At 57.6% G+C, this 113,256-nt stretch overlaps 3 protein-coding genes across 7 annotated transcripts; 1 reads left to right on the top strand and 2 right to left on the bottom strand.

Moving 5' to 3' along the window:
• Positions 1-2,434: 2,434 nt before the first annotated feature.
• On the bottom strand, positions 2,435-35,322 carry MEF2D (myocyte enhancer factor 2D). Of its 4 annotated transcripts, none has more exons than XM_075563381.1 (12): positions 34,952-35,322; positions 19,554-19,743; positions 18,957-19,160; positions 17,817-17,954; positions 16,724-16,934; positions 16,500-16,556; positions 14,843-15,033; positions 13,138-13,267; positions 10,122-10,280; positions 6,994-7,189; positions 6,471-6,780; positions 2,435-6,152 (listed from the first exon to the last, which is right to left on the bottom strand). In XM_075563381.1, exons 2-12 carry the CDS (start codon positions 19,605-19,607, stop codon positions 6,141-6,143), a joined length of 1,662 nt encoding a protein of 553 aa, XP_075419496.1. In that variant the 5' UTR covers positions 19,608-19,743; positions 34,952-35,322; the 3' UTR covers positions 2,435-6,140. The 4 variants fall into 4 exon arrangements, with proteins under 4 accessions (XP_075419496.1, XP_075419513.1, XP_075419503.1 ...); XM_075563398.1 differs by lacking the exon at positions 34,952-35,322 and adding an exon at positions 34,801-34,822; XM_075563388.1 differs by lacking the exon at positions 34,952-35,322 and adding an exon at positions 19,865-20,007.
• Positions 35,323-54,386: 19,064 nt separating this feature from the next.
• IQGAP3 (IQ motif containing GTPase activating protein 3) lies at positions 54,387-91,262 on the bottom strand. Of its 2 annotated transcripts, XM_075563418.1 has the most exons (38): positions 91,156-91,262; positions 88,445-88,532; positions 83,645-83,801; positions 83,140-83,217; positions 81,944-82,020; positions 79,679-79,746; positions 79,480-79,593; positions 79,120-79,298; positions 78,611-78,689; positions 78,054-78,217; positions 77,349-77,436; positions 75,259-75,422; positions 73,913-74,070; positions 72,825-72,946; positions 72,576-72,739; positions 71,302-71,392; positions 70,462-70,629; positions 70,213-70,352; positions 69,954-70,124; positions 68,105-68,188; positions 67,933-68,004; positions 67,768-67,837; positions 65,119-65,327; positions 64,289-64,441; positions 63,849-64,012; positions 63,311-63,535; positions 62,206-62,346; positions 60,751-60,835; positions 60,205-60,437; positions 59,867-59,999; positions 59,675-59,777; positions 59,038-59,164; positions 58,504-58,591; positions 57,641-57,853; positions 57,107-57,273; positions 56,776-56,880; positions 56,241-56,349; positions 54,387-55,523 (listed from the first exon to the last, which is right to left on the bottom strand). In XM_075563418.1, exons 1-38 carry the CDS (start codon positions 91,202-91,204, stop codon positions 55,410-55,412), a joined length of 4,914 nt encoding a protein of 1,637 aa, XP_075419533.1. In that variant the 5' UTR covers positions 91,205-91,262; the 3' UTR covers positions 54,387-55,409. The 2 variants fall into 2 exon arrangements, 1 of the variants encoding a protein (XP_075419533.1); XR_012786895.1 differs by lacking the exon at positions 57,107-57,273 and having other exon boundaries at positions 55,494-55,523.
• An 8,824-nt stretch (positions 91,263-100,086) lies between these two features.
• Positions 100,087-104,791, top strand: TTC24 (tetratricopeptide repeat domain 24). Its single transcript, XM_075540758.1, has 8 exons — positions 100,087-100,789; positions 100,943-101,146; positions 101,660-101,788; positions 101,895-102,007; positions 102,227-102,330; positions 103,395-103,492; positions 104,143-104,239; positions 104,710-104,791. Exons 1-8 carry the CDS (start codon positions 100,087-100,089, stop codon positions 104,789-104,791), a joined length of 1,530 nt encoding a protein of 509 aa, XP_075396873.1.
• The last annotated feature ends 8,465 nt before the right edge of the window (positions 104,792-113,256 follow it).

Below are 113,256 nucleotides of genomic sequence, written 5' to 3' on the forward strand. Positions count from 1 at the left end.
ACAGCTGAGACTGGTCAAGGGACAAAACGGGCTGCCTGATCTATCTAGAGTTCAAGGATGTGCAGGGCCGGGTGTGGGGGGCATGCATTGGTCCTGAGAAAATGAGGTGGCCCTTTGAAAGCCTCTTGGAGCCAGGTGAAGAAGACTGAAAATTACATGGTGGGTGGTGGAGGCTCTTGAGGGGGTTTGATTAAAACCGCAGGCCAAAGATGGAGACTGGTTAGCAGAGGGGCAGTCGGGGGTCAGGGACAACAGGCACCCTGAGCTCCGTTTTGGAGCCTGGGTGGCATAGTGGTTAGGCAGTAGTCCAAAACCACCAGCAGCTCCACGGCAGTAGGATGGGGCTTTCCCACCCCCATAAAGAGTCATGGTCTCGGAAACTCACAGGGGCACTTCTGCCCTGTCCTGTAGGGTCGCCATGAGTCGGCATCGACTCAGTAACAAGTCAGTTAACCCTGTTTTGCTGTTGATGAAACAGGCTCAGGGAAACGATGACTTAGCCAAGGCCAGACAGCTGGCGAGTGGCCACACCAGGGCTTGGGCCAGTTTTAGACAATGCCAAGCCTAGAGATCTCCTACCACACAGGGGGCAAGCAGATGGGGGTCTAAAGGGGTCCAAGCGTGGGCTGGATATTGCATTGCATCGAGGGTAGGCCCACCACCCACCCTTCCGGTTAAATGATAACACGTTTACTTCCACTTCACTCAAAATCCACCCTGGTGCTGTGGACACCTTGGGTGGCCCAGTCATCACAGGGCTTTGCTTCAGGAGCACCACATCTAAACATGTGTCTCCACATTCCACACGCCACCGGACAACCAGAGATGCGTGCTCCAAGGGCCACGCACCAGCTCCTGGCTGCTGCTTTTCAGAAGTGACGCATCACTTTGCATCACTTTCCAATACCGTCCACTGGCCGAACCAGTCCGACGGCTCCACTGGGCTACACAGGGGCTGGGAAACAGTCTCTGTGTGACCAGGAAGGGGAAGAAAACAGGAAACGAAACGAGGGTGAGCAACCGTAGTGCCCACAGGGGAGTGCCCACAGGGGAGGAGCGCAGGCTAGCAAGCAGAGGGGCTCTCTCAGAACGTGGCCGGGGGGCCGGGGCGGGTTCAGGCACCTCAGGGAGGGCTGTTCTCTCTTCCCTGGGCTTGGTGAGCTGGGCACACACAGCACCCATGAGTGGGTTTCCATCTGCAGCAGCGTCTGGGGAAGCTCACACAGTAGAGAGCAGGAACAGAGAACCTCACTCAGGTGGCTGCTGGCAGGAGGCCTCAGTTCTCTGCCAAGTGGGTCTCTCCACAGGGCGGCTCGTGTCCTGTGACACGGTATCTAGCAAATGAGACAGACAGAAGCCACATCGTGTGTGACTCTGTAGCCTTGTAAGTCACGTACCATTCCTTCTGCAGCCGTGCACTGCTGGCCCCACACAGCAACCCCGATCCCACAAGGGAGGGGGCTCGGCAGCACAGACACACCAGGCAGGAACCATTTCCTGCCAGCTTGGAAGCTGCCACCACAGGCAGTCAGCAGGAGCTGCTCATCTGGAAGATGTCATCCTCTTAACCCCTTCCTGGGCAGTGCCTTTCTCTGATGGGGAGCGGGTGGGGGGGTCTGCCATGACTCCACAAGCGATAGGGACCTGCCGGACACCTGTGTCCTTGTGCCGCTGTGGCCTGAACACTTCAACCAGCGAAGGGGCAGGCAGTGCTGCCCGCAGGCACTGGCAGGCCCATCTCTGCCTTTGTAGATGGGCACCTCACTCCTTCTTTAATCCTGCAGCACCCAGGGCGGGCCTGGCACAGAGGAGCAGCCTGTTCATCGTGAGCCAAGTCTGGCGTGCCTCACTCGGAGCAGCCGCCTGGACCCCACAGCACAGCTCTGCAGGGGGTGGTGAGGGTAGCAGACAGTGCAGCCTGCCGTGAAGGGCACCAGTTGAGTGTGGGGCCCCTCGGGGATATGTAAGGAGGGCAAGCAGGTCCCTGGGCTCTGCTGAAACACCTCCGGAGGCCGAGGCAGGGCAGGCTTTCCTGCTGGAGGGGATGCACGCTCTGCGGGCCCTAAAGGTGTGGCAGCCCCGCAGCCTGACAAGGGGGGATCCTCTGCCTGCTTCACCCTCCACTCCAAGCAACACTCGGAACTTGGCCTGACCCCGGGGTGGGTGTGTAACTGCCACTGTTGGGTTCCTAGGGTCCTCCTGCAGCTTGGGCCACCGCTGTCTGAGGAACCTGGAGGTAATTCTCCCCCTGGACATGTGAGCTGGGGAGAATCCCACCTCAGGCCTCTGGAGGTGCCCTCCCTGCCCGGCAGGCAGGCTGGCCACCGCTGTTCCCGCGGAGGCGGTGCTGCGGCCCTGGCACCCTGGCAGAGCTGCTCCAGCCCTTCCCCCACCTCAGTCGACCGCGCCAAAGAAACCAGAGCCCAAGCCGAAGTATCAGAAACGTGTATTCTTTTTCTTTTAATAGTAAACCTCTTTACAACAAATATAGTGAAAGAGTTTTCAAACAAAACTCCTAAGAATCCCGGGGACCGTGTCTCTCCTTATTGTGTAGAATACTAAGAAAGCATCACCGTACAGCACAAAAGAAACAGTGAGGGCAGCTCCACAGCCACACAGGCGGACTCGGACTCGGCCGGCGCAGAGCCAGGGCCCAGGAGTGTGGGTGATTGTCGGGTTTGAGGGTGGGCACCTCCACGGCCCCTCCCTCCCTCCCTCTGGGACTTGAACAGGGAAGACTGTGAGAATCCAGATTCTCCATATAACATTCCAGACCCCCCAACCCCGACACAAATCCCATTCCTTCCACCAACTGCTTGAGGGGGGCAGGCGGGGTGGGGGCGGGAAGAGGGGGCAGCAAGGGAGAATGAGGAATTCCCAGGCTCTGTGATCCCTCCTCCCTCTGAAAGCCTCAGCTCCCTCCCCACCCCAGGGGATTCCAAAGAGTCAGTTAAAAATATATAGAGATATAGATATTTCTAGATACACTTTTACATCATTTCTGTCTCTCCAAACAAATAAATAATCAGCAAGAGAAGGTGCATGACTTCCTTCCTGTCCAAGGTAGGGGGCCTTAGCGGGAGGCCGGGGGCTGTCTCGCTGTGGGGTGATGGGAAATGGTGTTCCTGTGGGGAGGGGTTCCTCTCTCAGTCCCTGAAGCTGTGGGAAGCTGGGCGGGGTGGCGAGAGGAGGGCATTGGATGACCCCAGTGGTTACTTTGGCAAGTGCCCAGGCCCTCGGGGTGGAGGTGGGGGGGTGCAGGCAGATTTGGCTGTGAGAAGAACTGAGGTCCTCGCTTGTGGAGGGACTACATTCCCGGGGGCTTGTCCATCTGGCTGGCCAGGAGCCCCGTCCCCTTGGGACACTGAGTTGCAGACACACACGTCACACATCCACAGCCCCCGCCGCCCCGGGGGACAGAGGAGGGCACAGGGCAGCCGCACAGGTTCGCTATTACAAGGCAGAGGGCAACACCGGTGAATCTTGCACATTGGACTGCAGAGGCCCTCAGCCTCCCCGGTGTGGTGGTGGCCAAGCCCAGCCTACGGAGCTGGGCAGACTGACGTGGGACTCGCCGGAGAAGGGCAGGCCAGTCCTCAGCGTTTAGCAAGCACCCCTCAGTCAGCCATCCATGCAGCCAGCGCCTATCAGGGGCCCTGCATGAGCCAGGCCCTGCCTGGGGTGCCTGCAAGGTCCTGTTCCTATCCCCTCAATTCTTGAGCTTCCTCCAGAAACCTGCAGGAGCAGTGGGAAGACTGGACATGCGGGGGGGGGGGCACTCAGCAGGGGGATTGGCTGCAAGGAAGGGAGTGAGGCTTGAGTTGTGTCACGTGTCAGAATACTGCAGGAGGCGGGGGCAGAGGTGGGCACCAGAATTACTGATCATACATCGGGCGGCTGGGGCGGGGCACATCAAGGAAAAGGTCTGTATCCAGGGGGCCAGAGGGCTAAAGTGGACACTAGTGGGTGCAGGCCAAGATTCCTGCGGGAAGGCCGGGGAGAAGTAGGGTGGCAGGGAGACAGAGTGGGCCAACAACCAGACCCTCTCAGCTGCAGACCTATCCGACAGCACAGCCCGGCAAGGAGGGCAGAGATGGGCGCAGGGGCAAGGGCGGGGCTGGGGAAGGAGGAGCTGAGAGTTGGAAGTCAGGGCTGTGCAGCTGGGAACAGACACCTGTCACCCTCTGCAAACAAAGCCACACCCTCAGAGCTCCCACTGGGTGTGCGCGCGCACACACACACACACACTCACTCTCTCTCATACATGATGTCTTCATGAACACACTCAGGGACTTGTGTGGTCACAAACACCCCCTGCTTCTGGTCCTTCCCTGCATCAAGTGTCCAATACTGCGGGGCCACAAAGGTGGGCACAGTCAGTCCGTCAGTCCGTCAGCACAAAACTGGGCCTTGCCTAACCCTGCTCTCCAACCAGGAAGAAACCCCCAGGGAGTGTGGAGTCCCCAGGACACAGGAGGGGGCTCATGGGAAGGATGGGGGCCGACCCAGCCTGCTCACCTATGTCTCCCCAGCCCAGGCCCCTTAGGGTGGCCGGGAGTGGTGGGTCAGGGGCCGGGGGCCTGCCCCATCCAGACTCATCTGTGATCTAGCCCGGGTCTCAGGACCCCATGGTTCAGCTGCCCCTGGGCCCCTTGATCACTGTCCCCATGGAGGAGGCAGGAGTGGGACAGATTCCGGGGAGAGGGGGTGCAAGAACACAGCAGAAGAATCTCGTCTGTACAGTACGGGCCGTTTCAGTCATTATTATTACAATATACTTTGACAAAAATAGAATCTCATTTCATATCAATACAACAACAACAAACGAAAAAAAAAAAAACACAACAGTTTCCTAGACTGTTACACTGCTAACGTTTTTTTTCCAAAGGTTGCTATTTACAATTACAGTAGCCAAGAGGGAAGGTGGGGTGCGGCCCAGGGCTGGTGGGACAGGAGGTAGCGAGACAATGAGGGCGCCAAGAGCAGGGGGGACAGGCAGGAGCAGAGGAGCTGGGATGAGGGGGGAGGGAGAGGTTTGGGGAGGCACCAGGGAGGTGGGCCTTCCGCAGGCCTCCTCTGCCCTCCCTCCCACCTCCACAGACCGGCCCGATGCCCACTCCCCTGGGGATGTGTGCGTGCAAAGAGCCCCTCACCGCCACTCGCCCCTGGATTCGAGAACTCTTGGGGGGCACTGCCTCCCTCTCAGCCCCTAGGGCAGCCTGAGGCCGACCCTTTCTAAGCCACCTCACTGGACTTCCTCCTCCTGTGTCCCTGCATGCTGTGGCCAGTGGACAGGGCTTGTGTCCCCTGAGGGAGGGGAGCTATTGCACTGTGTATTTTAGAGAAAAGGCCGGGGAATGGGGGGGGGGCACTCACTTCACCCCTTGCCCCAGCCCTTCCGCCCCTCCACAGCCCTCTCCTCATGGCTCTGAGTCATTCTCTCCAAATGTGCTTTGAGAGGGCTCCCCACCCCGACCCCCCCTCTCATCTCAGCCCACACCTGGGCACCCAAGGGGGTGTGGCTGACAGGAGAGTCAGCGGGTGTCCTGTCCTGCATGGGTGCAGGGGCACTCAAGCGCCTCTGCCCCATGTCCCTGTGGCCCCTCACACTCCCAGCCCAGAAGCAGAGCTGCACACTGTAGACCCACCCCCCCCAACCCTCCCGCATCAAGTCAACTTTGGAGTTTCCACGTAAGAGTATGGATTCTCTGCTATTGGGTAGTTTTTGGTTTTCCCCTCTCTCTGGGGGTGGGGCGGGAGGGCTCCGCCTGCAGGGCTCAGCACCTGTCCTTCCCCGAGCTGTGCTGGCCCCCCCATCCTGCAGCATATGTGTACAACGTGCAAAGTGTCACCCCTTCCCGCCAAAAAAAAAAAGAGACCCCCAGCCAGTGACAACAGCGGGGGCGTAGAAAGAGGGGATGGAAGCATCCCCTCTCTGAAGCGAGAGTCCAAATTGAAAAAAATATATAATAATAATAATAATATTATAATAATTATACACAAATGTAACCGTCAACGGGGTACGGAGCACAAGAAAGGAAGTGGGGCAAGCGAGCGGGAGGAGCCCAGGGCGGGGAGGGGTGGGCGGTGAGATTGTCAACTCTTCATCAGGGAGGCTGAGAGGAGGGGAGTGGGGCTCATCACTTTAATGTCTGTGAAGAGAGGAGATGGAGAAGGGGTGAGGGTGGGGGGCAGGTGTGGGGTGTGCACCCCCCTTCCCCTCTCCCCAGCAGGACCAGGCCTCGGTGGGGGAAGTCATCAAGCAGAGGGCTGATCCTGGGGCAGGGTGGGGGCTTGGCCTTTGTGGAGGGAAGGGGCACTGGTGCCGCCGCCGCAACCACAGACGGGCTGGTAGGAGGGCTAGCTGGGCACAAGGCCTCTCAGGTGGGCGATCCGACAGGCCGGGGCACACGGGGGCGGTCCCTGGGTGCAGCAGACACTGGCAGACAGGAGGGGCGACGCTACAGTACCCAGGTGTCCAGCCGCATCCTCTTCACAGCGGCGCCCTCGGACTCGGGCTCCGGGGCTGGGCGCAGCAGGCCCAGGGCCGGCCCGTAGTCTCCCCGTCCGTCATCCCGGTCCCCTGACTCATAGGAGCCCCCGGCCGGGCTGCTGAGACCGTCACCAGGCTCGGGGCGGGCGGCGGCCGGGAACACAGCCGGATTGGGGGGCGCAGGGCTGCGTTCACGGCTTGGGGACACAGGTTCCGACTTGATGCTGATGTGAGGGTGGGTGGTGACGGTGAGAGCAGCACCCACGTGGGGCAGTGGGCTGCCCGGGCTGGAGGCAGACAATGGAGGTCAGGGAGGGAGAGAGTGAGACAGGTCGGGGGCAGGGGGACGGAGAGATGGAGACAGTGAGGGGAGAGAAGGGGAATACAAGGCGTTATTAGTTTTCTGCCTCCACCATGTCTGCAGGTCAGGGTGGCCCCCACCACACCCTGGAGGCCTAGAAAGGGTGCCCAGACCGCCTTCCCACAGCCCGAGGACTCACATGAGGTTGCTGAGGGACCCCGGGACCAGGTGGGTCTGCTGCTGGGGTGGCTGGGCCTGGGGCTGGGGCTGTGGCTGCGGCTGCTGGGGCTGCGGCTGCTGGGGCTGTGGCCAAGCGGTGACGTTGCCTAGCGACAGCCCCCCAGGCGAGCTGAAGGCTGGTAGGGAGGAGATCTCTGCACTGGTCAACTGGTAATCTGCAGGGAGAGGTGAGAGGGTGAGGCTGGGAGGGCAAGGGTTCTGTGACAGCCCCTCCAGAGGCCGTGGCAAAGAAACTTGAGTCATTCAAACCATGAGCCACTGTTTTTCTACCATCAGCACTCAGACGGGCAGAAAGTAGGAGAAGGCTCCCCAAGGAGCAGCTTAGTGGGAGGGGGCACAGTCTCCTGAAAGGTAATTTTGAAGTACCTGTCAAAATATAACGAGCACATAGCCTCTGACCTAGCAGTTATAGTATCAGGAATTTAGGCCACAAGAGAGCCCCAGAAAATGAGGGAATGCACACACACACACACACACACACACACACACACACACACACTCAACATCATTTGCAAAATACCAAACCATCAACTAAGACTATCCCAGGTTTTTATCAGTACCATCTGATAAATTAGATTATGGTCCATCAATACAATCCTATCAGCAACTGCAGAGGGAGCTTGGCTGAAAGCAGAGACTACCAGGAGGATGTGTGCTTGCGTCTGGCTGACTACTGTGTGGATAGCAACAGATTACAGGGAACACTGCCAAGACTGGGGATTCTAGAACATGTACTGAGCCTGTGGAACCTGCACAGAGACTCAGAGGCAGTTAGTTGAGCAAAAGAACAGGGGTTAGAAATTGGGCAAGGCGTGCATCAGGGAGGCCTCCTTTCCCATACTCCTTCAATCCGTACACGGAGCAAATCCTCCCAGAGGCTAAGTGGGGAGGAAGACCCCTCATACCCTACGATATCCGGACGGCCCAGGCCCGCTTGCAGAAATGTGAGGGCTTGGTAGAGACAGAGAGCCGACGACTAGACCAGTGAGCCACGTGTCGTGACAGACAGACGGAATGTCGAAGCTGTCAAGGAGTTCGCCTCCCTTGGGCCCATAGCCTAGAGAAGTCAGTGAGGCGTGGTGTCGGGCAGATCACGGCAACAGGTCTCTTGAAGGGGTGTGAAAGCCAGGGGGTCCCGCTGAGACTTAGGCTCCTGAAGAAGCCAAGTTCTCTACAAGGGCCTCCCCAGCACGTGAAGGCTGGACAGTGACTAGGGATCCGGAGAAGAACCAGTGGTGTGGATGACGGTGCGGGCGATGACAGACCTATCCCCCTGCCCATGGGGTCACTATGAGGTGGGGCCTATCTCACGGCTGCTAGCACAGACAAATGGGGAGAGAAACCCAGGAGACTGGCCTAAGGGGGAGGGAAAAATGAAAAAACAAGAGGAGAGGCAGTCCATTGTATGGGAAGAAAAAACCAGGGCAGAAGCAGGAATATTAGTGTAAGCAGAAAATAAAGCAAAGGTGCTGCAAGTTCACAGAGCAACTGGTTTTGGACTTGGGGATCTGGAGCTGGGGTCAGAGGTAGAGAGGGCAGAGAGGTTTTAGACCACCTGCAGGCACCACCTTGAGGATGGAGACACACAGGGAAAACCAGCCAGGAGCAGGAGGAAGATGAAGCGGGGAGGTGTAGAGCGAGGGGTGGCGGCTCTACAAGAAGGGCCGGGCTGCGAGCCGATAGGCTGTCTGTTAGCTGGAATCCACCACGTTCTGAGGAAGAAAGGCCTGGCGCTCTGTCCTGGTCAAGCAACAGCCCGAAATACCCCCGGGGGGCATCTGTCAGCCGAGGCTGCAACTCCACGGCACAGAACAGCAACCATGATGACACTAGTAACCACGCCTGCCATCCCTGCAGCCAGGTCTTCCAGTTCTTTCTGTGCCTGAGAGGGTCACAGTCAAGTCAGGTGAACTGAGGCACCAGAAGCTGATTCCGTGAACTATCACCACCCCCTGCCAAGTCCCCACGCCCCCTAAAGACTGTCAGGACACGAGCAGCACAAGGTGTCACGCGCCATGCCCACAGTAAGGACACCGAGCACACGTGCTCGCCCCCAGGTCCCCTGCCCGTGGGAGAGCAGTGCCAACCGCTGACAACGCTGTCCTTCCTGCCACGCTGTGTGATGCCCCCGGGGGCTGAGAGGCTCGCAAGCAGCCGTCGAAGGTACAGCCATTGGTCGGTCCTCGCCTGGAGCCAAGAAGAGCGATGAAAATCAAAGGAAACCCTGAGTCCAAAGGGCTGAGGAACCCGGGACCCCAGCCTCCATGCCCCTGAGACCAGAAGAACCAGACGGTGTCTGCCTGCCACAACCAGACACGTGACCGGTCAACAGCAGAGCAGTAAGAAGGTCCCCGGCGGAGGGAAGGAAGAAATGCAGAACAAAATAAAACACGGGAGCGAGAGAGCAGGCTTACTGGTGTTGCCGGGACAGGCGGCACCCTCGACACCTTTCAAGCCCGACCCTGGGGTCAGCTCGCATCCAAAGAATAAACAGGCCTACCAAGTGGATCACACTGCTAGGGCGGTCTCTTCCATACAACCACATCCGAGTCCCAAAGGGTGGCACTCGCCTACCGCCAAGTCGGGAAGGCGGGAAAGGGCAGGGGACTCGGGGAGGAAGTGGGAAGAGGCCCACCTGTGACAATGAGAGGATGGCAAGTGTCCCGAAAGATGATATGTGAAACTATTGTCTGTTCTGGACACCCGCCGAGACCCCAAGTTAGAAAGAGAAACGTGGGAGATAGCTACCTGGCGGGCTGACTGAACTCCGAACCGGACTCACTGCCATAGTCAATGCAGACTCCCCCCGACCCCCTACCCCCCATGGGTTTCCGAGAGAGTCATTGTTCACAGGAGTTGGATGCCCAGTCCTTCTCCCGGGCTGCACTGTGCAGCTTCCCACTGCCGACCCTGCAGATCGCAGCCCCGTGCGTAGCCACCGCACCCCCCCAGTCGTACCCCCTATTCTAAAGGTAACTCATCAACCACAGCGGCACAGGAGAGGGGCTGTTGGGGGCCGGGGGTAGGGGGTGGGAATAGGCCAGAGGCCAAATGGTCAAGGTTCTGACAGAGTCTCTCGTTTCTAACCTCCTGGTGGCGAGTTAGGTGTCTGCCTGCCGGGGTCGGCGGTTAGGAGGTACCAGATGCTCTGCTCCCAGTGAAGACCGGCAGCCTTGGATGTCAGGCCTACACGGGATGGCGCCAAGTCAGAACTGACTTGCTGGCAGTGGGTTGGGTCCGGGGCCTCTTATGGAAGAAACGATGTTAGGTGGTCAACAGAACCAAGTAGGACAGTTCTGCTCATCTTGCGTCCTGTTGGGGGTGGGGAGTAGTGTAGACCAGATCCCCAAACTTACTTGGCCCACGAGCCCCCTTTCAGGAAAGAAAAAAAAACATTGCTCAGTGCCTTCCAGACAGCTGACAATGCTTTTTCTACAGCCCAGACCCAGGGTCAGGTCTGGGGACCGGCTTTCGTGCCCGCTGGGCCATTGCAGCCCCTGGGCGCCAGCATCGCCGCTTTGCGCAGCGCACAGACGACTGCGCTGTGAAGAGGGAGGGCGCCATGGCTGGCGACCACACAGGCATCCCGTGCTCTGAGCACATACAGGGAGGGCAACAGTCCCTCTGCAATGTGCCAATGTGCCTTGTGGGCAAGCCTCCTGGCCACCTCCGCTTACAGCATGTGACCTTGGGCCAGTTGCTGATCCTCTGCTTATAAACCGGGAGCCATAATCCAACCTACATCAGGCAGCCGTGGGGGCACTGAATGAGGGGACACTGGGAGAGCAGGGTCCGGCACCTGCTAAGTATGTAAGGAATTCTCCCAGTATCATCATGCCATTACAACTTGCTTTGGTCAAAAGCCAGGGCTCCTGCCGGGCGGAGATTGCAGGTCTCCCTATCACCTTTCAGTCTCACCCTGGGGGTGGCCCATGCTGGCCTCTGGACGTGCCGTGAACACCTTTAGCCAGGGCTCTGCTACCTTTATGCTTATACAACAAAGTAAGGGCAGAAAAGGGTCCAAAGTCTCCCAGCACTGATTTATCCACAGGGAAGGCAAGGCAAGCCTGGCCCAACAGAGCCTCGCCCAAGGCCCCTTGGTAGGAGAGGGGGAGCATAGCTCCCGGTCTGGCCCTCTTCCCACCACACTCCAGCCTAGTCAGGCGGGGGGCTGGGCTGCCAGCCAGGAGGAAGACGGCCAGAGGCCACCTGGCAGCCCACTGGGTCCGCTCCCAGGGTGACCAGAGCCAGCCCTCTCAGCCAGTGTCAACAAGGACAGGCCTGTCCTTTTACCCAAGACATCACCACTCAACCAGATCACCACCAGCCGGCTCCCAGTGAACGACGACGCAGCCTGTGCCTGTGTTTATACACCTAGGGCCACCTGGAAACACCTGCTGTTCAAACTGAGGGCGGTCTAACTGCACCGGTAGCCGGAGACACTGGAGCCCCGGTTTCCGAGGCCACGCGAACCCACACACAGCTGCCAGCAGGGCTCCGAAGACAGGTGCAGGCTCGGAAATGTCACCCTGGCCGGCAGAGCGCAGTCTACAGTCTGTCCTGGGTTGGATGATGGCAGCCCACCACCCTCCTGCCTCAGTCAGTCTGGCAGTGGGGCCCAGGGAGCTGGTGGCTCACGAGTATCATGAAAAGCCCACCACTGAGGTAGTCCCCAAGAGTGATCTGTGCTGCCCTCGGCCCCCCACCCTAGCCCCTCAGGAAGCTGGCTTTCCTAGTGGGGCCCAGTCTCAGGGAGCAGGGCTAGAAGAGCCTCAGACCCCTCCTGTCCACCCACATCTCTCCCCAAGGAGGGAACAGCCCTCCCTGAAGCTGCCTGAGGACAGAGCAACCCGGGGGCGAGGCCACAGTGGCCACAGGCGCCTGAGTGAGGCACCTGTCCAGTCCGGCACCTCGACAGCAGGCTGTGCCTCAGCTCACCTGCCCCAGGGATCTGTGTCTGAGCACGGACCGGGTTCTGCCTTCATGCTCACAGGCCATCTGCACTGGGGTCTGGAACCTAGCATCCTTCAACCCCGAGGTGGGGGCTGCAGGGTAGTTTGGGGGTCTTGTGGCCCCGTCTGCTCTCATCACAGGAACATTCCTAACCGACACCACTTTCACATGGGCAACCCGAGGAAGGCAGAGGAACCAGCCAGCCTCCAGCCACAGAATGGCTCTGGGACATTCTGAAGTCCTTTGGACACAGCAGCCCGAAGCAGGCCAGGATGGCCAAGTGTCACAGACTGTTCCCAGGCAAGTGTGAGTGGGTGACACAGACCAGGACAGCCCTGGGGACCTGGGTCGGCCCAGGGACTGAATGTCCTGCCTGAATTATTCTGAGACCTGAAGTGACTCTTCACCTGTGGAGGCTCGCCACCCCTCCCCCTGCCCTTCACCAGCCTGCCTCCTGCCTCATCACCCCATTGCACGGCACCATCCTTCACCCTGGGGGTGAAGGGGACCTCCTGCTTCACCCTGCCCGCAGTCCCCTCAAGGCGCTTGCATGACCCAGTGGACACATGTCCCCAGACTGTGCTTCTGCTCTGGCTCTTCTCGCCCTCCAGGAAGTCTTGCTGAGCAGACCATGCTCCTGCCCACTCCCCGATGCAGGAGCGTAGAGCGAAGTCTTCCAGAGTCGCCCATCCAGCCTCCCTCCTCTCCTCCCCGCGGGCCCAGGCTAGGAGTGGAAGGCGCCCCCTTTGAATCTCACCACACCAGACCAAAGCACTGCCCTGAGTCTGTGCTGACTCTCAGGGACCCCAGAGGGCAGGGTGGAAGTGCCCCTGTGGGCTTCCAAGAGCATAACTCATGTTTCTAATGAAACAGCAGCCTTGCCACTCAACAACGACAAAGAGATAGATTATATATAGATTATATTCAGCAGCTATCTTGTCTCTGGGACACACACTAAAAAAAATAAAATAAACGCAAGGTTGTTTCATTTGAAATTCAAATGAATGGGGCGCCTTTTATTTGCATGTGCTAAATCTGGCAACCCTAACTAATCACATAGGGAATCCCCCAAAAATCAAGGGCCTGCCCTTCCTAGGGGATAGCTGTTGGGGTGGGGCCCCCAAACCCAGGCATGCCATGTAAGACTCACCTGTGTTGTAGGCAGTGGGCATGGAAGAGAAGGGGAGGCCCTGGCTGAGTAAACTTGGTGTTGCCACGGAAACCACTGGGGTGGTGAGCGAGTGGGTCGACTGGGAGACCCCCAGGCGCTGGGCGTTGTTCTGTGGAAGGAGACAAAGTGCCCTTCAGGAGATGGCAGATGCGGGTCGACCTCCTGGGCCTCCTTTCCAGGGCTGAGCTGGGGCCCCTGGATCCCACCCAAGGCCCAGGCGAAGGCCCTCAGCATGGAGGCCCGCTGAGATCAACACACAAGGTGCGCTCACAGAGACACAAGACCCACGGAGAGAGACACAGGCAGAGAAGAATCACGCACTCCCATGCCCTTGCCAGTGGGAGGGCCCAGACGCCGGCCCTGCGGGGCCCTGCACAACCCCAGGCCAAGGGAGCGAGGGGCAGGCGCTCTGCTCTGCTGCCTGGTCCCTTCCAAGGAGTCTCCCGGCAGCACACACCCCGGTAGAAGCGTGCTGGCATGTGTGAGGGAATGCGGGGCCTGGCGTGGCATGTGCCTGCGTGTATGCACACACACACGTGTGTGGGGGGCTGTCAGCTCCATCTGCCACTGAGCCACTTGTTTATTCCAACTCCACGCTGGGGCCGAGACTGCCACCGTGTTGGCCGCCAAAGCCTGCCTGCCTTTTCCAGCCTCTCTGGCCTCCTGTCGGAGAGGCGGGGAGGGAGGTGCCCACCACCCCTCTCCTGGATGAGAATGGGTGGGTGTTTGAGAATGAGAGTACGTTCTGAGGGAGAGGAAGGGCGGCTGTGTATGGCTCCGAGCTCGTGTGGGAAGGAGAGGCGCGTTGGGAAGGCGCAGGAGCCTGATGGAGGGAAGGCAGGCCCCCCCAGGCAGGACGGCTCTCCCCTGGGCAATCATTCTGCTGTCCGGCACTCCTCCTCAGGAGGGTCCTGCCTTCCATCACAAGAAAGCTCTGGGAGTCTGAGTGGTGTTCAGAGGGGAGATGGGATCCAATCCTGGCAGCCTGGGACAAATCGGGGTGGGGCCCAGAGGCCGGGCCCACCACTCTCCTTGCACATACATTCAGCACACGCCTGGAAGAGGGGGGTCTGCGTGACTGCACACATGGCCTTGTGGGCCCACACGCATGCATGGCTCAACACCCACCCCACCCACCCCTGTGCCCCCCAGATGCCGGGCAGGGCTCCTGGTACCCCACAAACAGCACGCACTGCACACACAGGGACAGGCCGGGGCCAGACTCCGTGCCAGCTGACCACAAGAGCCACGGCACATAGACACCTCACAGTCGCACTTACCAGATCTAACTGGTCCTCAGTCTGGGAGCAAAAACAAAACCAGAGGCTAGTTGAGTCCCTGGCCTCTGCCCCGACCCCTGCAGCCACCCCACCCCCTAAAGAAAGAGCCCCTGGGGACAGAGGGAGGCCTCCCCTCGGCCTCCTCCCCAGGACAGTTTCTAGAAGATGCTGCCTCCCAGTGTGCACCCTTAGGAAAGCCCCCTCCCCTCCAACCTCTCCCACTATCCTCCCATCACAGCCCTCCTCTCCTCTCCCACCTCCCCGGCCCTTCTCACTGCCCTGGGCTGAACTTCGTGTCCCACTCTCTGGCTGGGCCCCGGGAAAAGGAGCTGAGCAAACCCCACGCGTGGTGTCCACACTGCCGGCTCACCTCCCTCTCCCCATCCCTGGCGGCGCCCACTCACCAAGTGATGCATTAACCCCTTTCCTCCCTGGGAAGTGATGACGCGGAGGTCGGGCTTGCGGCTGGGGGCTCCGAGCTGGGCGCCGTGAGTGGGGGGGGGCGGAGACTTGGCAGGGAGGACTTTGTTGAGGCTGTTGCCGTTGGCCACAGGGAGGAGGCCAGGGGAAGCCCGGGCACTGACGTAGCCGTTCCCTGGAGAAGGGAGGAGATGAGGATATGAGAGGGGAGACCCAGGGCGAGCACCCAGCCCTGCTCCTGGTTCCCACGCCTCCACCCCCTAAGTCCTCCACCCCTTACTCTCAAACTGCAGGGTCAGCCCCTACCGCTCGACTCTGTGAGCGGGCTTGGGGTGGGGGGGTGCTCCGAGATCAGTGGAGAGAACAGGAGCGCACCCAGTGCCTCCCAGTGTGTCTTCTGCAGCCCACCCCTCCCCTCCCGTTCTCTGCTCTGGCCTCCAGACGGGAAGCTCACCGCCTTCAGGCCCCAGTCTATCCACCTTCATCCAGCCTGTCGAGGTCCCCAGGACAAGGCCCCAGCCACTCAGACCACTCCCTGCCCTCAAGCCGGGAGGCTGTGATTTAGGGACAAGAGCCACTCACTGGTGGCAGTGGGGGACTGACAGCAAAGCCGCCACTGTAATGAGACTGTGGTCACAAACCAATACCCATGGCTTACAACTGCGACACGCTCTGCCATCCAGAGCCCCCCGCCCCGCCCCCAGTGAACGCTCTCACACGCGTGCAAGGAGGAAGAGGGAGGCCCGTGTGATCAGCTGTTCACTGCAGAGGAAACCTGGGGCCGGGTGGGTAGAGGTGTGGTGACTTGTCCGGAACCACACAGCTGGCTGGAAGCCAAGCCAGGGCTCTGACTCCACGTTCTGGGGTCAAAGGGCCTCAATATCGCACTAGGTCCTACGGGCATTTCTCTGGGCCTCTTAGAGAGGGAGGGGCAGTCAATGATTCCCCCTCCCTCCGCCCCGGTATACACACACACACACCCTTAATTTTGGGACCCCAGTACACAATTATTGCCAGGGAGATGTTACAGGTTGCCCCAGGCTGAGCTGGGGGATTCGGAAGGCCGGACGTGTGTGGGTGACTGCCGTTAGAGTGCCACCTTGCTTTGTCCCTTAAGAGAACGCTGTGCCCCGGAAGCATGCGGCCGCCTCCATCCCAATTCCCGGATCACTCTGGGAATGGTAGGAATGTCAGGGTGACGTCAATGGTGACATTCGAAGTCCCAGCCGGCCGCTGGACGAGGCACAGGCTGGAGGGGCGGTCAGCTGCTGGGGCTGGGAAGGCATTTCCCCCTTGGCTCAGGGGGTAAGACCACAAGTGCACAGCTACACGTGCCCTCTGCCGATGGACCAACATCGGACAGCTCATCCCTGGGTGTCAACCACACAGGCCCCCCTCAGCTGGAGAACCCAGATGCTCCACTCCAACTAGCACAGGTAGTCCGCTCCCAGGATTTGCCCAGAGCTCCTGAGCTCCCCTCCTCTCAGAGCACCCACCCCACCACTGCTGCAGGTAACAGAGCCAGGGCCTAACAATCCTGATGCCACAAGCCTCAGGGGGCTCCCCCTCCGCCCCCGTCTAGGACCTTCCTTCGGGATGCCTGGCATGAAGCCCCTCCCCAGGCAGCAGCGCTGTACTCACCAACAGGACTCGGGCAGGCTCCGTTAGCACTGCTGAGGTCTCCACCCAGCATGGCCCCTACAGGTAAACCACAGCCACGTGAGGGACAGAGGACACCAGGAAGAGGAGTGGCAGTGCTTTCCCACAGGAGCCACACAGTGGGACGTAATTCCTGAGACTAGGACCCCAACATCCCCCAGGGGTTATCTCCAGCTCACCGGGCGGGTACCCATCAGGCCACTCACCTGCACTGGCCGGCCGCTGGGGCAGGCCAGGAGACACGCTATTCCTCTGCAGCGCTGGCTGCTGGGGGGAGAGGAGCCGGGGGTCCGTGAGGGATGACGTCACCAAGGAAGGGGTGACCAGGGAGCCGCTTGGGTTGCTGAACTGCAGGGAGCTCTGATTGGACACAGGCACCGTGACAGGCATGGCAAAGTTGGGGGCCGGGACGGACGACTGGGTGGAGAGATGGAGGAGGAGGTCAGGGCAGGGCGGCCGCTCCCAGTAGCCCCCTTGGCCTGGGAGGTGGGCCCGAGGCTGGTGGAGTCTCTGGGCTGTGTGACTTAGGGCTAACAGCTCCATCTCTATGCCCCGGGTCCTCCCAAGAGTCCTGGCTGCCACTCCCCGCTCCCAGGAAGAATGCCGGCGGGAATGCTGTTGGCCAGGGGATGAGAACAGGGCTCTGCTTGCTACAGACAAGGCCAGGGACACCTGGAACCTCCATGTGGAGGCGGGTTAGTCCTCAGCCAGGCAGGACACACAGGAACACGTTAGAGGCCCTGAGTACAGGCCCAAACTCGCACACACAGCAGTTCACGCCTTCGCCATGGGTGGGGGCACGGCACTGGCGGGCTCTCACCTCACCTCGCTGGGTGTCCCGGTCTGGGTGCGAGAGCCCAAGCCCGAGGGGCCCAGAATCGGCCCGGACGAAGGGCAGGCCTGCCCCTGCTTCCCTGTCACCTACAGGCCTCATGACCTCGACACGCTGCTGGCTGGCGAGGGGCAAGCTGGGGCCTCTCCTGGCTTACACGCCCCTGAGAGGAACCCCTGCGAGGGTCATGGGTTGAGGACGACCAAGGGCAGGGCCTCCTTCGGGGTCACCAGGCTGGGCGGCAAAGCCACACCATGCAGCACGGGGCTCAGCTCCACGCGACTACTCACGGCCAGTCTATAACTCTGCATCATCTTATCAAACTCCTCGTCTATCTTTTTATACTTCTCCTCCGTCTGGGGGGTCAGGGCGAACACCTCGTCCGCCTCGGGGCTCTCACACTCCCTGTGCTTCTTGTGCAGCGCCTGGGGAGGGCGGGCCGACAGGGCGCGCGTGAGCGGGCTCACCCCATAGCGCCGGAAGAGCCCGTCCAGCTCCTCGCTGGCGCGCCGGTACTTGTCCTCCAGCAGGGGGCTCTGCTCCAGTGAGTCCTCCCCGTCGGGCTCCGGGCTGTCGCAGCCGTTGAAGCCCTTCTTCCTCAGGGTCTGTAACCACGCTGCTGTCAGGGGGGGGGCCCCACAGCCACCTCCCAGGGCTCCTTCCTTTCCTTAGGGCCCTCCCCACCTTCCGCCAGTGTCACCCTCCTCCAGGGGTGAGAGGGGTGGGGAGGCAGCAAGAAGATGGGGTTGGTGGGGCGGCATCAGGATACAGGTCATGTGGGCGGGGGCCTCATTGGTACGGCTGCTGAAGTGAGAGGTGGGGAAGGGGCTCCCCGGGGGCTGGGATGGGGGGCTGACCACTCTCTGGGGAGCTCTGGTCAGAGACGCTGAGGACTCCCCCAAGAAAACAGCCGAGGCTGGCTCTGCCCAGTGGAGTCCCTGACCCTGGGAGCAGGGGGTCAGTCCCAGGGGACACATAGTGGCGGGAGGGCGAGAGGTGGCCACAGTGAGAGAGAGAGAGAGAGAGAGAGAGGAGACAAAGTGCAAAGTGGAGGGGGAAGGAGTGTTCCACGGCCAGTGGGCTGCCCTCGGCTCCAGTCGCCCTGGCCCACATTCAAAATGCCAACAGACACCTGTTCCGTCGTGACAGCAAACACCAATTGGCTTTCGGGTCTGCAGTAGATCTGCTTTCCCTGTATAAGAAGAGGGGACTTTCCCTCCACCTTTTTGGAGCTAATTTCTCCCTGTGGGAAGACGGGTGTGTGCCTTGGCAGAAACCGGGCTGGCTCTGGGGCCACACAGCACCCGTCAGAGCAGGCCCTGGCCCTGTTGGTGGCGGTGGACACCCGACCAGCCCCAAGCCCTGAAGACCAGAGCTGGATTCCGGAGCCTCCAACAGCTCCCGGCGCGGCCTCCCTTTGCAATGGAAAACAGCCACACACCCGGACGGACATGGCAGGAAGAGGGGAAGACCAAGAGGGAGACAAAGAAAAGGAGTCGGAGCCGACTGAAAGGTGGGGCAGGGGAGGAGGAGAGTGGGAGCGAGCAGGAAGACGTGCGTGTGGAGATGGCGCGAGGCGGCGGGGGTGGCCCTGGCCGCGGGCGCACCTCGATGATGTCGGCGTTGGTGCGGCTCTCGTGCGGCTCGTTGTACTCGGTGTACTTGAGCAGCACCTTGTCCATGTCGGTGCTGGCGTACTGGAACAGCTTGTTGGAGTGGTTGAAGATGATGAGGGCGATCTCGCAGTCGCAGAGCACGCTCAGCTCGTACGCCTTCTTCATCAGCCCAAACTTCCGCTTGGTGAACGTCACCTGCGGGCGGGCGGGTCTGGCTCAGCGAGGCCTGCCCACGTGTCCCAGCCCATAGGCAGCAAGCAGAGCACAGTCCCTGACGCCCTCAGAAACACGGGCCCCCCACCCTCGGTCAGCACGTGGCCCAGGCACAGCTCGGAGCCACCCGCTGAAGGGAGGGGGCTTGGGGCTGGGAGCTGGGAAGAGGTCCGGGGAGGAGAAGGAGAGGGTGTCTTAGGCAGAAGAGGGGACAGCTTCATTCATCTTAGAAAGTGGAGGTGCCTTGGTGTGGCCTAGGGCCCACTAGGATTCCCAGATCGGAGTCCTGAGTTTTCTTCCTCCCTCTGAGAGGCCTGAAAGAACCGAGAGCCTGGCACCCTGCCCTCACCCCCTCTGCGAGGCCCGGGCCCTCACCTGCCGGTTCCGCTCGTCGGTGATTCGCTGGATCTGAATCTTTTTCCTCCCCATCTTCTCTGCTGGTCTTCAGTGCTGGGCAGGGGAGGGGCTTGCTGGGTGGTGGTCTCGGCACACCTTACACTGTGCTCATGAACCGTCTGGGACCAGTGCTCAGTTCATGGTCTGCAGGGCACTACCGTACAGCCTCCTGGGAGAGGGGTGGGCCAAGAAAGAACTGTCAACCACCACCCCACCCCTGCCCTTGTGGATGAGGGCCGGCCTCTCCCCCCACCCCAACCCCATGAGGGCCTGGCAGCGTCTGAACCCACCCTCACAAGCACTTGTCCGTGGTGCCGGCCCGGCTGCCGAGACCAAGCTGAGGCAGACACTCAGGCCTCTGGTTCACGGTCTTGCCGCATTGTCACCTCTGCCTCTTGGGAGCTCCCAGAGGAACCCCCTGCCCCCGCCCCCACGCCTTCTCCCAGACTTGGACTGGTGTGGAGGCACCTAGGCTCACCAGGGGCCTCTCGGGCCCAGACTGCAGAGCACCTGCAGGATCCCTGAGAAGCTACCTGGTGGCCCTGGGCTCAACCTATCAGAGCACATCGGGACAGGTTAGAGTAGTGGTCTTCACAGCCGCTCAGGAAGCTCTGAGCCCAGGGGTCCAGTGAGATCCAAGGCCGTGGAGTCCCCAGCCCACTGAACCCACAGCTCCCCCATGCCAAGCTGGTTAACTCAGGAGCCTCAGCCTCAATGTGGGGTTTGAAGAATGGATTCCATTGCTTTAAATAAAGAACCAACCAACCCACCCACCCCTTAGATCCGGGGCCAGAACGCTCTCTGCTATAAAGGGCTACGTAATAAATATTTCAGTCCATACCGTCTCGGTGGTAATTAGTTAAACCTGCCACTGTGACATGAACACAGCTGTAGACAATATGTAAGCGCCCGCGTGTGGCTGTGCTCCAATAAAACTGTATTTACAGAAAGAGGCAGGAGGAGCCAGATTTGGCCCCTGGGCCCCAGCGAACTGCCTCCTGCTCTGGAGGACCGGGTCCCGTGTGGAGAACCACATTCAGGCTGGGAGCAGCACCGCCCAACCTCGTTCACCTTGAAGCACAGTGTCATGAGCACTGGGTGATGGGCAAGCTGCCTCGGCCATGGGTGGCTGGAGAGGCAGGCACCGAGGGGAAGGACCCCGTCCTAGTCCGCAGGCCCGAAAAGAGGGCCCTGCACGCACCCTCAGGGAGGCTCCACAGGGTGGGGGTGTGGGGTGAGGATGGAGATTAGCCCTGATCCAGGACACAGGGTGGGCAACATCCACCAGATGACCTCAGGGCCCCTCCAGCCTTGAAGTGTCAGGCATCCTCTCACCAGGGATGGGGCTTTCTGGGAGATGAGCCTGGCCCCTCCTTGCCGCACCCCTGAGCTCTCCCCCTCCAGAGCACACTAGCTGCGGACCATGAACCCCACCCATCACCAGCCTGGACGACACCCTCCAGCCCCCTTTCTGAAGCCTCTCCAGTGCCCCCGAGAAACGGCCCCCGAGGTCCCCACAGCAGATGCTAAGGTGCAGCCTGACACCCTGACCACGGAACGGAAAGGCAGGCGATCTGTGGGCTTGGAAGGGCCAGAAACACCCCTACACACACTCTCTCTCTCTCTCTCTCTCTCACAACCCTTTCCCTTCACAACTGCCATCCCCAGGCTGCCCAGTTAGAAAGCCGCCCTCGATCCACACGGTGCCGCAGACCGCACTGCTGTCCACACCCCTGGAAGCAGCCGTCCTTCCACTTGCAGCCTTTACCCCTCTTCACTTTCGCCTCGGGAGAGGCACCCCGGCACCCTCTTCCTCCTGTCCTTGTTCTCAACGTGCTCTGTGGGTCCTGAGCCTCCTACTCCCCACCCTCACACATGCCCAGCCCGCCCGGATTTACCCAGACCGTTTCTGGCTGCGGACTCCAATCTCCGCCACACCCCGATGGCAAAGGCTCTGTCTGAGGAGCCCTGCTCTCCAGGGCAGTCCAAACGCAGCGCTGTCTACAGCTACAGGGCTGTGGGCTGGTGGGGAAGGGGCGGTGGAGCCAAAGAGGCAGCCAGGGAGATGACTGAGTGTTGCCTTTTTAAACAGCAGTCTCTGGCCTGGCCTTGAAAGCACCATGGTAGATGCCATGACTACCACACTCCTCTGGCTAGCAGCCCCTCTCCCCAAGCCCCCCTCCCCGCTCTACTATCTCCCCAGTTCTTTGTTCAGAAGCAAGTTCCACTGAGATCTAACCTCCATCAGTTGAAAGCCCATCAGGCCTCTTCCTCCAGGCCACGGTGGGGGAGTGCTCTGCTCTCCCAATCCTCAGGAAAGCTGCTCTGCATGTCTTGGGGTGCCCCGGTGATTTACTCTTGGGGTACCCAGGCTTCTCCTAGCAGTTATCACAAGTGTGCATCACTACAGCCCTGTGCTTCTGTTCAAGGCCCAGCATCCCGTGAGAAGGAAGCTTCAAGAGGCCAGGAGCCACACCTGTCTCGTCACCACTGTACCTCCTGTAAGGAGGAGCTCAGGAAACATCTGTTCTATTGTTGTATTGTTGTGAACCTGTGAAAGTCCTTCTGACAGTCTAACCTCCATCAATCCTGCTTCAGTGCAAGCTCCTCTTTCTCTATCCCCCTGTGGAGGGAAAACCTTTCCTCTCCCAGCTGCCCTTGAAGCTTGTTTGTCTGGGCACCATCTACCCTACTAGGGGTCGTAACCACCTCTGCCACCCCCAGTCCTCAGCCCTCAATCCTCCCCCTCTTGGGTTGGCTGGTGCGGAGGGTGAGACTCTAAAGTCTTCTAAGGAGCAGCCCTGAGCACATGGAGATGGAGAGGATGGGGTTGCTCAGGCAACTGTCTCCTGGCAACCAGCTCCCTGGCTGATCTCCTACACCGCCCCCCCCCACCCCCGCCTCATGCTGGGGGAGCTGGGATACAAGAGGGATCAGGGCTGGGAAGAAGAGAAGCCACAGAGACCCATGGAGTGTCCTCTGAAAGGCGAGAGTGAGGGTGAACAAGGGCAGCAGCCCCCCCCCCCCCCAGCTCCACTCCCTGCCAAGGTGGCCCAGGGCCCTTCCAAGAATCCCTCTTCCCAGCACCCCTCCCTCACTGCTGCCCCCCATCTCTGTGTGGGGACTGCCACAGGAGGGGCTGCCCTGCCTCAGGTGGTCCTGCCTGCTAGCTACCCTCCAGTCCTCCTGCAAAGCAGTCTTGGCCTGCAGTCCACTTCACAGTCACAGCGTGTACAGGGGCGGAAATGGGAGCTCAACCCTGGCTTTGAAGGAAAGGATGGCGGTGGTCTGGGTTGGCACAAAGGACCCCAAACTGACCCCTTCCAAGGTATGGAGGTCTGTCCTGTCCAAGCTTCCCTCCTACCCAATTAGGGAGATTTTAATGAGCACCTGGACCTCCATAATTAAACCTCTTCCTAATTATCTAACCAACTGCCAGGAGCCAGAGGCCTCGGCATCTGTCCCCCAGATGCGAGCCTCCCCAGTCCTCCCTGCCTGGCTGCCCCCAAGCCTCTTTTCCTCCGCAGCATGCTCCTCCTCCCAGAAGCCCTCCCAGATGGCCAGGTCCTCGCTTGCTTCTCTGCTAGCCCTTTCTCCTTCACTCTGCCTGGGGTCTGGAACCAAGGCTGGGGGAGAGCATCAGGCTGCCATGGAGATGGGATTGGGCCAGGATGATGGACCAGAGCCCACCCAGCTGTGACTCCCTGGGCCGGCAGCACCTCCATCAATAAACACTGCCCCTCAAGGGGAACAGGTGATCCCTTGGGTGATGTCCCCACTATGGTTGGGCAGACCATAGTTGGGCAGAGTGGACCTCCTGGGGGCTGGGCAGGGAAAGGTGAGGCCTCCCCTGCTGGAGAAAGGAGCAGTGAGGTAGGGAGGGCAGCAGGGCCGGGCCCCAAGGAGGCAGGCACAGACCCATGCTCTGAGACGAGGGGGCGGGGTGCAGAGATGCCCCCCCCCCAATAGAGGGCATGGATGTAGGGCCCGAGGCTCACACAGGGCAAGGAGGGCAGGCAGAGGGAGCCAGCATCTATGAGGACCAGAAGGGCCTTGAGTCGGAGCCACCCCAGGGTGACCCCATGTGTGTCGGAGTAGAACTTGCTTCAGAGCATTTTCGATGGCTGATGTGTCAGAAGCCAATCACCAGGCCTTTCTTACAAGCCCTCCACCCCAGGCAGGGTCGCCCAGGACCGTTCATTCGTCTGCAGGTCTGCAGCTTAGTGGCCTAACCGTATGTCCCTGCCCGAGGCTCCAGAAGGACCTGAAGCCAGCCATTTTCCCCAGGTTCATGGCGAACCCAGGAGGAGCCTTGGAGTTTGTTGTATGCAAATTAGATGCAGGTAACATGCAAATACACTCCAAAGGGGGTCTTGGTTTGGAGGGGGGCATAGTGGAAGAAACAGGACTTGGCCTCCCCCAAAGCAACATCTCTAGGTACCTGAGTGATATTCAAACCACTCTTGGGTTTCAGAATGACGCTGCCTCAGTTCCGGGGTGAGGTGGCCTGGGGCCAGCTGGGGACAGGCCGGGCAACCGCCCTGGGGCAGTAGCTGCGCAGGCCTTGGAAGCTGAGCAGGTATGCCTGTCCTGGGAAGCTGTGGAAGTCCTTTCTGATGGCCAGCCTCCATCCAGCCCATCTCTCCTGCTGGGGATACCCCACCCCCACCCCTACCCTAGCGCCTATCTAGGGGCCAATCCCATGTGGCCCTGGGCTCAGACAACCACCAGGCATCCATCTGCAGAGCTGCTCCACCAGAGAGCCCAAGTGTGTGGCTGAGCACAGAGCAAGGGGCCTCCACTCTGCCCTTCCACACAGGCAGCCAGGGTGCGCTCCTGACGCTGGCCCTTCCTGCAGCCCTCCCTCCCAGGCTGCTTGGGGCTGTGGGCTAGAGGGGCAGGCAGGAGGCGCTGGAGACAGCTGTCACCCCTCCTCCCACCCCTTCCCTGTGGCTGGGCTGCAGGGCATGAAATACGCAGCAGACACTGGGGGAGGGGGTGACAATCCAATCCACCTGTCACCCCCACTGTCAGGCGGCCTCCAGCAGCCTGCTCACTAGCAGAGTGAGGAGGCGTGGGTGAGGCAGACACACAGAGGGGGATGGCAGGGGAGGACAGACATACCGCATCAGGGTAGCAGAGGGAAGAGCAGAGACCTCAGTCCTAGGAGAAGTCCAAGGGAGGGCAGGGGCAGGGCAGGCAGGAGAGGGCCAGAGGGGGCAGTGGCAGGGACCAGACAGAGACAAAGACCAAGAAGAGCAGGGAGACCAGAGCGGGTTCAACAGCTGCTTATGGGACTCACTGGGGCCCAGGCCTCGTGGTTGGTGCTGGGGGCACAACGTGAAAGGACACCACCCCTGCCCTCTTAGAACTTGCAGTGCAGCCAAGTGACAGACAAGGGAGGGGCAGGTCCCACCCCAAGTAGGGAGTGTCCCAGGGGCTTGCTGGGACCTGGAGCAGGACCAGATTAGGCCCGGGAAGGGGCGTTCTGGCTCAAGGTTCTAGGCCCTTGGGCCTCTGAACCCGGCCTGTCCAACTCTGCTGAGGTCCAGGTCCCTAGCCAGGGTCCCTCTCAACGTCCTGAGCACTGCCTCCCTGCCCACCCCACACCCAAGACCCCAGCCTCCCCTGCCATTCTCCCTAGGAGCCTCAGCCTGGGGCCGCTGGCCCCTATAGGGCCCACCAAGTGACCAGCCTGAGCTGGAGAATCTGGGGATGTCTGTCAATGGCTCGCAGCCCCTGGAGGGACACAGGAGGCCGCTCCTTCCCACACTTCATACTACCCTAGGGCATGAGCCCTCCAGAGTCCAGTAGGCCAGGCAGTTCCTGGAGCTCACACTGTCCCTTCCCACCCTTTGTCTCCTGGCCCCTCTCTAGCCTCCCTCTCCATTCACGCCAGGGTTCCTTGCTCCTCCACTGGCCTGGGCCCCAGCCCCCAGCCTCCGCCCCTCAAGACCAGGTCTAGTGGACTCCCTCCTCAAACCCTGGCTTCCCATCAGCTCCCCCTTCCTCAGGGACTCCCCTCCCCCAGCTCCAGCAGCCTCAGGGCTGGGCAGGGGCTATTTTTAGCCTGGGCACTGAGCTAATTTTAACTCACCAACAGGGGACCTGGGGGCGGCTGGCGGGCCTGGGGGTGGGGTGGTGGGGTGGAGAAATAGTTCAGGAAGGCTGGGCCTGGGGCGGGGGTGGTCTCAGGTCCCAGGAGCCCTAGGAAGGAGAGTGGGGGAGTGGATACAGCAGCCTCTGCTTAAGAGACAGGAACCCACTTGCCCAGGGGAGCACGGGGTCTGGAAGGCAGGGCCGGGCACCCACCCCACAGCTTCCGCTGGACAACTCTCTGGCCCCACCCTGGGCTTCCTGCACTCTCCTCCCTGGCATAGCTCCTGGGATGGGGTCATCCTGTTCTTTACCCAGGAGCTACCTCCACAGTGGGGGGCTGTCTCCTGAGTCTCCTCTCCTGCTTCCCCACCCCAGCTTGTGCTTCCTGTAGTCTGGCTCCCATCCTTCCTGAAGCAGCTACTACAGGCTGCATGGCTGGCTCTCCAGGGAGGCAGCAGTCCTCCCCACTGGGCACTAGCACCTCCTACCCCAGTTCTGGCCTGCCCCTGGCAGCCAATGAGTGACACCCCTCTGGCCCCTGCCGTCACCCAGTCTGCTCTAAGAAAGTCTTGGGGGCAGTGGGATTGAATCCTACCAAGAAAGGGGCAGATAAACCAGTCAGCAATCCGGGCAATACGGGCGCTCTAATGCCTGGGTTCAAGTCTTTGTTCTGGCTCTAACCCTTGGCGTGGGTGACCTTGGCCAAGTCACTGGCTCCTCCAGGCTTCCCCCCAAGGGGCAGTACAATGGGAAAGGGGAGGAGGGGAGGGGTGATGACACCAGTGGGCAAGGCATCCAAGTGCCCTCCCGGCCCAAACATTCTGTTCCTGTGCTCTCTGGAGAGGCCCGTGGTTCCATGGAGAACCACAGAAGATGGCTCAGTTGGGGAAGCAAGGAGAAAGGAGGGAGGTGACTTCGGTCAGCCAGAGCAGGTGCCAGGTGGGGCACATGAAGGCCTCAGGGTGGCCGTCAGTCACCCCATCCCCCTCACACACCTGAATGCCTATCAGGCCCAGGACTTGGGCCTCCTATCCCTGGATACCAGGAAGTGACGAGGTCAAGGTCACACCATGGTCATAGGCTCAGTCAGTTCTGGAACCCAAGCCTGAGCCTCCTTTCACACCCCACCCCAATAGGCTGAGCAGCAAAGACTCTCTGCCACTCATTTGCATAGAGATTTGCATAGTGTCTCTGACCTTATTCCTTCAAGTGCAACTTCACATTCCAGGGCTCCATCTCCCCTCTCAGCATCCCCTGGTCTTAGGGACCCCATGGGGAGATGGGGGGATTCTTGCATACAGTCCCATCCTTCTCCTCCAGAAAACCTTGAATTAACAAGACACCCTGAGAGGTCCATTGGCCAGAGTTCTCAATCTAACTGGGTCCTCCACTCTTACACAACAGGCGAAGACTGCTGTGACTTCTTGAGTTCCAAGTCCAGAGCAGCAGGAGGATGGAGGGGATCATTTACTTCTGCCTCTACCCTCACTTGTAAAGCCCACCCGAGAGTGCAGAATTAGGGAAATGGAAGAGTACAGCAGGCAAGATAGATGCTAGACTCCAAAAAGGACTTCCCAGGACCGAGTGCCGGGCCTCAGTCATCACTGGGGTTCAAACATGCTCTGTTAGACGGCAGTCAACCAAGTATGGGCAGCTGGTGACATTTAGGGGGAGCATGGCCCTGGCACTGCCTGCCAACCAATGGGAGTCAGCAGACAGCCTATCCCTTGCCTCCCTTGAAGCCTGATCTCCATTTGTCCAGTTCTTTTTTTTTCTTTTTCATTTGTCCAGTTCTAGTAGCCGCATCACATTTTCAGTTAGGCCCTCTGCAATCATGAAGTACAGCAGTGGTCTCCTCTCCTGGCAAGTCCTTCCTACTACCTAGCCTTCACCCCTCCCTGCCTCTGTAGCCCACCCTTCTAATGCAAGCTAGGCCTTGCTTCAGCCTCTACATGAGTGTGGCCGGGGCCGTTGGCCATCAGAAGCCCAGGTTGAAGAGAGGTAAGGGCAGTTGGGACGGTTAGTAAGTCACCTTCCATCTCCCCACCCAACTTCCCTCTGGGGTCTCAGGAGGCAGAAGTGAAAGTGGCAGCTGGGCTTGGGGGTGGGTCAGCCTGGGAGCCAGCGGCTGGGTGAGCACAATGCCACAAGGCTGAGCCTGGGCTGCCTGCCACTGTAGTGGGTGGGCTGATGGTTAGACCAAGGGAGGGACTTTCCCTGGAAATGAACAAATAGAGTAATGATGGGTGGTGAGCCCCCCGGCTGGAAAGAAAAGAGTAGGAAGAGGTAGGCAGTGGACAGTCCCAGAAGGCCACCATCTGCCAGGGGAGTGGACTGTCCCCTGGTTTGAAGGAGCGTGATCCTTTCTTCTCTCCCGAATCAGAAAGGCCGGCTGCCCTGTGTAAAGAAGATGCTGACACACGTGGGCAAGGAGAGAGGAGTAGCCTGGGGCCTGGCCCCCTCAGAGTGGACCCCACCAGCTCTATAGTAAGGGGAGGAAGAGGGTCAGAATGGGAAGTGTCCATCCACAAATTATGATTGGGAGGGGGGGAGGCAAAGGAGGCCAATCCAATCAGGGAAAGCAAATCCTCCTAGAGACAGCATGACCTCGGGAAGCCACCGAGGACTTAAAGGGGCCGCTCAGGGCAGTGGCTGGGTCTCCTTCTGACTCAAAAGGACAGTCCTCTAAGCCCCTGGCAGGGGAGGGAGGGCGGGCAGCCAGGCAGATCTTACAGGATTAGTTTGCTTTCAGCCAAGGTGCCAGGTGAGGCTAACATGCCCAGCCAGACGGAGAGGCCCTGGAGGGCGGGGAGCAGTATTTGAACATGGCTTCATCAAGATTCAGGGCCCTCACCAATACCTGGCTGCTCAGCTTTTCAGAGGGACACGCAGGCCCCGATCCTCCCTGCTTTCCTTGCCGTTCCCATGGTCCTGGGTTACTTTGCTTGAGTTGGAAGTCCTGCCTCTTGTCTACTCTTGACCCCACTACTCTACTACCAGGGCTCCATTTCTGGGAGCAGGTGACCGTGGGGCTGAGCAGTTTCTTCCCTGCCCCTCCCCTCCTCACCCCCTGGGCTGACAGGTGGGGGAGACAAGAGAGAGCAGCTGGGCCGGGACACCTGTCCCCACCCAGCCAGCCTGGGCCCCACTGGCCAGCCGGGGGTGTATGTGGCAAGTCAGCATGGAAGCGGGCAGCTGCGGTGGCTGAAGGGAGGACATGAGGCGAGGAGGCTGCGAAGGCTGGCCCAGCACCCCTTCCCAATCAGCCCTTCCCCCCCATGCTCGCTGTCATCACTCACTGAGCGGGGCCTCAGATTCCATGTTGTCAACTCCCTCCTCTTGCCTTGATTACTCCAGGCAGCCAGAGTGGGGGGAGGGACACATTCCCCCCTCCCAATACAGGAGAGACCAACACACAACTCCTTCCCACTCTCCCCTGGTGTCACTTCCCTTGAGGTTTGGGGACGGGCTCTCTCCTAGGTCTTAAGTCCACAGAAGTGATGGAGAAGAGGTGCTTCCAACTCTCGGGTATCTGGGGTGGGGGAGTTCAGGATGAGCAAGGACGCCCTGCACCACGGGGATTTGGTGAGACTTGTGTGGAGGGGGCGGGGGCTGAGACAAGGAGACAGATGGTCAGGGCGGGCAGGACTGGGCCCTCGCCCTTTCCCCACGGCGTTTCCTCGGTCCTTCCTCCTGCCAAGGCACTGCCCCCCTCTCCCTGCGCCCCCAGCGTCCTGGGCCAGACAGGCCTAAGAGGGCAGGCAAGTCCACTTTATAAGTTCCCACTCTGCGTACCTGTCACACATGCCCTGACGAAGTCCTTCCATTCCCACATGAGGCAGGTGGCCTCATTGCCCTCTCAAGATAGGGAAACCAATCAGAGATGGGCAGGGACTTGCCCAAGGTCACCTGCAGTTAAGTGGCAGGGTGGGCTGGCTGCTGGCAACCTCTTCCTTGAACAGCCTGGCTTCACCTTGGAGTTATAGCACATTTCTTCCAGGGCAGAGTCCCCAACTTCCGGGCCTCCCAGTGCCTTCAGGCAAGTTCAGGCCTCTTGGGGCTCAGGCATTCCCACTCCAGCCTCTCTCCTTGGCAAGCCCCCATGGCAGCTTAAGGGGGCGGGGGGGGGGGGAAGGCAGGAAGGAGAGGTGCCTGGGGGTCATTCTCCCATGGCAGCATCTTCTTGGGAAATCCAAGCAACATCTCCCCATGCACTGGCAGCAAGCCCTCATCCTCTCCCCCCCCACCCCCTGGGCTGGAGACCACCACCAGGCCTGTGCTTCCTCTCAACACAGCCACCTTCTCTCAGGCTTCCCAGGGCCTGACTTCTAAGGTGTTCCTTCACCTTAGACACAAGCCACGTCCTCACTGGTTAAGGCTGGGCAGGTCACACACCTGAGCCTGCTTCCCCAACGAGGAGACGCAGCTGAGCAGAGAAAGAACGCAGGCGGCTTCAGATGTCCCTGGGCTTGGTGGGGATAGAGCTTGTCACACAGGGAAATAATAGAAGTTTCTCTGAGACCCCCTCCCCCACGTCCTGGTCTTCCCCCAGCCCCTTCCACCCTAGAGAGTTCTGTTCTCTAAGATATACTGGAGAGTTGTGCGTGTGCTGGGGAGGGGAGGGGAGGGGTGGGCTTCCCAGCCAGGGAGCCAAACAAGCTGCTCTATATGCTCTCCTAGGGGAGGGGCTTGAGCACCCCGCCAGCGGCACCTCGCCAAGGTCAGTGACCAGGCCCTGAGCCCAGAGCCTCCTGGGAGGGTGAGTTTAAATGAGTAAATATGGTCCCGCCTGGGTGTGGCCTGCCACAGGCCAGAGCTTGGGACAAGTCCCTCCTTTCCCCCTCTGAAAAGGCTGGTCACCCCTCCCCCTCCCCTGGCCCTTACAGTAGGTGAGAGAGAAACTGACATAGCAGTGGGCTCTCAGGGTCCTGCAAGGGGTCATGGGACAGACTGCCAAGGTGGTCAGAAGCAGAGCATGGCTCCCAGGAAGGGGAGGTTGTGGCCTCATACTCAGGAAAAGGACACACTCGGATGCAGGGCCTGCGGCCTGGGGGCCAGAAAGGCCAGGGATCAGCCCCAATACCCGAGGGCCCAGATCCGAGTGGGCTGGTGGGTGGGTGGGTGAGTGAATGAGTGAGCGAGCGAGCGACAAGGGACCAGCGACACTCCACAGACATGCCCAGGCATTGGCTCACTGAGAGAGGGGCAGGTAGAACTCAGGATGGCTGAGGCCCCAGGAGGAGCGGCTTACTCAAGGACACGTGGTCAGTGTGAGGGGCACAGCAAGGCTGGGCCAAGCCACAGAGGGACAGACGGAAGGTGGGGGGAGGGGAGATGCAAAGGGCAGGGATGGAGAAGTCAGCTAGGGCTCCTGACTCACAAGCCAGGCTCTTTTACTTCACAGACAGGGCTCCATCTGCCCATCTGTGGTCTAACCTCAATCCCTCCTGCTGCAGTCTACCGGGCTCTCTTCAGAGTTCTTGCCTTGCCCTTCGCCTCAGGGCCCCCCACCCCCGCCCCACTCCAATCCTTTCATCATCTTTGCCATTTGCTACCCCTGCCCCCGCAGGGCGGCAGCTGCTCCGTGGGCGTCTGCCCACCCGAGTGTCTGCGCTGCACACCTTCATGCCTGTGTGCCACTAAATGCTGCAGGCCTGCCAAGTGCATCTTGGCATGCCAGGCTGCACGAGACCCCTGTTGGGGGTGGGGAGCACCCAAGGGTACACCCTAGCACAGGTCCTCTGGATCTTGCTATCTGCAAGCAAGGGGAGAGAAAAGGCTCCACTAGGCCAAAGGTCAAGGTCTTTCAGCAGAGCTACCAAGCAGGACTGTGAAGAAAGGGCATGGCCGATTACCCCTTTTCCCAAGCCATGTTAGAGTTTCCCAAGCTCTCTTCTCCCCAACTAGCTCCACAGGGAAGTTCTTCCTGTTATCTAAGCTCCATCCTACCTGCTGTAACCATGGATTGAGTGCTATGAAGCACAGTCTAACCAGGCGCCCAGCTTCCTGAGCAGAGAACTCTGAGCTCCTAGCACCTTGACACCTCCCCCTCCCCACATAAGTAAGTCACCAATCTGGGCCAGATGGACAGACAGCCGGCCGACAAGACTATGGCCCCATGACTGGCTCATAAAAGCCACCAGCGATTACAGTGATGCTGAGGCTGTGCTGGCCCCACACTATCCCCTCCTTCCCTTGTAATAGGGGGGTAATTGCCCCAAACCAGTAGGTCTAAGAGGGCCTGGAGAGTCCCCGCCATGGTCCCAAAGGACGGGGAGAGTCCACAGCTTGGTGCCCAGATGACAGGACCAGAAGCTGACCTGAAATGATGGGTTCTCAGACCCTCTCAGCCCAGGTGGGTGCTAACGACAACTTGTAGCCAAGCAGTCAAAGCCAGTTCTACCCCTCACTTCACCACAACACAACCCCTTGGACAAGAAGTTCAGAGAAGCAGGAACCTGGCTCCCCTGACAAACTGAACCCACCACAGATTTGTCCCTAGACTCCCCTGGGAGGGCAGAGGTACGTGGCGAAGTGTCTACCACAGGGTCTGCACCAGGCCAGGGTGCCAAGGAGAATCCAGACCAGGTGCAGTGCCGGTCAGGAAGGCCAGGGGACCTAGCTGGCCAGGAGAAGGGTGACAGGATGGACAGGGGCCAGGCCTCTCTGGGCACCAGGTTAGGGCCAGGGTCCAACTGTCTCCCCTACACACACACACACACACACACACACACACACACAGAGCAGAAGGACCTTCTCATGGAAGGGTCAGAGCAGGAGGCTGTGGGGGCTGGGCCTCAATCAATGAGGGTCGAACACAAGGCCTTCTTGGCCTCCCTCAGGAACCTGGGGGTCTCCTTGCTCTGTTCTTCCAGCCCCCAACCTGGAAGAGTCTCCTCTCCACCCTCTCCTCCCTCCTAGGAAAGACCCAGGGAAGATTTAAAAAAAAAAAATCTCCTGCTGGAGAGAGATTATATAACAGGAGCCAGAAAGACTATCATATCTCCCGACCTATGAGAAGAGCCAGGGGGCAGAGCTGGGAAGCACAAGCCAACCCCCACCCCCGCCCCGGGTTACTAGGCACACAGTGGGGCAGCCAAAGGCAGCACCTGCCACCACTCAGCTCCAGCCCATCCCCCACGCCCATCCCCCCTGCCAGGAGGGTTATGATGCTCTCAGAGTGGGGCCTCCTCCGCCCTCAGACCAGGACCCCCAAGGGCACAGACTACATGCCTTCCTCCCCTGGAGTCTCTCTCATATGAAGATAAGCCTGAAAGAGCAGAGACTCAAACTCCAACACAGATTTGCTGTGTGACATCAGATAAAAAGTTCAACCACTCTGGGGCTCTAAAGGAGTTTGAGTGACAGCTCTTCCCTTCCTCAGAGTAACCAAAGACCACTCCCCTTGTTCCCCTCAGTGCGCGCACACGCACACGCGCGCGCACACACACACACACACACACACACCACGTGTTGGACAGGCAGAAGAGTTACAACAAAGAGAGTATGACCACCCAGTCCCGGAAGTCTCAAGTGCCTGTCCTGGGGCAAGGTCTAAGAGCCCCATATATGTCCCAGGGTTCCCCATCACCACATGTAAGCAGGTCATCATCCACCGCCCCCACCCTAATCCCCCACCCCCATCTCCTGACCCAGCACTGGGAGACCACAGGAAGGAAATGCATCCCCAGCCATGCTGTGGGAGTTGGGACAACCGGCTCTGGTCCTGAGGCATGTGTGACCTGGTGGCCCCAGGGACGGACATCTGTGGGCCTTTTCAATACTCCCCTGGCCTATTGACCTCCCTGTTGGGACTCTGGAGGGGAGTGAGAGGTGGACAGGTCCTTAACTACAAAATACCCAATCTCCTGCTGGCCTGGGTTCCTGTCCTATCTGGAGGCCAGAGCCGCCCAAGGTCACCACCCAGATGGCAAACTTCCCATAGTGCTGGCTGGCCCCTGAATTGCTGAGACCCACTTAAGGGGTAGGGGGAAAGTGGGTGATTGTGCTCTTCTCAAACCAAAGGCATCCAGTCTCCCAAGGGATTTCCAAAGGGGAGGTTCTGAAAAGGGGGGGCTGCACAAGATCCACTCACAGTATGTACCCTCTCCCACCCCATCAACAATGCAGCATGAGGAGGCAGATAGAGCGCCCCCCCCCTTTCAGAAGAACAAATAGGTGATAACCCAGTTAGGGCTCTCAGGTGTGCCCACACCCAAGAGCCCCTCTTTCATGGGGAGAACCCCAGGTCAGCCTGATCACTGGGGGATCACACTCTTCTCATCCCCATAAGGGAGCTGACAGTGGATTTGGTGATGAAAGGAACCTTAAGGTTCCTTGACCATCTCTCCCCAAATCTCCCAACTTTCCCCAGACCCCATCCCCAGCCCAGTTCAGCCTGACATTGGAGAGAGGGATTGGAGAACTCTTGCCCAGATGTTGAACAGCTGCAAACTTCTGCTCCGGGGTTTCTCCAGCTGGGGCTGCTGACAACCAGATCAGGGATGTCAGGAAGCAGGGCTAGGCGGTCCTGAAGGGACCCTGCGCGCCCACCTCTGAGGTGACTCCGAGTCCCAACTCTACAGGCACCCAGCAAACACGAGCCCGGGGCCACACACACACACACACACACACACACACACACACACTCACTCACTCACTCACTCACTCACTCACTCACACACCCCAACCCACCACCTCCGTGTCATCTGAACAACACCCCCCTTCCCTCCCCCGCTTCCCAAACAGCTGCGGCTCCCCCCCCCCGCCCCCACCCTCCCGCCGCCCTCCCAGGCCCCCTTCTGCACCATTTCGGGCCAAGGAGGAGGGAACAGGCGGCGAGGAGGGAGGTGGGGGAGGGCGGGCGGCTGTTAAAATGTCAGTGGCTCCCGGCTGTCACCGGAGACCCCCACTGAGGATGGCGCCCCTTCCCAGACCACTCACTCAGAGACTGTCGTCACCCCTGGTCACCAACAGACTGGCGCGCCCCCAAGTCGCTCGGTCCCACCCTGTACCATCAGCACCCTAGGGAATCACAGCCCACTCCACTAGTTCCCCCACAGCAGACTCCCCAACACAAACAGTCCCCCGAGTAGTCCCCCCCGCCCCCCGTAAGCGCCGCACGCACACACAGCCCGCGCGGCGAGTTCCTCCCAGACCAGGGGCCACACCAACCCACCCCTCAGGGGGACGGTCTAGACCACCCTCCACCCCACCCCAGGAAGGGGTGGGGGAGGGGGCGCCTTAAAGTGGAAGGCGCAATATTTTTCTTTACTCACCAGCCCTGCCGGGGAAAGGGGGTGTCGCGGCGCGGAGGGGGCAGCCCTCGCCTCTCGTCCGGGAGATCTTCCACGCCGAGAAGCCGAGGCTCCGGGCGCAGGGAATAACAAATGAGGCCGGCGTCCGCGCGGGCCCTGGGCGGCGCCGGGGGGCCTGGGCCCCCGTTGCGGGCGCGGGGGCGGGCAGGCGGGCGGCGGGCAGGCGGGGGACGGGAGCCAAGCGTCCGAGCCACCTCGGCTGTTGTTGATATTTTTGCTTCCTTCCTCCTTTCGGGCTCCAAAGGTAACTCCTCCAGCCCCCGGGAGTCGAGGCCGACGTAGGCACAGCTCAGCCTAGCTTGAGGGGTGTGGGGGGGGGGACTGGGGTGATGGACAGACGGGGGGGCCAATGGGAGGAACCCTTGGGGGAGTGGGCGTGGCCGAGGCAGGGGCGGTCCCGAGATGCGGCCCCGCCCCCCCTTCCCCCGGGCCGGCCGGGCCCGGCCGGGTCGGCCCCCACCCCGCGCCCCCCCAACCAGGCTGCAGCGCGGAGGGCGGCAGATCCCTCCGCCGGCCGGACGGGAGGGAGGGAGAGAGAGGAAGGGACTGAGCGAGGCAAAGTGGGAAGACGAGACCCAAAGGCCTTTAAAGGGCTCGGCCCGCGCCCTAGGTTCCCCTCTGAGCACGCCGGGACGGCTCCTAGCGCTGCTGCCACCGCGCGCTCCAGGAGGTCTTTTTCTGGGGCGGCTCCGCTGGCAGCTCCACGCGCGCAAATGCACGCGCGCGCACACGCACACCCCGCTTCCTCTGCCTCGGTAACCCCCTCCCCCAAAGCCTCCAGAGAGTTGAGGGGTGGGGATCTAAGTAGGTAAATTAAGGGGAGACTAGTGAAAAGATTCCATCTCCCTCAAGTGAGCCAAAGCCTCACTTAAAGGGCCACATTCTCTTCTTAGGGGTTACCTGGAGAGCTCGGTTGCTCCCTCTACCTGTGACAGGCCCCTTCCTCTCCCAGGGCCAGGTTTAGCAGACGCCCAGCAATTTAAAGGGCCAACTCATAGTTCTTGGGTGACCTAATCCTCAGGGCCAGCGGCCACAGTACACTTACTGCCGAGGGGGCAATTTAAAGGGGCGGGACCCTAATTTTCCCCAGCACAGGAAACACCCAAGAAGCATCTTATTAAAGAAGTAGTAGCTCTTAAATAAATATATATATATATTTAATTTAACTCCTGGTTACCTCAAGGCGTGAGGAATCTTCTGTACCCTACAACAGAAATGTGGGGGCTACCCAGACTGCACAAAGACAGGCTTCCCCTCCAGCATCCCTGTTACCTGTAAAAACTACGATGTCTACCTGGAACTTGGGGACATGATCGAATCTGGCTCAGATCTCCAAGAACCTTGTGAACAGAAGAGTACTCAGTTCTCCACACACCCTGATTTCTATGCGGCAGGGTCTGAGTTACCAGACAAAGACTTGATTCTGGCTTAAGTGCTACTGGAGAGACCAAGACATACAGAAAAGAGGCAGCATGTCATTTTGGTTAAGGAACTATTTTGAAGTAGCCAGGTTACTTGAGTTCAAATCCTGACTCCACCCTTTATTAACTGGAGGGTGGGCACCTCAGCTTCCCCATGCCTGATGGTCTATCCAAGGGAAAGGGAGATCTTGAGCTTTGCTCGTGTTAAATACGCTCCCTGTAAGTCCATTGCTTGGGGCAGTTCCTTGTGTTGCAGTGTAACTCTGATTGATCATTGGGTCAACAACTGGACCGCCTTCAAGGCCTGAGGACCCAGGTCATCCATGCAAACCTCTAAGGAGAGAAATTCAGCAGACTTGTATGTTCTAGGACAGGAAGCCAACAGGCTCCCATTTCCAACCCGCCCACCTGATCCTCTCTTCCGTAAACCTGATTTAAATAGTGTCCCACATTGTCCCCAAATGCAACTTCTCAGTTCCCCTTTGAAACTGGGAGATCAGGGCCCCAGCACCAGAAGCCAGCAGCCTACCCTGCTAGGCTAGGCTGGGCCAGCCTGCTCAAGAGAGCGCCAGGTTAGGCAGGGGGAGCCGGCCAATCCTGTCCCCTAGTCCGTCCCAAAGCGCAGAGCCTTGATCCAGGTCTGGGGCTACGACAATAGCAGAATGAGAAAGTGCTCCCCCTCCCAAAGTGGGGAACCTCCCCTCACTTCTGGCCTCTATTTTTAGTGCTTCCCCAGGCTCCAGCTGGAGAAACGGTTTAGTCATCGGGGGTGTTTATTTTCCGGCTGTTTCCGACGTCGGGAAAGCAGAATGTTGAGACTGGAGAGACCAGGGCTGTGGGGGGAAAAGACTTCTTAGGAACGGGCCTGGGAACTGAGCCTCCAGGCCATTTGAGTCCCACAGCATATTTTTTTTAAAAAAAGAAAGTGGGCAGTGGACACTCAAGCCTTCAGAAGACCAGCCCACTCTACTTTTGAGGCTCTCCAAGCTAAGGACTCCTCAGCCCCGAGGTCTACTTCAATGATTCTCCTCAAGAATAAACGCGGCCCAAGAACAGATACTTTCCCGGGCTGAGACCCCCCCACCCCTCAAGCCCCCTCCCCAACCTCCTCTAGAACAATTCGGTTAGCCTCCCGCCAACCACAGCACCAAGCCAATCTCCAGCCTGAGGCAGCCTTGCCAGCGCTGTGATTGGCTGGCTGCTCCTTCCTGCCTTGGAATGTTGAGTCCTTAACAAAGGAATGAGGAAGGAAGGTGAGTCACCTGGGGAGGGTGTTAAAGGGCCAGAAGCGAGAGGGGGAGAGGGAGGGGGCAGGAAGAGTTAGCTCTCCTGGAGCTGAAGTGTCCGAGAGCCTGAGGTGCTAAAATGGAAACTCGCTGGAGAACAGAATAGAAATAGAAGTGGGATAATTGGCATAGAAGTTATGTTAGAGAGGAAGGTCTTCGTGGGAGAGCAAAAGCAACAAACGAGGTTTTGATGTCCCTGGAGGAGGATTCTGGAGAGTAATGTGGTTGGACTCATCCTGAGGACTTCCAGAAGCAACTCAGTGACCTCTTTTTCTTCTAGCCCCTGGGCTACCCACCCCAGAATCTCCTGGCTGAAGGGTAGGTGAACGGGGAACCAAACACCTGAATCGCCTTACTCTCACTCTGGCTACCCACCCACCTGTAGTGAGAAAAGCCACCTAACAGCCCAAAGCTGCTAGGAAGGCCTCTAGGAGCCAGGTAATTGGATACTCACCCAAGGCCTAAGCAGAGTGTGTAAAGGCCTCTCTATCAGAAAATCCTCCCCCAGAGTTAATAACCTGAATTTGAACTTCGAGCCTATAAAACTGTGAGAAAATAAATATATATCTGTTTATGAAAGCCATCCTCTTTTGGTATTTCCATTACAGCAGCACGAGATCACTAGGACAGACATGGACAGCTTTTATTCACACACACACACGTTCTCCCTCTCTCAAGTATTCTTAATCTAATTTATTTGGAAAAGGTCTTCCTCGCACTCATCCTTAGATAAATAAGAGGAATCTGGTACTGGGAAGTGGGGTGCTATTTTTTTGGGGGGGGGTGCTATTCTTAAAAAAAATAAAATGTGGAGGCAGCATAGGATAGTGGATTTTTGGATTGACAGTGGCTTATCAGTGGGCTCAAAAAATTATGAGAATGGCATAGGACTGGGCAGTGTTTCATTCTGCTGTACCCAGGGGTCCCAGGAGACAGAGTCAACCCAAATGGCACCTAACTACAACAATGAACGCCTGGATTGCTTTGAAGAGACTCTTGGTAGAACTCTGGATGTCAGAGCCCAGTCTGGGAGGGCTCTCCCTTTTTTAGAAGTGAGAGCTATACAGCAAGCCTCTACCCCTTAGACTACACCTGAAACAGTAACAATATTACTAGAAACATGAATGCTAAATGTGCTTCCGATGATGCTTTAGAACAGTGGTTCTCAACCTTCCTCACGGGGTGGTGACCCCCAACCATAACATTATTTTCATTGTTACTTCATCACTGTAACTTTCCTACTGTTAGGAATCAGGCGATGCCTGTGAAAGGGTCGTTCAACGCACAAAGGGGTCGCGACCCACAGGTTGAGAACCACTGCTTTAGAAGAAACTGTTGAGCATGGAATTGGGCAATGGAAGCAGGAGGATGCATTTCAGGCAGTGAGAATGCACTTGCCTGGATTACCTTTCAAATGTAGTGAAGGTTACTTGCAGCGATGAACTTGGGTATGTGGCGGATGAAATGTCTAAGTAAGATTTTAAGGGGGCTCCATGTTTTCTCCTTGCTGCTTATAGTTAAATGCAAGGGGAAAGAGATGGAATTTAAGAGTGAACTGTGCAAAATAACAAGAGAGCTTAAAGATTTGGAAAATCCTGTTGAACCACCCAAGGACACGTGTCCTGGAATGTTCATGAGAGACAGACGAGGCTACACAACCTTTTGTTAGAGATAGTGAGCCTGTGACTGATGGACCTAACCAAGAACTAGAGCAAAAGACAGATCAGCTTAAGCTGAAAGAGGAAGAGGGCAAGAAAGCTGTTTGCCTCTTGGAATTCTAGAGGCAGGAAATAGACTGAAGGAGCTCCGCTGTTGGCTTCCAAAGAAACAAAGGGATGGGTCCTGCTGCAGCTCGAGAGGTCAGCACCACCATTGAAAAGAGCAGGGGGAACAGGACCTTTTTTTATTTCAATGCTTGGGACCACAGTCTGGTCGCCTAAACCTCAAAGGGTGGGGCCACAACCCCATGGGTGTCCAAACAGGCAAATCTTTGCCAACTCAGTCTGGGCCGTGGGGCTGCCATTAAGGTGTGCCAGTGGGGTGTGGTCGCTGGCCAAACCTGGCAGGGGGAGCAGGGCATCCATGCCCAAGAGACATATGAAGTGTCTGCAGGGGCTGAGAGTTGGAATTGCCAGTCAGAGGGCTAAGGAGAATGGGACCACCTATAGCCCAGGGAGGAGAGTTGCCATCCCAGTGGACCTAGAAGGGAGATACTCAAGTTCAAGGCCGAGGAGCTTCCACTGAGAATCCAGAATCCAGAGTCTGGATGGTGGGCCATTGCCCAGATGGTGTCAGCGGACAGAGGATTATATCCAAGCCTGGAGAGCTAATGCAATTTGTTCCGCTGGGCTTGGGACTCTCTGGGTGTCCGTGATCTCCTAGTTTCCTCCAGTCCCTCCCATTTGTAATGGAAATGTTTGCCTTGTGCTTTCCTGTTCCGCCATCGTGCTTGTGCTTTGGGAACAGATAACTTGTAGACTAAGAGTCACAGGTTCACAGATGAAAATGGAATTTTGCCGCTAGTTAGACTATGTCTTACCATATTTGATTTAGATGCTTCAGAAGATGAGATTTGGGATGTCAGGTTGATTCAAGACTTTGGGGATGGTGTCCATGATAACACATGAATTTGGGGGAGCCAGAGGATGGGATAGTATGGATTGAAACGAGTTCTTCAAAATTCAGTGGTGTAAACCCTAACCTCTATGCCTGTGGTTGTAATTCCATTTGGGCATGTATTGTTTTTGTTTGGCGAATGATTCATGTAGGGTCGAATCAGACTCTTGGAGACATGAGATTCAACAAGCAAGTGAGCTTGTAGAGGCCAGGTTAGAGAGACACCCAGCCACATGAAGACCACCCAGGAAAGACAAGAGCCTTCCCTCAGAACTGACTGGGAAAAAAACCTTCCTCTAGAGCAGCCATTCTCAACCTGTGGGTCGCGACCCCTTTGGGGGTCAAATGACCTTTTCACAAGATTCGCCCGATTCATAACTAGAAAAATGACAGTGATGAAGTAGCAATGAAAATAATTTGATGGTTGGGGGGATCACCCCAACATGAGGAACTGTATGAAGGTTGCAGCATTAGGAAGGTTGAGAACCACTGCCCTAGAGCCAGCACGCTGAATTTGGACTGGTAGCCTCGTACATGTAAAAGCATGAGAAAATACATTTTTGTTGAAGTCATCCCCTTGTAGTATTTCTGTGACAGGAGCACCAGGCAATGAAGACAGACACGAACTGCTCTCCTCCCCGCCCCCTCCTCTTCTCTGTCTCTCTCTCTCTCTCTCTCTCTCTCTCTCTCTCTCTCTCTCTCTCTCTCTCTCTCTCTCTCTCTCTCTCTCTCTCTCTCTCTCTCTCTCTCTCTCTCACACACACACACACACACACACATCCCTATTCAACTCGAATTGTTAAGTTCTTCTTTATCCCGGGGAAACACTGCCGTTGGCCCAGACTGGTGTATCTCTCACTCCCCGACTGGACTGGCTTCTCTCACCTTCCTTCCCCACAGCCACCTGGGCCATCTCTGGCCCCACCTTCCTGTACCCTATCCTTTCCAGCTGGCTGGTCATTGTTCCTCCAGTTTCTGTGTAAACCCAACAAAAGCCCCCAAGCCTGCCACCTTGCTTGTGAGGGGGAGGGGCGACGGGCAGGTGCGCGGGCGGCTCCTGGTCCAGTGTAGCCCTGTGGACCCCTATAGCTTGGTGGGTGTCTATTTGTACAGAGCGCCCTCCTCTCCGCTGGGTCGCTACCTCATGACATTGTCCTGGCAGTTCTGGTTTCTAAAGTTGCTCTCCCCCACCACATCTTGAGCTCCCTGTGGGCAGCAACTAATTCAACTTTGGGTCTTCGTTAGGGCCTGGCATGGAATACCTACCCTCAGTAAACACGCTACACGCACCCGTGTGTGCGTGTGTACAGAGCTGTGGATCTGACGTGGTTACCAAAAGTTTTCACAAACACCGCTGGCCATTAAAGACTGTCTGGGGATGGGACCAGGGTGTGGGTCCCCCTCTGGAACAGAGTAGAGGGGTGGAGTAGCGAGGTGCCCAAGGTTGAGCTGGCAGAGGTCTGTTCCGAGGGACAGGGTGCTTGGGGCAAAGAGCAAAGGCCCCACCCTAGAGCTGAAGGGGGCAGGAAGGGGATGCCAAAGTCGGGTCCTCGGTCAGTGCGTACCCCCGGCACGAGCTCCCTGCCCCCCGGCCAGGGCAGGATGTGGTGGCAGCTGCAGGAGGGTGGGCAGGATGTGGAGGTGGGGGCAGCTGAAACGCAGCCTGACAGTCCTCTTCCCAGCTCCTCCCTCCGTTCCTCCCACCCCCACGCCCGCCTCCTCTTGGTCACGTGCTCCCAGCCCCAGCACTGAAGGACTATTTTCCCCCTGCCCGCGGAAGAACATTCATTGGCACTGCAGACAGTCACCACCGACTTCTGCTGCACCACTCCTTTTTCTTGTCCAGTTGTCTAAGGAGAAAAGTTTGCCCGCAATGCATTTCTTTAGCCTTCTGATCACCAAGCCACGCGGGGGCCCTTTAAATGCAAATGACCCGCCTTCAAACTCGTCCCCCCAACCTACACCCCAACTTCTCTCCTCGTGCCCAGACTCCGCCAGCTGCCATTGACGTCAAGCGTGCGTCAGCGTCGCCAGCCCAACCAGACGGCACGTGGTGGGGAAGTAGACGATCTTAAAGGGCCAAGCGCTCGCAGCCCGCCGGCCCCCGCGGTGAGAGCTGGCCTCAGCAGGCAGGCACGAAGTGGAAGCACGAAGAAATGCTGGGAGAAAGAGTAGGAGTCCGAAGTTTGAATATTTGCACCTGGGAGAGAAACCCAGGGAAGGCAGCGTCCGCCCTTGGTAAAGGAGGGTGGGAGATCTCAATCGACCTGTAGCTTAGCATCTGAGTGCTTAGCCATTGTGCCACCGGGCGCCCTTTAGCACTTAAGGCCCATCTAATTGTCATTCCAGCCTTCCCACCGCGCCCTGCATATCCACCAGCACTGCAGAACCTTTTTACAGGGCTGTGTCCCCAGCACCTAGAACAGCGCCTGGCACTCAGGAGTAGGTAGCCTAAGTATTTGTAGGAAAACAATGAATTAATACTTTAAAAAAACAAAACAAAACAAACCCATTGTAAAGCCTCATTGTGAATTGGGTGAGGTTAATAAGCAGAACAATTTTCCGTTCAACAATGCATATGTTTTTATTTTTTTAATCAGTTGCAATCCCCACAATGTAACATCACTTATCCCAGGCCCCGGGGTTTCCTGTTTCCATTTCTCATGTCCCAACCCTTCTGAACTTTGTCTTTGGATAAATGCTGCCCTTTCGATCCCAAATAGTTGACTATGCTAAAGCCCGTGGCCTTCCCTAGTGCCAGCATCCCCCTTTTAGCCTATTGCGTGGCTGAACACAGAGCCATGCGGGGGAAGTTCATTTCTAATCCTGAAAGGTTCCACCGGTCTCCATCTGACCAGGAAGCCTCGTCTTTTGGGATCATTTTGAATTTTGTTCCACATCTTTCTCCTGCTGTAGATCTAGGATCCTCTGATGTGATCCCTTTCACAGCAGGTGGTAGGGGTAGCTGGGCACCATCTAGTTTTTCTGATCTCAGGGGCCTGGAGACTTGATGCTTGAACAGTCTGGGCTTTTAATCTGTTGGATTTATGTTCTCACATGTCTATCTGCTTTCCTCCCGACGGGAAGAGATCACTGGGTGTACCTTAGCTGGCCCTCAAAAGCTCTGAACACCTCACTTGCTACTGGCCAAAGTAGACTATTGTCTCTGTGGACTATGTTATGCTAGTTGGCCTTGTCCCCTGAGATCATGGTCCTTAGGTTTCAAGCCCAGTGACTCATTCCTTCAAGGTGTTTGGCTCTATCCAAGAAGTTTTCCTAACTTTGATCCCTGTATGCACCACCACATAAATACCCAAGTACAGGTATTCCCCATGAAAACGGTTTATATCTGTGAGCATGCTTTCACTCTCCGGCCCACACCTGTTCAGCCTGTGTGTCTATCCAAGTAGCTACTCATCTATTGCTTTCCCCTTCACCCAGTTAACATGTATCTACTCTCTAAGCCTCCTGGACTCATAGCAACCTTTAGGATAGAGTTGAACTGCTCCTTAAGGTTTCTGAGACTGTAAGTCTTTTTCTTTTTTCTCTTTTTTTTGAGACTGTAAGTCTTACACAAGCAGACAGCCTCATTGTTTTCCAATGAAGCAGGCTGGTGGGTTTGAACTTCTGATCCTTTGGATGGCAGTCTTAATGCTTCTTCTGCATGCAGCACCATCAGGTTTCCTGGGCTACCCTCTCTCCAGTATGAATTAATCCTTTGAGTCCCATGGAAAGTCACTTTCTTTAGGAGCTTAAAGGAGCCCTAGTGGTGTAGCTCGGTATGCGTGAAGCAGCTGTGAACCACAAGGTCAGTGGTTCGAACCCATGAGTAAGATGAGGCTGCGTGCTCCTGTAAAGATATAAAATCTCAGAACCCGCCAGGGGCATTTCTGCTGTGCCCTGGAGAGCCGATATACGCTGGACTCCATTAAAAGGCAGTGGGTTTTTTGAGAGTTTAGGAGGCCTTCTTGATTGCCCCACCCAGATGCAAGAAACAGCCAGGGTTAGAAACAGTAGCTGAATCATCACGGGGCCCAGCATTGAGTAAACTCACTCTTCCTTAGAGACCCCAGAGGGCGCTTCAGAGAGCGGAACAAGGACTCCTGTAAACCTGCCTTCCAGGTCCAGCTGCACCGTTTGTCAGCTTGGTAAGCTTAGTGGCCTTGGGCAAGTCTCCGTTCATCTTCGTTGTCCTGCCTGTGAAGTGGGGCTGAGTCTACCTGAGGGCAGTGTGTGCGTGCGTGCGTGTGTGCGTCATGCGGTGGGGGTTACATCTGACAATCACTGATAGTCTTGATTGATCACTTAGTGGAGAGTACACTGAAGCGATGGAGGGCAGTGGGGTGTAAGGTGATCACCTCCTCTGCTTACCTTGCGCTCCTCAAGGGCCGGGGGGTCTTGCCCTACTAATGCGATTCTAGCACCAAACACACTCGGATGGCCTTTAAAAAAAGCTTGGTGAATGAAAGAAGGAATGAGCTCGTTCTTAAAATTAGACCTTCAAAATCAGCCCCTGAAGCCGTTACCCAAAGAGAGAAAACACTACAGATGCGGCCCCTCACTGCCCGCCCACCCCCTCCCATGCCACCTCCATGTCCCAGGTTGTAAGGCTCCCCAGTGAAGTTCAAACCTGGATTTGGGAAAGAACCTCATCTCGGCACTGGGACCCAAAGTATTATGCAAATGAGCCAGAAATGATGGGTGAGTAATGGAGACCTGGAGGGGAGGCTCTTCAGCTCCCCGGGGGCTAAAGCCTGTCCCAAGCACCCAGGCTGGGCTTCTGTCGGGCAGGGGCCACTATAAAGAAGGCAGGGAGAGGGCACTTCTCACCTTCAGCCGAGAGGCTCTCCATCCCCAGCCTTCTCTTCTGCAACCTAGTCTGTACCCCTATGCCTCCCGCGCCCCTCTCTCTCCAGCTCTGCCTCTCCCCGTGCCCCCTCACCTCCCAACCTGTGCAGTAGGTGGCCATGGCCCTCCTATCACCTGGTTCAGGCTCCTGGGCCAGAGAAGCAGTCGCCACCTGTCCTGGTTCAGCCTGACTTGTAGCTGCTATTGATCGGCTTTTCAGTTGCTGACGCCATCTCTGAAGCGGGAAAGCTGACATTTAGACAGAGAAGGGACTTCCTGCAGGGGGGCAGCTATGACCCAAAGGAAGGCAGTGAGAGCCCTCTGTCTGGGAAGACCAGGAAGAAATGGTGAGCCCCTCCTTGGGCAGAGGGCAACCCTATCCATCCCAGGCACTCTGGGGGTGAGAGTGGGTTTCCCCTGCAGGAATCTCCTATCGGCCTAACCTCTGGCTCCGCCCCCTGCAGGGGTGGGGTGAGCCAGGGAGCACTCTGTTCCAGAAAACCCCAAAATAACCTGCCTTCACTGTCCAGCTGCTATTTCTGTCCATCTTGTTTAATTATTCAAACCCAAGTTGGGGCGTGAGCTATAAAAAGCTCTCTTACTTGGGGACCCAGGAGAGCTGGGAGCCCCGCCAGTTACAATAGCAATAGACCACAGGGTTTGGGTGAGGTCACTTGGTCGGGCCTCTGTCTGTAAGTCCTTTCTATCTGCCTGCTTTCTGTCCTGGGAGCGGAATCCAGGTCACCCTCCCTCAGCCTCCCTCATGCCCTCCTTTCCCCATCCCTTCAACCCTTGCCCTTCCTGGGAGCCAGCCTTCGCTCCATCCCCCAGCTTCATTCTGGAAGCCTTTCCTCTCAGCTGCCCCTACTAGAGTCTGAGCCCATGGATAATACTGTTCTCCAGGGAAGGGCGCTGTACACATCAGGCCACTCAACAGTCAGATTCAAGCACTGAGGACTAAGGGAAGTGGGTGGCAGCAGGGAGGCTCAGCAAAGAGAACAAGTCAGGGTGGGCACAGAGACAGGGAGATGAACCCGTGCCCTTGGAGGGGACTTGCTGCCAGCCAGGGCTGGGGCACTGTGCCGGGTAAGGCCATGCCGGACCATGCCATGTACTGAACCTTATTGGGGGCCTCTCTGCGGAGGATGGAGGCCAGGCAGCAGCAAAGACCCGTGCTCTTCCAGCCTGGTCCTCTAGTTCCCCAGAAACTCACAAGTCAGTTTCCGCCAAAGCCCAGAGCCAGTGGAGGGAGGAAAGCAAGCCTCCCCTGGGGACCTCTTCTGTGACCCTGCCACCACAGGCCTTTCCGGGAAAGAAGGGAACAAGGGGGTGTGGTCGTGGTTGCCGTGGCAACACGAGGTTGTCATGGGTGACCAGTACTTGGCCTTGTAGAGAGAGGGAATTTAAGTTCCCAAAGGGAAGAGTGGCAGTTCGTAGTCTAAACGGGAGGGGGCGCAAGCGTTTCTGGGGCCGCCCCGCATCCCGCACCCCCCACAAGACAGACACATTTGGACAGACCTGGAGTTACCAGGTGGGCAACAGACTCAGGTGCAGGTGGCTCAGTGAACCTTGGGGGCCCCCCCCACCCCCCACAGGGAAAGACCATTGGTGCAGGCAGAGCCAAGGGCAGGCACCAGAGAACTCGGGAGAGGAAGGGGCCAGACTTCTGTGTGGGAGGGGGACCAGCAGCTCCCCGACCCCCTGGCTGCAGAAGCTTGAAACCAACCAAGAAGCCTGGCTGGACTTTCCCAGAGTCAGTGTGGGACCAAGGGTTAACAAGAGCGTTGGGTTTCACACGCGGGCCTATTTTTGGGGCCTGTTCCCACATGTTCCTGTCAGCAAGCTGCAGCTCCTGTGAGGTCCAGCCCGGCTCTCCCTGCCGCAGCTGCTACGAGAGCTATGAGGGGAGGTTGCTGAGGTATGGGGAAGAGGTGCGCCGTTGCTAAGCAACAAGAGGCTGTGTACCTGGAGGGCATAGGAGGGGGGCCTGGCACCATTTGTGCCAGAGGGGCGGGGCAGGGTGGAAATTGCTCAAGGTCCCTCTCCCTGGCAATGTGTTCATGAGTGTATGCCCGTGTGGTCCCACTCAAGGACACTGTGGTTGTGGGTGCACGCTGTGTGACACCCCGTAGGACTATCTCTGTGAGCTGGCAGGAGTGGGGGTAGGGGCAGGGAGGAAAGACCAGGCTGGCTATCTTCCTCAGGGCTCACTGACCCCATCTGGGAAAATTCCAGAAGGTGGAAGTTTGGTGGGGAGACTGAGCCACAGGTCAGAGGCCCCCTCCCTGGTTGGAACAGCCAGAGGCTAGACATGGAGTTTCCTGAAGGTGAGTCCCCTCACCCACCCAGCAGTCTGCAGGAGGCCTGGACTCCCAAAGCTGAACTGCTCAGCCCCGTTCTCTTATTCTATTGCATTGTTTCGACTTGCGATTTTCTTATGAGGTCGACTGGAGTTTGACAAGGCGTCTTGGTGGCCCAGTGGTTAAGCACTTGGCTGCTAGCCCAGAGGTGGTGGGTTCAAACCCACCAGCAGCTTTGGGAGAGAAAACTGTGGCAGTTTGCTCCCCTGCCGATTACCTCGGAACCCTGGGAAGCCCCTCTAGGGGACAGTTCTACTCAGCGCAGTCCTGCCCCAGAGGGTCCGTGGGAGGGAGACCCAACTGGACAGTACGGGTTTGGTTTGGACTTTGGGCTGTGGTTTGGCAGAAATCGAGAGGGAAGAAGGACCCTTTCTTGGAATGTGGCCACCTCCCTCCCCCAAGGGCGTCTTTTCCAGCCTGCAGACTTGGCAGAGGCCCACAGCCCAGGCCTTGTCAACCTCCACTGGCTCAGCCCCTTCCTCCAGACAGGGTGTGGGGAGTGGTGAGGGGTGGGGACCTGGTGGTTTGCACCAGTCCCCCCTGTGGTGACAGCCTGCTCACTGCTGTCTCCGCAGGCTCCGGTTCTGCCACCACACAGACTCCACTGCGCATGTGGTCCACACTGGTTCACGGCTCCGTGCTGTCCGTCCTGGCGTGAGCCCCAGATTCCACATGGAACGGGGTGTGCTTCTGAGTGCTCCTTCTCTCAGGCAGGGCTGGGGAGTTACCAGCTGCAGACTTTAGGCCCTGGTGAGGGCTGGGGGTGGGGAGGGCTGAATGGCCCAGTAGACACAGGGGCAGTAAAGAGTCTTCTTACTCCTGACCCGGAAGAAAAATGGCCACATTGGGGGTTTTAAAAAGGGCGCGAGCTTTGGGTTGTATGCTTGCCCGTTGGACACGGAATTACCGTCTTCCCTTTACAGACGCTGGGGCTGCGTCAGAGAAGTGAAGGAGTGTGTTCATGGTCATGCGGCAATGAGGGGCAGCGGGGTGGAGGCCTCGCCAAGAGTTCAGGGACACAAGGGCTTCAGTTCACACTGCTGGGGTGACTACAGGGTCGCAAGGACGCTGAAGGAGCCCAGGACTCTAGACAGAAGGGAGCCCCCAGATTGTCGCTGCGATAGTAACCTGGTGAATTCAGTGTTGCAGGAGCTAAGGAAACGGTGCACACTTGGTGCTTTGCCCTTAGTTTCACTTACGTGGTAGGCGACACAGCTTCTTGCCTTCCATCCTCTATAAGGGGTGGGGGGGACACAAAGCAAAACAAAACAAAACTCACAGCCATCGAGTGGATTCTGGCCCAGACGTCTGATTGATTCTGACTCCTCGTGAGACCCTATAGGACAGGGTAGAACAATCCTGTGACTTTCAGAGACTGTCAACTCTGCACAGGAGCAGAAAGTCTCGTATTTCTACATGGAACAGCTTGTGGATTCAAACTGCTGACCTTGCAATTGGCAGCCTAAGGCATAAGCACTAAGCCACCAGGGCTCCTGGTAGCAAGGAAAGCAGACAGGAAATCAAGGGCACATGTAAGAAAGGTGAAAACCTGCACAAAGACTGGCAGAAGTTTGTCCAATGTGCAAGGGACAGCCCAGAGAAGAAGAGGGAGAAGTGTCCAGAGGAGGGGGTCGTGTGAAGCAAGAGTCACAAGAAGAAGCCAGGCGACAGGGAGGGAGTTCAACTCCCAGCTCCTTTCGGCTCCCTTTCCCTCCTAATACAGGTCTGAAGAGGAAGTCTCTGGGAGCTGAAAATGGGGAATGTGCCCAGCCACTAACTGAAAAGTTAAGTTCAAGTCCCCGGAGAGGCCTGGTGATCGACTTGTGAAAACCCAGCCGCTGGAAACCTTATGGAGCCAGCGCTGTTCTGACACTGGGGGTGGGATGGGGTTGCGGGGTAACCAGGAGTTGGGACGGACCGACCTGAGCCAGGAGAACTGAAGGCCTGACAAGTCCAAGGGCGAATCTACAGCCCAGCCCAGCGCCTTCCTGCCTCCACTCTGTGAGGCTCACCGAGGCTCTGAAGGAAGTGAGCTAGCTGATCCCGGTGGCATTGCCCATCTGTGAGGGAGTTGGAGAAAAGCAGAGGGGCCAGAGACGGGAGATGGAACTCGGAGGTGCCCATCTCTAAGAGAGGGCAGTGGTAGAGTTTTTGAAGCTCCAGGTGTTACCGCCTCACACAGTTTTGGAAGATGACAGAAGAAAGCAGGGACCATCAGGAGCTAGTTGGGGGTCACTGAGTGGCTTCACTGGGGAGAGCAGACCACACCTGGTGGAACTCTGGGAGCGGTGACCTTAAAATGACGGTCTGTAGCATTTTTTGTAGAGTGTTTCAGAAGTCGGTCGTTTTGTATAAAGTGTCCTGTGCTTAGTTGTAACAACAAAAACACACGGACAAGTCCAGTTGGTGGCCATCGCACACCTGCAGGGTGAGAACTCTGCAAATCTGTTGGACCCTCGGCACGTGCTCCCTCTGAGCTGTCGTCCTCACCGGATTACAAGGAGGCTTTGAATCACCGGTGCCAATCATTTTTCTGAGGCCGAAGTAGTAATTTAAGGAAAGGAACAACTTAAAAGAAACAACAACAATGACCGCTGAGTGCATCTTGACTCACAGCGACCCTCTCTGTGGGGTTTCTGGGACTGTAAATCTTCATAGGAGCAGACAGCCTCATCTTTGCCCCACAGAGCAGCTGGTGGGTTTGAACCGAAAATCTTTTGGTTAGCCGCTCAACACTTAACCCACAGTGCCACTAAGGCATTGATGTAACTACCAGTAGTGTTGTAATTCAATGTAGAAAGATTTTACAGAACAATTTTGTTAGTGTTCATGTAATTTTTTAAAAATCATTTTATTTGGGCTCATACAGCTCTTATCACAATCCATCCATCCATCAATTGTGTCAAGCACATCTGTACATTTGTTGCCATCCTCATTTTCAATACATTTTCTTTCTACTTGAGCCTTTGGTATCAGCTCCTCATTTTCCCCCTCCCTCCCTTCTTCACGAACCCTTGATAATTTATAAATTATTATTTTTTCCATGTCTTAGACTGTCTGATGTCTCCCTTCACTCACTTTTCTGTTGTCCATCCCCCAGGGAGGAAGTTATATGTAGATCCTTGTAATCAGTTCTCCCTTTCTTCCTCCACCTTCCTGGTATTGCTACTCTCATTGTTGGTCCTAAGGGGACTATCAGTCCTGGATTCCCTGTGTTTCCAGCTGTTATCTGTACCCGTGTACATGCTCTTGTGTAACTGATTTGTAAGGTAGAATTGGGGTCATGATAGTGGGGAGAGGGAGCATTCAAGAATTGGAGGAAAGTTGTATGTTTCATTGGTGCTACACCGTACCCTGACTGGCTCCTCTCCTCCTGTGACCCTTCTAGTGTTCATGTAATCGAAGAAGCATTCTGTTTAAGTCATTTACAGCTATATTGACCACGTATAATTCTGTGCCCAAAATGAATCATAAACATTACTATGGATTCTGTGTGGTCTGGCTCAAGAGGAGGAGGTCCGTAGGGAGAGGAGGGATCTGCTAATCCCGATTACTCAAGTGAGTTTGGACATCCCTTGAGGGGGTGTGAGAAACTGTCGAGCCCATTCTGGCTCCTCATGATCTCGTGTGACAGAGTCGAACTTGCCTATGAGGTTCCCCACAGGTGTCCCAAAGAAAGCCCATCACCCAGTCTTCTCCCCGAGAGCCACTGGTGGGCTTGAACTGTTAACCTTTCCGTCAGTAGCAGAGGAGCATTTACCCACAGTGCCACGGGGCTCCTCGTAGCCGGAGCAAGGAATACCTGGCTAACACCTGCACCAACATGGTGATGGGATCTCGGTAACGTTAAGCTGAGTGAAGTAGGCCTTACGTAAAAGGTCACACCTTGAATCATTCCATTTAGTTAAAGCTCACCTAGAGTGGAAGGGACGGAAACCATCGCAGGTACGCGCTTTGTGGAGACTTTCTCCCATCTCCCCGGTGACCTTGTCATTGTCTGGGTGGCAGTCTCTGAGGCACAAGGTCCTCATTCAGGACCCGCTAATCTTTCTGCTGCTGCGTTTGTCACCCCCCGTGGTTTTGGTATCTTAAGAAACCATTGCCTAAGCAAGGTCATGAAAACTGACATCTGTTTTCATTGAAGAGTTTTAAGCTCTTTGCCCCCCCTCACCATTTCATTTCCTTTTCTCTGTTTAAATTCGGTGAGGGTTTACACAGCAGATCACCGGTGTTATTTCCAGCAGTTCACACAGTTTCATCTCACGGACTGAAGTCTCCTCTACGTAACACCACTTCGCCCATTTCTTCCATGAAGTCCTCCTCTCCTAACCCAGGTTCTGAACGTGGTCCTTGGGTGCATGCTGCCCTTGGGGTGCTCTAGGGCCTGTGCACTCCCTGGTGTTAGTGTCCTTTTATAGATGGGTCTATGGGTGCTGAGCCAGGAGGTTAAGTTCGGTTCTAGGCCTGGATGGTGACCAAAGGCCAGAGTCTCAGGGATTCTGCCAGTCTCCATCGGATCAGTAAGCCTAGTCATTTTTTAGCGTTTTGAGTTTTCTTCCATATTTTTCTCCCACTCCCACTCAGAGCAATTGGTAGTGGTGGCCGGGAACTGCTGAGTTCCTCTGGCCCGGCAGGTGGACGTGGCTCATAGTTAGGGCTCCTTTTGAGTTGATCTTGTCCATATGGTGTGAGGCAGGGGTCCAACGTCCAGGTTTGCATGTGGCTATCCTGGGACACCCAGCAGGGTATGGTGAGGACAGGTCTTCCTCTCTTGATTTATCATGGCATCTTACACTTAGTTTTCTTTTCCTCGAGAGATTTTTCTGGTGGGAAGGAAGGTTCCCTATGTCGGATTGGGTGTGGCCAGGAAAGAGCATGACAAACCAAAGCCCGTCCAGGACCAAGGCGGAGGCAGGGGGAGCACGTTTGAAAGGACATGGCACGAAGGGTGGGCTAACAGAACCCGCCATGCTGCACACAGACACAGGGAGACGTGGACATGGACCTGCATCGGGAGCCCCATTCATTCTGTCTCTTACCAGCTCTGTCACCGTGGGTGACTACCCAACCCTGGCAGACCAACCTTGTCTGCGGTTACCTTGTTTTGAACATTTGTTACCGTTGTATAGAACTGACCGCGGTGGGCTGTTGTGAGCAGAAAGGACCTCAGTAAGTGTCCGTTTGGGTGACACTTCTGTCCGTAGGTCCCCTGTGTGGCCAAGATCATGACTGAGCACAAGCCCCACGGCCGGATGGCGCTGGAGCCGTGCGGCGTGAGATTTCTCATGGTGACGAATCACGTGTGGAAACTCAGGTCCCCTGGGATGTGTCACTGTCACCTGTAGCAAGGCGGTACTTGGAGTCTGCTGTGACATGTTAAGAGGGAGAGGCTGTGACGGAGATAGAGTGTGACAGCCAGGCAGCGCCTGAGTGACAGAATGGAATGCAGTGCAGGGAGGCAGGCGGCACAGGCTGGGCTGGCCGCAGGCGAGGAGGTAGATAGAGCCCCAGCCAGGGCTGCCTGGGAGCTGAGAAGTCAGGTCAGCCCCTCTCTGTGCCACCCCTCCCCCAGACTCCACTCTCCACTTCCTAAAAAGGCAGGCAGGGGAGGAGACCTCCTCGGTGGAAAGGGGACTTTTGGTTGTTGTTGAGAATGCTTGCAGCAAAATAGAGACAAATTCAGGTTTCTACACGCACGGTATCCCCGGGGATCCCGTTCTCCTTGTGCCGCCACTCCCACCCTCCTCCCTGAGTTGTCCTCCCCCACCCACCCCGTGAACATCAATGCCCTGCCCCTTAAGGTTCTAACCTGAGGTGCTGCTGTCAATTTGACCCTATCGTTGGCTCACCAAAGAGTATAATGTTCAAGGCAGATCTGTTTTGACTAGTTAAGCTTGACTGTTATCTGGTTTAAAGACTTTGGTGGGGGGAGGGGCTTTCTTTAGGTTTAAAATTCTGGAGGGGTTGGGCAAAAATCTCTCTGGGACAGTGGGGGTTCATCTGCCCTCCGTGGTACCACAGTCCGGAGCCGTGATGATCTGAAACGGTCCTGCACTTTCCTATTTTGAGCGGGATTCTCCTAAGGAATCTTGGATCACAGCGGTCAGTACTTCGAGCTGGGCACCATCTAGTGCATCCGGTCTCATGGCAAAGGAGGCATTTATTCATAGAGGCAATTAGCCACACATCCCACGCCCTCCTCCTGCTCCTGACCTTTTTACCTCTGTGGCTCCAACTGAGCAGAAACAAATCACTGTGTCTCGGATGGCCGCTTGGCAAACTTCGAAGGCCCTAGGCACTACAGTGAACCCAGCAGTAGAGCAGGAGCTCTGAGCCTGTGATTAGGCCAATTAACTGGGGCATCCCCTGAAACCATGACCTCCCCACCTCCAGACCAAGGAGCCTGGTCCCATGAGCTGCTTGGCTGTACCGAAGCAGGCTCTGGAAAGAGGAACTTGATCCGGGCGTAGGGCACGCAGGAAGTAAGGAAGGAGCTGTCACATGGTGTTGGTGCCATCACCCAGGGCTCAGAAAACACCCTGCTGGAAATGTGTGCAAAGTGGGTGGGGTGGCACTCAACTGCTTTCTCCTCCTCCCTCAGCTTTAGCCTTCCGAGTGGCCGATAAAAACAGAATCAAAACCTAAGCATTCCTTCCTCCTTCCTGTCCCCTGGGGAGGGGAGAGAGGAATCAACGCCACATCTCATTAAGCTTTTACGAGCTCGGGCAGGCAGAGTGGGCCCCACCGGAGGCTGGTGGAGAGGGTGGGGGCTGCAGGAAGGACTCCCCAGCTCTGGGGGAAGAGCTGCCCCAGACCTTGGAGGCCTGCTCTGCGGGAAATGAAATAAGGGGGTTAACAACAGATGTGGGGGTAACAGCTGCATTTATTAAAGTGAAATCAAAAAGGGCAACAGGGATGGGAAGCTGGGGAGATGGGGGAGACAACAGACAGTGGCAGAGAGGGGACTGCAGACCTGTCAAAGCGGCCTGGAAGAGCTGGCGGAGGGGCAGGAGAAACAAATGGGGAAGACTGCGCTTTGCACCACGAGGCTCAAATAAGGAGCTCGTAATCGCTCGTGGGAGGCTCCCGGCCCCTGACTGGAGGGGACTGGTCAAGGCGAGCATGATTCGCGTGAACAGGGGAAATGAGAGCACTCCGTGACTGGGGGAGCCACGGTGAATGAAGGCCGCGGCGTGATCTGCAGCGTAGGGTGGGAGAGAGCATTTAAATACCCTAGTGACCCACATAGAAAATGGACAGACGGGGGCTGGGGCTTGAGGCAGCAGAGGGCCATCCTGCCCATGCTGCCGCGGAGGCATCCGGCCACGCGGGCATCCCGAGGCAAAGGCAGCAGCCCAGCATGCACACGCACACTCCAAGTTGGGGAGCACGAGGGTGGGGAGCGGTGGCCTGGCTTCAGCAGGGCAGGGGCACCCGCTGATGTAGTGAGATGGAGGACTGGGGAGCCTGGCCTTGGCTGCAGGGGTCTGCGGACAGAAGGCAGGCAGAGGGGGACCGGGCCATCTTTAATACTGGCTGGCCACAAGCGCAGGGGGGCATCAGTGGACACCATGGACACTGAGCAGCCTCGCCTTCTCAGGCCAGGGGCTGGACCACAGGTCACTCACTCCCCACCTGGCTGTAAAACCATGGTGTTCTGGGAGTTTAAAGCCACACTGCCTTCCTCCAGGGCAAGGTCCACTCGAGCCAGTGAAGATCCTGCCTGCCCGTGGCCATGGTGAAAAGTCCCAGCTGGGGCTGCCGGGCCGCCCGAGGGCGGCTGCGGCCTGAGCTGTGTGTGTGCACAGAAGGCCAAGGGGAGGGCGAGTTTGTGATAATAAAGCGACCGGGGAGCCAAGAGGGGCTTGGGTAGCACCCACGGCTGCTCTCACTTCCACAGGAAATTCTTGTTGAGGAGGAAGATGAGAAGGTTGACGTTGACCTTGGCCTTGTTGAAGAGTTTCATGACAGCCACGCCCTCATATTGAAGCTGCAGGAGGTCCTGGGAGGGGACAAAGGGACCAGGAATTTAAGGGCCGAGGAATCCTGGGGGGTGCAGTGGGTGACCCATAGGGATGCTAAGGGAAGGCTTGGTGGTTCCAAGTCTGTGGGAGAAAGAAGCCGCCGCCTGCTCTCAGACCAGCAACGCCAGGACCACGGGGAGCCGTCCGCTGGGTGGCTCGGAGCCAGGATCAGCTTGCTGGTGTGGGGTGGCTGTGGCCCAGCAAACACTAACATCTCGGAGATTGACGTAGTCTCCCAGTGACGGGGCAGGGCTGGACCCCACACTCGCTCTGCCAGGAAGCAGTGGAACCCCACTCTATAGACGAGAAAACTGAGGCCAGGGCTCCCAGTCCCTCAAACAGCAGAAGAGGGAGGGCAGAGAGATTTGGACTTAGAAACACTGCTTCCCTACCACTTAGGCAGCTTCCTGGCTGCTTCAGGGTTGGGAGAAGATAAAATCAGGTCCCACACCAAGCCCCGGGTGTGGACAGGGCTCCACAGGGTCTCCTGCCACCCCCGCCAGCCCTCCACTAGCCTCCATGTCCTCAGTGGGGCCACTCTGGGCGAGGGGACAGAGCCCTTGGGCAGAGCTTCTCTTCAGGAGGAGCCAGTCCTGGCTGGGCAGGGGTCAGAGCAGCTGCTGGCCAGGGAGGTGAGCTGGTCCTCACGCTGCTGGCCCCTCAGGCCCTCGAGGGCACATGGGCGTGCCCCTCACCTGATAGTGAAGCTGAAACCGCTCCATGTCCACGCCCAGGAACTTGGCATTGACTTCGAACTTGCCCGCCTCATCCCCAGGAGTGATGTCAAAGATCACATTTCTGAAACTATCAGGAACAGGAGTCACAGTGGGGATGCGAATCTTCTCTCCAGGGCCACCCCCACACTCCCACCCTCTCCTCAGCCTGGCAGCCGTGGGCGTCACGTAGAGCTCAGGTGTCCATTCTGTCACCCCCGCCAGACGTGGCTCTCGGACTTTGCCCAGTCCCCCTGCTTGTCGATGTACCCAGCCCACTGCTCTCTCATCCAGGAAGCCATCCCAGAATGCTCTGCCTTAGGGCACTTGAAACTGTGCCAGATGCTGCCTGCAGCCCCGAACTTTCTGTCTGGGATGTTCTGTCTCCCCCATCATCCTGGCAGCTTCAAGGCGGGGACCATGTTTTCCCCCAACCTGGCGTCCTTCCCAGAGCTCCACCCCCAGGCTCAGACACAGGAAGGGTCTGACATCCTGTCCTCAGAAGGCAGGCACGTACTGAGAGGCCGGAAGATCTTCAATTTCCACCAAGACCCCCTTCTCCAGGAGCTGGGCTGCGGTGTAGTGAAGACACGGCGGCGGCTTCCACCCCTTCCCAGCATTCCTGGTTAAAAAAAAAAAAAAAAAGGCCCGGAGAATTCATCCCCAGACCAAAGACACTGGTTCTCTGTGGCTGGTGGGCATGCAGGAGCCCCCGAGGCTGACATCCCACCGGGGAGACAAAGGCGGGGAGCTTGGAGGGAGGCTCGAGACTAGAGCCAGGAAAGAGGAGGCCCCTCGCATGGCTGGCAGGGTGGCCCAGGGCTAGCCTGTATGGCGAGAGGCCGTACTTGGCGCTGGGGGCCAGGTGGCCGAGGCAGGCCCGGAGGTACTGGCTGTAGTAATCGCCCTGTTCCTCGTAGAAGGTGGTCTTGGCGCTCAAGCCCTGGAACGTGGCCTGAAGCTTCAGCAGCTCTGCTTTCCGCCGTTGCCGGTGGCGACGCTGGTTCCGGATGTCCTGGGGGGGGGGGGTGGCGGGAGACGGACCAAAGGAGGGGTGAGCTGGCCCTGCCTGCTACTCACTGTGAGTATGGATCTTCAGGAACAGAGAAAGGTGGGGGGCGGTTTTCTTAGGACAGTCTCAAGAGTGTCACCCTCAGGCCCCCAAGGGATATCCTGGGGTCCCCGGCCCGAGCAGCCCTGGCTTCAATGTGCCTCGGCACCCAGGCGGAGCTGCCAGAACAGTGCTGGTCTCTGGCTACTTTGAAGACCTTTCTGGACAAGGTCTTGGAGAGGAGGCCTTCTGTCTGGCTGGTGAAAGCTGTGGGTGGGCACTGGCCAGTATGCCCATCAGGCACACCCAAGATGCCGGGCCTGGGCCTTACCTTAGCCAGCTCATCCACCAGGCCCTGGTAACCGTTGGAGGCGCTGACCAATCCCAAGCCCTCCAGCTGGCGCAGGTTCCGCAGGACTCGCCGCTGCTTCTCGGCCAGCGGCAGGAGGGAGTGAGCGGTCAGGGAGCGGTGCCGCCGCAGTGGTTCTGGGGTCTGGGCCTCGCAGGCCTGGCGCCGGCCCATCAGCCGTTGGTGGGCCACTTCCTGGGGGCAGAGAGGCCGGAGGGGTTGACCAGATCCTACACTCTGCCCCTCGGCTAGGCCAGCCCCGGGGGGCCCAGCAGCAAGGAGGGATCCCAGGCCTTTTGCTATCTGGGGCAGCAGGCTGGTGACTCCTTGGGGCAGTATGAGGAACATCCAGGGCCACGTCACAGATGGGGACGGAAGACCCTGTGATCTACACTGGGCAGGGAGTGGCCAAACGAGCCAGGCTGACAGCACAGGGTTTGGGGAGGGGAGGTCCCCGCCTTTCCCTGGGAAATCCCCGGCTCATCTTCGCTCCAGCTGCTGGCTCCACTTGCCCTTGGCCCCAGCTCACCACCTTCTCCTCCTCTAGGCCTGTAAGTGGGCCACTCCCTCTGCTGTGCTCAAGGTAGGTGCCCAGAGGGCCTGCTGATGGGCACTTCTTCCCCAGCCCAGCGTGGAGGGAAGGCCAGGGCACCTCCAGAGCCCCCTCTTTTCTATGTGTGGGGAGCAGTGAGGGAGATAGCGGCAGGGCTGGCCCCCTCAGCCTTTGGGGGCGAGCAGAGGCCAGAAGGGCCCCCATCACTGGGGCAGAGAGAGAGTGAGCGAGCAGGGAAAGCCACTGTGCACTGATCAGACAGGGTCCGCAGGGCTGGCCTCGCAGCCCTCACCTGCTCCCTGGAGACGGAGATGGACAGAACCTCCTGGAGGGAGTCCCCCGGCTGGAACTGCAGGATGTCAGCCAGCATCTGCTTGGTGCTGCAGGAGGATGGGGTGTGTTGGGAGGGGCAGGGCCTGGCCCTGGCCCGACCGTGAGAGCAAGTGGACCCTGCCTTTGTCCCAGCTGCCAAGGAGGTTCGGGAGGGACGTAAGAGACCCAGTGAGAGGGGTGTTGTGGGGAGCAACCTGGGAGGGTGTTGATCATGCAGAAGCCCCCACAGCCCTGCAGACACTCTGTTTTCTTGGAGTTCTGTGTCTTCTGCTTAATGTCCCCCCCCAAATGGCTTCCTCTGAGTCTTTGCCAGATCTTTCCCAACCAAGGTGCCCCTTCAGGTGCACCTGCTCAGCGCCCCGAACAGCTCCTCCCTCTTGGTGGTCCTCTTGTAAGCCCTTGGGGTGGCAGGACCAAGGAACACACACCCCGCCAGCTCTCCGGTCTATTGGTGCTGCAGGCTTGCTTCCCCTGGAGGGGCCACCTCACCCACCTCAGCAGCAGGCTCTGGGCAGTGGTGCCCTCAGCGCCTGTCTGGAACCCTTCAACCTTGTTGCTGAGGGTCAGGGACACTTCCAGCCTGCTCAGATCCACAGTCCCATCTGCAGCGATGTTCTCCCCTGAGTGAGAGAGAGACACACAGACACACACACACAGTCACGGTAATTGTGTCCCCCCAACCCTGCCCTCACCTCTGAGCACCTCAGAAAGACCATCTCCCACAGAGTTGAGTCCTGGGAACGGACCTCCCCCAACCCCTCCGCCCTTTGTGTCCTGGTGGTGCCTGCACCTGAGCCTGAAGAACCCCATGCCCTCCTGTGCCCACCATCTTCACCACGCCTCCCTCCTCCTCCCCTCCTCGTGCTCCCCATAGCTCCTGAAATCCCTCCTCCCTAGAGAAGCCATTTGAGATGAAACAGAGAGTGGAGAACCGCCCAGCCTAGGGGTCCTTCTCCCTCTCAGCCATCTCAAGCCTCCATCGCTTGCCCCTTTGGGCAAGCAGGCGGGGCCCGCCTGTCTACCCTCTCCAGAGAGGACAAGGCCCTGCCAGGGCACGCTAACAGGCTGCCCGCCCGCTGGCCACCCCCCTCTTCTCCCCCACTGGCCCTAGCCGCCATGGGGGCACGCACCAAGGAGGTCCGGGACGGAGGGCAGCTCCCCAAGGTCGTCCAGCAGCTCATGCAGGGGGTCGTTGTGGTCAGGTGCGATCCAGTCCTGGTGCTCCAGCAACAGCTGCGAGGAGGAGGGCAAACGAGGGTCTGAGGCGGCCACCGTGGATTCCCCTGCTCGCCCCCCTGCCCCCGCCACGCTGCAGCTCTTACCTTGTGTGTGCTGACCAGCTCCCCCACTGTGATGTACACCACGGGTCTGTCCAGAGCCACCATGTCCGAGTACTCGTCCACTGCAAACCGCTCTTCTGGCTCTGGAACCTGGCAGGCCCGGCACAGGAACCTCCTGCCCCACAGGGAGCCGTGTGAGTGCCCACAGCCCCGTTCTGGCCCCAGGTCTCCGTCTCAACTCCTGTGGGGAGCCTCCCGCTCTCCACAGCCGGCAAGCCAACTTCCACAGGCTCCGTGCTCGCCACTGGGTGGTCTCCCCAGCAACCTGCCCTCCAGTCCATGCCCTGCCCCTCGGTGGGTTCTGAGAGAGGACCCCGGACCTGAACTTGAGGTGCGTCTCCTCCAGGTAGCTGTTCAGGACCCGCAGGTGGCAGTTCTCCCCGGAGAAGGCCTTGCCGGCTGCCGCGTGCTGCAGGAGCTGAGCCACGGCCCCCAGGGCGTGGCGCTGCGGGGTGGTGAGGGCGCCGCCCGCTGCCATGGCCACAATGTCGAAGGCGTCGGGGGCCACCACGGCGGGGTTCAGGAATCGGTAGTACAGGAGGTTCCCCACCACCTGCGGGCAGAGGAGGCCACTCCAGAAGCGCCCCGGGGTTCGCCCTCTTGGCAGGGAGAGAGCCCCTCATTTCAGAGAGCGGAAAACAGAGCCTGAGTTTTCTGGTGGCTCGTCCTAGTCACAGCAAACTCGAGCAAGAGCGGGACACGGCCAGGGCCGTCCTCTCTACTAGCACATTCCAGCTGCCAACTGAGGCCCTGCTGGTGCGGGATACGTACTCTTTGGCACTTCACCAGCACAGGGTCTCTGCCCTGGCCCTCAGGCGGGGAGCTGCAGGGGAAGGAGGGCCGAGGGGAGGGGAGACGACACTTGCCTTGTAGACCTCGCTCTCGCTGGCGTCAGGGAACTTCTCCAACAACGCTGTCTTCAGCACCTTGGCCACGTACCGCATCCCGTACCTGGGGGCGAGGGGTGCGCCGCGGCTCTGTTCACCTGGCCACCAGAGCTGCAGTGCCTGTCTGCCTCGCCTTCCCCAGGCTTGGCCACGCCGGGCGGAGAGCAAGCCGTGGCCCTCTGCTGTCCACAGCCTGCTACCTTTGTCCTGACCAGGACCCTGCCCCCCACCGAGCTCTCACAGCCCAGCGCAGCCCGAGGGGGGCCTCTTCTCTGGCCCCTTCCGCCTTTCCCCACCAAGGTGTTTTAGCTTTTACCTCCGGTCTCTGGCACCCACTGCCCCAACCCCAGCCCCAAGATGGCCCCACAGGGTCTTTGGCTGCCGACCCTGCCAGTGACCCCTGAGCAACTCCCAGGGCCCTGGTCTGGCCCAGACGCAGGAAGCAACCTGATGAGCTGCAGGGGGGTGAGCTGCAGGCCCCAGCCCTGACCCCACACTAACCAGCCAGACCTTCCCATTCCTTCCCCTCTGCCAGGCCTAGGAGGTGCGTGGCTGTGAGCTTCCTGCCCGCCTTAGCCCACAGGGCTTTGGAGGGCACCGTGACGGCCAGGAGCGGAGGAGCCGTGGATACTGGCAGAGTGCCATTCACATGTGCTGGACTTGATCCTTCTCCTTTCTAGGCGGCTCAAGGCCGCCTCCAGAGGGACCAGAGACAGGTGCTTATAGCTCCTTGCATCCTGTTCTTTGCTTGGTCTGGAGCCACCTTCACCAAACCCCAATTGCAAAGCCTCAGTATGCTTCTCCCGACTGGTTTACAAAGCTGAGTGTGTATCAGTCTTGGGGCTGGGGTGGGGGGCTTCTCTCACCAGCACCCCTCCCCCAGCGGCCCTGGTGAGTGGAGCCAGGTGATGCCCCCCTTGCTAGATTTTCATTCATTTGAAAATCACTCGTTGGCTAAAGTCTAAGACTATTGACTCATTGTCAACCTTGAAGGGGGAGACCAGTCGGGTGAGGTGGAATGACGCAGGCAAGATGTAGCGGATGGCCCTCAGTTGGTTTCCTGGTCGGTGCAGAAGGAGCAGCGCTGCCCAGGCTTTAGGTCCTGGCATTCTCGAGAGAACATCATGGCTGCAGCAGCAGCTGACCAACCGCCCCCTCCGCATGCTGGTGCCATTGCATCCCCGCCCGGCAGCCAGCCCAGGGAAGGAGAGGGATGTAAGTGCTCTACCCGTCTGGAGCATGTTCATTTTTGGCTCTGTGGACCCGAGTCCTTATTTTTCCCCCATCTGCTTTCAATCACGTGTCCTTGTGACCACGTGAGGGCTCCCTTCTCCAGCGTCAGTCCTGCCCCTCAAGCTGCGAGCAGCCCTGCCTTCAGCTCTCAGCCAGGGGCTCCACTGTGTCCCCCCGCCCCCGCCCCGCCCGAGTACGCACGGGATCTGGTCCACGGATGAGATGATGGCCACAAGAAACTTCTCGGTCACAGCAAGGAGGTTGCGCATGGAGATGTCTAGCCGTCTCTGGACCTCGGGGTGGCTCAAGGCCTGCTCTGGGGTGACCTCGTAGGGGAGGTGGCTGTGGGCAGCCAGAGAGGACATCAGTCAGAGCCCTCTCCCACGGCGCCCCTTCCCAGGCCCATCCTTTAAATTACTCCCACCGCAGGCTCTGGTGCACACCTACTAAGGGCAGCCCAGCCTCAGAGACCTGGAGAGGGGTTGAAAGGGGAAGAGCTGGGGAGGCCAGAGGGAAGTGGGTAGGCACAGGAAAGCATAGGGAACCAGAAAGTTGTGGGGGGACCCCTCTGGGGCCCAGCAGGGATTGGGTCCGCGGCACCTAGCCTGTGGAGGGGTGGGCAGGAGGGAAGACAGGCCCTATGGCCAAGCATCTGGCCCCACCCAGAGTGGCCCTGGACAGCAGCCCTCCTGGGCAGCTCCATTTCCCCCTCAAGGAGCAGGAGCTGCCCTACTATCGAAGGCCAGCCTCGGGAGCCTGGGGGCCCCATGGGAGACGCACGGGGCTGCTCCACTCAGGGCGGGTGGGTCACACTCAGGAGCCCCTCCACTCCACAGGAGGGAGGAGAGGCTGTCTACTGCTGCAAAGGCTTAGGCTCAGAAACCTGACGTGGGGTTCGCTATGAGCTGGGACTGGCGAGCCTGCTTCTCCCGCTATCTCATTTGCCTATTCATCTGTAAGCCTGAATATTCATCCATACACCAATCAATACGGAGTCCTTATCCCCACTCCCGGTCATCATTTGCAAGCACTGGCACCGCAGTGAGCACATTTGCACATTCATCTGTGCACAGCATTCTTTCTGCGTGAAGCTCGCCAGGTTTGGAGTCATCTTCTCCAGCAGCTCCGTGTACATTACCAGAGGGGGTCTAAAAGGCGACCCTATTTAGTCCTATAGGCCTGGTGTCATATTTGCATACGTCAGCATGCTCATGTATATGCTACCTTCAAAGGACACCATGCAGTAGGCCCCCAGACCAAGCTGATCATAGAGCAAGTGCGCTCCCCTGCCCCGCCGTCTGCTCACCTGCGCTGCCCCGTCTGGGCCTCGGTCTGGTTGACCCAGCTCTTGTAGAGGTGGACGGGGTCCGTGTGGACGCTGAGGGCCTTGTCCTCCAGCACGTCCTGGATCACCTTGCCCAGGATCTCCCGCAGGGCACTCGGTCCCCGCCCGTTCCGGTAAAATCTCACCACCAGCCTCACCACCGTGGGGTTGCCAGTCACCACGTCCTGGGGCTTCTCCACCTTCGACCTGTGGGCCGAGAGGCCATTGAAGCTGGTCTCCTGCCTCTGAGCAGGGTGACTGGCTGTTGCTTTTTCTCTGTGAGACGATGGGGCCAGAAGCCCATGCTGTGGGTCCCTTACGGAATGCCCCGAGGTCCCCCCAGCTCAGCCTTGGTGCCAAGAACGCAACCCACCCCTCCCGCGCTGTTGTCCTGGGGATGTCCACAGTTCCTCTGCAGGTGGCAGAGGCCTTTTCTACCCTCAACCCCTCACAAACCGCCGTTTCTGAAGGAGCCAGCCTCGCCACCCCTTAACCCACCCCCACCCCGGCTGGAACCTACTGGATCTCCTCGCGGAGTGCGGCCTTGAACAGCTGGAGCAGGAGGTAGGCCTCGCGGCGATTGGAGGCATAGTTGTAGAGAGTGAAAATCACAGACTCCATGAACTTGGTGGTTTTGTTCTGTGGCATCTGAAAGATCAGCTTGGCCAGGTAGATGGGCTGCGTCTGCAAGCAATGGGGAGGTAAGGATGCCACACGGGGGCTGGCGGTCAGACACAGAAGGACTTTGGGGGGTGGGGGACGGGGTGGAATGAAGAACGCACTGTCACACTTTCTCGGGATGCTGGAGACATTCCGGAAAAACTGGGGAGGGCGTCATCCTTTTCGCCAGGATGGTGGGAAAGGACACCTTGCCCGGGGCAGAGGCACAGCCCTGAAAGCCGCCGGGTGCCAGGCCCTCAGGGGTGGTGGGCACCTCTCCTTCCAAAGACCCCGGCTCACCTGCAGCAGGTAGAAGAGGTGCTGGTAAGCTTCTAGCTTCTGCCGTTTCTCTTTGCTCAGCGACTTTAATCCCTTCTGCTTGTCCAGAACCATCAGCTCTGACAGCTGCTCCTTATTCTTCTTGGTCAGCCTCTTGCAGTGGGAGACCACCTCCTGCGCGGGGGGAAAGGGAGGGGCAGGAGGTGTGCCAGCTCACAGCACAAAACATATGTTCCAGAGCCGGCGCAGTGGGAGCCAGGGCTTTCCCCTCTTCAGGGACAGGCGCGAGCGGGAAGTTAAATGGTTCCGGGGTGAGGGAGGGCCCCCTGATGTCCTGACAGTCTGTCTGGGGGCAGTCTGCGGAGAGAGGAGGGCTGTTGGGCTAAAGCTTCGTGCCTACTGGCTTTTATGGTTACTCCTCATTCGACTCTTGTGCGGATGTGCGGGGGCAACACACCGTGGCAACAGCACACTGTGTCTCTGATGCCGTTCCCCCTGGGATTCCCATGGGAACGGTCAGTGGAAGGTGCTTCCCAGTGTGTCCCTGCATTTGGTATGGTAGAGGTGGCACTTTCATTAAAGTCACTCAGGTAAGGAGGAAACCGACAGGGAGGGAGCTCACAGGCCCACCCACGGCCCCTTCTATCCCTGGGAACTAGCAGAGCTGCCGCCAGTCATGTGGCCCGTGTCCTTTCTGCTACAGCACCTGTCACCAGCACATGGCTTACTGGGAGACAGAGGGCCACGGGACAAGGACCTGAGCCAAGTGATCAAACCCACACATTGTTCAGGGATTTGACAAGTGGCCAGCGACACCTCTCCAGAGGCGGCGTGGGTGGGCGGGCCCTCACCTGCAAGGTGATCCGGTTCTTCACCAGCAGGCCAATCTTGATGTCCATGAGGTTGAGGTCCTGCTCCAGCTGCTGGTTGGACCGGATCTTCCGGACCACCTCTTCCTGGAGCTTCAGCAGCTCGGCCTCCGCCGAGAAGTCCTGCTGGCTTTGATTCAGCAGGTGGGCAAATCTCCGAACCACGCTGAGAGGCGGGTGGGGTGCGTGGACTGGTGGAAGGAGAGGCAGTGCCAGGCTTAGGCCGGCGTTGGTCAGTGGCCCCCGCCACTGTTCCGATCAAGGACAGCAGGCCCCATGCTCGGGCCCCCTTCTGACGGATTCTGCTCCCCAAGAGGGCAGCATTCGTCAGCCTGTCCCAGAACTCCACGTCTTACAACCAGGTGTAACGCCAGAGCCGTTCTCCCTCAGCTGCTGCTCAGTGGCGGCTACACCCAAGCCGGGGCCTCATTTCACCCTGAGGCCCAGGCCTCCCTGTTGCACGGTTTCCCTCCTTCCCCCGCTGCTGGGCCAACCTGCTGCTCATCCTTCATACCCAGCATGCTTCCACCCGTCGGAGCCTCCGCTCAGCCCTGCCTCCCTGCCCACAGCGCTCCTGCCAGGGGTGGCTGCACCCAGGGGGCCCCACAGATAACAGAAGGTGGGGGGGGGGTTCAGAGCTCGACGGATGGTGACTCCCTTGACTTTGCACTTGGCTTGACAGCGAAGAGCAGCTACAGAGAGCGATGACAACAAAGCTCCTGTTCTAAATGCTTTCCGCCCTCAAACAGCCAAGCAATCAGGCCACTCAACCACCCCGTGGTCCTGAGGAGCTTGGCACTGCTGGGAGCGCTTACGTGGCTTGCCCAAGGTGACTGGGGCGAGCAGTGGGGCGACTGGAGGGCGGCCCTGTGCCTGCTGCCAGCTGCTGTCACGCCAGTTCGGACTCGGGGCAGGCCCGCATGTGCAGAGGAACCACAGCCACGCCTCTGGCTGCTGGGTGGAGTGCTGGGGGCTTCTGCCGCCCAGGGGCTTGCAGGCCCTGGCCCTCAGGGCCCCGAGCCAGTGTGGATACCAGACAAAGAAGCCGCCACTTTACGATAACACAGCTAGTGCGGTGAAGGGTGGCGCTGGGCAGTGTGAGGGGCCAGGATGGTCTCTAGGGCCCAAGTGGGCACCCTAACTCCACCTGGCACCTGGAGAAAGGTTTCCCTGGGGCGAGGCCACGCTGAGTGCTGGCAGTGGATGGTGGTGGGCGGACGTGGGCTGTGTGGGGAGGTGCGGGAAGTAGTGCACACCTGGGGCCCAGTGAGGCGGCCAGTGGGAGGATCTTGGGGCAGGGAGAGGGAGAGGCTGGACCGGAAAGCCCCAGAGGCTGTGGTTAGAGGATCAACTGACCGGGGTTTATCTTCCCGGCAGTGGGGAGCCAGTGCCCAGGTCTAAGGGGTTAACCTGGCTGCAGCAGCGAGGGTGGGTCTCTGAGGGGTGAATGGTGGCAGATCACAGAGTTTGTGGGCAAATAGGGGGGGGGGGAAAGGAGAGGTGCATTGGGAACCCGCTCAGACAGCACGCGGGCGTCTCTAATCCTGATCACAACCCTAGGAGACCCCATGGCCCGTCGATGAATAAGCTGGAAGCTTGACGAAGCTCAGGACCTCCCTGGAGCCGCACAGTGGCTGGGCAGCGGGGGTCCCTGAGAGAGGCTAAGGGAGTCAAACACCATCTTCCAGAAAAACTATCAACTGAGCAGAAAGAAGGGAAAGGATGCCGGGCCGGGGGACGAGGGGGAGCTAGAGGAGGAGGTGGGTGGGCCCCAGGGAAGCAAGAAAGTCAGTCAGCGCCCGTGGGCAGAGCAGTGGGGAGAGAGAAGGAGGTGGAGGGGAGTGGCCTTCTGAACAGAACCTCCAACCTGAATTCAAGAGTGCTGCTCAGGCCCAGAGGGACCTGGAAGCCGGATGCAGCAAGTGTGGCCGGGACCAGCTTGTCACTGTAGCAGAAACGGCTGGCCTTCTGGGTTGTACAGACAGGGGCCCAGAGCCGTCTGGAAGGACCTCGCTAAGGCTTTGAACACATGCCTGGCACATTCAGGGGGTGGGGAGACGGAGCTCCTGCAGGTGTGTGCCCTCGCTTGCCCCCTGGCAGCGCAGGAAGGGCCCAGCTCTCCGCACTCTCGCGGCTGTGGCTGTGTGGAGGCCAGCACAAGGAGACAGAGGGCGGGAATGTTGGGTGGAGGAGAAAGTAGCTTCTCCTGGTGCTTTGGAGGTCGCAGCAGGGAGCTCATCCAAGCCTTGTACCGGAAGCCCTGCTTCCAGATGCAGCCATCTCTGCCCTGATTAGTGCCCCTTTGGTGGGCAGCGGGCTTTGTTACAGCCACTCACAGTCCTGTAGAGGCAGCTTGGGACTTGGGCCCCTTACTGGTTGTGCAGCCCCAGGAAGGACATCTAGACCTGCCTGCCCTGGGGTGAGTCCTAATTCCCCTATTAAACTGGCAGATCTCTGCATGCACACTCACAGATTGAGGACACCAGCGGTCGACGCAAGAAATGGGCTCAGAAAGGCCAGGCAACCTCTTCGGCTATAAGCTGCAAGGGAAGTGTGACCTGCAGGCCGACCAGTGCAGGCCTGCAGACCCAGCCAGCTCAGTCACCCGGCAGAGGCGGCCTGCTTGCTCACCTAATGTCCGGTAGTCATCCCGGACCCTCCTGGCTCGGAAAAAGGCCTGGATCTTTACAATAGAGCTGACCTGCCAGGGGACACAGGCGGGGAAAAGGTCAAAGGCTGCCCTTGCTCTGGTCTCAGGAGGGCAGGGCAGGTGTGGGGGAGCAGGGTGACCCTCACATTCTTCCGGAAGTAGCGCAGACGCATCCGGTATCGCCTCCGTGCTGCCCACATGCGGGCCCAGGCCTGGATCTGGGAGGAGACAATGCATCAGAGTGCAGAGAGGGCAGGGACAGTGGCCTGGGGGCGGGGGTCTATCAGGAGAGAGGGGCGTCCCCTGGGACCAACTTACCTTGATCACGGCACCCACGTTTGCTTTCAAATACTGCAGCCGCTCTAAGTAAGCCTTCCGCTGCCGGCAACCCCGCCAATGAGCCTGCACACAGCCAAGGACAAGAGAGAGCCCACGCTGGTGCCCCTGGTGGCCTGAGAGACTCTCCGGGGAAGTCGGAGGGGCCATTGTCCCAGTCCTCACAGAGCTTCCGACTTCACGGGGACACCAAACACCCGTGCCCTCTGCCACTTGCTCCCCCCCACTCACACACACACACCCATAAAATCACATACACACACACACACTACCACCACCACCACCCTCCTCACAGAAACAACAAGATGCAGGCTTAAGAGTAACAGGGCATTCACCTACTTGCCAACTTTATTCCCCCCAAATACATGCATAGACCACCTATAGTGTGCACGTGCACACACACACACACACATACACAGCGTGGCCACAGAGCAGCCTGCGAGGCACATGGTTTCATGGATGGAGCACGGAGCTGGGTGCCCATCTCTGCCAGCGGCTGTCTGGGCCTCCCATCTGGATTGGTCGGAATTGAGGACCTGACTGAGTGGGTGGCTTTCAGAAAAGATCAGTGTCTCAGAACACCCATGTGGCCTCGTTTCTGACTGGTACCCCCCGGAGCTGAGGGCAAGTAGCCTCCCGCTCTGGGCCATCTCTCCCTTTCTGTCTCCCTGGCCAAGGTCAACACACTGTCACCAGCAGAGAATGCTTCCTGTGACTCCATCTCCTCTCCCCCTGCCGGGGTGACCTTTTCAGATTCCAGCCTGACTCCCCAGCCTGGGCTCTCCAGTCCCACAAGGTCTTCATTGAGGGCCCGTTCCCCTGCACGCCCCTCCTCGGCATTGTCCCTGGGTCCCCAAGTCTAACATCAACTGTATTACGGTTCCTGCCAGGGGAGACGGGGGCCTACTCACTGTGTGTCTCCTCCTGACCTAGCCCAGGGTTGAGTGCCATGCCTGGCAAGTACTAGCCATCCAGAGATGTTTATTAACAACAGCAACGTTGGCGTTTTGAACCCAGCAACCAAGGGAGAGAGAGGGACCGCCTGCTCCTTACAGATTTAACAATTCCACGCCAGCCTGTAGGTCCCCTGGCTTGGAATCAGTGGCCTGGAGGCAGTGGGCAGGTTTGGATGCATTGCCACCACTACTGTGAGACCCCAAGATCCCCTCTCCCCGGGAGGTTCTGCTTGCTTATCTCCCCGTAATTCCTGGCTTATACAGAGCCCCGGTTGTCTTCCAAGTTGGCCTTGTGTCCAGTTACCTGACGAGAGGTCTCAGGCCATACCGGGCAGCCATACATGGGAGGACTAAAAATAGAAAGGGCTGGCTGGGCAGGAAAGAGAGCAGACTCTTCTCTGGGAAAGGGTGTTCCAGCCCTCTTCTGTTCAGTCCAGCCACTGCCTCCTCTTCACCACTCCTCTCCTGGCAGGAACCCCCGCCCCTCCCCCCGCCCCGGTGTCCACATCGAATCCCTCTTACTGCAGTCCGCTCTTCTCTCGGGGCAGCTAAAGGCAGCCCTCCACAGTCCATAACACATGACTGCAGGTGGCCCTTCCCTACCAGGCACTGTTCTCGACATGCTACCGACACGACCGTACTTAATTCATTAGTGGACCACCGAGGGGAACGCCGGCACACCCTGTTTTGCAGACGAGGGTCTGGAGGGGCAGTGAGGAGACTGAAGGAGAGAGAGCAGGTAACTTGTCAAGGTCACCGGGCAGGGCAGTGGTAGACCCAGGATTCAGAGGCAGGTCATTACAACACCACCCAACAAAAAGACACCCAGATGGAAGCCTGCTGACCCCAGGCCTCAGAAAGCCAGAGCCCGCCACCTGGATCATGATGATCGCGGGGAGCCAGGCCCTCAGAAAATGGGAGCGCTCAGCAAACTTCTGCCGGACCAGGAAGCCTCGGAGACGGGCCTGGAGCTGGATGATGAAGGGGATGTTGGCCTTCCAGAGCCGCTGGCGATCATGGGCAGCTGTGACCTTGGTGACAGCCGACTGGAGGGACAGGGTGGGTTTGGTGGGTGGGAGTCTCTTACAAGGACCCCCACCCAGGACTCCCTCTCTCGCAGGGGTCCCTGTCGACCTGGATCTCCTCTCGGGTCAGGTGGGAGGTGTTGAGGTGGCAGCCCGGGGGTCGCTCCCAGGTCCCCTGGAAGGTCTGCAGATGGAAGTAGTAAGCAGTGCCGTCCTTCATGCTGTGTTGGACCCAGAGCCCTGTGTCCCCTACGCAGAAGGGAAGCAGGGAAGTGTCCGAGAGAGGCCAGGAGGGCCAAGGCAGGCCTGGGGGATTGGGGGGCAGGCCAAGTGGGCTGGGAGCAGGGGATTCTGGTACCTGGACGCCGCTTCTTTGCCACGGTGTCTTCCAGGGCTCGCTGGTAGCCGGCGGCACAGTCAGGAACCACTCCTCGGAGGGCCACGCTGGGGTTCCTCAGTACCCGCTCCGTCTGGGCTGCCTTGCCTTCCTTGATGGCCTGATTGATGGCAGCCACACCAAGAGCCACTGCAGGGCATCAGGAGAGATGCCAGTGTCCCCTCCACCTAGTACTGCCCACAGCCTGGGCGGCCCTGGGAAGGACTCGGGGGAGCAGAACCCGTCAGGTGGAGCGGGGGGTGCCTACATCCCAGGTGACCAGACAGAGATGGAGACCCACAGCTGTGGTTGGAGGCGGAGTGGCAGCAAAGCAGGGACCCCTGCAGAAGGGCACGTGGGGCCTGGGGGTTGACGGCATTCACACTACACAGAGGGCAGGGCTGGGCAGAGCTTCTCAGGAGGATGAGAGTCCAAGACGTGGGGCGGCTGATACCACCAGCACCTCCCCATCACTCTCAGACCAACAGGTGGACAGAGAGACTCAAGGCATGGGGAAGTCGCCCCAGCAGCACCCCACTGTCTCGCCGCACTGTCCTCAAGCCCCTGCAACGCCTCCTCTCCCACCCTCAGACCCTGCACCCTCACCACCCGATTGTGCAGGCTCCCGGGGCAAGGGCCAGTGGGAGCCTCTGAGGATTCCCTGCCCAGCTGCCCCGTAGGGTCCAAGCAGCAGCCCTCTGCTGATTCTGGCCTACCTTCCCCCAGAGCCTGAAAGGGGGGCTGGTGACAGGGAGACCACCTGATGGCCAGGGCTCCTGGAGAGCCCCGCCCCCTCCCTCCCTGCCTCACGGGCCGGCGTACTTCTCTCAGCAGAGCTGGTGTCCTGGTTGGCTCTGGCCACTCCCTGGCGAATCTCCTCCAGCCACAGCACAGCTCCGGGGTCCCCTGTCACCTGACAGGTTGGGAGAGATGGGAACAGAGACGATGCCAGGCTGTGCCCGGGGCTCGGGCCTAGCCACGCCTTGGGCGAAGCTGCAGGGAGACCCGGGGGACAGCAGGGGCAGTGGCTTTTCCTCCCCTCTTCTTGCTCCCACGCAGACTCAGCTGGGCTTGTGGCTCTGAAGGCCCTCCCTCCCTTCCCTGCCTCCATGCTGTCCCATGTGTCAGCTCAGTCTGACGGCAGCCTGCGGGGCCCACAGGAGCACTGTGCAGCCTTGAACTCTCAGAATCGACTGCCCTCCGCAGACCCTGCCCCGGGCCTCAGCTAAGGCCCGGGACAGCCCACAGAAGGGGCCTCCACCTATCCGTCCCCCACTCCCCGTGCTCTCCCTCACCGCTCCGCCCTCCCATTCCTGCTCCAACTGCCTGGGCCTGCCACGGTCAGACTGATGCGGCTTACCGGGCCCCACGCTGCCCTCCGCTCATTCTCAGCAGACTTCTTTGAGAAGGACAATCACACTCACCCTGTCATACCACCGTCAACTACTGTCCAGACTGCACCCATTAAACAAGGCTCCCTGGTCCCTCTCCCTCCGGCCCGGGGCAGCCACGGCCACTTCCCGGCCCCAAGCCTTGGCCTGCTCTAGGTACGTCATAGGCGTGGGGGCGTCACATGCTAGTTGTCCTTCTGTGTCTGGCTACTTCCCCTCACACACCGTTTCCAAGGCTCATCGTGTCCCAGGACAGCGCTCCATGGAGCCTGAACTGTGTGCTGGGACCTCTGCACGGTGCAGGTGGCCCTGCGTCAGACTGCTAAGGAACAGCGTGGTGGTTCCAGCCTGCCCAGAGGCCCCTTCAGTCATGGAGGTGGGGGCCAGTACTGGAGAGCTGAGAGAACAGAGGCATGCAGGGATGCGCTCCAGGCTGCGTAGTCAGGGTGTGTCAGAGCAGGAAGTCCAGTCCGGGCTCCTGGGTCCAAGCCCCGTGCTCTTTCCGGATTCAAGGCCCTGCTGGCACCCAGAGCTCGGGCCTGCTCGTGAGCCTGGTCTGACCCGGCCCCTCAGCCTTGGTGAGGGAGCTAATAGGAACCGCCTCCCACCCCCACCCCACTGACCCCCGACCCAGGAAGGAACTGTGCCCTGAAGACTGGCAGCAGTCACTCCGCTGGTGGTCAACGTAGCTGGTGTGAGCCTCACCTGGGCCTTTTTCCTTCTGGCTGCCACCAGCAGGAGGTGGTACCGAGGGGCGGCAGGGAGGCTGATCTCCGCCAAGCCGGCTGCGGGCAGCAGCAGGGCAGTGAGCGTCTTCTCGGGGCTGCCGTGGTCCAGGGCTTCATTGATGAGGCTGACTGCGAGGACCCCTGTAAAGGGATTGAGATGGGCAGGGGCCCTCGGGCTTCCAGCTGAGGGACAGGGCTGCCGGGTGGGGCCTGGGGCTCCACTCACGATCGGTCTCTTCCTGGACCTGGGCGTTGACCTGGCTCAAGGTGGTCTGCAGGTCATTCCAGCTCAGGAAGTTTCGGTCCACACTACGCTCCTGCCGCAGCCTCACCAGCGCCTCGAAGTAACTGGGATGAGGGAAGGGTGGGTGGGGGCAGCTAGATGTCTCACGCAGCCTCCAGAGCACCTGGCCTCTCACTAGGGGCTCCCAAGACTTAGTCCTCTCTGCCCCTCGACGCACTCACCCTACTCGATCACCCATGCTGAACCGCACACCTGAATCCTGACTCCCTCCACCTGGCCTGTGACTCCCAGACTTTGTCATCTCAGGAAACCTTTCTTTGGTCCAACCTCTGGGACTGACAACCTGGGGGTCATGCCCTGCCAACGCTGATCTAGCCAAACCTGTCCCAACGCCAGCTCTCCACATCACCTCCACCACCACCGCCCGAGACCGCGCCCACCAGCTCCCTCTAGAGTCGGCTCTTGGCACGGCACTCAGCGAGATCCTGTTGAAAGTAGGTCAGACCATCTCCCTCGGTACTCAAACCTCCTGTGGCTCCTTCTTCCCGCGAAGCCAGAGGCCCATGCGGCCGCTGTTCCTGCTCACCCATCTGTGTGCCCCCTCCCCTGGTGTTCTTCCAGCGCACCGGCACCACGCTTCTTTCTAAGGGCCTCTGTCCCCACTCACGCCCTGTAGTTCCCTTCACCATGACCCCCCCCACCAAAGAGGCCACCCACAAGCCCAAGAAAACACCAAAGTCACCCCACAGGTCCCCACCCTTGGCCCCTTGGTCTGGCTAGCTTCTCTCCACAGCTCGCCTCTCAGTCTGGTATGTCAGTGAGCCTGTGTCCCCACCTGCACATGTAGTCTGGGGGAATGGGGCCCTGCTTTGTGCCCAGCACCGCGATGAGGCAGCAGAAGAAGGCAGATGACTGTGGCCCAGCCACTCCCCGAAGAAACCAGGCCAGGGGGCCGGGAGGGGCGGGCATGGGGGATGCAGAGGCTGGTCTCCAAGCAAGCACGCTCGGAATCTTGGGCTGCATCTGCTCCACCAATGCCCCACCCACTGCCACCCCCAAACCGAGCTCACCGCTGAGCATTCTCCGCTTCCACCTCGGCCAGGCCCGTGGCGGGGTTCACCAGGCTGCTCCAGAAGCCGCCAGCATCCCCGGCCTCCAAGGCCCGGTTAATCAGGACCACCGCCGACAGCATCTCCACGGCCACGAAGAGCTCCTCCTGGCACAGCTCCTAGAGCACGGGCAGGGGCGATGTCCAGGTGGGTGGTGGAGGGCTCGGGGCCTACCCTCCACCCAGAACTAACTCCAGCCTCTCAGTCTCCATCCCCAACCCCAATGGCCTGGCTCAGTCACGGGGAAAGGCTCCAACTTCACACTTGAGGAGACAGCTGTGTGTGAATGGCACACGCACACATGTCGTCACTGCATATCCATCAGAAGCCAGGGAGGCAGGTACCACGGAACCCGGCTGGTTACCATCTTAGCAGCTGAGACTCACACACATCGCGTCTGGGCCAGCCCTGGGCTTAGCAGCTGGGTAGCTCACTTAGCCCTGCCAACAACCCCATCAGGAACAGGGTGACGGACCCTATGTTCTGTGTGCAGACACTGAGGGTCAAAGGAGGTACATGACTCCCCAGGGGTCAGCCAAGCTGGATTTCAACTCAGGTCTGGCTCTAATGCTCACCCCCTCAGCCCCGGAGCATTCCTTCTCAGAGCTTCTGTGTGGCCTCCTGGCTCTGCAATGACCGAGCTGTGGACGCCCGCTCTCCCTGAGCATTACTCTCCTTGGAGCAATCCTCTGTGAATGCTTCTTCCAGGAAGCCTTCCCAGGTGACCCCTCGCTCAGCTCCCTCCAGCTCTTGCATCTGAGTATCTACCTTGGTCGTCTCCCTCTCCCTCCCTGCGTCTATCTGTGTCCGGGGTTATTCCAACTCCTCTGGCCAACCCACCCATGACCCGAGAGCTCTCTGAAGGACGCTGTGGGGACTGAGGAGAGGGGACAGCAGGGGGTCTGGAGCCATTCAGGCTGCAGGCACTGGCTGTCTGTGCTGGAAGTGACTGAGCCTCCAGGCCTCGGCCTCACCTCTGGAATGCATGCCACATTAGCTAGCAATAAAGAGGGCGTGCATACAGAAGCCAACGCCACCCCACGGTCCATTCTCACGCAGGGCCGTATGCCGTCCTCTCCTACTGAGCGGCAGTTAGCAGTCCCAGGCATAACCCCCACTATGCCGCCAAGTCCCCCCCCATCTAGCGAAGGCAGTGCTGAAACAAGGGTAGTGGTTATTGCCCATTTAGGGAAGAAAGGAGCGCAGGCCCCGCTGCCCCCTCCCCGCCCTCAGAGGGTACCCTGGACTGACCGCCCACCACTCTGTTGGGAAGCCTGAGAGCTGGTGCCCTCCTCCTGGGGGCTTACCCCCTGCTGCTGCCGCTGGAGTACTGCCAGTTCTTGCTGGTACAGAGCTGAAGCAAAGGGGTACACTGGGGGCAGCTGGGCTTCAGGACACATCAGCTCCTTCACGGTGTCCGACGCCACGCCCCGCAGGATGGCTCCGTTGATCCTCTGCACAGCCTGGAGCACTGCCGGGAAGAGGGGAGGCTGACAAGCTGGGGCTCAGAGCTACTTTTACTCTGCTGCGGACCTCCGAGGGGAAAGGGCCTTGTAACGGCTCTGAGAAACTCTTCCGATTGGTTCAGGATGTGTTCATAACTGTTCTGGAGAAAAAGAGGCTGGGGGGCTTCAGGACGAGGCTGCGTACGGGCTCTGCCCAGCCTAGAAGTCACACCACCCAGGCTCAGCCTGTTCCCCCATGGGCTGGCGGGTCAGACAGCAAGCGCAGGCTGACAGGTGGCTGCGGGGGGGGGGCGGGGAGGTTAGCCAAGGGGCTCCAGGGACAGAGCTTGAGGAAGGCACAGGGGGACCAAGATCTCCTCCTGGGGTGAGGGTGGGGGGTGCCGGGCTAGTAAGGGGTTAGGGTAAATCAAGTAGTTCCGGTTTTCAAACACTGGGGCTTCTATGAAGGGGCTGCAAAAGGTTCCTAGAAAAGAAATCCCATGGTCTCTTTGTTGAATATGAGACAGGCCAGGGATTTTCGTGTCATCTTGGGCAGGGCTCACGCTAGGATTCTCTGCGGCGGTCACGTGTGGGATGTGTGCTGCCAGGGCCAGAAGCCCGTGATCTCGCCACTCCATTTTCTACCCGCTTTGTGACTAAGTACTGCATGCATACTACACCCAGTGTCGTCAGGTCAATCCCAGCTGGGGCAGCCCACCGGGGCACAGCAGAACTGCCCTCTAAGATGTCCCCAGCTGTCCTCTTTACAAGAGCCAGATCCTTCTCCCCACCGGTCAAGCCCACTGCCAGCCGGTGGGTGTCGACAGACAGTGACCCAATGCAGAGCTTCTGAGATTAGAAATCTTTACAGGAGCAGACAGCCTCATCTTTCTCCCAAAGGGGAGCTGGTGGGTGTGAATGGCCAAAGTCCAGAATGAATCATGGAAGAGCCCATGAAGGATTGGAGATGCTCCATCTACCAGAGCAGCCAGCTTCAAGGTGGCTCTGGCAGCACGGAGCAGGAGTAGCGAGGCGGGAGTGGCGTGGAGGTGAGTGACCAGCCTCCGACAGGACAGAGCTGACAGACAAAAGCAAATGGCCCCTGAGCAGCCTCCAGGTCGACAGCAGGTCTGCAGGCTGTGGCCCAGGGGCCCCAGCACTTTGGCTCTTCCCTCCCTAAGACAGGCTAATCCCCTTGAAGGGGGACAGTGGTGGACGGGCTGACTGACAAAGTAGTTCTTAATGAGCCCTGGTGGTGTGGTTTTGCGTTGGGCTGTAATCCCCAAGGTCGGTAGTTTGCAGCCACCAGCCACTCCTTGGTAGCAAAGAAAGGGCTCTCTATTCCCATAAACCAGTGGTTCTCCACCTTCCCAATGCGGCAGTCCTTTCATACAGTCCCTCATGCTGTGGTGAACCCCCAACCATAACATTATTTTCCTTGCTACTTCATAACTGTCATTTTGTTACTGTTATGAATCAGGCGACCTCTGTGAAAAGGTCATTTAACCCCCCCACCCCCGCAGGGGTCGTGACCCATAGGTTGAGAACCGCTGCTGTAAACTGTTAGTCTGGGAAACTCACAGGAGCAGTTCTACCCTGTCCTCCAGGGACGCTGTGAGCCTGAGCCTGAGCCGGAACCGAATCCAGGCCACGGAGGAGTGGGGCAACAATAGACTCGAGCCAAGGCCTCAAACAGGTGGAAACTGCCAAAATGGTGGGCCAGGGGCCTGGAAGCTCGTGCCCACTGCAGCATGGACGTGCCATGACCTGAGTCCCTACGGACTCGCTTGTGCCACCCCTCCAGACAGCTGGGAGGGGGTCTCTGTGAGGGGCAGCCCCTGGCCAGGCTGGGAAACTGACAGTGGTGTGCGCAGCCCAGCACAGAACCCAGCAAAGGAAGAGATGCTGTGCCAGGGGCAGGGAGGGCCCAGCGTCAGGGCGAGGTGACTTACTGGCTTGTTCCTGGTCCCCCTTCACGTTGGCCGCAGTCACGCCAGCCTGCACCTCCTCTTTTTCCAAAAGCTCCACCAGGCCCAGCTCCTGCAAGAGGAGAGAGAAGCCTAGGAAGGAGTCCTTCCTGGGGCATGCCTGAGGGACCCCTGCACAAGTTCCCACCCTTCTCCTCCTCTCCCGGGAGGCACCCCATTAACCCATCTCTGACCTACGGCTCGCTCTTAGCCAGCAAGCGTCTGAAATAAAGGCGCAGGCGTATAGTGTCAAGGGTAAAGTCAACAGCATTGGAAATGAGCTTGCTACATTGAAACTCGGCCTCATCTATCTGCGAGACCCTCAGGGGGTTAGCGGGGCAGAGGATGAGCGGCTTTAGAGCAGTGGTTCTCAACCTGTGGGTTGCGACCCCCCGGGGGAGGTGTCGAACAACCTTTTCACAGGGGTCGCCCAATTCATAACAATAGCAAAATGACAGTTATAAAGTAGCAACAAAAATAATTTTATGGTTGGGGGGTCACCACCATGTGAGGAACTGTATGAAAGGGTTGTGGCATGAGGAAGGTAGAGAGCCACTGCTTTAGAGAAATCTAGCCATTTAAACGTGGAGTCAGCACCTGCTGAATACAAAGACCTGACCCTGGAGCGGCCTGGGTAAGAGCCTTCTCCCATGCCCCAGACAGACAGAAGAGTAGATCCCAGTGCCTGACCTGTGCCTTCTGCTCTCTGTCTGAGCTCAGCTGGTCCAGGTACCAGTCAGCAAAGTCCCTCCTCACGCCTCGCAGGGCCAGCACAGGGTCTTGAAGGGCCGCAAGCAGAGCCTCGGGGCTCTGTCTCTCTAATGCATCATCAATGACTTCTAGAGCCCCGTGGACTGAAAAAGAACAAGGTCCCATGAGGGACACTCCCCTCAGCTGAGCCCCAGGCGCCTGCCCGAGGTTCTCGAAGCCCCTTCGGTCCAGCATACGGTCTTCAGCTTGGTCCTCAGAGGTCTTTCCATTTCAACACCCCAACCCTGCGGGGGAACCCAGACCCAATCATGTAAACAGATGTCCACCCGACCCTATCTTTCAGGCAGCCGCTCCTGCCCTGGTCTCCCCCCTCCACTCTGCCCACTGCTCAAAGGGCGCCAATCCAAGTGACCCCAGGACCAAGAGCCAGAGGCCTGCCTCTATGCCTCCGTCCTCCCTGTGGATTCCCACCCTGACGCCGCAGCCAGGGACGAGGACACACTGCTGCATCCCTGAGACAGGCCCGGTCCTCTTACCGTTGACGTGGTTGATGCTACCCTGGATCTCGGCCTGAGTGAGATGGTGGTCATAGATATCCTGGCTGCCTCCGTCATCCTGCAAACACGGTTTTGAGCGGGGACTCCGAAAACCAACTCAAACTTCTGCTATTGCCCCACCCTTTTTATACCTATTTTCCCCTCGGCGTGAGGGTGGGGGTCTTCCCCAGGGCAAAGGTCAGTGTGGCAGGAAGGATCTGGGCATATCCTGGGGTCGAAGCTCCTGAACCTGGCACCAACAGGGTTAAGCCAAACCAACCTTCGGGGCCCTCCAGTCTAAAGCTCACCCAGGTCTACAGGCCAGAGGTTCTTTCTGCCCAGAACCTCTGCTCTCGCTGTGCTTTTGAATTTGCACGATACGCCCCACTTCCACCCGATTCTCTAAAGTAACTGACAAGTTACACCTCCGTTCAGCAACGTTGGAACGCAGAGACAGGAGGGGAGGAGTCCTAGTTTCCCAGATTGCCCAGCCTGTGGCCCCTCCTTACTCGGTTCCTGGCATTGGCCGCCTTCTCCATCTTCGCCTGGGCCAGCAGCTCCTGGTAGATGGCGGCTAGAGGCTCCCGGAGATGGTCCAGCAGTGCACTGGGGTTCTGCAAGGCAGCCAGGGTGTCCTCGACCACTCCCCGCTCCACTGCTTCATTGATGGCAAGCACAGCTGCATGGACTGGACATGGAAGCAAGGTCGGGGGCTCTGGACAAACCCCAGACCAGGCCGGAGCAGCTGCAGGCCACTCTGACATCATCCCCTTGATCCACGCCGGGGCAGGGCCAGGCACACCTGAGGGGCTTGTCTCAGCGGTGGTCAGCACCTCCCCGAGGGCAGTGGGGCTCTGAGTCCTCCCTACCTGCAGCCTCATCCACCGAGAGCTCATTGGCCAGGATGCCCCCGATCTTGCTGAAGGCAGGCAGCTGGAGGCCGTATTTGGCCAGTTCGGAGGCCATGTTGCTGAGTTCTTCGGCTGCAATGATGTCACTGTCACCGAAGGCCCAACACCCTGAGGATCCGGCCCAGACTGTGGGGGCCAGGGAAGGAGCCGGGCTTACCTGTGAATTTCACTTTCCCATATAGATCGTGTATCCGAGGGGCCAAGCCCAGCCGGAAGAGGAAGAGACTGGGAAGGAAAGGGAGGCGTTGGGGGCGCGATTATGTCCGTGCTCATACTCTGCCCACCGACCTCACAGGGAGGTCCCGCAGCCCCTGCCCTCGGAGTTCCCCCCACCCCCAAGTCCACAGGAGAAAATGCTCCTCTGAGTCAGCCCCAGGCCGGGACTACGGATGAGGAACCAGGCGCCGGGCAAGGGCTGGGGCACCACAGTCCACATTGCTGTTGTGAGCCCCGAACAAAGCCAGAGGGGCAAAGGACACATGGGCACAGGGTACAGAGGGGGGAAGGACACGCGGACACAGGGTACAGAGGGGGGAAGGACACGCGGGCACAGGGTACAGAGGGGGGAAGGACACGCGGGCACAGGGTAGAGGGGGTAAGGACACGTGGGCACAGAGGGGGAAGGACACGTGGGCACAGGGTACAGAGGGGGGAAGGACACGCGGGCACAGGGTACAGAGGGGGAAGGACACGCGGGCAGAGGGTACAGAGGGGGGAAGGACACGTGGGCACAGAGGGGGAAGGACACGCAGGCACAGGGTACAGAGGGGGGAAGGACACGTGGGCACAGAGGGGGAAGGACATGCGGGCACAGGGTACAGAGGGGGGAGAACATGTGGGCACAGGGTACAGAGGGGGGAAGGACACGCGGGCACAGGGTACAGAGGGGGAAGGACATGTGGGCACAGGGTACAGAGGGGGGAAGGACACGCGGGCACAGGGTACAGAGGGGGGAAGGACACGTGGGCACAGGGTACAGAGGGGGGAAGGACATGTGGGCATAGGGTACAGAGGGGGGAAGGACACGTGGGCACAGGGTACAGAGGGGGAAGGACATGTGGGCACAGGGTACAGAGGGGGGAAGGACACGCGGGCACAGGGTACAGAGGGGGAAGGACATGTGGGCACAGGGTACAGAGGGGGGAAGGACACGCGGGCACAGGGTACAGAGGGGGGAAGGACACGTGGGCACAGGGTACAGAGGGGGGAAGGACACGTGGGCATAGGGTACAGAGGGGAGAAGAACACATGGGCACAGGGTACAGAGGGGGGAAGGACACGCGGGCACAGGGTACAGAGGGGGGAAGGACACGCGGGCACAGGGTACAGAGGGGGGAAGGACATGTGGGCACAGGGTACAGAGGGGGGAAGGACACACGGACACAGGGTACAGAGGGGGGAAGGACACGCGGGCACAGGGTACAGAGGGGGGAAGGACATGTGGGCACAGGGTACAGAGGGGGGAAGGACACACGGACACAGGGTACAGAGGGGGGAAGGACACGCGGGCACAGGGTACAGAGGGGGGAAGGACACGCGGGCACAGGGTACAGAGGGGAGGACACGTGGGCATAGGGTATAGAGGGGGGAAGGACACGTGGGCACAGGGTATGAGGGAAGGGCACACGCAGGGTACAGAGGAAGGAAGGACATATGGGCACAGGGTATGGGGGGAAGGACACTCAGGCACAGGGCACGCAGGCACCGAGGCAGGAAAGGTCCCAGCACGTAGGTCAGGAGGAGACGGCGAGGGAGACCCGAGGGCCTGGTCCTAGGACTTTTCCGGCGGGCTGCGAGTCGCGCCAGCCTCCACCACACTGTGGGGGTGGGGTCCCAATGGTTCACAGGAATTCTGTCGTTGTTTCATTTCAAATCCCCACAAACTTTTTGGAGTGTCTTCATCTTATTCACGTGTGACACGGGTGCTAGGTCTTATTCGGAGTCCTCTGTAACCCAGTCAAAAGCTGGAGACACCCGCTACCTCCCACCCCTGCTGCCTTCCCGTCTCTGCGACCCTGCCTGCCTGCCCTATGTATGCACCCGCCCGGGTCACGCATAGGTGTGCCCACAAACAGGCTTGTGAACCTCAGCGCACTGCGCCAGTGGGATCTCATTCTCGGGGACATGCTCGCCGTCCTGTTGCAGGACTTGCTGTGGCGGGAGGCGGGCGGGGGGATTGGGGTGTGGTGCTCATCCACAGAGAGCAGTGGCTCTCAACCTTCAGCCTTTCATGCAGTTCCTCGGTGTGGGGACCCCCACCCATCACATTACTTTCATTGCTACTTCATCACTGTCATCTTGCTACTGTTATGAATTGCGCGACTCCTGTGAATGGGTCCTTCGACCCCCAAAGGGGTCTCCACCCACAGGTTGAGAACTGCTGACCTAGAGGAACCTAGAGGACAAGTTTGGGGTCTCTCACCTGAGGGCGTGGATGCAGTAGACCACCCGGGGCATGTTCTTCTTGTCATAGATGTCTGTGGTCTCTGGGGAAAAGGTCTAGGGAGGAGACCCGAGAGTCACTGCTACGGGGGACCCTTAAGCAGCACCAGGCAGGTGCAACAGAGGCTGAGCAAAGGGTCTTTCTCTGAGACCGAGGGGGGTGTCCCCTCATTGCCTGGGGCGTCTAGAGCAATCTCCCAACCATTTCCAGTTGACTTAAAGATGTAAATTAAAGGTACTGGGGACACAAATGAGCCAAGACTTAGCCACAGATACGGTCATAGGGGTCCTGGACCGGCCAGAGTCCAGAGGAAGCTATTTAGCCTTTGGGATACAGGTGATCCCCAGTCTTCCTGCAAAGATGGTGAGCCTGTACACCTGCCTGACTCCCCAGAAACGCAACACGCTGGAAGCTGGCCACATCCCCCCAGAGGACCCAACATAGGCCTCTGATCAAGAGGGGCCCATCTAAGAAATTACTCACCACAAGGACGACCCCCCAAAGCCATCTAGCAAGTGTAAGGAGGCTGGACCTCTGTCCACTGTGGTGACATTTGGCCCCTGACAAAGATCAGACCTGGACGCTTGAAAGTGCGTCAGCCCCGCTGAGGCCACGGTCCTCCCTTCCACCTGCCTCCCACGGAAGCGTCTTCCCGGGCTGCTGTTCGCCCACGGTACCGCTCCCTTCTGGAGCGAGAAGAGAACGTTCTGCAGATGATAAACCCTCAGATGGTAGGGTCCACTCCTGCTTCGATCCACAAAGGTCTTCCGATGCCCCGGCAGCCACATGGAGCAGGGATGCCCCCCCATTTAACAGGTGAGAAACAGAGCCACGGAGGGAGGGGCCAGATGGCTGGGTCCAACGTGGGGTGTGAAGCCTGCCACCCTGCAAGGTGATTTGCCCTTGCTGCTCATGAGCACCCAGGTCTGTGTTACACAGAGGCCCTATGCATCAGGTGAGTGACATAGCACACCAGGGAGCCTTCCCTTCCGGTGTCTGCAGGGAAGTGGGGGCAGAGGCCAAGGGACCTGGTTCGAAGGCACACGGGTCCAAGGAACCGTTCACAGGTCAAACTAACTCAGAAGACTGATGGGAGATTAGGCCAGAGGGAGAGAAAGTGTGGGGGACGCCGGTAAAGACCAAGGGAGAGCCCCGATCTTGAGGCCCAGCATTACCGAAGGCAGCCCAATGTGGGCTATCGCTGACAGCCAGAAGTTGATGTTGTCCGTGTGGCGGAAATGTAAGCCAGTTGCCTGGAAAGAAAGGAAGGAGAGACTGTTTGCCCAAAAGCACCCAGAATGGATGTTACAGAGGAGGTCAATGAGCCAGGAAGGCTTCCTGGCTGGTGGGGGGGGGTGTCTAGAGCCGGGGCAGGAGTCCAGGGTGGGCAGCCTGTCTAGGAGGCACCCTCTCTGAGTGTGGACTGTGGGGAGAAGTCTGTGTGACAGTTTGCATGTCAGGGGCATCTCAAAGGCCACGAGCACAAGCCCCCTGCTGCTAAGGGTCATAGCCACCCCGCCCCCCACCGCCCCAGAGACACCAACTGATGCCTGTTGTCCCAGTAGAGTCCTCACAGGTGTCCAGTTTGGATAATGAATTATGCGGTCTCCCCCCCTCGCAGCTTTCCGGGAAAGGTGCACATGGAGAGGAAAGAGGTCAGTGGAAGCCCCTCTTCCCCACCTGGTATCGCAGCTGCTCCAAGTCATAGATCTTCTTCAAGGGAACCACAGAGGGGGCGAAGCAGTGGCCCAGCTTGGCCAGCAGCACCCCGTTCCGCAGGCTCTCCTCCAGCTCCACAGGGGACGGCAGCTCCTCCTTCAGGCAGGCCTCCATCCAGCTGGGAGCACCAGGACACCGGCTCATCCCTCATCCGGGCTGCACACTGCAGCCCAGTCCTGCATTCTGCCCCACCCCCACTCACCTTCCTCCCATTGCCTGGCCGCGCCCACCTTCCCCCAGCCTACCCCTAACAGCTGGCCCGGCCAACCCTCAGCCCTGCCGACCCCAGAGAATCTTCCCAGGCAGAGCCGGACAGCCTCACACTCAGTCTGACTACGCAGCTGGCTGTTGAGCCCAGTGGCACCTGCTCCTTTCTCTCATTCTACGTGCTGAGCACCCTGATGCTGAAAGGCTGCGCCGCCTGAGGGTCCTGCACAGCTCCTGGCCCGGCTTTGGTGATGGTGGTGGTGGGATGCCCAGTGGGGGATCTGAGGGGAGCCGCACGGTGCTGGGCCAGAAAGATCATAGCCCTAAGGGTCAGAAGCCCTGCTTTCGGCACCCACGTCCTCACTTCACCTCTCTGAACCTGGGCGCCTGGCCTGCAAAATGAGCATCTTGGCTGTTGTCACTGGAAGCCATGGAGTCGGCCCCGACCCCTAGCAACCCATGCAAAACAGAGGGAAGCACTGCAGGGTCCTGTGCCAGCCCTGCAATCGTCCCTGTGCCGGAGCCCAGGGCTGCAGCCCGTGTCGATGAGGACTAGACCACTGCAGTACCTGCTTTGTTGGAAGCTCTCAGGACAAATGATTTGTGGAAACACGTAGGATAGGATGAGTATTGGGGGGGGGGGGCAAAGCTGTTTGCCCCTTAGGCAGATGGGACAGGACCTCCACCGTGTTAGTTACATAAGCTTGTCAATTTGGGACTTGAGAGGATTAAGAGTGAAGGAGTGGAGTCTAGTCTGTCAATCAGATCATAGCCAATGAGGCCTCTGTGTGGACATGGCCTTTCCTTAAGGATCCTGGGAATTCCTGGATTTCCTCCTTGGAGGCGTGAGACAGATTTTCTCCCTCTGCTCACTAGGACACGTGGCACTGCACTGATAGACCCCATGCCCTGGGAACTAGAGGAGCCACATGGAGACCCCTGCCAATGCTGAGAAGCTTACAACGCCACTGGATCCACAAGACTTCCCACCCAGTGGCCTGTGATCTTCCTGCATTTGGCGTCATTGCATGTGTTTCGTGAGTCTGAAGAGGACTTTATAGATTGGTATCTAATATATAGACTAATATCGGATTTACGGACTTGATCTGAACTGGGCTGGAATGTTTTCTCAATATTCAACTGCTCTTGTATGTAAAATTCTTTTTATTATTTATTTAGTAAAATTCTTTCTTATACATAAGTCTCTATGAATGTTTCTCTAGTCCACCCAGACTGACACACCACCTTCTACAGTTCCAGCAAGCCCGTGGGAAATGCTGATGGCTAAGCCAGGGGAGCTGAGGACGCAGTGGCTGGTCTGACTCTCAGCTCGGGATTCAGTGGACGCTTCCCTCCTGTGCCCCTGCAAGCTGCTGAAAGGCAGCAGTGTGCAGAATACGAGGCGCTCCCTGGTGCCGACTTTCTCCTCCCCTCCTGTCTGTGGACAGTTCGGCTCGAATTCATGTTTCTTTGTAGGCCCTCAGATAATTGTCAACTACCCCAGGCTACGTGGCAGTGAGTGTACACAAACCTGCCTCGAACAAAGTTCTGGACCCTGGGTTGTCTATTGCTTCAGGAGTCTCCCAAGCCTCAACTGAATCCCATCTTTTCTCTATAAGTTTTCTCATCGCAGATCGTGCCCTCTGGAACCCATGTGATTTGTAGAATGAGAGCTGGTCTCCTTGATCTCAGAGGATGGCCGACGGTTGTACAGGAAAAGGCTCTTAAGACGGGGGGGGGGGGGGGGGGCAAACTTCCCCTACCTAGGAGGGCCTACAGGAAAATCTGTTTCCAGAGAGCCAGCCACACCTTGAATCATGCCTCCCTCTGACAGAAACCCGATTTTCTGCCTGGCCTAGCCTCTCCACACACACGAGAACATTCAAAATATACCACTGAGCTGTCTGTCTCAGATTCCCTCGGCCCTCCAGGAACAACATCAATGTCTTTCTATTGTAATGGCGTGGTGTGGTACGGGCGTGGTGTGTGTACGGTCCGGTGTGGAGTGTGGTTGGGGTATGGTGTGTGCGATGTGGAACAGTGTGGTTAGTATTGTGTGGTATGGTCTGTGGCGTGGAGTGTGAGTGTGGGGTAGTGTGTGTGGTGGGTGGAGTGTCAGTGTGAGGTAGTGTGTGCGGTGGGTGGAGTGTGAGTGTGGGTGGAATGTGAGTGTGGGGTAGTGTGTGTGGTGGGTGGAGTGTGAGTGTGGGTTAGTGTGTGCGGTGGGTGGAGTGTGAGTGTGGGGTAGTGTGTAGTGTGGGTGGAGTGTGAGTGTGGGGTAGTGTGTACGGTGGGTGGAGTGTGAGTGTGGGGTGGGGTGGTGTGTGTGGTGGGTGGAGTGTGAGTGTGGGCTAGTGTGTGCGGTGGGTGGAGTGTGAGTAGTGTGTGAGTGGGGTAGTGTGTGCGGTGGGTGGAGTGTGAGTGTGGGGTAGTGTGTGTGGTGGGTGGAGTGTGGGTGGAGTGTGTGTGGTGGGTGGAGTGTGGGTGGAGTGTGTGTGGTGGGTGGAGTGTGAGGTAGTGTGTGTGGTGGATAGAGTGTGGGTAGAGTGTGTGTGGTGGGTGGAGTGTGGGTGGAGTGTGTGTGGTGGGTGGAGTGTGAGTGTGGGGTAGTGTGTGCGGTGTGTGGAGTGTAAGTGTGGGGTAGTGTGTGCGGTGGGTGGAGTGTGAGTGTGGGGTAGTGTGTACGGTGGGTGGAGTGTGAGTGTGGGGTAGTGTGTGTGGAGTGTGAGTGTGGATGGAGTGTGAGTGTGGGTAGAGTGTGAGTGTGGGGTAGTGTGTGTGGTGGGTGGAGTGTGTGTGGAGTGTGTGTGGTGGGTGGAGTGTGTGTGGTGGGTGGAGTGTGGGTGGAGTGTGTGTGGTGGGTGGAGTGTGAGGTAGTGTGTGTGGTGGGTGGAGTGTGGGTAGAGTGTGTGTGGTGGGTGGAGTGTGTGTGGAGTGTGTGTGGTGGGTGGAGTGTGAGTGTGGGGTAGTGTGTGCGGTGGGTGGAGTGTGAGTGCGGGGTAGTGTGTGCGGTGGGTGGAGTGTGAGTGTGGGGTAGTGTGTACGGTGGGTGGAGTGTGAGTGTGGGGTAGTATGTGTGGTGGGTGGAGTGTGAGTGTGGATGGAGTGTGAGTGTGGCTGGAGTGTGAGTGTGGGTGGAGTGTGAGTGTGGATGGAGTGTGAGTGTGGGTAGAGTGTGAGTGTGGAGTAGTGTGTGTGGTGGGTGGAGTGTGAGTGTGGGTGGAGTGTGAGAGGGGTAGTGTGTGTGGTGGATGGAGTGTGAGTGTGGGTGGAGTGTGAGTGTGGGGTCGTGTGTGGTCCGTGGTGTGGCGTATGGGGTAGCGTGTGCGGTGGGTGGCATGATGGGGGTGTAGTGTGTGGTATGTGTATGGTCTGTTAACAGGAGACTTCATGTCTTTAGAAGGTAAGCGCAGGTGGCTGTCTCTGGCTCTCCCTGATATCCCTGCTAACAAAAGGTCAAGGGGCTGAATCCACCCAGCAGTCCCCGAGCAGGAGGGCCTAGCGGTCTGCTCCCATAAAGGTGACAGCCTAGGAAACCCCCTGACGCGGCATCGCTAGGAGTCCAAACCAACCTGAAGGCATCGAGGGTATTTGGCGTTCGGTGAGATGAGGAAAAGCATTTTAAAATAAAATGTGTGCACCAAAGATAACCAAATTGTCCTATGGGAAAGGTCTGTAGCAAAACTTCCCGCTAAGAAACATGGGAGAGGTAGGGAGCGTGCACACGGTTAGGAAGCAGTCATCTTGCAAACCCGAGCCGAGGCCGTGATCACCAGCCACGGCAGACACTCGAGACCGAGTCCCACTCAGCAGCACCGAGCGAGGGACAAGCGGGCGTAACGCCTCCTGCCGAGCGAGACGCACGCCCAAGGGAGTCTTCTTGTCAGAAGGTTGAGGCAGAGTCTTAGCAAGTCTTCAGAGCCAACATCCCCTGACAGGAAATACGGGGTGTGAGGGACAGGGTAAATGACCCCAGGGAACAAGGAGACCAAGTTGGAATGTGGGATGGATGGACAACGGGACAAATGACCCGGTTTCTTCCACAAGGCGATGACGTAAAGACCACAAAAGGAGAGGAGGGGCTGCCTGGGATTAAAGACATAATGAGCAAATGTATTGTGGGAACTTTAAAAAGCCTCCTTATTTGAGCTAGCCTGCTGTACAGCTGGACAGTGCAGAGCCAGACAGCGTGTCCTCCTGCTGCACAGAGGGCTCACTCTGAGTGGGCACGACAGGACAACCAGGGACACCTAACAACCGTGCAAACAGAGTCTTAAATGTCATGAGAACATTTGGAAATAGGCTGGATACTGGTCGTCCAGGAAATTGGTTGAATGTTACAATGGCATGGTGGTTATGTAAGCCAACATCCATCTCTTCTGAGAAATTACTGAAGGAGAAGAAAGAGAAGGGGGGTCGGAGGAGGAAAGATGCTCCTAGCTGTCCCTTTCCCACGGAACCTCTCACCCCACTGCACTGGTTTGGGGACAGAGACCTGGGGAGGAAGGGCAGGAGGGGCAAGCGGGCGCAGGCAGAGGCAGCCCCTCCACTCACCGCTTGGCCTCCTCCAGGCGGCACAGGTACTGATAGGCCACGTTCTGCCTCCTCTGCTCATCCATCTCCTCGGCTGTGAGGCGCTCATCTGTGGGGCGGCGGGCGTAAGATCAGCAAAGGGGCAGGGGTCTCACCATCCACCCTTAACTCCTTCCTCAGGTAGCTTTACCCACAGACCTGACGCATCTCCACGTGTCTCCCATGTCACTGCTCCCACCCAGCGATACCGGTCGGTCAGCACGGTGCCCTCTACCCTCCCGCAGAGGATTCCTCCTGCAGCCGAAGCCCTTCCTCCCTTTCCATCGGCTGGTCCTCCCTCTCCTTCCCAAGGATGCCTTGCTGCCCTGATGATGCAGGGCGCGTGGCCAGTGTGGACCCAGGCCGGAAAGTGACCTTCTCTAGCTCTTTCAGGTTTTGGAGAACGAACAGGCACGGAATGGGGCCAAGGGAAAGAGGAGGCCTGGTGGGCAGTGGGCAGCAGCGACTGAGCGTTCAGCGACTGACAGGCTGACGTGGGAGAAAGATGGGGAAGTCTGCTTTCATCAAGAGTTCCAGCCTCCCCCTCCACAGAAGGGTCACAAGGAAGGGACGATTCAACCAGGGTGCAGCATCGCACAGACGAAAAACACATCCTCTAGTTCCTGAATGTCTTCCCCCCATCCACCCCCACTAGCATGACCCAGTTCTACCTTACAAATCCAGCTAGATCAGAGAACACACATTGATACAGATAAGAGCGCTGGACACATTCAATTCAGGACAGATACACCCCTCAGAAACAGTAGTGGGAGTAGTGATATCATGAGGGTACGGGGATAGCTGGGGAGGGGGAAGGGGGAGAAAGGGGGAACCCACCACAAGGTTGGACATATAGCACCCCCCCAAAGGGGACAAATAACAGAAATACGGGTGAAGGGAGACAACGGACAGTGTAAGATACGAAATAATAACACTACATAATTGATCAAGGATTCACGAGGGTGGGAGAGGGAGGGGAAGAGGAGCTTATACCAAGGGTTCAAATAGAAATGTTTTGGAAATGATGATGGCAACATATGTACAAATATGCTTGATACAATTCATGTATGGGATGTTATGAGAGCTGTAGGAGCCCCCAGTAAAGTGACTGAAGAAAAAAAAAATCCCAGCCTTAGAAACACTATAGGGCAGTTCTACTCTGTCCTACAGGGTGTCTGTGAGTTGCAATGGCCTCTGTGGCAGTGGCGATTTAAAAGGTCGTGATGGTGCCGTTCCCTTCCTTTTTGATATAGGTCACCTGAGAAGGACAATAATCTCTGATCTCCAAACCTGCAAATGGCAAACCTCCTAAATAAGACACGCCCCCCTGCACCCAGCAGACTCCTTCACCCTTCCTCCCTCCCTACATTTCACTTAGGAAAAAACCAAAACGGAACAGACACAGTAAGAGGAAGCTACATGACCTCCCCCCAAAAACCCCAAAACAAATAAACATAAACTCAGAGAACTCGAAGGGAGATGGTGTGTGGTCCACCTGCCGTTGAAGCCACAGGTAATGTCACTTGCTCTCCTGCTTGCTCACAGCCTGCCGTCTGACTTGGGGGGAGAGGCGGGCTTATTTGAATCGGCAGTTGAGCAAGGATAAAATAATAAAGACACACATCTCGATGTCCAGATTTGAAAGCAGTAGCCAACCACAAGACAGCCCTCCGTTCCTTGTAGGGCGCGAACAAGGAACAAGTGTTGGTTGCTAAGCATGGAAAATAAACCAGTCAGTGGGTGACATCACCTCAGAGCTATGAATGGAGAGCTGTGAACCATGGGGCAGTGTACACATACATGCCAACAAAAAAAATTTTTTTTTAAATACAAAGCAGTCTCCCTGCTCTTCTCGGGTCTGAACCTAGCTTTCCTTCCACAGACTTGAATTTGGCTTGGAGTGTTCTGTTGGAGAGGGAAGCCTTTCACTCAGAAGGTCGCCTGAAAGGCTTTCTGACCCCCAGCTCCTCCAGTTCCAAGCTCATTCATGTGTCTGAAAGTGTAGTCCACAGATTACCTGCGGCAGATTCACCTGGGGCAGGGCAGGAAGCACAGCAGTGCTTCTTAGACCTGCAGACTAGCCCCCCCCCCCCCCAGTCTGCATTTTAAATAAGCTTCCCAGGTGAGTCCAGGTTTAGAGATACAGTCTCAAAGCTGCCTCTTCAAAGCTCCGGGGATCCCCAGGTCCCTTGCGGGGTGGCTGGCCCCTGGCAACTTGAAGCAAGTTAGAAGCACGCTGTAACTGCTGAATTTTAAGAAGCCATGGGCCACCATCTAGGTCTGGACTCGAACCTCCAAACCCACTGCCATCCAGTCGAGTCCGACTCATAGCGACCCTACAGGGCAGGGTAGAACCGCCCCTGTGCGTTTCTGAGGCGGTAATTCACCGGTGTAGCAAATCTCGTTTGTTTGATTTTTCTCCCGGGAGGCGGCTGGTGGGCTTCGAGCTCTGACCTTGCAATTTACAGCCCACCGCGTAAGCACTACACCCGCCGAGTTGGGCGCACACACAGCGGCCAGGGCCAGTTTCACTGCCCACAGGCCTACCGAGCGCTCCCTCCCCAGCGCAGTCCCACGGCCCCGCGCGCCCCCGCGCACCGGGCACCCACCCCCTGCCCGGCGCTCCCGGGACCTCCGACCCTGGGCAAGCGGCCACGCCGCAGAACCCCTCCTCGGCCCCGTCCAGCACTCACAAGGCGCCCGGCCCGGCCCGGGCCCCGAGCCCGCGCCTCTCCCTTCCATGGTTCTCCTCCTTCCAGGTTTGAATCTCCCGCCGCTGCGGCCACCGCCCCTCCCGGTCGCCACAGTTTAACAGGACACTTCCGGTCCGCGCCGCAGGGTTTCCTGGGACTTGTAGTTCTAGGTGTGCCGCCCAGGTAGGGCACAGGGCCTTGGCAGTTCCTTGTGTTGCTAACTCCTTCGCTGCTAAAGGGCCTTATTTCAAGCAACCCTTGCCCAGTCCCTGCCCAGTCCTCTGTCGTGTCCTCCTCCCTTTCTACTGGCTTTTCCTCCACTCGCTCTAATATTCCCGGGTTCCTAAACTTTCAGGACCTACTTGGTGCAAAGCACTAAGCTAGGAGGTGCTGATGCACAGATAAATAAGCATGTGCTACGTATATACCTTATTTATAGAAGCAGATATCCTGATTAGACTTTTTTTGTTCTCGAATGAGTGACAGACAGGGAACCAAATAATTTAGAAGTCGGTGGTACACCGAAATGAGTAATTTCTTTTAAAGTATTTTTAAAGTTGTGAATTAGGTGGTGGGGGTGGGGGGTTTACATTTCAGACCATCAACTCTGCAGTCCACATTTCAAACCCCTCCTCAATCCACACCAGATCCGATCCCACCCACCCTGTCCCCGGCTCCCCCCACTGCCCCCACCCTCACTCTTGCCCCCCCCCCCCCCCACCCCTGTTTCTCTTTGCCTGTTGACCTCTGTCCTCCCTTTCATCCCAGTCAACACTTCAGGTCTGTTGCTTCATCTTCCTCTCCCAGTAACTTCCAAAGCCTGCTCCCGTTAGCATACAAATGTTGGTCTTGGCTTGTATCTTTAGCGTGGTGATCTCAAACAACACCTGTCCCTTTGTGGTGGCCTCCCTTCTCTCAGCAAATTGTTCCCAGGGCTCCACCCAGTCACGAGGTGCCCATCATTGGTTCATCGTTGTTTTTCTGTGACACACACATCGTATTCCAATGTGCCAACGTACCCAAAACATCTCGTGCTTTCCAACTGTGCTGCGATGACCAGGGGAGCGTCTGCGCCTGCTTCTGCCATGGCTCTTGCTTCTTTGGGGGACAGGCCCAGCCGAGGTCTTGCTGGATCATGTGGAATTTCTATTCCCTGTTGTTTTAGGCCTTACCATCTCACTCTCCCTGGTGGCTGGACATATTTACAGACCCGCCAGCAGCGCTGCGGGTTCCAATCTCACTGCACCCTCTCCAGCATTCGTTGTCTGTTGTTTTTTATGTCAACGGGACTGTCATTATCATAGGTGTACATCAGGTGAGAGCTCATCCTGGCTTTGGTTTGCATCCGATACGGAGTAACTTGAGGCCATTAAGAGCAGTCCAGGGTCAGGAAGACTTTCTATCAGAAGGGATAGCTGGTGTGAAAAAAGAATGAGAATTCATTAGACCGAAGGAGAAGAGAGGCCTCTCAGTGCGAGGAAGCAGGACAGGTGAGAGCAGACTCAAAATCAGGTTGGTTTTATTGGGGAGCAAAGCTCAACATGGGAGGGGCAGGAAGTGAGTGGGGTGAGGCAGGGGCTGGGTCCTCCAAGGTCGCGGCCCCACATGAAGGCGCTGGGACGAGATGCTGTCTGGGGAACAGTCAGGAGCCCAAGGGCACTTTCAGCCCAAGACAGGGACAGGCCGTGCGGCTAGGGGTAGAACACGGGCGACGATACCGTAGGCCAGTGAGAGATAAAAGGGCCTAAGTGAATGAAAATAAAGTGATGACAACGACAGGGCTGAGGAATACTACCTGACAGACTTTCTCCGTCTCCCATTCCTCCCTTTGTCTTCCCCTCACACCGCACTAAAGCTGCCAGGCAACCTAGGCTCAGAGGAGAAATATGAAGGGGAAGGAAACGGACACTATCCAAACCTAAAGCCTCCAGAGGATCAGAGACAACGCGGCGTTGATATAAAACTGTTGTGGAGAAATGGGTGATCGTGCTGTCTGGTTACTGCAAGTTCAGCAGTTCAAACCCACCCGCTACTCTGTGGGGGAAAGAGGAGGCTTTCTACAACCATAAAGATTTACAGCCCCCCCCCCTGAGAAGAATGCACTTCAGAGGACAGCACTGGGGCTACAGCTTGGGGAGAGGGTGCATCTGATTAGAGCACACGGAGAAATGAAAAGGGAAGGAGAGGGAGGGGAACATATCCAGGCCGACCAATCCTCAAGGATGATATTCCTGCTCAGAGAAGATAATGCACAGAGAGGACCATAGGGCCGGCCTGACCACAAGACACGACGTCCCTCACTGAACCATAGCATTGCAGGGGACAACACTGGAGACACAGTGCGGGAATTGTGTACAATCTGACCCCTTCACACTGGGGCAAAACAAAACACTGAGGGCGTGCAACAGAGCAGCAAGGGGAGCAAAGTGGTGAACATCCAGGGGAATACCAAAAATAGACTGGAGACAGAGCATGGCACCCCATCAGACTCGACTGGAAAACACACGTAGAGGCCAACAAACAGACCTTGAACTATTTATAGGCTTTTCTATTTTTGTCAGTAGTTTTTTTTGGTTGTTATTGATGTGTTGTCCTTAAAAAAACAACGATTTCCAGCCTGTGAAATATGGAGCTAGCGTGAGTTAGCATGGACTCCAGGACAGTGGGTGGGTGATGACGTGCTGTGGCCCACTACTCGCTGAGGAAACTAGGTGTTGGTGGCTCCTGATGACAGGCGTCCTGCTCGAGCCTGCTCCCTGCTCTCTCTGAGAAGGAGAAAAAACATCCTGAGGAGAAGCACTCGCCAGGCAGATGTGCCCTTAGACCAAAACCCCACCACCATCAAGTCGATGCCAACCCATAGTGACCCTGTAGGACAGGGTAGAGCTGCCCCTGTGGGTTTCCGAGAGGGTAACTCTGTGTAGGAGTAGAAAGCCTTGTCTTTCTTCCGCAGGGCAGCCAACTAGTGGTTTTGAACGGCCGACCTTGCAGATTATAGACTCACATGTAACCCGATGCCCCATGGCTCCTCGTGTCCTTGGACAGCTGTGCAGACCTAGAGCGAAAAAGGGAAGTCCTTGGAGATCCATGGCATCCTTCTCTTCTGCTTGAGGTCAGGGTCCCCGGGCCTGTCAAGGTCAGGGGCTGAGAAGAAAGGAGATGGCAGCGAATGCGTCTGTGCAGCCGGGACTGAGAACCAGGTGGGCGCCCCTTTCGCATCTTGGCATCGTCTACCTCCTCCCACTTGGACCCCACCCTGCCCGTGGCTTGCACCGTCCCAGTGGATCTGGAGTTTGACATAGAAACGGCGCTGAACTACAGGAGAGAGAGAGTGCTCGTGTGGCAGGGTTATGGGCCCACATGTGAGACTCGCCTGGCTGGCGTGCTCTGTGCTGGGCGCCGTGTTTGGCATCTCCCTGTTACTGTCGCTGGCCTACTGTCCAGGGAGTCCGTCTGTCCTGGCTGGGCCGCCCCCGTGTGTGCAGAGGAGAACGGCTCTCTGTGGATTGGATTCCAATGCCCTGAGTTTCCAGAGGCAGAGCCCCAGGCCTCGCTTCCTGGCATCTGACTGAAATGAACAACAAACCAAGAGGGGGAACAACATCCCAAACTCACTGCTGTTGAGTGCCCACCCCGACACACAGGGACCCCACAGGACAGGACAGGAGGACCCCACAGGGTGTCCGAGGCTGTGAATCTACAGGCGCAGCCCGCCTCGTCGCCCTCCCTCCTCAGAGTGATGGCCGGTTCTGCTGACCTTTCGGCTGCCCCACTACCGCACGAGGTTCTGTGTTGGCTTCTAAGATCCCACTGCCGGGTGGGGAAGGGGCTAAAAATGAGCTCATACCCAGGGCTCAAGAAAGAAAATGATGATGATGGCAACATATGTGCAAATGTGCTTGACACAATAGATGGATGGATGGATTGTGCTAAAAGCTGTACCAGCTGCCAATAACATGATTTTTATTAAAAAAAACAAAAACATCCCACTGTCAAGTTGATTCCAAATTGTTCCCATCATATAGAACTAAGTAGAACTGCTCCTTTGGGTGTCTGAGATTGTAAGTTTTTGGGTTTTTTAAATTATTTTATTGGGGGCTCACACAACTCGTCACAATCCATACGTCCATCGGTTGTGTCCAGCACACCTGCACACGTGTTGCCATCATCACTCTCAAAACACCCGCCTTCCACTTGAGCCTTTGGTATCAGCTCCTCATTTTTGTGCCCCCCTCCCTGCTCTCCCCTCCCAAGACTGTAAGTCTTGACGGAAGAAAAATGACAGACTCATTTTTCTCATGCAGAGCTGCTGGTGGATTCGAACCACCAACCTCATGACCCATTACACCATTCAACTCAACCCCTCAATTCACTGCCATTGAGTCCCTTCTGATTTATAGTGATCCATGAGGACAGGTTAGAGCTGCCCCCGAGAGTGTCCTGTACATTTTTACAGAAGTAGAAAGCCTCATCTTTCTCCCATGAAGAGACTGGTAGCTTCAAACCGCTGACCTTTTGGTTAGCAGCCCTGGGCATAACCCACTACGCCAGCAGGGTTCCTGCGTTGGCTTGTTCAAAATCAGAGAAATGGAGAGGGGGTGAATAGGGAGTGATTGCTTAACCAATACAGCGCTTCTGTCGGAGGGGAAAAAACATCAGTAGTGATAGTCACACAGCATTATAAATGGACTTAGTGTCACCGAATTGTGCACCTTACCCATAAAAATGGTTACAATGGTCAATTTTACGTCTCTTCTGTTTTATCGCATGCACAAAAAGAAAACACATGAAACCAAAACATAGACATTTTCCCAGCAACACCGTGCATCTTAACCAAATGACAAGGCCTGGCTGGAAGTCAGTGATGTTATTATAACTTTGTTTCTTACGTTCAAGGAATGGGTGAACTGTTCCTGGGAAGAGAGGCCACAGGACAGAGGCTGCCAGGCCAGCCTGGCATTTAAGGGGAGCCAGCAAAGGGGACCGAGGAGCAGAAGGAGTTGAAGCGGGACCCCATGGGTCATGGAAGGCAAGGAGAAGAACGTGGCAGAGTGGCAAACATGGCAGAGAATCAAAGGAGCAGATGACTCAGAAATGACCGCTGGGAACCTGGGTGAGACGGGTTGCCGTCCCTGCTCCTCCCCAAATCCTCCTCTGAGTGACCCACAGAAGAAGCTTTGGGGCCAGGCTGTGGGCAGAAGCTGGGGCCTGGTGGGGCGTGGGCACCATCTGTGACGCCCAGCACCATGCCCACACCGAGCAGGCTCTCAGCAGAGGCTGCAGACCAAAGGCTGAGCCCAGCGACCTGTGGTCATTTTGTTTCTGGTGAAGGCCTCTGTACTTGAAAGAGCTAAATGAGGACATTGCTTTCTGATGCGGGCCACCCGTGGTGAGTTAGGGCAGTCGGTGACCATTTACAGGGGGCCTGCTGCTCTCTGTCTCTCTGTCTCTCTGTCTCTCTCTCTCCCTCGGGCAGGGGCTTTCTTCTGATCTACAAGTCTGTCCTGACCATCAACACTCCCATTGAGTGTGTGTGTGTGTGAGTGAGAGAGAGACGGAGACACACACACACAGAGACAGGGAGACAGAGACAGAGAGAGAGCTCACCTTGGGGGAATTCTGCGCCCCAATGGAGTAGAAGGGACCTTAGTGCTCCGTCACAAAGCCCCACGGGTGGATGTCTTTAAAGGCCAGAAATCCGTGTTCTCACAGCTTCAGAGGCAACAAGGGCAAGGTCAAGGTGCTGACATCCAGGGGGGGTGTCTGTCTCATTCGGGCTCTGTAATTGCAGCAATCTTTGGCGCACCTGGGCTTGTAGATGCTTCTGCTTCCCCCACCGTCCCCTGACTTCCTCTTCCCTTGTGTGAGTTTCCTTTTTATAAGTGACCATAAGGACCTTGGTGGCGTACTGGTTATGTGTGGGGCTTTGAATTGAAAGGTCGGAGGTTTGAAACCACCAGGCGCTCCTGGGGAGAAAGAGAAGGCTTTCTACTCTCATAAAGAGTTATGAGTTACAGTCTCAGAAACCCGCAGGGGCAGTTCTACCCTGACCCACAGGGTCACTCTGAGTTGGCAGTGAGTTTGCGCTGGACTTTTACATAAGGAATTAGACTGGGACCCACACTACTCTGATCCTCCTCTGTTAGGACCCCACCACACAAGAAAGCTCTCTTTACAAACTCATTCTGATTCATGACAATCGTATAGGCCTGCCCCGGTGGGTTTCTGAGACTAATTTTTTTTTAAAGATCATTTTAGTGGGGGCTCTTATAACAATCCACACATCAATTGTATCAAGCACATTTGTACATATGTTGCCATCGTTATTTTCTAAACATTTACTTTCTGTTGAGCCCTTAGTATCAGCTCCTCCCCACCCCAATCTGACTAATTATTAATCGGAGTAGAAAGCCTCTTCTTTGTCCCACGGGGCAGCTGGGGAATTCAAACTGCTAGCCTCATGGTTCACAGCCCATCACATAACCAACGACACCAAGACCCCTTCTCACAGGTAAAAAGGTTAGGGTTTCAGCATTCTTGGAGGGATGGAATTTAATCCATTAACAGGAACCTAGAATCAGGACACTAACCCCAGCTATGTCGCTGCTCTGTGGCCTTAGGCAAGGCACACCCACTCTCTAAGCCTCCGTCCCTGAGTTGGTTTATTGTGCCAACCTGGCTGATAAACACATATGGAGTTGATTAAAGGGCGGAGAGATAAATGGCTTGGTGAGCCTCGCCTTTCTAGTTCTTGAGTCTCTTGCTTTGTGATGGTTGGACCAGGGTGCAGCTGCCTTCACCAGTTCCCTGCTTCAGCTGGCAAGGCTCACTTCCTGTAAGACGTTCCTGAGGAGAATCTGCATGGACCTACCCCGATGCAGCCCTGGGTGCTGGAGCAGCCATGTGGAGACCCCTGCCAGCGCTGAGATGCTCACACATTCACTGACTCGGCTTTCCTCCTGCAGTCATTGTGTCTGCTTTATGAGATGGAGGAGGACTCTGTGGATTGGTGTTGGACATATGGGTTAATGTTGGACTTGTGGGCTTGGGCAGCACTGGGTTGGGATATTTTCATGATGCGCACTTAACCATTATATAAAACACTATTTCTTATACATATGAGTTTCTGTGGATTTGTTTCTCTAAAGCACCCCAACTAACACAGTCCCCTTCCTGTACAAAAGAGAGGGTAACCCGTAACAAATCCCATGATGCTTTGCTTCATTCCCAGTTGTAAGGGATTTTTGGGGTGAGTCTGCCCCCACCCCCACCTTGTACCGGGCGGTAGGAGTCTGTGAGCCGGGAAGGGCAGTGGAACCTAGTTGCCTCTGGGTTTAAGGACCTTCCAAACTCAGCACTCAGATAGGGCCCTTGAGTTGTCAATCAAAGAATCCCTGGGAGTGCAGGGTGGTATCCTGTTGTCTGGCAACCCCAGGGGCTCTGCGTTAGGAGCCAGGAGGTAACCCGAGCTGGAGGAACCATTCCAGAAAGTCAGTTTCAAGGAAGACGGGAGGAGGTATGGCATCCCGGTGCCGGGGGCCCCAAGACCAGGGGGTGGTGGTGGTGGTGTGTGTGTGTGTTGGAGATTCCTCTCTGGGGCTGGGGGTGGGGGGGTGGGGTGTGTGTGTGTGTGTGTTTCCTCTCTGGGGCTGGGATGTGTGTGTGTGTGTGTGTGTGTGTGTGTGTGTGTGTGTGTGTGATTCCTCTCTGGGGCTGGGATCTAACCCCTCCTCTGTCTTCCCACCGCTGAAAAGAAGAGAAGAAAGTGGGATAGGCTGAGTGCCCAAATGCCTGCATTTCCCACACTTTTTCCTGGCTCCTGGGAAGACATTTCATTAATAAGCGGTGGTCTCTCCGGGGAGAGAAGGCCACTTTTACAGATGTTGATGAGACAAGTGGATTTTCCTCTCAGAGGGGTCTGGTTATCCCAGAGTGTGTGGTGGGGCAGGGACCTGCTGCAGACTGGGTGCTGAGGAGTTAGGGGAGGGAGAGATTTCCCTGGAGACAGTAAACAGCGAGAGCAGCCCTCTGCTCCCAGAGGAGGTGGCTCTGGCCCACCACACACTCACGCTCAATTCAACCCTGAGCGGCCCCATAAAACAGCACTGCCCCGCAGACTTCCCCACTCCGAAACCTTAATGGGAGCGGCTCTGAGGGGCTTTTCTTCCATGGAGTAGGGGCTGGGCTCCAGCCTCTGACCGTCTACCACCATGGCACCAGCAGGCATCCTTGTCAATACAATGTGTGGCTCTGGGCACCCAGCTGGGGTCCGCTTGGACATGGTTGGATAAAGATGTGCGTGTGGGGGAGGACGCAGGGTGACAGAGCGGAGGGCCTGTGTGTGTCCTACTCATGCAATCACCATGCACGGAGGACCCTCGAAGGCGCCCTGTGAGCCTAGTGGTTAGACATTGAGCTGCTAACGGCATGGCCGGCAGTTTGAAACCACCAGCTGCTCCGAGGGGAAGAAGGGGGTGGGGTGGGGGGGGGGGCTTTCTCTACCATCCAGAGTTGAAGCCGTGGAAACTCACGGGGGCAGTTCTACCCTGTTCTATAGGGTCGCGATGAGTTTTCAACAGACGCGATGGCCGTGAGTTTGGTTTGGGTTTGACGACCTCCCATGTGCCCACCACTGAAAGTGGCTCTGAACGCAGAGTGCCAGGCAGGCAGGCAAGTCAGCCAGTGTGCTAAATGGCATAGGAGATGCGAGCGAGCGAGCGACTGTGGGGGCAGAGAAGGACCGGTGAGCGAGGGGAGAGGGGCTTTCTACAGGCAGCTGTGACACTGCGTCTCACAGGAGGACTGAGTCAGGGCAGGGCAGGAGAGAGGGAGGGAGGGCTGCCGCAGGGCAGAGGCAGAGCAGAACTGCCCACAAGGGACTCTGCTTTGTGGGAAGCCATACTGATCTCTCCGTTCCCCGTCGTCAGCCTGATGTCTTCCTGCCCCCCTGAGGACATGCCCCAAGAGCCTGGGCCCGTGCCCTTGAGCTCCAACTCCATGAAGAGGAGAAAGGGGCTGCAGAAGGAGGCCAGCATCCGGGCCCTCACCAGGGCCGGGCAAGGCGCCCTGCAGGCAGGCCAGAACCATGAGGCCTTGACCAGCTTCCAGAAGGCCTTCCTCCTGGCCTCCAAGGCCCCACATGCCCGGGCCAGCCCTCTTCTCCGGGCCTGCGCCTTCAACCTGGGAGCTGCCTATGTGGAGACTGGGGATCCGGCCAGAGGCCTGGAGCTGCTCCTCCGAGCCCACCCTGAAGAGAAGGCGCAGGGTGTGAGCCGTGGTGACCAGTGCTTCAATGTGGCTTTGGCCTACCATGCCCTGGGCGACTTGCCTCAAGCTGTGGCCTGGTACCACAGAGCCCTGGGCCACTACCAGCCACAGGACGAGCAGGGCGAAGCCCAGGCGAAAATGGGAGCCTGCTACCAGGCTCTGGGGCAGCCCGAGCTAGCAGCCCCCTGTCTGCAAGAGGCCAGTCGGGCTTATGTCCAGGCGGGGCGGCCCCGGGAGGCAGCCCTGGTGCTGGGGGCCGCAGCGGGGTGCATGCTGGAGGGCGGGCAGCATGGTGTGGGTGAAGTACTACAGGTGTTGGAGGACAGCCGGAAGCTTGCTGAAAGGAGCACCGAGCGGGAGTTTCTGGGTGAGGCTTTTGGGCACGGGATGTGGGGTGTGGGGAGATGTATAGTCTGGTGATGCTCTGCTCTGACAGCTTGGGGGAGGGAGAGCCTGGAGGGAGGGGGGCAGGAATGGCAATAGTCCAGCCTCAATGTCCAACCCTGGCCATGCACCCTAGGGCAACTCTATAATGACCTCGGCCTAGGCTACTCCCAGCTCCGCTTGTTCCCACTGGCCGTGGAGGCCTTCCTGCAAGCCCTGGCTCTGTGCCGGGGGCCAAGGGAGGAGGCCACGGTGCTGAGAAACCTCGGGATGGCCCACAATGCCCTCGCCAACTACCAGGAGGCTCGGGAGTACCACCAGAAGGCGGCCAACCTGCACGGTGGGTGCCAGGGCCTGAAGGATGGCTGAGGATGGGGTGGGCTGGCTGTTGGGGTCCAGATCAGGGCCTGGATGCTCAGAAGCAGGGGCCGGGCCTGGGGAGCAGGAAAAGGGAAGGCTAGGTCTGGCAGGGGTTGTGGGCAGTGAGGCTGGGTGTTGGGAGGCACCCATAGACGGACTGGGAGAGGAGGCTCCAAGTGGCATTTCTGCCCCTGCTCTGACTGTGACACCCAGGGATCTAAATGGGCCCATCCATACCAGCCTTGACCTCTTCACAGGGGTGCTGTATGGCTTGAACAAGCCAGGGTGAGGGATGGGGGGGAGGGCAGTGCCAAGCCAAAAACAAAGGCCCAAGATGAGGCCAGGTTTCAAGAGTTTAGAGCTCTGTAGTCCATCCGGAGGCTTGCTGGGACTGGGCACCATGCACCTGGGAACCCTCACTTGGCTGTTGGGGGGCAGGCTCAGGTGGCCTGGCACCAAGGTCCCCTCTTTGCATGGGCGGGCTCTGTCTCAGGCTCTCAGGGGCAGCGGTGGGAACAGGGCCGGAGCTTTGGCAGCCTGGCATTTGCACTGAGCCAGCTGGGGGACCACAAGGCTGCCAGGGACAACTACCTTCATGCCCTGCAGGCTGCCCAGGATACCGGTGAGGGGCAGGGCCGGCTGGAAGGGAGGCTGAAGGGGCGTTTGAGTGGGAGGACCTCTGGAGGGGCGGGTGAGAGAAAGGACCCCTGACGCCCTCCCTCCCCCAGGGGACGTGAAGGGGCAGTGGCAGGCTTGCGAAGGTCTGGGGGCTGCTGCGGCCAGACTGGGGCAATACGACCACGCCTTGACGTACTATAAGGAAGCGCTGGCTCAGTGCCAGGTGAGACCACCTCCCTCCCCGGCCTGCCCATTCATTCGATCATCAAGGGACACGTTCCTGTCTGTAATTCAGGACCCCCTGGAAAGGCAAAGGGAGGGAGTTGAAGCCCCTAGAGACCAGACCCTCTTCCCTTCTCCCTCTCTGCCCTCTCCCTGAGTGCCCAGAGGACCACTGAGCCCAGGGCTTCCCCATGATCCCATTTATCCACCCTCCCCGCAGAAGGAGCCGGCTTCTGTGAGACAGCGGCTGGTGGCCAAGCTGGCAGATGCTATGAGGACCCACTTGGCCCAGGGGGGCCTGGCCCAGACTCACAGCCTGGTGAGGTGACACCTGAGACCAGGAGCTGGGATGGGGAGGGGTTGAAGAAGGTGGGGAGCGGTCAGCTGAGCGGAAGCCCTGTTTGGGGTCTCACTTTCCTGGGGGGTAGTGAGGTGGGCGGGGGAGCACTGCACGTAGCTGTGCGAGGACTTTGGCTGTGTAGTAACCAGCCCCTGGAGCCACTGCCCAGCCTCCAAGTCCTTGGCTGCAGTTCCCGCAAAGGCCACGCGATGGCGATGATGCTCCAGGGAAGTCCCTCAGTCTGGGAAGGGCTCTTTAGGGGCGGTTCTTGGTGAGTTCTTAGGTCTTTCTCCAGGTCCACACCCGCCATCTCTACCGCACACTGCGAGACACCCCCAGGAAGCCTCCCTCCACCCACGCAGGAGCTGAGATTATACTTCAATGTGCCCTACCGGGGTTTTGCCCTCTCATTGTAAGGGCTAGGACACTGTACCCTTTCCTGCCAGCAGGTTTAGTTTAGGCCGGTTGGTAGAGGCAGAGGATTGAGTTGGGGGGTCAGAGGCCTGGGGACCCATCTGAGGTCTGCCACCAACTTTCCGGGACCTCGAGGTCCCAGGCAGGATGGGGTGGTGGTCAGGCCCTGGCAGATCTGATCGCCCATGAGCTCCCGTGCTCAGTTGAGCATTATTGGGGGGGGGGGGGTGTCTTAATGGATCAAAGGCTCTCACAGTGGCGTTTTCCATCTCAGGGGCTAGGGGCACACTCTGGGTCCTGTGTGTGCGTGTCACTGTCTCTCTGAAGTCACAGCTTCTCTCTCCCCCACCTGCTTCCCCCTCCCCCCCACCAACAGTTTTCTCTAATAAAGGCCTTTCACTCTCCTTTTCCACCCAGCCCCTGGCTTCAGGGAGGCCCAGGGCTCTGGAAGGGGCCTTCCCAGCAGCAGGGACCTCAGCCACTGTGCAGTGGGGGACTGCGGATGACCATCACAGGTGACGGGGAGGCGGGGTTTCTGGAGTGGGTGTGGCCTTTGGAGGGGGTGGGGGCACAGTAGACTGGCCTTGAGGTCAGGGAACCAGACCTGAGGTGCCTCTCTGCCTTGACTCTGCAGATCTGCCGGCCTGTGGGAAGGCGAAGGGTCTGAGAATGACTTGGAAGAGGACGGGTCACCGAAGGTCCCCACCATGTCTCGGTCTTGGAGGCTGGAGCGTGCGTGCAGAAGATGACAAAGGCTGTACCAGCTGGTGCCCTTTTCCCAGCATGGCAGCATTCTCTCCACCCTCCTCACCCTCAGCCCCCTCCTCCCTTTTCCTCAATGCCCAGCTCACCTGCTTCCTCCTCCACCCCACTCCCATCCCCCCATCTGCACTGAGGTCTGCTGTACCCTTGAATCCACACTGCCTGGCCCCCCTTCCCTCTCCAGAGTCCCAGCCTTCCCTCCATTTCTGTCTGTCTCCAAGGTCCTAGCCCATTTTCCCCATCCCTCTCTGAAATCCCCGCTGCCTGCCTGTGACCCTTGACCTTTCTCTAACTCCAGAACCTTGTATCCCAGCCAAGGTGCACAACCAGGGTTAGCAGAAAGCCCACTGCTGAGGGGCGGTGCCAGGCGGGGCCCTTTCCTTGCCCCAGCTACTCCTTAGTCTCTGTCCCAGTCTCAGCTCCAGGAGCAGAATTCCTGCTGGCCGTTTGTGGAATTGCCTTGAATCCATGGATGTCCTCTTCAGGGAACCATCCTGCCAGCTTGCCTCGTCAGCTCATGTTTGGCTGGCCCCCAGCATGTGTAGGGAACAGTGACCCTAATGTCCTCCTGTCCCCTCTCCACCAGGAGGGCTCTGATGACTGTATCTGTCATGCTGCAGGTCCAGGACCCAGGAGACAGCTCTCATTTGAAGGCCCAGGCTCCCCCAAAGTGAAGCCCCCTGGCATCGTGGTACCCAGTGGCCCTCAAGCCAATAGGTGGGTCCCCAGAGAAGGGACAAAGGAACGAGAAGAGGCTGTGGCTTGGGATGGTGTTGGTGGTCCCATTGGTAAGGTTGGGGGAGCTGTGATCTGAAGCTTGGGGAGCCAGGACTCTGGGCCTCTTTGTCTTTATTCTTTAGCAATAAGATCAACCCTCACCCAGCTCGAGAGCCCCAGGATCTCCCCTGCCTCCTGTGAGGCCTGACTGTGGGCCTCCGAGAGAACGGGAGGGCCCTGCAGCATGGGGGGAGGGGGGAGGGTGTGTGTGTGTGTGTGTGTGTGTGTGTGTGTGTGTGTGTGTGTGTGTAACTGAAGCCTGCTGCCTCCTGTCCTGGAGCCCACCAGCAGAGGTGAGGGCCTGAGCCAGCCCCAGGAAGCTGGAGCAAGAGCAGGCTGCCTCCAGCCCATTCGGCCCATTCGTATCTCCTAGCCACTAGCACCGACAGGCCCCTCCCTCCCTCCTGCAGTTCGTCCAAATGGTCCAGAGAAGCCGGCATCCGGCATCCACAGAGGAGACCCACGGAGTCTGGCTTCTGCACCATCACGTGACAAGCCTCTGCTCACCACGGCTCTGGCCTCTGTAGTCCCTCCTGATACACACGTGAGGGGACCTCTCCAACTGTGCAGGTCCTTAAACCCTGTGTGAGCGTGGGCCACTCGAGGTCAGTGGCTGGGCTCCTGAGCAGGGCGGGCAGGGCGTCTGTTTGCTCCCACTGGGATTTTCCGGACCCCATCAGCAATCGGAAACATGACGATGGATCCTGGATTCCCCCTTTTCTTTTTGGATTCAAGCTCGTGATTGCTAAGGTCCCTGTCAATCTCTAAGAAACTGTGCCTTTTTGGGGGTCCCATGGCTTTGCCATAACTGACTCTCTATAGACTTCCGTTTTCCCCTGTGCAGTGGGCAGAAGAATGTCACAGGAGGCAGTCACTATACCTGTCCCCTGTGTGGCCTTCCTCCTCCGTGAAGCCCCCCGGCATGCTGCTGGAGGCAGGTGTAAGCCTGTGGAGCAGTGGTCCCTAATGCCGTGCACCACCCTTTAATACAGTTCTTCACGTTGTGGTGAACGCCCCGCCCCCCATCAAATTATTTTCATTGCTACTTCATAACTGTCATGTTGCTACTACTATGAATCGTCATGTACATCGTAATGTGTTTTCCGATGGTCTTAGACGACCCCTGTGAAAGGATTAGTCCACCCCCAAAAGGGGTCTCGACCCACCGGTTGAGAACCGCTGCCGTGGAGTAACTGCTGCTAGCGGCAGCTGTGAAGGCCCTGGGCAGCCCTTACCGTGCAGTCACCACGTGCCCCGCCCGATCCTCACAGTCCACAGTGGTTCCTCCTGTCATCCCCACCGCCCGGCGACGAGGCAGGTGGTCCCCTCCCGCCCTGTCACGGGAGAGGAAAAGAAGCCTTGGACTTGATATTGGTCTGCGAGGCTGGAAAAGGAGGCAAAGTAAAACGGAAGTGGACTTGGAGTCTCCCATGACATCCAAGTTCATCTCAAACATGGTAGTGGGGTGGCATTTGATCTTACATGGCTGGCCCTCCCGGCCACCCAGCTAGCCAGTGGCAAAGCCAGGGCTCACCTGTTGTCATGGAGTGCCTTCTAGAACGCTGCTCCCTCCTCTCTCCCAGCACAGCCACTGCTTAGGAAGAGTCGGTTGCTTTGGAAACCAGATGTGTTTATGCCCGTTTACATGTGCTCGCAGTCTGCCGGTTCATTAAATAGTCTGCACGTTGGTGAGTGTAGAGCGTGAAAACCAGCCCTGTCTCTGTAAAACGAAGCTGAGTGTTAGGATGTGATAAAGGCGAGTCACTCCAAAAACACTGCTCTTGAGTTAGAAATGAGCAAGGAGGTAATGACAGACTGGGGACAGTCTGGCACGTCTAGGTGAACTCTGCACTCAGCTTGCTCCCGGTGCCACTGCCGGTTCCAGGTGAGGCTTCCCGGAAGAAGATGGAGAACGCCGGTCCTCAAAGAAAAGGCCCTGGCCCTGCTTTGGCCCATAGCACATGTGTGTACTTTCTGTTTCCATGGAAATAAGTCCCCCCTGGCCTGTCACCTGAGAGGTCCCTACTGTACTGAGAAAAGAATTGGGAGCCCATTAAAACCCTTCGATATGCAGATGCAGCCCCTGGTTTGCTGAAAGTGAGGCAGAGGAAGATCAAAGACTGCCGCCTTCATAGGGGACTACAGCTCTATGTGAAGATAACCCAGATCCTCACAACTGGACCCATAGCATGGTGATCAACAGAGAGGAGATTGAGGTTGACTTGGATTCACAACCAAAACTCATGGAAGCAGCAGCCAGGAAATCAAACAGTGCTATAACTGGGCACGGAGGCGGCACAGGATCTTTTCAAAGCATACCAAGCAGAAGTGCCGCTTTGAGGACTAAGGTGTAACCAAACTGTATTCTCCACGGTCTCTCATGCCTGTGAAAACTAGACAGTGAATCAGGAAAATCACAAAGGAATTTTGCCTTTGAATTATAGTGCAGGCAAAGACTCTGGAAAACTGGATGGCCGGAAGAGCCAGCAAACCTGTCTTGCAGAATGCAGTCAGATGCTCCTTAGAAGGGCCTTCTGAAAGGGCCCCTTCCAGAACCGTCAGTGGTGTAGCTGGCTGCTGTCTGGTTCTGGAGGCTGAGCTCCGCCTGGTCTGCTCGTCCTTGGCACTAATTGCCTCCATACATCTTTGATTGGCTTCACGTTTCTTTTGCTCCAGGTGGGAGACCAAAGATTGCTCGTTGGGGGTGTCACTGTTTTATAGCTGCCTCCTAACAGAACAAAGTGAAACATTTCAACCTAATTATGGGGCTCCAGCCCCACAATTGAACGGGTCCAAGGGGCGGTTGTGTAATTGAGGGGTAAAATTAGAGACATCAGATAAGACAAAGCATGCAAGGACTCACCTCTGGGACCACCTAGGGAATATATTTCCAATCACGCCTTATATACATTTAGGGGACGTGTTATCCCATCACATCATAATGGGAAGCAGTTGTATAATAGGCATACGTGCCACAGGAAGGGGAGGGGCTAGGGGTACACATGTTACAAGGTGGGTGGGCACTAGATTCAAGATGGCAGCCTAACCTTGGTCCTCCTTGAGTTGGTTTGACCTTGTCTCTGGGCTCCCCTTCAGGGGGCAATCCACTATCCTTATCAGCAGGAAGTGGACCCCTTCTCAGGTGGGACAGACGATAGGGTCTGACTGTTCTAGATGGCTGACACCCCTCGGGGAGATAACCTCCAAGCAGTTGACCTCCACGTGTGTAGTCAATGACCATGTGTTCTTAGGTTTGGCATATTTTGTATGGGGACAACCTGGGGAAAAACCTATCTGCATCCCACACCTAATGGCACCTGCCAAAACCCAAAACAAGCATGTAAAGATCACAGCTGGAGGCCACAGGGGACATCCCACTGGAGACGATGACCTCTTATGACCAAGGAGACTTTCAAAGGAGTGAGTGCCTGAAGGGCATCTCGGGGCCATAGCAGGAGGGGGTTTTGCCTTTCTCAATGAAGTCCCCAGAATGCACTTAATGACACAGACTAAAGCATACATCCAGCATAAAAACAAGACTTGTCGTCCACCTCTATGGCAGTTTTGATTTATTCTATTTACCTGTACTCTCCCGGAGCCTGGTGGTGTAGTGGTGACGCATGGTGCTATTAGCCACAAGGTCACCAGTTCAAAACCACCAGCTGCTCTGCAGGAGCGAGAACGGGCTTTCTGCTCCCATAAAGAGTTACAGCCTGGGAAACCCACAGAGACAGTTCTACTCCGCCTTGTAGGGTCACTGAGTCAGACTCCGGAGCAGGGCGTTTGTTTGTCTTGGTTTTATCGTTACTCTTGGCGCCTTAAGAGTAACTAGCTTGTTATTCCTTCATTCTTTTTATGTAGCAGAGTGCATTCTTGACCCCACAGCCAGAGCCCTGGTGAGGCAGTGGTTCAAGTGCTCAGCGGGGCTCTGCGGTTGGTGCAAGCTCACCAGCCACTCTGAGGGGGGAAGATGTGGCAGTTGGTTTCAGTGGAGATTGACAGCCTGTAAGCCCTGTGGGCCAGCTCCACTCCTTCCTGAGGGGCCACTACGAGTTGGGTGTGTACTCTGTAGCAAAGGGCTTGGTTTGGGGCACTGTCCTGGCTGTCGTCCTAATAAAGCTTGCTTGGACAGCCAGCAGGAGGAGTCACCCACTGGAGGAGGACAGCACGCTGGGAAGTGAGCGCCTCACAGGGTGAGCAGGGTCCTTAGTGAGATGGATTGGTTTAGACACAGAACAAAACAAAAACAACAAACCTCCCTGCCAACGAGTGGATTCCGACTCCCAGCGACCCTACAGGACGCGGCAGAACTGCCTCTGTGGGTCGCCAGGCTGCAGACAGTCAACAGTAGTAGCAACACTGTCTTTCTCCCTCGGAGAGGTTGCTGGGTTCAAACTGCGAATGCCGCTGGACGCCTGGGTTGCTAGCAGCGAGGATGGGCTTGCATTTACCTGGGAGGCCAGGCCGTGTTTTGTTCTGTTGCACACAGGTTTGCTGTGAAGAGGAGTCAGCTATCTATGTAGATACCCTGCTGCAGCCAGCTAGATCCCAGACCCCGATGTCAGCTCCCACCCCGTGGATGTCAGAGAATGCTCTCCCTGGGATTTTCAGCCCCCAAACCACATGTGTCCCTAGGCCTTTCTTTCCTGGTGCCAGTGGGTCTGTTCGAACCACAACCTTTGACTGGTCGCTGAGCTCCAGCCCTTTGTGCTGCCCAAGCACCTGTCTTAATGTGGTGTGGGTATGAGCGGGAAGGTACGGTTGTTAGGTTTCTGCACGGGTTTACCTGGGTTCTTGCTTCGCAACGCTGAAAGAATTCACGTGGCAGAAGCATGTTCGTAATCCAAGTGACTTATGAGGGAAAAAAAAGTTTCAGGTATCCACAAGAAATCCCAAAAGAGAACCCTAAGAGAGAGGCCTGAGAGGGAGCTCGGGCCCCAAGGTCCAGGCGGTGCGTGTGCCCTCTGACCTGCAAGCAGCACCCAGACACGGCAGGTGTCAGGAGCACAGAGAGGAGAAGCGGCCTGCCTATGGCTGCTTTTACCTCCTCCGGCTGGGGAGGTGTGGTTGAAGGTATTGGCTGACCTCACCGGCTGAGTTTAGGCCAGGGGTCCTCAAACTTTTTAAAAGGGGGGCCAGTTCACTGTCCCTCAGACCCACTGGAGAGCCGGACTACAGTTTAAAAAAACAAAGTATGAACAAATTCTTATGCACATATCTTATTTTGAAGTAAAAAATGGGAACAAATACAATATTTAAAATGAAGAACAAGTAAAGCTAAATCCTCAAACTTACCAGTGTTTCAATGGCAACTACGGGCCTGGTTTTTGCTAACAAGATGGTCGATGTCCGGTTCCATATCTGTCGCTGCTAGTCATGACAAGCGAGGTGACTGCTTCAGTCAGTCTCGATCTGGATGGAGATTTCAGATGGGTCATTCTGGAAAAAGTCTGTTCACAGTAGAAGTGCTGCCAAGGATGGTGCCAGTTTGAGAGCACGGTTCCTGAGACGAGGACATGGCTCAGAGGGGGAGGTGCATAGAAATCAGGAAGGCTGCTTGACTTGAATGCGTCTTTCAGAGTCACAGTTCTGCAGGTCAGCCAGTTCCATTTGGTAAATTGTATCCCCGTTTTCAATGCCAATAGAAAATGGGTTACGGAAAAGCTGTATGTCCTGTTCATGGAGATGAAGCTCCTCAAATCTAAATTGAATTCCTTTTGCAACTTTTCCAGTGAATCCACACGTTTTGTCTGGGAAGGCAACCAATGGTTTTTCCGCTCATAGGTTTGAGTTGTGGGAGATGGCAGACATTTTCCTCCCTCCCTCGTTTGATGAGGAGGCCTGATTTGACTTCAAATGCTTTCACGTGTGATTGCCTATCACAGGTGGCTTCCCTTTCCTTGAAGTTGCACAGTGAGACTGGTGAGTAGCTCTGTTACACACGCGAGACTGAGAGGAGGGGAGCTAGAGGGAGCGGCGCATATTCCACACATGTACACTGCGGACCCGGGACCAGTCGGCTGCTAAGCAGGACAGGCAGCGGTGGCGGCAACACCCGGCCGGCCGGATAAATGTCCTTGGCGGGCTGCATGTGGCCTGCGTGCCGTAGCTTGAGGACCCCTGGTTTAGGACCACTTGTGCGATGTCACGTGGCAGGGCCTAGTCTGTGCACCCAGGTGGACCTCCCACCTGGGGCCCGGGGGGTTTATGTATGAGCATGCTCGGTTTGGGTCTTCCCATAGGTGTCTAATTAATGAGCCTGATTTCTATCCAACCCCTTGGTTGTGGCCCTAGGCAGGCCTTGGGGAGACAACCCCCCTCAGTCCCTATGCTGGCTCCCTAACAGTGTGTTAGTCTGGGTGCTTTAGAGAAACAAATCCACAGAAACTCATGTATAAGAGAGAGTTTTATATAAAGGTTAAGTGTGCATCAAGGAAACATCCCAACCCAGTGCTGCCCAAATCCACAAGTCCAACATTAACTCATATGTCTGACATCAATCCATAAAGTAAGTCCTCCTCCATCTCACAAAACATACACTATGATGCCGACTGCAGGAGGAAAGCTGAGTCAGTGAATGTGTAAGCATCCTAGCGCTGGCAGGTCTCCACATGGCTGCCCAGCACCCAGGGCTGCATCGGGGTAGGTCCATGTGGCTTCTCCTCGGGGATGTCTGGCAGGAAGTGAGACTTGCCAGCTGAAGCAGGGAACTGGCTAAGGCAGCTGCACCCTGGCCCAACCATCACAAAGCAAGAGACTCAAGAACTAGAAAGGCAAGGCTCACTGAGCCATTTATCTCTCCGCCCTTCAATCAACTCCATATGTGTTTATCACCCAGGTTGGCACAATAAACGAACTACCTCACCTAGTAAACAGATAGAGGAAGGTAATATAATGTAGGGGGTTGTCGGGTCCTGTTGAGCTAAAGCCAAGAGGGATCCTAAGTTAGATAAGACGCTTCTGGGGAGGTGCTGTGTGCCACAGAAGGAAACCCGGGCGGCCCTGGCCAGCCTGACAGTCATCACGTTGGAGCCCAGGGCTGCAGCCACTGTCTGCATCCATCTCATAGAGGGCCTTCCCCTTTCTCGCTGCCCCCCACTTCACCATGCACGATGTCCTCTCCACGGTCTGGTCTCTCCTGACAACATGTCCAAAGGATGAGAGGTGAAGCCTCCCCATCCTTGCCGCTAAGGATGGGTTTGTTCTTGTGGCAGTCACAGTACTTTCAATAGTCCCTGCCAGCACCGTAATTCAGAATGCCTACTGCTGTAAATAAGAACAATAGATCAATTTACTGAGCCCTACAGGGCAGGCCAGGGGCCCTGTTGGCACAGTTGTTAAAGCACTCGGCTGTTACTCAGAAGGTTGGCAGTTTGTACCCACCGGCTCTCTGGGTGGGAAAGAGATGTGGCAAGCTCCTTCCTGAGAGATGGGCAATCTTGAAACCATCTGGGGCAGCTGTGCCCTGTCCTACTGGCTCGCTAGGAGTCAGAATGGACTCACTGTCAGTGGATTTGGCCTGGGAGGTGTCAGGCCCTGTGCCCGCTGCTTTACGGACACATCATCTATGAACTCTGTATTGGCATCCCCATTCTAAAGACCAGGAAACGAACCAAGTGTCCAATTTCACTCAGCTAGTAAGTGATGGGGCAGGAACCCAGGCTTTTAAAAAACCCCAACAGAACAGTTTTAGTGACATAACAGTGTAAACATTACACTGTTGAAAGAGTTGTGTCGCTAGCACTGCAATCGATTTTTGGACATTTCTTGTACTCGTTATTAGAGCTCCTCATTCCCCCGCAAACTCCCCTGCCATACCCTGAGAGACTATTCATGTAGCTACTGTCTCTGGAGATTTACCTATCCTGGGTTTCATATTCAAAAAAACAAACAAACCCAACAACAATAACAAAACAGGAAAACGTGAAAATAAAATTGAAAAGCAGGCAGAAAATAATAAAAACTAGAAAAATTTAAAATTAGTCAAAAAGAAGAACAAATGATAAGCTGTTAAATTTTAACCTAATTACATCTGCATTAGTCTACTACTTTCCAGAGCACTGTCAGATTGCAAGGACTATTCACATCCCTGGTCAGTGGCCAGAGGGGACTCGCTGAGGGCTTCATCCACCTGGGGACCCGTGGGAAACAACCGGAAGAGAGTGTGTGTGCGCGCGGACAGACTCTCTATCTCCATACGCTAAGGGGTCTGGGGGGGCCGGGGCTCCTGTGGAGCGGAGTGAGACCTTCACAGTGGTAGGTCAGAGATGCATTGCCGGCACATTCTCCTAAGTAAAAGCTATTCCCCACAATGTCCCCCATAACAATGCCAATCTTAAGGTGCTGTTTGCAAGCACATGGTCACTTCCTAGACTCTTGAAGGTCAACTGCTTGAAGACGACTGCCATCAAGAGCAATCAGATCCTATTGTCTTCCCCCCCCTAAATTAGGGTCCCCTCCTTTCTGATAAGGATCATAGATTGCTTCCCTGGAGAAGAGCTCAGAGACACAAACCGACTCAGAGACCACCAAGGTTAGGCTGCCATCTTAACTCTAGAGCCCACCCATCTTGTTAGTATGCACCTTCCTGTCACATGTATGCCTCTAGCTCATCCCCCTCCTCTTTCATGCATGCCCCTAATACAACTCCTTCCTGTTATGCATGTGCTTACCGTGGCTTGCCATGCGCAAGACAATGTAAGTTGATGTAAGAATATATTCTTTCTCTTCTGCTCAGACCTAGTTCTTGATACCATGGCATAGCTGAGCATCCTAAAACTTTGGTCTGTCTCTTAATTTCTTCCCTTCAATTACACAATCATCCCTTGGGATCCATCTGGATGTGGGACTGGATCCCACAGCGACCCTGAAAATAGATGTTGGGTTTTCACTGTCACCTATAGCCTTCTGCAAACCAGTCTCTCAGAATGTGAGCTCTAAAGCTATTCCCTCCTCTA

The sequence above is a fragment of the Tenrec ecaudatus genome, chromosome 1 (assembly GCF_050624435.1).
Source record: "Tenrec ecaudatus isolate mTenEca1 chromosome 1, mTenEca1.hap1, whole genome shotgun sequence".
Classification (NCBI taxonomy): domain Eukaryota; kingdom Metazoa; phylum Chordata; class Mammalia; order Afrosoricida; family Tenrecidae; genus Tenrec; species Tenrec ecaudatus.

Coding starts and splice junctions, on each gene's coding strand:
- MEF2D (XM_075563381.1), bottom strand. CDS start 19,607: ATGGGGAGGAAAAAGATTCAGATCCAGCGAATCACCGACGAGCGGAAC. Junction 13,268..14,842: donor AGGGGTTAATGCATCACTTG/GTGAGTGGGCGC, acceptor CTCCTTCCACAG/AACAACGCCCAGCGCCTGGG. Junction 10,281..13,137: donor GCCCACTGCCTACAACACAG/GTGAGTCTTACA, acceptor TTCTTCCATAAG/AGGCCCCGGACCCAACCCAC.
- IQGAP3 (XM_075563418.1), bottom strand. CDS start 91,204: ATGGAAGGGAGAGGCGCGGGCTCGGGGCCCGGGCCGGGCCGGGCGCCT. Junction 83,802..88,444: donor CGCCTGGAGGAGGCCAAGCG/GTGAGTGGAGGG, acceptor TGGTGCTCCCAG/CTGGATGGAGGCCTGCCTGA. Junction 67,838..67,932: donor TGCGCTACTTCCGGAAGAAT/GTGAGGGTCACC, acceptor GTCCCCTGGCAG/GTCAGCTCTATTGTAAAGAT.
- TTC24 (XM_075540758.1), top strand. CDS start 100,087: ATGTCTTCCTGCCCCCCTGAGGACATGCCCCAAGAGCCTGGGCCCGTG. Junction 100,790..100,942: donor CACCGAGCGGGAGTTTCTGG/GTGAGGCTTTTG, acceptor CATGCACCCTAG/GGCAACTCTATAATGACCTC. Junction 102,008..102,226: donor AAGCGCTGGCTCAGTGCCAG/GTGAGACCACCT, acceptor CCCTCCCCGCAG/AAGGAGCCGGCTTCTGTGAG.